The sequence below is a fragment of the Mus musculus genome, chromosome 3, assembly GCF_000001635.26.
Source record: "Mus musculus strain C57BL/6J chromosome 3, GRCm38.p6 C57BL/6J".
Lineage (NCBI taxonomy): Eukaryota > Metazoa > Chordata > Mammalia > Rodentia > Muridae > Mus > Mus musculus.
The window spans coordinates 36,551,664-36,694,786 of record NC_000069.6 but is presented as its reverse complement, the minus strand read 5'-3'; the positions used below and the strand labels follow the sequence as shown (position 1 = coordinate 36,694,786).

At 42.1% G+C, this 143,123-nt stretch overlaps 4 protein-coding genes and 1 long non-coding RNA gene across 8 annotated transcripts; 4 read left to right on the top strand and 1 right to left on the bottom strand.

Moving 5' to 3' along the window:
* The first annotated feature begins 4,357 nt into the window (after positions 1-4,357).
* On the top strand, positions 4,358-74,305 carry Trpc3 (transient receptor potential cation channel, subfamily C, member 3). 2 transcript variants are annotated; one of them, NM_019510.2, is made up of 12 exons: positions 4,620-4,989; positions 23,144-23,915; positions 31,854-32,042; positions 39,605-39,769; positions 43,051-43,267; positions 44,506-44,739; positions 50,438-50,702; positions 54,008-54,203; positions 56,166-56,375; positions 60,329-60,412; positions 70,367-70,442; positions 73,390-74,305. In NM_019510.2, exons 1-12 carry the CDS (start codon positions 4,808-4,810, stop codon positions 73,530-73,532), a joined length of 2,733 nt encoding a protein of 910 aa, NP_062383.2. In that variant the 5' UTR covers positions 4,620-4,807; the 3' UTR covers positions 73,533-74,305. The 2 variants fall into 2 exon arrangements, with proteins under 2 accessions (XP_006535502.1, NP_062383.2); XM_006535439.4 differs by lacking the exon at positions 60,329-60,412 and having other exon boundaries at positions 4,358-4,989; positions 73,390-74,231.
* On the top strand, positions 39,776-42,785 carry Gm35856. The gene is made up of 2 exons (XR_389688.2): positions 39,776-40,233; positions 40,334-42,785. It is a non-coding gene; the product is annotated as a predicted gene, 35856 (long non-coding RNA).
* Positions 74,306-81,294: 6,989 nt separating the features above from the next.
* On the top strand, positions 81,295-121,645 carry Bbs7 (Bardet-Biedl syndrome 7 (human)). Of its 3 annotated transcripts, NM_027810.3 has the most exons (19): positions 81,398-81,537; positions 82,710-82,775; positions 84,159-84,221; positions 84,432-84,607; positions 87,080-87,266; positions 89,031-89,103; positions 90,265-90,381; positions 91,828-91,958; positions 95,364-95,448; positions 96,419-96,521; positions 100,227-100,419; positions 102,348-102,422; positions 104,070-104,135; positions 112,022-112,161; positions 116,227-116,391; positions 118,935-119,044; positions 119,139-119,242; positions 119,370-119,493; positions 121,165-121,644. In NM_027810.3, the coding sequence occupies exons 1-19, from the start codon at positions 81,502-81,504 to the stop codon at positions 121,296-121,298; spliced, it is 2,148 nt and encodes a 715-aa protein (NP_082086.2). In that variant the 5' UTR covers positions 81,398-81,501; the 3' UTR covers positions 121,299-121,644. The 3 variants fall into 3 exon arrangements, with proteins under 3 accessions (XP_006535598.1, NP_082086.2, XP_006535599.1); XM_006535535.3 differs by lacking the exon at positions 82,710-82,775 and having other exon boundaries at positions 81,295-81,537; positions 121,165-121,645; XM_006535536.4 differs by lacking the exons at positions 81,398-81,537; positions 82,710-82,775; positions 84,159-84,221; positions 84,432-84,607; positions 87,080-87,266 and adding an exon at positions 88,500-88,648 and having other exon boundaries at positions 121,165-121,645.
* Positions 121,646-121,748: 103 nt separating this feature from the next.
* Ccna2 (cyclin A2) lies at positions 121,749-129,922 on the top strand. Its single transcript, NM_009828.3, has 9 exons — positions 121,749-122,006; positions 122,484-123,149; positions 123,808-124,051; positions 125,698-125,807; positions 125,976-126,199; positions 126,856-127,063; positions 127,674-127,787; positions 128,113-128,246; positions 128,505-129,922. The coding sequence occupies exons 2-9, from the start codon at positions 122,964-122,966 to the stop codon at positions 128,551-128,553; spliced, it is 1,269 nt and encodes a 422-aa protein (NP_033958.2). The 5' UTR covers positions 121,749-122,006; positions 122,484-122,963; the 3' UTR covers positions 128,554-129,922.
* Exosc9 (exosome component 9) lies at positions 129,060-142,181 on the bottom strand. Its single transcript, NM_019393.2, has 12 exons — positions 142,036-142,181; positions 141,658-141,752; positions 140,862-140,981; positions 140,645-140,747; positions 140,012-140,149; positions 139,223-139,305; positions 137,792-137,924; positions 133,596-133,684; positions 132,623-132,769; positions 131,530-131,714; positions 129,491-129,569; positions 129,060-129,358 (listed from the first exon to the last, which is right to left on the bottom strand). Exons 1-12 carry the CDS (start codon positions 142,099-142,101, stop codon positions 129,280-129,282), a joined length of 1,317 nt encoding a protein of 438 aa, NP_062266.1. The 5' UTR covers positions 142,102-142,181; the 3' UTR covers positions 129,060-129,279.
* Positions 142,182-143,123: the final 942 nt, after the last annotated feature.

Below are 143,123 nucleotides of genomic sequence, written 5' to 3'. Positions count from 1 at the left end.
ACATAGCTGTCCCCAGACCTAGCTGGTACCTTTCTGGGGGTTTGGTAAGGAGGGAAGTCTGATCTAAATTCTAAGTAAAGAATCCAAAGACTATATAGCCCCTCCCTCTGGTCCTGACTCCTCACTTTGAAAAAAAAAAAAAAAAACAGACTCCCATGAAGTTGGAGCAGTCAGGGGCAGAGGTACTCAGCCCAAGGAGCTGCCTGATTAGCTGGTGGCATAAAACATCCATACACATAAAAATGGATTAAGATTAAAAATAAAAAACAAAATACCTTTAAAAAAAACTAGTGATGTGAAGTTACCTAAAAGAAAAAGAGAGAAAGGAAGGAAGGAAGGAAGGAAGGAAGGAAGGAAGGAAGGAAGGAAGGAAGGAAGAAAGAAAGAAAGAAAGAAAGAAAGAAAGAAAGAAAGAAAGAAAGAAAGAAAGAAAGAAAGAAAGGTCAATTAGTGAGACTTCTTATGAATGTAGAAAGACATATATGTTTGAAACCTTATTCCTGACTCCAATCCTCATTCCTTGGTGAAATTGCCAGATCAAACCTTCATGATGTGGTACCATGAAGTAGCTGTTAGTGTATCTCTACTCAGTTGTGTTAGGAACAACCACGCAAACAAAGAGTTGGATTGGGGAGAAGGAATAGAAAACTTTCACAGAGATTTAAAATATATACATTTTAACTAAGAATTACCTCACATTCTCCCTCCACTTCTTCCCTCCAACTCATTTGCCACCCCACTCTACAACTGACACTCTGTTCCATTATTATTGTTACTTAGATACATATTTACATTATATATTTTATATATACTTACAATATATTATATATGCTTACAACTTATATATTCATACGTGTATATAAATACTACCCCCTGAGTCAATTTCCATAGTTTGTGTGTACACGGGTTCAGGGCTGACACTTTGTATCAGTCAGTAAGAGAGCTCATTCCTGGGAGAGGCTACCTCTACCCCAGCAGTCATTAGTTGCCTGCACTTCTTGTTTCCGTGGGTCTGTGAAATTTGCCCACTTTCACACTGTAGCTCAGATCTTCAGAAAAGTAGAGGGTGTTCTGCCACTGGAGTCCTTTCAACTGGGAAATCCTTTTACCCTTTTCCTTCATAAATCTGTTTGCTCTCATGAAGGGAGTGTTGGGAAGTACAAAATGCTATTAGAAATCATGGCATAAGCTTGGGAACTGTCATCTGCTGCCATTTTTTAAATCACTATTTTATTTGAAATTAACATTAAAATTACATTTCACTTATTCCTCACTGGCTAAAACTTGAAAACTCTGCAGGTTTTGAATATCGATGTTTGGTTCCTCAAAGAAGTAACAAGTTTTGAAAGCACCTCTGGCAAATATGAACTTTACAGAATCCATGGGCAGCCAACAGCACTCATAATGCAGTGGGAAGACCCTCTTCTGCAGATAAATGGAACAGGACAAAGCTGGCTTGTGCCAAGAAAGAACCTCATTCCCTCTTTTCTAGGAACTGTTTTCTTTGAGTTCTCCTCGCCTCGAGTTTTCTTTAAGCCTAAGGCCACAGCTCTTAACAATAAAAAAAAAAATTAAAATGATTGAGGGTGAAGCGCATGTAGCCTGTGCTTGCTTAACATGCGCTAAGCCATGGGTGGTTGGGTTCCAGTTACCTCCTAATCCAGTGGGGGTGGCACTCATTCACAGCCACAGTACTCAGGAGGATAAGAAAATCATTATCAAGTTGGAGGCCAGGCTCGGCTACATGAGACCTTGTGTCAAAATCAGGATCATTAGCCTCTGATGGTATAGGCCCCTTGTCCCATGAGAATCAGCATAGATCATAGGTTAAACTGTGTCTGTGCCCCAAACTCAAATGTTCAGGCCCTAATCCCCAGGATCTCAGAATATGACACTAGTTAGAGATGGTTTTCAAAGACAGAAAGAAGCTAAAATGTGGTGGCATTTATTTTGATCCCTAACCTAATGTGAATGAAGTCTCTATAAGAAAAGGAAAGCAGTAGACAGGTCAAAGGGAAGGATATGTGAGGACACAGGGCAAAGACCTCCTCACCCCGCCCGCCCCCCCCCCAAGCCAAGAAGAGAGGACACAGAAGATAAGTCTGCTCACACTTAGAACTTGGACTTTCAGCCCCTGATATGAGACAATACATTTTGGTTGTTTAAGCCACTCCATCTTTGAAATGTTGCTATGGTAGACTCTGTTAACAAATACTTGGGACTCCTGCACCCCCAGAGCCTTAGAAGACCAGGTCATGAATTTGATGTGTAAATTTTAGAAACCCGTGAACTTGTCAACTCATTCAGCATGTGCTGTCTTCATCCTGTGCACAATGGACTCGGTTAAATGGCAATGACAGAAGATGGGTTTTTCAAATAGCAAAACCAAGAAGGAACGTGAAGTTCAAACAGGAGACCAGCACACAGGAGTTAACTTGAAGGATGGGATCTCATACACAAGAGACACTCAGGATCTCCTGGATCTCTTGGGACTCCAGATGGACATCAGAGACTGTCAGACTAGAGGCCACCTCTCTCTGGCTCTTTGGGGGAGAATAGAAGGTGGGTGAATAATAAGACAGTTCAGTGTAGGTAAATGACACAGAGACAGGGAAACGGGAAAGTGACCTTGATGTTGGTGGTACAGGACAGGAGTTACGTACAGATGTGTCCATTATGCAGAGCAAGAGAAGACGCTGGAGAGTTAGGGTCAAGTCACAGAAGGCTTGCATAATGTGATGGTTTGTATGAAGTAGGTGTGGCCTTGTTGGAGTGGGTGTGTCACTGTGGGTGTGGCTATAAAACCCTCATCCTAGCTGCCTGGAAGCCAGTATTCTGCTGGCAGCCTTCAGATGAAGATGTAGAACTCTCAGTTCCTCCTGCACCATGCCTGCCTGGATGCTGCCATGTTCCCACCTTGATGATAATGGACTGAACCTCTGAACCTGTAAGCCAGCCCCAATTAAATGTTATCCTTGTAAGAGTTGCCTTGGTCATGGTGTCTGTTCACAGCAATAAAACCCTAAGACACACGACAGATTTGGATTTTTAAAATGAAAGCAGGAGTCACCAGTGGGTTTGTTTTGTTTGTTTGCTTGTTTGTTGGTTTTAATAGAGAACAGTCATGATCAGACTTTGTTTGAACAAAATCTCCATCTTAGGGAAGAGGTATGCTACAGAAGCCGGGAGGACCACGAGAGCCTGGCTGGAGGTAGAGCTACTGAAGTGCACAGGGGGTCTTCTGTGAAGTCTCTTCAAAGATGGAATCAAAGGGGATCTGGTAACTCGGTTGTGGAAATTAACACTTTCCTATGAAGTAGCACATGAAGCAATTTCCAAACGTTCCCATCTTCCCGAAGCAGGGATCAAAAAACGCCAGTGCTTCCTTGAACCTTTGCTTGCATACTGCCAGTGCAAGGGATCCACAGCACTTTATGTGCGTTTGAAGAGCTACGCGAAAGGGAGCCACAGTTCCGTACTTTTGTGTCTTGAGTTCGGAGAGAACCATTTCTCCATGAAGCACAGTAGCCACTAAATAATGCTAGCAGTGAACTAACCTCCCTTGTCTTAACCGAGCTCAGCTGGTATTTCTGTGATTTTCCCAGTATGCCTTTGCGAAGGCATCTGCCTGACTGACGTAACAGAAAGTCTTGAATACTGTTTGGGTCTGAGTGGAGTTACACCTCGGTTCTCTGCTCCCTAAAATTCTCATTGATCATACTCTGTAACCCTTCATCCCCGAAATTTGAGTGACCTTGAATTTCAAAGTGCATTCCCTTAAGTTTTAAAAATAATGGAGGAGGGGCAAGTTCCATTCCCTGCACCCTCTTTAAAACCTTCTGTGTTGGCACAAGCTGGGGAGGTAGAGATAGACAGATTTGTGGCTTGCTGGCCCACAACCTAGTCTAGTCTAATCCAGGAACCCCTAGGTTCCAGAAAAAGCTTCTGTCTCAAAAAAATAAAAACAAAACAAACAAACAAAAACCAAGGTGGATGACCTAAGGAAGACTAGCAGAGTTTGACCTCTGGTCTCTCACACCCCAGCACACATATGTGCACCTGCTGCTGTAATTTATGGAGGCCGAAACGGAAGAATTGCTGTGAGGTGTGGACCAGCCTGTGCCAGATGCTGACTTCCATGCCATCCTGGGCCACAGAATAAGACCTTGTCTCAAAAACAAACAAACAAAAAACGAACAATTTTCTCCCTTGAAAAACGCTTCTTGAAAAGTACAGAACTCGAGTTAGCATCCCACACGTTTAGAAATTGACTGGCTGTGAGGCACAGGGACCCAGGAACCGCACTTAAACCCCTGTGGATTCTGCTAAGCCTGACAATGGGAAACTAGCAATGCTTTGCTTTGAAAAATCTAGATAGCTGAGCGTGCATTAAAAAAACCTAACAGGTCGAGTATTCCATTTCCTTTCCTAGGACACTTGTGTCTACAGATGCATGAGGGTTCTGGGTCTCTGGTAAAAAAGGAGGGTGGAGGGAAGTTTCTGCTGTTTCTCAGCTCCCCACCTGCTGGTTTGTCTGATTCCTGCACAGCGCTGTCTGCGAGGGACTGGTCTCCCCTCCTCCCATCCCTCCTTCCTCCCCCCTCCTCCCTCTCCTCGCAGGGAAACCGCGCCGTCTCGCCGCGATGCTGTCGGGCCGGCAGACCGCGCACAGCCGGCAGCGCGGCCGCGGACCCCAAGCTCCGCTGCAGGTCGCGCGCTCCGCCCGGGCGTCCCCAGCTCCGCGGGCCCGGTGCTTGACCCGGGGCAGCTGGGCTGCTGACTGCGGGCGGCAGGGAGCTTGGCCGCTATGTCCACCAAGGTCAAGAAGTGCCGGGAGCCCGCGAGGGTGACCTTGCCCGCTCCGGAGGAGGAGGAGGATGGCGAGGCCGAGGGAGGCGAGTCGCAGCGCCGCCGCCGGGGCTGGAGGGGCGTCAACGGCGGGCTGGAGCCGCCCTGCCCGCGCGCGCCGCCGTCCCCGGGGCCCGACGCGTGAGTACCCGAGCGCGGCCGAGCGGGGCGGGTGGGACCAGGCTCGGGATCCGGACTGGTTAAGCGCGGCGCTAAGCGGGGCCGGGCCAGGCTCACGTGCATGCATGCACTGCCCGTGGACCATCACCGACGGCGGGGCTCGGGGAGAGAGAACGAGGCCACCTGGGCTAGGATTTGGGACTCGAACCCGGAGCTACCCGGAGGTCCTGGACCGTTTTGTGTGCACAGGACCTGCGGCTGGTCCCCCTATGCCTCTCCAGCTCGCCGTGGAGGCTGGAGGACGGGGCTCAGCGGGGCACAGTGCTGTGCGGGGTGCACTGAGTGAGATGAAAGCTTCCCTGTAGGTGTGCGTGCTCACACCCAAACCCGAGGGCAGTGGCTCTGACAGTCAGTCTCTTAGGGCCAACTTGGACGATGGGTCCCAGAAGGCTCAGGGCCGGTGACTCTTCCCCCTTCCCTCCAGTTCTGACTTTTTCCTTCTCCACGTCTCTGTTGTTTCTCTTTTCCTCTGCAAAAGTAGCAGTTAGCAACCAAATGATTGAGAAAAGAACCTGTTCATTCGAACAATACAGCGCCGGGCCAGCTTCCAGAGGCAAAGATGCTGAGGGCACTGCTCTACTTCCCTCGGCGATGCGCTGCGCGTGCGGGAAGAGTGTCCTGAGAGGAAGGGGTTGGGACGTGGGGACCCATTTCGGTCGTGGCTCCTCCGGGCCAGTGGGCTTGTGGCTTTCCTGTCGGGGGGACGGGCTCTGCAGCGCCGCCTGCTGCCCAAAGTCTGTCTGCTGCAGGATCTGTGGCTTGGGGAGGTTGGACCGGTGGAGAACTCAGGCCAGGCCAGACTGGACTTAATAGGCTGGCAGGGAACATAAACAGCAATCATTCCGGAAGGGTCCTGATTTAAAATCTGCTACGCACCCGGGAGGAAGTCAGAGACTGTGAATGGACATGGAAATGGCCCCGGAAATGGAGAGAAGGCTCATCCTTTGGTATTACATCCCTGTCAGCTCACTTCCACCCTCTAAAGTTTCACACTATCCGCTTTATTTCTGTTTCCATAAAACCCATAAACTGGGTTTTATGAACTTGTATAGTTTCTTGATTTTTATGAAATTCTTCTATTACCTTAAATAACTGGTACATAGGGAACTTGATTATCTGTGGAAGTAAGGTAGATTCGAAATTATGGCTCTCCCTTCTGAAGTTTGAAGTCAGTTACACAAAGCCCGGGAGTGAGTTCTACCAGAGGCTCACTACCTGACTGCTGAGGTCACTCCTCTGCCACATCTGGTGACTTTACACCGTGCAACAAGTGTGTGGTCTTTATTTTTAAAGTCGAGAGGGCTGGGTCACTTCATGGATCACCCCCTTTCCATTTATTTGACACTTGGTGACATCAGAAGCTGTCTTGCTACCTGCAGCAGAGAGTAGTTCCGTTCCTCCTATGGTGTTGAATAGGGTAAAGCCACGATGTCTCTGCATCACTGTTGAAAGGTGAGCAGAACAGCCTTGGAGTCAGTATGTAGAGTGGCATAGCCAGTCAACAACTTAGCAGAGCCAGCCCAGGGTCACATTCATAACTGCAGTGGCACAGCTGAGCTTAATACTCAGTAGAATCCTAAGAATAGGACCCACTTTCTTTCAAAGTCCTGTCGCCAATGTGGTAGGTTAGCTTACAAGTAATGTGCTTCCTCATAGTATCTTACCTTCTTTACCATCCTTTCCTCTCCCACTACTCTCTCCTGTGCCGCCCTCTCCTCTGCTTCTCTTCCTTCCCCTAGTTTCCCCTCTACATACTGGATGTATTTCATTACTATATTTCCCTCTTCCATGAAGATTTCTTCTTCTCCACTCCTAATCCGTCTTCTAGTTTAGTAACAGAAGCAAACATGAGTATGCACACAAACACAGACACACACACACACACACACGCGCGCGCATCACATACCTCATGCATACGCGTGCACACACACATTCTGTTGCGTATTTGTTTGGTCTATGTTCCAGACTTTCACTTGGGAATCTGAATGAGCTGATGAGGGAAGAATGCCTTCTATTAAGTCACATATGAGATGCCTCCATCCTTGGATAGGACTCTTGACTCAACCATTGACTCAAACAAAGCAATTCTATCTCTATTGCTTGCAGACTAGCAGCACCAAATAGCATCATCAAAGCGAAACTCATTCAGGAAGTTTTGATTTGTTAAGTATATCTGATAAATATGGAAAGGTCTAGAAGTGTGTTCTCATGAGTTCCAGCTCAAAGACAATTCTCAAGGAGATGTATGCAAAGTGCAGGCATGGTACAACAACCACAAAGACAAGGAAAAAAGGTTCCCTCTGTGAGGGAAAGCAACAAAGATGCCGGACCTGGACAATGATGCTATCAATCTGAAGAAAATGAGTATTAATAAAAAAAAGTATGAAAATAGAGCTGTAAAGAGACAAGGAGAGCAGGAGACAAGCTTATTTGTTTGTGAAGAAATTAAAGAAACCGATATGGGCTGGAAGGATTCTTAGGATGGCATGCAGTAGCTAATTATTTCATGCTCCGTCCCTCAAAATGCCAGGGATGTTTCAGAACCATGGCAGCTGAGTCTGGTTGGAACATAGGGTGTGAGAAGGAGAGTGGTGGGTGTGGTTTGGAGGCCTTGTCATTCTGGACATCAGTGTGAAGGTCTTATGTGTCAAGATATGGCAGTAGGGAGCCTTTGGTTGTTTAAAAGCGGACTCGATGTGATCAAAGTCTCTCTGTGTAGTATGCACTGAAGTGGCAGTTGATGGAATAGGAAGCAACTGATTAGGAGGCTGCTGTAGCTGTCAGGGCTGAGCTTGAGATAGGAGAAGACTGGGAAAGAGAACATGCAAATGGAATCTATGGGATTGGGTTTGTTTGTTTGTTTGGTTGGTTGGTTGGTTGGTTGGTTGGTTTTTAGTGTACTTTGCATGACTAGTTTTTAGAAGAAGCTGGATTAGGGAGACTCCAGGTATTCTAACCAGGACTATTGAGGCCATTGTAGAGAGGGCCTTGAGAAGATTCTGAGTCGTCAGGTGATTCTCATTATGGTGTCCACCAAGAGATGGAAATTCCAGGCTGGAATTTGGGAGAAGGCGAGACCTTGCTGTCTGGTGGACCTGTTGAGGCATTGTATGCTCACATTAGATTGTCCAAAGGACCATTCAAGAAAAACAGAGGAATCCTTGAGGGGAAAGTGTTTTGACAGAAAGGAGGGAGAAGAGGAGCGAGGGCAGGGTGGTGCTTACTCTGGGCTGCCTAGAGAATTTCAGGAAAATGGAAAATGGACACAGTTGTGGCAAAAACTAGAGACAACAGACATTTGTGCATCTACTGTAAGAGCAAGTCAATCCTGGTATATGTGAACGAATACCGGCAAAGATATTATAATTCTCAGAATGCTTTGTTTAACAGAGGCAGACTTCTAGAAAAAGAGAGTTCTGTGCCAACCGTTAGTTATAATGAAAACAACAGTCTCTGTTTATGTACACTCTGGTTGAATCACAGCTCCATAGAACAGGGTTTGTCACTGTCATTGACAAATGAGGAAATCGCCACACATAGCAACATAATTTCCAAAAGTTACTAAGCAAGGCACAGTCCGCTCTTAATGCTCAGTTGTTTGAAAGGGTGGTCTGAGGACACAGCACTTCAGATCCTAAGCTGCCTAGTTGAATATAGGTTTCTGGGGGTTAGTTTGGCTATGGGATAAGGACCCGTCATATGGATGTGTTTAGATATCAGATTGTAAGTAACGCCTCCTTTCCGCCACTGGAGGAGAACTCAGTTCTCAAGTGACTGCTGAATCTCTCTAGACTGGCAGGGAAAATCTGACTAGTGTTATAAAGGGAGAGGCAGATGTCCTTGCAAGGAAAATTCCTTGTTTAATTTTCAAGCAAAGCACAAAGTGGCACAGAACTTGAGACCCTCAGTAATTTGACACTTTTCACTATATCATCAGATTCATGCCCCAGGGGCACACTTTCATCTTGTGGGATACAGAACTGTCATTTTGTTAGTTTGTTTCAAATTATTTTTATACAGTGTCAAAGCAGCACACAAACATAGCTTTGGATGCTAGAACACTAACCCTTCTATGAGCAGCAGGTCCCAACTGTTCCGTCAGCCCTCATCTTCTCCTGTCCACTCTGTTTCTCCACCCCACTTTCAGCTCCATCATGTAATGACACTTTGATACACATATCATTGAGGGACCATCAGAAATCTTGAGAATTTTTGTTCACGTATACTTCTTATTCTCCCCTCATCTTCCACAACATGATTTGTTACAATTTCTGGACAACATCTTTATATCTTCATTATTTAACCATGCAACCATATTACTTAGAGCTAGCAAACAGTCTAATAATGCTACATTTCTTTTATAGTTATGTAGTTTCCTTGAAATAACTTTGTCACATTTGGGTTTTGGTTCTTTAGCTAAGTCTTCTACAGAATGTGTTCCTGAAAATATCCCTTCTAGAGTTCTCAGACTTTGCATGTGGCCTCTAAGCTTTTCTTTCCTTAGGAAGCTTTTAGAATGGTCCCTTTATCTATTCTCTTCTGGGGCTGTGCATTGGGGGATGGGGGCTGTTTTTACTGCTGAACTTGGTGACACCCTTGACTTGGAGTTGGTGTCCCTTTGTTCTGGGATATTTTCTTGCACTACTTCCTGAAATGTTTCTTTTGTCCTTGCCAAATTTCTTAATCACTCTTTTCAATCTTCCTTCTCTTGAGAATCCCTGATGATTTAAACATTAGATTTCTTAGAGCAATCTAGTTTTTCTATCTCTTCTCTTCTGCCTTTCTAAACTTATCTTTTACATTATGCTTCATGAGAAATCCCAGGTATAGGATCTGGGGAATAAATTGAGGGTCCTGTGCATGCTAAGGACATGCATTTGCACCAAGCTCCATCCCCAAGGCCTTAAATAAATTAATAAATAAACAGATAGATAGATAAATAAATAAATAAATAAATAAATAAATAAAATACCTTTTATTTCTAAGACCTCTTTTCTTAGGCGTGTACCTCTTTTCTTTTCTTTTCCTTTCTTCTCTTTTCTTTCCTTTTCTCTTCTCTTCTTTTCTATTCTCTTTTATTTTTTTAAGGCATGTTCCCTTTGTATAGAATATTTTTCTTATATGGGGTATCTTTTTTAAACTTATATTTCTTAGGGGAGGACTAGAAAATTATAAAATTCCTGTTACTGTTGTAAAAGTGAGCCGAAATTCCTGATGGTTGATGTCTGCTCTGGAATACCCCATATGGTTGTCTGCTTCTGTGTCTCCCGAGAGGCCATATTCTCTCTCTTTCGGAAGAGTAGAAGGGTTGTCATTTGATTACGTTGGGGTTCAGGATCTGCAGGCGCACTTCTACCTACTCCTGATCTAGACTTCAGCAAGTCACTCACTTTAAGATACAGCCTGAGTTTTAGTTTCCTTAGCTTCCAGACCTTCCCTGCCAGTGGACAGAGCAGACCAACCTGCTCCCTGCCGTGCTCTGTCTGGACACCTGCTTTTTGTCTAAGTAATGAGCTGTCGTCTGACCTCTCTCCTTACCATCTTCATATATCTTGGCTTGGAGTACAAATGTCTCTTGTTGTTTCCTGGGTTTTGCATTACTATTCTTTATTTTCCTGACCACAGAGGAATTTTGGAGAGAAGGGGGATAAGGAAGTTTGCCTGAAACCAAACGTCTCTGTGGTTGTGTTTTGTTTATTTGCATGTTGATGGTATCATTTAAAACACAACTGAGACTGAAGAATGAAAAATGTTTATAGTCTTGACTGATGATTTTCTAAATATATTTTTTATTAGATATTCTCTTCATTTACATTTCAAATGCTATCCCCTTTCCTAATTTCCTCTCCAAAAATCCTGTATCTCCTCCCTCCTCCCTCTGCTCCCCAACATGCCCACTCCTGCGTCCTGGCTCTGGCATTCCCCTATACTGGAGCATAGAATCTTTGCAAGACCAAGGGCCTTTCCTCCCATTGATAACAGACTAGGCCATCCTCTGTTACATATGCAGCTAGAGACATGAGTCCCTCCTTGTGTTTTCTTTGATTGGTGGTTTAGTCCCAGGGAGCTCTGAAGGTACTGGTTAGTTCCTCATATAAGGCTACAAACCCCTTCAGCTCCTTGGGTGCTTTCTCTAGCTCCTTCATTGGGGACCCTGTGTTCCATCTTATAGATGACTGTGAGCATCCACTTCTGTATTTGCCAAACACTGGCGTAGCCTCACAGGAGACAGCTATATTAGGGTCCCGTCAGCAAAATCTTGTTGTCATCTGCAATAGTTTGACTGACGATTTTAAGCAAGCATGTAAATAATCATTTTCACAGTGATATAGGACTCCCAACCATCCATCCCCTACCATCTCAGAACTGCACAACACAGAGGATTCTAAAGAGGAGACTCATGTTTGAGATGGAAACCTTGTCCCTTGCCTTCTTTCACAAATTAAGAAACTGAAGCTACAACTAGATATCTAAGTCACAGCGGTCCCAGGTCATCTGAAATAGGTTCCCAGGGCTGTGCTGTTTGTGCTGTGGCCTCCTTTAGTTAACAGATTTATCTCTTTTTCAGAGACATTTTAAAATAAATTTACTCCAGGGAAGAACGATATAGGAAACTATTAATTAGCATTAACTCATTTATGAGATTCAATTAAGTCATCATCGCCACTCAGCTACGGATGGCAGATGGACTTAAGAACGTTTGTGAGGTGATAGGAGGATTGCAGCCAGGGCAAAGGAGTGAAGAGGACCTCCCCAAATGAAAGACCCTGCCAAGAGTTACTGCCATCCCTTACCCTAGTACCACAGATGTGGTGGGTCCCATCCCTACTCTGCCCATCCTCTGAGGATGGGGATGTAGGGATTTTCATTCCTGTGATGGCACATCAAGTGTTTCATTCTCTCCTCTCGTCATTAAAGTTATTCTTAGCCATTAAACTTTCCCAGAAACCATAACCTGGTTTACAGTTAGACAATAAAACGACATGGGAAATGTGTTGGGGAAGGAAAACTGCTGGCAGAACTCCTGCATCATCCTGGCTCTTCAGGGAGCATAAACACCTTGCATGGGGGTTGAGGCCTGCACAAGCATCTGAGGAGAAGGCTCTGGCTTCTCAGCCAACTTCATATTGCCCTTAACATATGACAGTGTTACTGTAAGTGTGTGTGGGGAGTGTCCAACCAGTGTCAGCACAGGGTGAACACCTGGGAGTCTGGCCTTCCACAGAGGGGCTGATGGGTGGACTGGGGTGGCTAACTTCACGCTTGTATAGAAGGGACCCAACAGTGCCATTAGGAGAATAATTAGGTCTCTTTATAGCACTCTGCCTTTAATTTAGCATCTAGGTCAGGGATGTTTAACTACAGTTACCCAGTTAGAAATTCTATTAAGAGAAAAAGGTTGGCATAGTGACTTACACACGGAATGTCAGCACTCAGGAGGTGGAGGCAGGAGAATCACTGTGAGTTTGAAGCTGCGGTACATAGGAAATACTATGTCTCAAAAACAAAACAAGCCAACCAACAAACAAGATATATAGAGAATCCTCCCCTACCTTCTGCATTCAAACATTAAGTGTTCTAGAGGGGTTTTAATGATTTTTAAATGCCACCCGATGTACATCCTGTTGAGACCTTGACCTCAATGATTTTTTTTTGCTCCAATTTTGCATCTCTAGATGTATTTCATCAAATAAAGATGGTGATTTGAACTCTCTGATGAAGCACAGGGTACAGGCTGATGAGATAGACTGAAACAGACATCTGAAAATGTTAGGCTTCAGGCTTTGGACATGGGCAGTCATGAGAGAAAGCCTGGTCTCTCTGCTTCTCATATAATAGGAGACTAGGCATGCAGAATTAATTGGTGACAATTAATATTTAAGTAGCCAAATATGAGAGTCTCTTTGGTCAGTAGATTTTTGTCCTTTGAGTTCATTTTCTCTCCATTCCTATTCCATTTATACTGAATTCATAAGAATTTTTCCTTTATTATCTTGAGTCTGTCTCAAATGCTATCCTGAAAATAAATTTATTTTATAAGGAAGTCTAAATTATTAATTAATCATGAGAAATTCTTAATCTATTTACCCTCAGATTTTCCTAGTAAGACATAATTAATGTAAGATCAAAATCAAAAGGCATCTAACTTGCAAATACTTCTGGGTTGGGGTGTGTATCTAAGGATCAGATGTAATTAAGCAGAAATCTAAAATTGAAAAGTTGGTTGAGAGAGTGGTGGCTTATATGCCTTTATGATTGATTATTAATTTTCATTAATGTTTATTATATCCTTTTATTGAAAAGTAACTATTACCTGCACATGCTGTAATATGTAACTAAGGGCATTCTTTGATCTGAGGGCAAATTCTCTGTTCCTCGAGTCCTCAGACGTAGCAGTTAGTATTAGGGCCATGCGTCCACCCATATATCAGCATGTACTCTCCATAGTATGTGACAGCCAGGCATATGGGCAGAGGGACAGTCTGTGCTCTGCGAGAAGTAACCGAATCCTTGAGAGAGGCATGAAAATGGACAGACACACAGAATTACAAAAGTTGGTTTAATGGCCTTAGGCACAGATGCATTCCAGAAAACAGATAATCTACATTCTAGAATGTGTTGCCTGACGCTTTCATGAGCATACAGATTTGAGAAATATCCCCAAGAATTAAGCTGGAAATGGCTGAAGCATTCTCTTCTGATCCCTGTGAGCTTTAGAGGTGATAGCAAACTACTCTGTTTCTTTTTGCTTTGTCTAGTTTTAGCTGCCAAGAGTCTGGATGCGGAGGTAGGTGGATTTCTGAGTTCGAGGCCAGCCTGGTCTACAGAGTGAGTTCCAGGACAGCCAGGGCTACACAGAGAAACCCTGTCTCGAAAAAACAAAACAAAACAAAACAAACAAACAAAAAAAGAGTCTAGATGAATAACATCATACTTTCAGAAGATGAAAGGGAAGTGTAGGCAGGAGACCTGAGCTTCCCCCTACACTATTTAATAGCTTCTTGTCCTTTACAGTTAACATATACCTAACAGGCTTATTATACACTACTAATTCTGTATGTAGACCAGGTATGGTGGTATGTGCACCTTTAATCCCAGTGCTTGGGAGTTAAAGGCAGGTAGGTCTATGTTACTTCAAAGCCAGCCAGGTCTATATCATGAGCTCTAGACCAGCCAGGGTTACACAGTAAGACCATGTCAAAAAATCTGTTGTAATTCAGACCAGCAGAGGCTTGAAGACCCACCACTATAGAGACCCAGCTATCTTTCAGGCCTGGTAAGTGTGGAAATTGCTACATCTTAATTTTGTGGCATGGGGATTTTTTTTTTGGTAACATTTATGTATTTGGCAAGGAGGGGCTATGGAGGCTAGAAAGCAACTTACCAGAGCCAGTTCTCTTCCTTCACTACATGGGTCCAGAGACTCAAACTTGTCAACTTGTCAGCAGGCACTTTCACCTGCTGAGCCACCTCTCCAGCACTACATGGGAGTCTCTGTCCTTCGTTACATGAAGAATCGTCTATTGCTGGTCTGGTTGTCACAGTGTTGATGGGCTGTGATGTCTGATGTGTGTAGGTACATGTAGACTCACATGTAGTGGTACTGATACACTTAGGAGTGGCCCCACTGAACTTCTTCCCCTCCACAATCACATATTATGAGATACAAGTTTGGGGTAGCTCTGTTGAGCTCTTTCTTCTCTTCTTCTCCAAACATATAGGCATGCTGGAAAGAATATGTTAGATATTCCAGCAGTGGCTAAATTGATTGACAGGCACTGCTTGCTAGGAGGACTCCAGGTCATCTGTTTCTTGCTATTTCGTTGCTGATGTTTATTTAGTCCCTTTGTTAGAGCCTTCAGCTTCCCACACCACTGTCTCCAGTACCACAAACAGCACAGTGACTGCTTCATGAGGCGTTTTTGTGTTGATTGTTGAATATTGTCTAGTGTTGAATATTCACTGGACCATTCTAGGTCTCTAGAGATGACATAAGAAGTTGAAAATAAGTGTCAAACACACCCTCTCTATCAAACATGAGGATACACGTGCCACCCAAGAGAATGAGCCAAGAGACAGAAATCAAGGAGGGAAATAAAGTCATCTCAGTTTATGAAGTTATTCATATTACAGAGGTTCAGACGCAAGTGGTCAAGAGCAATTGCAGAAAAGGTCTCATCTCACATCTCAGAGTGAACAGATCTTGCTGATCACAGAGGCTTCACCCTCTATCTTAAGATATAATGTAAGGGGCTAGAGAGATGGCTCGGTGGTTAAGAGCACTGACTGCTCTTCCAGAGGTCCTGAGTTCAATTCCCAGTGACCAAATGGTGGCTCACAGCCATCTGCAATGGGGTCTGATGCCCACTTCCGGTGTGTCTGAAGAGAGCAATGGTGAATAAACAATTTTTTTAAAAAGCTTTAAAAAAAAGATACAATGTGAGCTGGACTGTGGCAGGAGAAAGGATCTAAATTGATAAATGACTGAATTAAGATGTTTAGGAATGGAAGCAACAATAGGAGGAACATTCCAGAAGTTGGTATAACAGAGTCAAGAAGTCACTCAACAGCTTAGATGAGCAGAGCTTTGCCTTGTGTCTTCAACCAGCTGAATACAAGAGACAAAATAACCCAATATCCAGTATGTGGTGTAAATAAGTTTTAAGGTTGTTTTGTTTTGTTTTCATTGCTTACTAAACAGATATTTATTCAGCAAGTGAATTAAGCAATCAATAAATTAAGCAATTAAGTTAATTAAGCAATTAAGCAGTTACATGAGCTGACAGGGAGAGATCTGCTCTATATCACACAGGAATCTGGCCAACTAGGGCAGTGTCTTTCTGTATTCTGAGCCAGAGCATAAGTGCTTTTACTTCCCAAGTCTCCTTCCAGTCTCTGGAGAGATCCAGACCTGTCCGGCCCTTCTGCACCCCGTATGGGAGCAAGCATGGAGGATGCTGGAAAGCTGGCCTCGTTTAGCTGTTTGATGCTATAGTGAAAATGTTCTTTGGATGATTTTCAATACTCCAGGAAGTCATCTCTTACCCTCCTCTCGTGTGGACACCAGGGGTAGACTTTTCTGTCTCTGGGAACCCCCACCAGATATCCTTAGATAGATGAAAGCTATGCCCTCCACTTGTTAAACGAAACATCTTCTCTTGCTAGTTTGGTTGTTATTGTGGCAATGGGCTTTTATTTCCAATGCCGAGACGATGTTGTGAGTGTTGATATCCTTTGACTCTTTCTGGTCTCTGAGCCATGTTCAGTACTCACTTGGGTGTTTCTTACTGGTGGAAGAAACTTAATCTTGGCTGATTTGCTTTGTAAGGAAAAAGTGTTCCCTCTCTGTTGGAATATCGCTGACATCCCTGGTGTCTGCAGCATCCTCTGTCTCTTGACACATCATCCTGACTTTGATGCAGGCTCCTTGGCTCTCATCTTTCAGTGCATACCACATGGGAGTCAGGAGTGGCGGGAGAAAGCTCCCACTGTGCACCACCCTCTCTATGGAATCTGGGAGGAACCCCCACCCATCCTGACCCTCCTGAATCCACGTCACTCGTGATTCCTGTCAGTCTCTTTGATCTTCTCTGCTGTGGCATGCCATGAGATCATTCTGTGGTGAGGGTCCTGCAGAATGCATAGATAAGGGAATGAGAAGATCCAGCCAAGAACACTGTCTCTTTCCCCAAATTCTTCTCCTAAGTCCTACTTTGTCTTTTAAAGCCCAGCATGTTCCCTTGATCTTTTTCTATGTGGCACACTCGTTGTCCTGTGGGCAGGAAAGGCACTCTCTCAACAAGGGCAAAAACCCTGCATTTGGAAACATAAAATAAGAAAAGTTTCTTAACGCATCTTTAGAAAATAGCCTTGGTAGTATAGAAGGAAAGGGATTGCACAGCAACAGGGTGGAGAAGGAGAGATTTGAAAGCAAGTTTGGCTAGGCTGGCAACAGGGAGCTGTGGCCATTCCTGAAGGTGAGGTAAAGGAATATTAACTCAGAAGGGGACTATGAAAATGTGGCTTGATAGACCAGTTGTCTTTGACAGATGCCATTCTCGGAGTGACTACGGGCGGGCGTAAAGAGGATTGGAGGCCCCAGGAAACACCAAATAGACCGCACTGGCTCCCAACCTGCACTTGGCTGGATGTGTGACCTTGGGAATTTTTTTAGGTCAATTTTCGTATTTATGAGTCAGAGAAAACAAGTTTGCTTCATAACATGGTTGGGGAGAATGAAGACTGATGGTGCCTTGGAAACCCAGCATGGGTCTCAGATGCTCAGTAAGGCCGACCTGCTTCGCCTCCTCCTCACTCGCAAAGCTGCTGTGACAGCCCAGTGGGTGATCTAAGAAATCCCTGAGGGTGGTACAGCCAAGGATCGAGAGACAGACTGAGCAAGGGAAGCGCCAGGACCTTGTGACTGGCAGAATCAAATCATGGGCTGTTGGTGCCTTGTAGGTTTCCCAGCCTAACCGGTACTTTGAGATATGCATTAGGAATGCTGGTTTGATTTGGGTATTTCAGAGTAGCAAGATGGATGGTTGTACAGGGAACCTTAGGTCACTCGGGAAGACAGGTAGCTCCGTTGCAGACACTTAGCAAGCATCTCATCTCCTCAGGCACTGGGATGTGCTCCACGGATAATGATAAGTAAGAAGTGATCTCGCTCCTCCGGAATGTGTGCAGTAATTGCACTTAAGAGGTGTTTGTTAATATACTGCTTTCAAATTTAAATAACTTGAATGGTCTTTAAAATACAGGGAGCATAAGGAGACAAAGTTCACGCATAAAGAGGCTCGATACACAATAGTCACTTGGCCTTAGCACTTGAATCCTCATAAAAGGCCTAATGGATGCAATAACAGGCAATATCTTCAGCTGCCTTATTCAGTAACCCGTTTAAAAGCTTCACTTCTTGATAAAGCAAAAATGTGTCACTAAACAGTCAAAGGTAAAGGCGCTCTGTAGACTGCTCTGGCAGAAACCTTACGGAGACCCGATTTTAAATAGTAATAACAACAATAAAAGAAACGAAATGGATGTCGGGTTGTATGTTCCTTGTTCTTTGCCACTCAAACACATTGTTTCAACTTTACTTTTGTTAGGGCCGGTGTGACAAGTGCTGAAAAGCCCAGTAACCCAGGGGCATTGATACAGAGTAGTTTTGCAGGTTTATGGTACAGACTCCTGTATTTTAGCATACATAGAAATTGCCAGTGGTATTCATTTAAAATGCATATTGTAGGGTCCCACCCGAGGAGATGTAGAATCAGTTCCTCTGGAGTAAGATTGGGAATCTGCATTTTAGCACACACTTCAGGTACAACTCAGTCACAGTTGTAGAAATGCTATTACGGAGGTCAGATGACTCCATGGAAAGTTATGGCAGCTAGGGCAGCTAGGGAGTGTTGCTTGTATTTTTGCCTCTCAGTGGAGTGCAGCAGAAGGTTCCCAATGGCTGTATAAAAATAGTTCCCAGAAGAAATTTTCATCTGCTTAGATGTTTGTACAAATACAAAGATCCCAAGAAGCATTAAAAAGAATCTTTAAACAAATGCAGTGTCTTATTCAATTCTGGCTGTGCCAATAAGACCCTGTAGACTTTGACAGACATCTGTTGTTAACTGTATTAGAGCCTGGAATCCTGAGGTCCAGTTGCTGACATGGGCGGGTTCTTGTGGGAACTCTTCCTGGCTTGCAAATAAACAGTTGCTTTCCCCACACACCCTCCCATGGGCCCAGGGGCAAAACTGGGAGGGAGAGATTTCAGTCTGTAGTAGTGAAAGTCTCTGGTTGTCCACTGCAGCACTAGTGAAGGAGCCTAAACACAACCTTGCAGATCAGTCAGCATTGCTGTGTGCTTTTGTGAGAATGGAGTCCCTTCAGAGTGCCCTCCTAGTGCTGGCTGCATACAACCATTGGGTGAGGGTTGGAAGATCGGGGAAAACCTAAAAATATATTCTGTTAACATTCTCAGAGTTTGGCGTCTTCCTTCCTTATTTCAAAGGCTGGAAGTAACATGACAAGGGCATCTGACACTGGAGACCTGTTTACCCACTGGGGCCAACTTCTCTGCCCATTTCTTCTCTGTAGAAAAGGTCAGAGGGAGCTCCTTCTGTGAGTCATGAGTAGCACTCTCTCATCTCTTTTATCTTCAAGTGACACCATAAGGCACTTTGTTTTGAGTTTGTTTTTATTGAGAGACCTGCCTCACACTTGAGTTGCTGTTATGTCAGTCACTATTCTATTGCTGTGAAGAGACACCATGACCAAGGGCAACTCTTATAAAAGAGTGTTTAGCCTGGCGTGGTGGCGCACGCCTTTAATCCCAGCACTCGGGAGGCAGAGGCAGGCAGATTTCTGAGTTCAAGGCCAGCCTGGTTTACAAAGTGAGTTCCAGGACAGCCAGGGCTATACAGAGAAACCCTGTCTCAAAAAAAAAAAAAAAAAAAAAGAGTGTTTAACTGGGGACTTGCTTTCAGAGGGTTAATTCGTGACCATCATGGTGGGGACCATGGCAGCTTAGAAGCAGGCTTGGCTGGAACAGTAGCAGAGAGCTTAGCATCTTGATCCATAGGCAGCAGTTGTGTGGGTGTGGGTGTGGTGTGGGCTTTCAAAACCTCAAATACAAGTCCCCAGTGACATATCTCCTCCAACAAGGCCACACACACTCTAGCAAGGTTTACTTCCTAGTCCTTCCCAAACAGTTCCACTAACCATGCGTTCAAACATTTGATCCTATAGGGACCATTCTCATTCGAACCACCACAGTACTGAAATCAAACAATTTAGCTCCGGTATACAGTGTGGAGATAAAGGTTCTGGGAAAAAAATTAATAAAACTTTTGAAATACTAAGATATATGTTTTGTAACACAAGGACTCTAGGTAATAAAATTGTATGGTAAATGAGATTCTTGACAGATGAGTAGATTTTAGCTGCTCTTATCAAATAACAGGACAGCAAACACTGGGCAACGGCATGATGGTGTGTATTTGTATTCTACCACGCACAACTCATGCCTGTAATTCCAGTAAGTGGGAGAGTAAGGCAGGCAGATAACCATGGATTCAGGGCCAACCTGAACTACACAGTGAGTTCTAGAACAGCTCAGGATGTCCTAGATTTAGAGAGATTGTTCATGATTGACAGAGACACAGTTGGGTTTTTTTTTTTTTTAAGAGCAAAAACTATAAAAAAAAAATGCTAAGAAATACCAAGAAAAAGTTCATAAAATAGTCATTTCCTATTATTCTCAAGTCAATCTCTTGGCAAAAATTATAAGGTTCTTTATAACAATTTCTTTGTAGACAAGTCATATGTGATACTTCAGTAATAATTCACTCCCCAAATGTAACTCGTATATGTTGGAGTTCTGTAGGCATACTCTGGTTATATATTCTGTTAGCCTTAGACAGTATCAACAAATTATCAAAGGCAGAAACAAGGTCTTTTAAGCAACATGGAAATTCTAGTCGTTCAAAGCCTAGCTTATAACTCAACAGTAAGTTAACAGACACAATGAAATGAATATCGTTATACCAATAAATCATCCTCAGTAATATAGGATTTTCCTAGAGTCCTTATGATGGAGTTTGACATTCTCTTCTATACTTTTCAGCGAATGATTGTAGCTTTCTGCTTTGTACCCATCTGAAAACCATCGACCAGCCTGAGCACCTCCCTTGTCTCCTCTACCACCCTACATACCACGCACCAGAGATACCTGTATCTTAAAGTAATTGTCAATGGCATGGTTAAAGCACACAAATATTTATAAATTCTAAACTATGCGTACAGCTCTTCCAACTGTACACAAGGATGCCAGTGCGAGGCACAAGTCCCCTCCCCTGTTCTTCAATCCTGTGCCCCAGAGCTTCCGGGAAAGTGCAGCTGAGAATATCTTGTCTTTTTTTTTTTTTTTCTCAAGTACAATTGTTGACCTTCCACACCAGCCAAGCAGTTGAAGTGGGATGTCCCAGAAGTGTGATCTGTGCTGGGATACATTAACACCTTTACGAGGCATCTCTGGTTTTCCTCTCCAGTGGATCCAGGTCTGCTTGCAGCAACTGCCTGCTCTCAGCTGGGCTCCTGTGTTGCTCTCTGGGTCTGGAGCCTACAGAGCTGAGAAGAGCTAGGTGCTGGCACCCCCACTTCCCCTGCTGGGGAAGCTCCTTCATTTAGCCAGCCCCCTAGGGAGGCTGGTGTCCTCACTAGTGAATTTTCAAACCCTGGCTCTGTGAATACATTTTTCAGTGGCAGGGGATGCTTCTGAAACAGAAATAAAGCAACCGATTTCCCAGCCATTCACTTTTAAGTTTGGTTTATTTGCTTCAAAAGCCAGTAATGTGGAAAAGGGCTTCACTGGTACCTTTTGATATCGCTCAAAAAAAAAAAAAAAAAAAAAAGAGTTCTACAGATTTTTTTAAAAAAATAAAGTTATCAAGCATTTGAATCAGAAAAAAAAAATCTCAGAACTGGGTAAAGAAAGATACAGATTTGTATAATATTTGTACAACATTTGGCCACTAAAACGTATCAGTCATTGAGCTGATACAGATAACCACAATGTTTAAATTATGTAATTTATTTTGCAATGTTTTTCAAAGACTTTGAATATTTGCAAAAGCCTTTATTTATAAGCTCATACAAGGTCTGGAACGTTTCACTTTATTTACTATTTTTGCAGCACTGGGGGATTGAAACCAGGGCAATGTGGCGGCGTGCATGCTAGACAACACCTTACAGCTCCTCTGTATCTTTGGACCTTGTTTCAGTTTTAGTTTTGAGGCAAAACTGCCCTGACTGGCCTTGAACATCCAAGTCCTCCTGCTTTAGAATTCGCCAGTAGCTGAGAGGCCTATACTACCAAACCTGGCATTATTATTATCATTATTGTTATTATTATTATTATTATTTGGTGGTGGTAGTGGTGGTTTTGTTTGTTTGTTTCAGTTTTTATTTGTTTGTTTGTTTTGTTTTGTCTTTGAGGAGACGTGGTCTTGGCCTTCTGAGTGCTCAGGTTAGCAGGAGTGAGCTGAGAACCCTCTGGGCTGTAACTTCTCATTTCCCCAGACTTATTAAAATTAAGATGTGATTGAAGTTGCTGCACACATCCTTTTCTGACGCGACTTTGCTGCAGTGGAATCTCAGCTGGTGCGGCTGCTTGTAGGATTTCAGGCCACGGTGTTGTAGCTCTAGGAGCCATGCCTGTGGCTGCATTCACAAAGTAGCACTAGTGGTCATCCTGAACCAGGGTCGAGTCCTTTCCTTCTGTTCAAGTGGCAAATGTGTAATTTAAGTACCTAAGCAACCCTTATTATAAAAGGAGTTGTTCTCGATAAAGTAAATCTAGACTAATGCTTGGATTTTATATTTGGTGACTATTGTCGGGGTCATTGCAAAGATGAATCCTGTATAAATAAATAAATAAATAAATAAATAAATAAATAAATAAATAAATAAATAGCAAGCTTCCGTGGGAGAAGGTTTCCCCTTAAGAGAAAAACTTAAAGCCAAGGCTTACTCAGCCTAAATTCTGGGCTATATGTATATTTGGGTTTAAAGTGCAATAACTTGAGACTTCTATCCTGATAGTTGACCAAAATTAACCTCTATTTAGTATACCAGCCTGGGACTTGGATGCTGAGTGTTCACTAGACACTATTTTCAGGACTGTTTTCCTTTCTGTGGTAGTAGAGGTTGAATCCAGGTCCTGACACTTTCTCTGGCCAAGTGCTCTTGTCGCTAGGCTACACAGCAGGACCAGGCTGGCGCTGCAGGACACTGAGGGTATCATTAGCGGCAGTGGTGGTGTTTTGTTTTGTTTTATTTTGTTGTGTTTTGTTTTGCTTTGTTGTTTTTTTTTACCAGAGAGGGATAAGTGCATGAAAATTATTTCGTTATTTTTCTAAGTGAAGGCAGAATGAATGGAATCTGCATTTGGAAGGGCCATGGGCTCCTCCTTGAGGCTCAGGCAGCCGGCGTTAGATGAGGGATAATTGTGATTGGTCTTAGCAATTTACCTGGCCTCAGGTCTGCAGCTGGGTCTGCTGGGGGAGAAAACTACAGGCCTCAAAGCCCCACGTTGTTTTGTCGCCCCACTGATCAGGTCGTCGGAGGGCAGCCCATCCAGGTGGCGCACTGCGGGGATGCGTGACAAGGGCCGGCGCCAGGCAGTGCGTGGCCCGGCCTTCATGTTCGGTGCTCGTGGGCCCAGCCTCACAGCTGAGGAGGAGCGCTTCCTGGATGCTGCGGAGTACGGCAACATCCCTGTGGTGCGCAAGATGCTGGAGGAGTCTCGCACGCTCAATGTCAACTGCGTGGACTACATGGGCCAGAACGCACTGCAGCTGGCTGTAGGCAATGAGCATCTGGAGGTGACCGAGCTGCTGCTGAAGAAGGAGAACCTGGCGCGGATCGGTGATGCGCTGCTGCTAGCCATCAGCAAGGGCTATGTGCGCATCGTGGAGGCCATCCTGGGCCACCCAGGCTTTGCAGCCAGCCGGCGCCTGACCCTCAGCCCTTGCGAGCAAGAACTGCGAGATGATGACTTCTATGCTTACGACGAGGATGGCACACGCTTCTCGCCTGACATCACGCCCATCATCCTGGCTGCACACTGCCATAAGTACGAGGTGGTGCACCTGCTGCTACTCAAGGGTGCACGCATCGAGAGGCCACACGACTACTTCTGTCGCTGCTCTGACTGCGCTGAGAAACAAAGGCTTGACGCCTTCAGCCACTCAAGGTCTAGGATCAATGCCTACAAGGGACTGGCCAGCCCAGCATACTTGTCGCTGTCCAGCGAGGACCCCGTGCTCACAGCACTGGAGCTCAGCAATGAGCTGGCCAAGCTGGCCAACATAGAGAAGGAGTTCAAGGTAGGCCTGTGGAAGTCCGTGTCTTCTGTGCCAGAGTCGGTTCTGCCTGGTGCTTGTTAATCTATTGGGATTTTGTTTGTCTGCTTTCAAATAGATCCTCCCTTTATAGCTCAGGCTGGCCTCAAATTCACAGCACTCCTCCTATTCTAACCTCCCAAATGCTGGGTTTACAAGACCATGCTACCGCGTCCAGCTTCTTTCTGGTTTAGACAGAGTCCTAGGGTGTCCTCATACTACGGAGCCCTTTGATAGACAGGAATTCACAGTAGGCCCCTTCCCCTCCTGCTTCAGCCTCTCAAGTGTTCAGGATTACAGATAGGTGCTAGCATGTCTTTCACAGTGCATTGTAAACTCAAAGGAACTGCTCTCATGGTTTTTCTCCTCTTAGACTCACACTGGAGACATACAACACAGCATTAGTGAGCAGATTACCAACTGGTGGGCCACTCTATGTCCTGGATAAGTATTAAAAGCCAGAAATTCAGTGTCCCCTTTTGCTGAAGGGAGGCGGGAGTCGACAAGCCTGTCTCCTTCCTAGATTCTTTCTGTTCTGTTGCCTGGTGTGGTGTCACGTAGCATGGTCAGATTTACTGTTTACTCTGAACCTTGTGTCTCGAAAGGCTGCACCGCATCTCTGCGAGGTGGGTCTCCTCTTTCTTTTCTCAGATGGGATGTTAGTTTCCTTAAAGCCCTAGTCATGGCCCCAAGCCTTTACATATGTTAAGATGTAGCCATGCCCAATGCATGCTTCATGGGGTGCATGTATCCCAGGATAGCTGTGACTTCTAATCTACACATGTGTAAATGACTGTGTCATTCGGCAAAGTCAAGACTGGGCGCCCCTATCAGATCGAACATTCAAAGAGCAAATATAGAACACTTTTGGAGCTATATTGTTGTTAATGCTAAAGGCACTTCATTAGTGGGACGAATGTCTCATCTTGAATTCCGTGAACATATACTTAGAGTGGTGAGCTGTAACTGTTGGGTCAACCCACAAACACATGGGACCACAACGTTGTCTGTGCATCAGGGAGATTCTCTGCTTTAATGGCTCTTTTAATGTCATTTGTTTCTGTCAATCAGTATTACCTGACGAAAATTCCCTATTAGTGATGGACCATGTTAAAATTTTATTCCGTTGCCAACCCTCCTGTGCATTTTAAATGGCTAAGGAAAAGGAGACACTTGACTGCTAAGGGGAAGCTCCAGGCGCTCTCTTCAGCACATTTCCACTTTCCTGTTTTCTACATGAGGAGGTGGTAGCAAGCACTAGCCCCTTGACATCAGACAGGATGAGCAATAACTCTTTCGGCATAGAGGAATCCCTCAGAAAGAGTATTCATTCTCTTAATATAGTTTTTCATAGTTAAGTTGTTGGGGTTTTTTTTCCCCCAAGTACAATTGGCAACATGATCCAAGCTAAGGAGAATCCATTTTCTCTAGGGTTTCAAGAGAATGGCACAAGTTTGTCTGCCCACTTTCCATCCACAACAAATTCCCTCAGTGTTTGCAAACTCTCAGTGTGTCTTGGTGGAGCTCTGTCCTCAGGGTAACAATCTTGCTAATCAATTCATGATTTTTTTTTCTGATAAAAAAACTGCCTGTTTTTTTTAAAATGGAGAAATGTGGAAAGATCAAAGAATAAAATGGATCTTGCTTGATATTTATTCCTATATGTATATCTATTCTGTATTACTTGAAAAGACAGGGTCTCATGTAGCCCAAGATAACCTTGAACTTGCTATGTAGCTGAGGCTGACCTTGAGCTCCTGACCCCCCTCTACTTCTCACGTCCATGGATTCCAGAGAAGACCTGGACACCAGGCTTCAACCCCTTTAGACAGAGCACAGGTAGAGCAAATTTAAAACTTCAAACTTATCATAGAGAGCAGAAAAGCACCTAGGAAAAATACTCTTAAACATCATTTCTTTATTTTTGAGATAGTCATACAAGCATAATTCTAAATTTACTTGACACTTCAAACATCACAGAAAACTGTTTTTTGTGTACTTTGTTTGATATATATTGAGGCTCTGCAAGAGAAATTCCATAAAAGGAAATATTGTCTAAGAGTATGTTTTAATAATTTACTAAAGATGGTGATGTTCGCAGTTCCACCCCGAGAAGTCTCCTCGGTGGAGCGACAGAGGAGAATTTGTTATTCATAGTTTCCCCCTGAAGCCAGCTAAGTCCATATTAGTAATGCTTAGATTAGAATCTCCTTTGCTCTGAGAACCTTCCAGAGGTGGGTAAATATTGAAAGTGAAAAAGCAGTGGGGTCCTCGAGGTTACATACGGTAGCTGAGGATATGCACAAACCATCTGTGTCTTGGAGGTTCACTGGTTCAGCTTACAGGGCAAGCTTGAGAGTCACAGAACCCTCTGTGAGCCAGAGCAGGACAGCTCCTCAGCGGTCAGTCTCTGGAGATGGAGAGCCACTCTGCTTCACTGCATGCCCTTTGTCCCCCATCCTTGATTAACCTTGTTGGTTCTTTCTTAGCCCATCTCTCCTTTGACCTCTCGTCCCACACTCCTGTCCGTCTGTCAGCGCTTTAGACAGTCAAAGCCCTAACCCAGCTCCATCAGGACAGGACAAGCTAAGCTCACTGCTGAGGGAAGCAGGTAACCTAATTTGCCCTATTCTGTGCTGTTCACTATAGTCTTTCCCAGAGGGATTTTCAGCTCAGAATCCTGGCCTGAAAATAAGAATCAGACGCTGTGCTGCTCCCTGGAGATGCACAGGGGATGTTTTCCGCCTCTCGGACACCTATTCCTAGCAAAATATCAATGACCTGGATTGCATAGTCTCTCACCCTCTGCACACTTCCCACAGTCCCTTGGGGCATACAGAGAACATGTGAAGGTCACCGTCTCAGGAGGCTGAGCGCTCAGGGTCATAGATTTAGATGAATTGATAAAGGACAGCCCAGTGACATGTTATTAGAGAAACAATTCGGATGTGCAAATGATGTCTGCAGCTGTTCTGAGAAATGAGGACTTGGGTTTGATCATCCACCCATCAGAGGTGAGGAAGCCTATCATTTATTAAGATACAAGAAGACAGGTTGAAATTTACAGATTCTAATTGAGTTGATGATAGATGTTTTTTGGTTAATAAACAAACAAACAAACAACAAAATGCTATTGACCTTCCCTGTGCCTCAGTTTTTCTTTCAAAGTAGAGAGCAATTTCAGTTCCTATCATATCAGAGCCAGAAAGGAAAAGGAAAAAGCAATATGGCCCAAAGTTAGAAAGCCCTTGACAGCAGGAGTCGATGCTGGAGACCGGCAAGTCATAGAGACCTCTCCTTTCACAAGTGGGACCACAGAGGCCAAGGTCATACTGACTAAACTACATCTGAGCATCTTGGATTCCAGTCCCAGGTTTTATTTATTTAAGATTTATTTATTTTTACTTTAGGTGTCTAAGTGTTTCGCCTGTGCGTGCACATATGTGCCCCATGTGTTTGCCTTGTACCCTTGGAGGCCAGAGGAGGGTGTTGGGTTCCCTGGAACTGGAGTTATGCATGATTATAATCTCTGATTTAAGTGCTAGAAACCAAACTCAGCTCCGCCACTCCCACCCCCACACCCCGGAAGAGCAGCCAGTGCTCTAAACCACGAGCCATCTCTCCAGCCTCAGGCTTGGGCTTTATGTCCAAAATAACATCCGTTCTGACACAGAAGTACTTCTAAGCTTCCTAACACCTACTAAGCAAGAATTTGGTCCTCTCAGGACAAAGAGAATGGAGGATTCTCCTTGTGGAGAAGGTTGAGAAAATTCCAAAGGATTACACAGTTGGAATGTGAGAGGAGCCTTGCTTGAGCCCAGAATGCCTGGTCGTTAGATTCTACTTTTCCTGTGACTGTCAGAAAAGAGGCCTGGAGACGCATGTTTGCTTAACATTGAATGTGTTTCTCTTTCATATAAAAAGGGGTCAGAAAGGAGATTAAGCCATACACGTGATAAGGAATGTGGAGAGGCTGAGATGAAACTGGAGTTCATTGCTCTGCCTCAGGCTTCACAGGCTCTTGGAGTTTGGGTTTCTGCTCGGGTCACCCACTAACTTTGTAAAGAGGGCCCACGTGCTGGAAAAGCACCATGAAGAAGACTCAGCAACACTAAATCGAGAGCAACTTGGCTCTCTGTTTGATCTGTGTCGTGAAGCCGTGAGAGGCAGAGAGGGACTCAGGGTAACCTGGCACAAAATACCGACTTCAGCTGTAGAGGGAAGGGTGTCACTGGCCAGGGGTCTCTATCCGTTCCTGAGCGCTCTGGATAGATCTAAAAGCTGTGACTGAAGTGAGGAAACCACCCCTAGCCAGGTGAAGTGGTGCATGCCTTTAGTCCAGCTCCTGAGGAGACCAAGGGAAGAGGATCCCCTGAGCCTCAAAGTGGGAGCCATGGAAATTCCATCCACAAGACTGTAATAAGAAAGGAGCTTTATATGGAAACATCATGGGCTTAATACTTCTGTAAGCTATAATAAATATTGCATTAGCTTTCTGGAAGGGAGGGCGGATGGATATTTAACTGACATCCACCCTGCATAGAAACCAGAGACTGCGCATTTTATTAATATTATCAGAGCATGGTACCAGCTTGAATGGAGACTGGGGTCGTACTCATTTTATCTGTTCCCTTATGAGGGAATAAGGATTAACTGCTATGTCCTTTGTCTAAATTACTGATATCTGAAGTGGAAACTATTCCAGTCTGTGTGGCCTTTAAATGGACTCTCTCTTCTTGCTGTTTATTTTAGTTGGTGGTGTGTTTTTTTTTTTTTTTTTTTGCCTACCAAAATCAAAGTATTTAAGGGAAGAAAGTTGGAATTCCTCATATCTTCCTTTATAGAAGTGTTTCTCAACCTCCCTAATGCAGCAACCGTTTAATGTAGTCCCTCATGTTGAAGGGACCCACAATCATAAAATTATTTCATTCCTACTTCATAACTGTAATTTTGCTACTGTTATTATCATAATGTAAATATTTGATATGCAGGATATTTTATATGCACCCTCAAAGACGTTGCCACCCAGAGGTTAGGAACCAGTGCATTAAAGTATGATTTTTTTTTTGAAACCTAGAAATTCTGTTGTGTGAGGAATCACTTGGTTATTAAGACATTGTGTGTCAAAAAACATCAGTATAAGGAATTCTGTTTTCATCAAGTGAATCAATTCAGTTATTTGACTAACTCTTAATTTTTTTTTTCAGACAGGGCCTGGTTATACAGCCCAGACTAGCTTCCAACTTGCCATCCTCCTGCCTCAGCTTCTTGAATGCTGGAATTATAGTGTCTGATTTAACTTTCTCTATAGGCAAAATTTTTAATCAAAGTCACCAAAGTAGAAATGGGGTTTTCAAAAGAGAGGCACTTCCCCAGGAGATGGTCAGTGGTACCTTAACTGGACCCAATGGGCTAAAAATAGAGCCCAATTCAGAAAGTAACAGGGAGGCTGCCAACCAACCATCCATCACACCAAATAAATATGCAAATGGTATTAAAGATTCACAGATTATTTTTAGCCAAGTGTTAGTTCCAGTGGCCTGGAAATGTTTCTCTCAGGTATTGATATTCTGTAACCCTGGAGAATCCAATTCCATATAATCAGCCATTTCTTTCCTTCCATTTCTGCAAGGAAAGATAACATGCCCTTCAGCCAAACCAGAAAGATGTCTCTCTACTGGGATCAGCCACAGCCTTCTCTTCAGTTGTCAGTCATTCCCAAACTCTGGCTTGTATGGCATTGCTGGGTTTCCTTAGTTTCTACTTCAGGGCGGGGCCTGCGAACAGTGTTTCTGGCAGGTTCTTGGTACCAACCACTGATGCCTCTGGGATTAGAGCTGTGTTTGAGAAACAATGTTTCTCAAAAGGCTACAGATAGGAAACTGGACAGAATTTCATATACAGTTGCTTTTCTGCATCAATCTGCTGCTTCAGAAAGTTTCCATTATAAAAGTGGCCCTGCTTTAGCTTCAAAGTAGCTACTTTTGTACAAAGAGATAAAATTTGTTTTGACTTTGGTGTTGGGCATTGGCACTTAGCCAGTCTCTCTTTTTTACTTCATAAAATAAACTTCTGTTCATAAAACAATATTTTTATTTGTTTTTATTAAGTATTTTATTTATTTACATTCCAAATGTTACCTCCCCCTTCCTGGTCCCCCCTCCAGGAGTTCTTGACCCCATCCCCCTACCCCTTTGCTTCTGAGAGGGTGCTCCCCACCCACCCACTCCCACCTCATCCCCCTAGCATCTCCCTTCCCTGGAGCATCAAGTTTCTATAGGCTTAAGCACATCCTTTCCCACTGAGGCCAGACAAGACAGTCCTCTGCTACATATGTAGTGGGGGCCACAGACCAGCCCATGTATGCTCTTTGGTTGGTGGCTTAGCCTGGAAGCTCTGAGGGGTCTGGATTAGCTGATATGGTTGTTCTTCCTATGGGGTTTCAGCTCCCCTTCAGCTCCTTCAGTCCATCCTCTAACTCTTCCACAGGAGTCCCTGACCTCAGTCCAGTTGTTGGCTCTAAGTATCTGCATCTGCCTCAAGCCAGCTGCTGGTAGAGCCTCTCAGAGGTCGGCCATGCATGTTCCTGACTGCAAGCACAACATGGCATCAGCAATCGTGTCAGGGTTTGGTGCTTGTACATGGGATGGATCCCAAGTTGGGAAGGTCACTGGGTGGTCTTTCCTTCAGTCTTTGCTTCATTTTTGTCCTTATATTTCCTCTAGACAGGAACAATTCTGGGTCAAGAATTGTGAAGATGGGTAGGTGGCCCCATGCCTCAGCTGGGGACTATGTCTATCTACTGGAGGTGGTCTGTTTAGGTTCCACCTCCTCACTGTTGGGCATTTCGGCTAAGGTTGTCCCCATTGGGTCCTGGGAGCCTCTCACATCCCTGGTATCTGGGACTTTCTAGAGGTTCTCCCAAAACAAAATTTTATATAAAACAGGGGTCCTTCTTGGATCTAATTAATTGCCTTTACAAAAGAGGAAGAAAATAGGGAGAGAAGGAGAGAGAGAGAGAGAAACTCCCAGTGACCACAAACTTGCAGAGCCTTGAGAGAAACCCCCAGTGTCCTGTGAGCTTCACCTTCATTGCTCTCTAGGGCTGAGATCCTGGCCATTTCTGCAGATGCCCAGGCAGCAGGAGCACTTGTGGCATTAAGATGTTCAACTATACTTCAATTGTTTGTTAATATAAACCAGTGATTTGTATATGTACTGCATTTTTGTTAGAGCTAATATTTGTTTGCTTGCTTGCTTATTTGTTTGTTTGGACAGGGTCTTAAACAGTAGCCCATGCAGACCTCAGACTCATAGTAGTCCTCGTCTTATGAGCTATTGTGCCTGGCTTTTTTGGAGCAGTTTTGTTTTTTTATAAGATGGTGTGATGGTATACAACTGATGTCACAGTACTAGGTAGGTGGAAGCTGGAGGATTCTAATTTAAGGCCAGCTATGGCTTCATAGTGAGTCCCAGAACAGTCTAAACTGTACAGTGAGAATTTGAAGTTGATAAATAATAATTGAACATATTATGGTATATGGTATACCATATGGCATGCTGATACAAGTATACAATGCTGGATAGGTGAATCAAGGAAATTAACATATTGTCCCTTTGACCAGTTCTCTCTGCCTCTTGGCCTCTGGCTGAGCACCTTTCTATTCTGCATTTCTAAGGATTTGACTCTTTAAGATTCCACATATAAGTGAGATCAGGTCCATATAATTTTCAGAGCTTCATGGAAACTTAATGAGGACAGGAGAATCCATATGTATCTGCTCTAACTAGCCTTGTATCCAGGAAAGGGCTGCATCTTTCTGCCCAGAGGCAGGGACACCTTTATCCACACATCCTGTCCCCAGGCACTTGTCACTGATTGAGAGAAATTCTTGCCATTAAACACCAAACCTCTTCCTCTAGAATGACTACAGGAAACTCTCCATGCAATGCAAAGACTTCGTAGTGGGTGTGCTGGACCTGTGTCGGGACTCGGAGGAGGTGGAAGCCATTCTGAATGGAGATCTGGAATCAGCCGAGCCCCTGGAAAGACACGGGCACAAAGCGTCACTGAGTCGTGTCAAACTTGCCATTAAGTATGAAGTCAAAAAGGTGAGTGAGCCAGTCATCTGCAGACATGAGCTGGTGACGCTGCAATCCGAGGGACACTTGGAAAACGGTCTAGGGAGAGAGACTGAGGGAAGCATTGAGGTAAAGTGGAAGGCTGTTGGGTCTGACCCTTCTCAAGTGTTACCTGTTGTAGCACCCAGGGCTTCTTCATGTCCAGGATAAGTGTCCTCTTCATTTCCATTTCCTCATATAAGAGGATTCTCTCTTTTATAAATCTTGAGGGTCTAGTGTAATTTAAATGGATTAGAATAAACCAAACACTCTCCAGACTGTAGATTTCAGTGCCATTAATAATTCCAGCACTCGGGAGGCAGAGGCAGGCAGATTTCTGAGTTTGAGGCCAGCCTGGTCTACAAAGTGAATTCCAGGACAGCCAGGGCTATACAGAGAAACCCTGTCTCGAAAAACCAAAATAATAATAATAATAATAATAATAATAATAATAACAATAACAATAATAACAGCATGCTAGCACACATCTCTATTCCCAGCATTTGGGAAGTACAGGCAGGAGAATCAGGAGTTTAAAGCCAGCCTCAGCTACTTAGCAAGTCTGGAACCACCCTGAGCTACATGAGAGCCAGTCTCAGAAACAACAAAAATAGTGAATAAATAAAGTAGTGGTAATACTCCTGCTTACATGCATTTGTGAGACACCATAACGAACATTCTCGTGTTGAGCCTTACTGTGAACCTGTTATGCATTTTAGCCAGGGTCATAAATAAAGATGACAATTATTTTAGGTATGGTTACTGCAGAAAAAAAAAACTGTTGTGTATGTATTTGTTTGCTAATTTTCATTGAGCCATTAAATAATTTGTGAAAATTGTACTTAAAATATTTCATATGGTATAAGACTCAGTTTCTGGAATTGGACAATTTAAGTAAGTTATGTAGCAGATAGAGGGGAGGATTGTACTTAAGAGAAGCTGATAGGGTTGGAGAGAGGGCTTAGTGGCTAGCAGCTTATATATCTCTTCCAGAGGACCCAAGTGTGATTCCTAACAACCGTTGAGTGGCTCACCACTACTTGTAACTCTAGCTCCCAGGGATCCAATACTGGATAACCTCCCCCCACACATACACATACTTTTAAAATAAACTAAATCTGTAATAAAACATAGAAGCTGACAAATCATGAAGCAGCAACTGTTGGAAGGGGCACATCTAGAGTCATCACTGGACAGCCATGTCTGCTGTTCTTCCTTTAATGTGGTCTTATGCTTACAAGGACAGGCAGTAGATCCATCTGCAAGGGTTCAAGTTCTCATGTCACCATGAGTTCCTGACTGGCCACAGACAGCACCAAAGCCCTGAGCTACTCTTCAGTAGAGAGGGAAAATAAGAGTTGTTTGAAGACCATGTGAAATCATACAAGCAATTAGCATGAGGGACTCTTGGCTCACTAAATGTTAGCCTACAGCATTTCTGTTACAGACACTCATATCAGAGTGACAGCTCTTAAGCAAGTTGAAGTATCAAAGACAATTTTGTGTTCCTTGTTATAAGTCCCATGCTTAGTATTTGACTGATTTCTCAGAAAAGGATTTAGCCAGGCATCCTTGGAAGCACACAGAATTGCAAGGAAAGACAAAAGGGCAAGCTTATGTCAACCAAACATCCAGAAATCTTGCCTAGATCCAAGCCCAGAACTACCTGATAAGGGAATATCTGGGGCCCAATTTTGGCTCTGTTGTGAGTGTCCAGTGTTGGCACTCAGAGGAATGTCCTGAGCCCATAGCCAGTTGTCCTAAGACCTCTTGTGAATCAAACCTGCCACTTAATTCTGACCAATGGAACCCAAGACATGGTTTACATTCTAACACAAAGCAAGGGTATAGAAAGATCTCTCTCCCACACCTTCTAGGTGTGAGCATACACACACACACACACACACACTTCCACTTCCACCACAGTACAGAAAACTTTCATGTGTAACAACCCCATGGGCCAGTCATTAATGACAAGAGAAGATTGTCACCAGAAATTGAAATAAAACAACTTGACAAGGGACAGATCAGCTCTAAGATAATGAAATGCCCCCTCTGAGATTTCTTCCTGTGAGGTTTTCCTTATGTTGGAGGAAAGATAATTTTGAACACGATTGATAGCAAGCCATTTTTAGAAAAGTGTCCAGACAGAGTCACGCTTCTTGCCATATGAATCTCTTTTCTTTGGCACCTGAGAGGAGAAAATTGATTTCAGTTGCCATGGGCTTTTAATCATTCCATTGAAAGTGTCATATTAGTAGAAACAGCTCATCTGCAGAGATGCATCTGTTAGCCAACCCACCCTGCAGAGTGATGCCTGACTTAAACAAGTTGCAACATTTGCAATATCACTAGCAATAAATTTGTTACCAATCAACATATATAACTAGGGGTTTAATGCTTATTAGAACCAGCTTTTTTATATAATAATGTTAGAAATGTTAAGGGACTGGAGAGATAACTCAGAGGTTTAGGATACTTGCTGTTCTTGCAGAGGACGCAGGTTTGGTTACCATTATTGACATGGTAGTTCGCAACTATTCATAACTCCAGTTCCAGGAAACCAATACCCACTTCTGGCCACTGTGGGCAGACATGTGATATACATGCATACATGCAGATAAAACACCTATACACATACAATTTTTAAAAATTGTTTTAAAAATAATTCTTAAAAAAGCTACAGATCCCTTGACAACATAGAGTTTGGAACTTCTGCACACTAGAAAGACCATCATCAGAAACCAAAGGAAAGGGGGTTAGAGGGATTATTCAGTGGTAAAGAAAACTCGCTGATCGTGCAGAGGCCTGGGGTCAGTTCTCAACAACTTCATGATGACTTTCAGCCATCTGTAGGCATGCACATGGTACACATACATATGTGCAAGCAACATACTCATACACATAAAATGCATACGTCTAAAAGAGCATTTTTATTTAAAAATCAGCAAAACTTGCAGACCCTGTAGTAATAAACATACCAGCTAGGCATAGCAGAGCATGCCTATAACCCTGGCATGGAAGAGGCTGATATAGGAAGACCAACAGCCCAAGGCTAGTCTGGGGTCCATACTGAAACCTGTCTCAACCCTCTCCCAAAATAAATCAATGCTAGTTCTCAGATCTATTTTCCCATTCTCAAAGAATAGCTACAGTGCTGGGTGACGCCGGTGACATCAGTGATTCTGTATTGTGTCTTTCCTGCCATAGAGCTGGTCTGCTCCCTTTGAGTTCTAATTATGACCATACGTCCCTGGTGTTCTGTGATATGACAGCAAAGCTTGCTCTCCCCTCCCCCACACACCTCAAGCTGTACCTCCTTCATGGTGGGCGATGTCTATTATAGGAGATTTGATGATGGGTAGGCTATTTAGTCTGTGAAACTAGGCTACAGAGAAAAATCATTTCCGGAGCCCCACCCTGCCAAGTGCTCCAATTCCATCCTTAACAGAAAAGAAATCTAAAAATTAGACCCTCTGCAATACAGGCACATTCAGTTATCAACCAGCGTGTTTCTCTGTAGAAGGTATAAGAGGGAGAATGAGAAATATGCGTGTAACTAACATAGCAATGTTGTTAAAGGCAAGAGTGAAACTCCTCAAGGGTTTTACACAACAGTACCCACTGAGGACAGTTCAGAAGATGGTATAATGTGATCATTTTCAAGTATAGGGTTTATTCAGTTGTTGGGGTTCAGCTTAAAACCCATTAGACATCTCTCTCTGTCTCTGTCTCCCTCTCTGTCTCTGTCTGTGTGTGTGTGTGTGTGTGTGTGTGTGTGTGCATGCGCACGTGCGTGTGCGTGTTCAGTAACACTGTTAAATTTTTTATTCCATTGAAAGATTGAAATGTTCTTACGTGTCAAGCATTCTCTCTTTGGCACAGAAAATCTCAAATCAGGGTATTATTTTTGTAATGACTTCAATTTGCTGGTCCACTGAAGTTGAAAAACAACATAAGAACCTGATGCAGCCGGCTGTGGCAGTGTTCTATCATAAGGATTTTTTTTTTCCAGGAAATGGAGTGGTTTTAGAGATAAAGGCCTCTGCCCTATTTTGAAGTTTGTTGAAAAGAAGAAAAAACAAATCTCCTAATGGATTAGGGTTTTCCGCTCTCACTTGCTAATATTGGATTGGTTTTATTTTTTAGGATTTGCCTTATGTGTTTGTATTAGAAGTTTTAAATTGTTGGGGAAAATCTATTTGTGTGGGTTCTTAATGGATTCAGTAGATAGGGTATTATCTCAAGAAGAACATAGGTTGTGCTCCTATTTATAGGAAATAGGCCAGTGTAGCTGAATTTTGTAACAGGTAAAGTGCTAGGATTTAACATATAATAAATGTTGGACGAGTGTGATGTAAGCCACAAGGGTCAATGTGGGTCATCTCACAGACACTTTGTAGAGAGGGTCATCATTGCCCTGGTGCACACCCTCAGGCTTAAAGATGGCCCCATTGAGAAGAGCCCAAGCAAACGGTCCAAACCAAACCATTATTTCTGTCCTCAAGTATTGGGAGTGGCTCAGACCTATAAGCTCAGCATGAGAAAGGCTGAAGCAGGAGGATTGCTTGGACTACATAGTTAAGACCCTGTCTCAAAATCAAAGCAGGCACAAGCTGGTGGGATGGCTCAGTGAGTAAAGGTGCTAAACTCAATCCCCTATGTCCTAGTTGTTTTCTCAACTTAATACAAACTAGGGTTATTTGGGAAGAGGAGCCTCATCTGACAAAATGGCACCACCAGATTGCTTGTGGCAAGTCTATGGAGATGTGGGAGGGCCCAGCCCATTATGGGCAATGCCACCCCTAGGCAGATGGTCCTGGGTTTAAATGTATATTTAACATTTATATATTTTTAAAAACTGAGCAAGCCAGGGGCAGCAAGCCAAGAAGCAGCATTTCTCCATGGCTTCTGCTTCAGCTCCTGCCTCCAGGTTCCTGCCTTGAGTTGTTGCCCTGACTTCTGTCAGTGGTGGGAAATGACCTGACAGTTGTAAGTTCCTTTTGGTTAGGGTCTTTATCACAGTGCTAGAGACCCTAAGACACCCCCGATCCTACACAGAAATGGAAATCAACAGGTTGTCTTATAACCTTCATATTGGCTCCACGGCACCCTCATGCTTGCACACACATGCACACTTGATGACGACGACGACGATGATGATGATGATGATGATGCAATTTCTTTGATGTTTAAGCCCCAAGAAAAGCAGCGTCTTAGTTCATTTATGTTGCTGTGATAATAACTGTGGCTGCATGATTTATGAAAGAGAAATGTGTCTTCTCACAGTTCAGGGGTGGGTTCAAGTTGAAGGCACTGGCAGTTAGGACTGTATCCTCCAGAGGAACATAACAATGTCCTCAAGTGGCAAAAGAATGGAAGAGCAAGCTGACAAATACCATGTGACTAATTTATGAACATTTTAATCCTTCAGCAAGGGCTGTGTCATCTCTTAGTTGGATTGCTGTATTTAAGCATAGAGTATTGAAAAATTACCCAAACCAGGCTTGAACTCCTAAGACTCAAGGGATCCTCTGCTTCCCTCCAGACTCCTAACTAGCTGAGACGACAAATGGACAGTGCTTATCTGCTGGTGCCACTCTTCCAGCCCTTACTCTCACCTCCTCGGAATGTCACATGACAATACCAGGACTTTGGAGGCAATGCTTTCAAATCATAGCAGATATTCCCAGAGGAAGTGAGCTCATCCATTCAAATGGACACAGTGTGTTTGTTTCGCAGCAAGGTATTCCGTACCTTGTAGAAACCTTTGGGTTTTTACCCTCCCCTCAAGTACCTGGTTGACTCTGCAACAGTAATCTGATACGATGATGACATTAGATGGCTCTCCTAGTATACCCAGCTCCCTGTCCTTAGCCTGGCTGGCTGCCCAGTCTAGAGGGCTTTGACTTGGATCCACACGGCTTGGATCTCCCAAACACAGAGACATTTCCACCGTTTATAAGATGACTGTTTTACCGTCTTGACAAGGATGTGGAGTTCAGAGTTTTATTATAATGGCTTTGATACTGCATTTATTGACAGCCTACTGTGTGCTCTAAAGAAATGGTTGCTGATGATGTAAAGTAGTACCAGTTCTCCTGTTTTTATCTTGTGCCAAACACCAGTGCCGTTGCTGGCTGATTGTGAGCGTACAAAGCATCCTGAAGAGTGAGTGAACAAATATGATTCACGGGAGTTGTGGAGGGAAAAGCGAGACAGGAGAGAAATGCATAGGAAAGAAATGTCTAAACAGCACAGGGAGGAGGCAGTGGAGGTCTAGGGCTCTTGGTGGAATCCAAGGGGGCCTCACACAGACCTGGGAATTCTTCCGATTTGATCATGTCTACAGCCTTTCCCAGGAGGTCACCTGATGATGACGTTAAATGTGAGACAGTTTCAAAATTGTGAGCCTTACAGGCTTGCATCTTTCATCCCAGCATTCAAGAGCCTGAGGCAGGAGTCCAAATTCAAGACCAGCCGGGCTCATAATGAGTGAGACCCTGTCTTAAAAGAAAAAGGGGGGTGAGAAAGGAAGTTAGTAAGTAAGTGGTTTGGAAAAAAAGGCCTAACATAGACTTGGCAGGCAGCAACAGTGGGATTAACAGCAGATAATCAGTTTTGGGGTGCTATATCGAGGCACCATCGTTAGGGTGATTTATAGACAGCAGAAACTCATTTCTTACAGTGTTGGGGCTGCACGTTTGAGGTTAAGATGGCAGCAGAGCTGTTTCTGGCCAGGGCCACTTATTGAGTTGCAAGCTGCTGACCTCACTTGTAGCAAAAACATAGGGGGTAGGGGTAGGGTGCTCATTATACACTGGTACCAATATCACCGTCTCACGTGTTCCATCCCCAGGCCCCACACACGCCCTGCAGCTCTGCCTCCCAAGGCCAGCACACTGGGAGTTAGGAGTTCAAAATGTGAATTTGATGAAGGCACTGAATTTGACTCAAAGGAATGCTGTTTTCACACTAAGTCATCCAGCGAAGCAAGTAATCACTAGGCCAGCCTGGGTTACAATGTGAGACCCTGCATCAGAAAACTGAAAACATTTTAGAGGCAAGAAGTAGCATGGAGAAACTCTGTACAAGGTCTAAAAAACAAAAACAGGGCTGGAAAGATAAGTCAGCAGTTAAGAGCCGAGCTGATGTGGGCTGTGCATAACCACTGTGCAGATCTTTCCATATCTAGCCACAGTACACACAGCTCGAATGTGCACAATTTACATACTTCTCATGCAGGTAGTATTTTAGGCGTAACTCATGAAAGGAGCACAATAACTGATTTTCTTTCCCATTTTGAAATAAATACAAGGACGTTAGCAGGCGTCATGGTGGGGGCATGCTTTCCCTAAAGAAACCCAGCATCACCACAGCCAGAGAGGACTCAGTTCCCAGCAAGGGCTGAGGAAGGGCGTCCACCTTCTAGGAAGCAAGTTTGAACAATGAAGGGAAGACAGGTTTGAACAGGCTGTGTTCTGGACAGATGCACAGGATCTGGACAGATGGACAGGAGAATACTAACATCTCTCTCCCTCTACTCCCAACAGTTTGTGGCTCACCCCAACTGCCAACAGCAGCTTTTGACAATCTGGTATGAGAACCTTTCCGGCCTCCGGGAGCAGACCATCGCTATCAAGTGTCTGGTCGTGTTGGTCGTGGCCTTGGGTCTTCCATTCCTCGCCATCGGCTATTGGATTGCACCTTGTAGCAGGGTACTAGACTCCCCACCTTCCCTCCGTGGTTGGTGAAATGTGTATCTTTGTTGAGAATAATGCAAAAGCTAAAGCCAGGCTCCCACCTCGTTGGCTCTGCATTTTAAGCAACTCAAATGTTCTGCTTTTCAGTGAGTGGATCAACTCAAGAATAGAATCAGAGATGATTTGGTACCAGCAAGACACATTGGCAGGCATGATGTAGTAAGGCTTTTAGGTAGAAATCCCCACGATAGACACGAAGAACTAAATGGCAGGAGTGTAGGAGCCTTGCTACTGAAAACACGGAGCATGAGAACATGGCCGGCACTGGCTGGGGGAAGGGAAGTGGCAACCATACCCAGTGGGACATGGGACAGCTGACTGCTTTTGGGGCACTCTTCTGAGCCCATTAGAAGCACCTGGGGCTGAATGCTAAGCACATGGATATCAACGGTGCTATTTAACCTTCAGTGATAACCATGGTGGGTCCTCAAGCCCTTTGTTCTTCCAGAAACTTCCAACGTGTATAGAATTGGGGTCAGTGTGCTTTAGGGTTTTTTTTTTTTTTTTTTTTTTTTTTAGCACTGCTCAATTCTGCTTTGATCACTCTGAGGCCCTTTCCTCTCAACCTGCCCAAGTGGAGCTAACTTGTGATTAAGAAATCCCCTACAAAGATGTGGAAGAGAATACAGGTCATGCTAACAGAATCTGTCCTGCTAATGAAAGGCACTTTCCTGAGAAGGACCTGCCCTCTGGTCCTTTAATCTCATACCTATATTCTGAAATCTTGTTTTCTCTAAATCACAATCTGTTTCAGGTGAAGCAGTCAAGGTCACTTATAAATGACCCTCAAAGTCTACCCTTGCCCCATGGCTCAGCAGTGTCCTCTAAGCATTTATGTGTGTGAAAACGTGTATTCGTCTTACTTCCTTGTTGATATGCCCCACATACAATAAAGGGTAGAAAGCTTGTCATTCTGACCAAGTTTAATGGCAGCTGGATTCTTTGTTATATATCTTAGAGAAGTTATTCTACAGTTCTTTAAATACATAAACACTAAAGATGTGAACATAAATCACATAAGAGCCTGCAGTGAGCAGAAAATTATAACCCAACCAGTTTCCCTATCTGGAGGAAATATATCACAAAGTTCTGATACTCAATAGTCCGTCTCTTCAGATATCTCTGTCAATTAGAGCAGGCTAGGGTTGCAATAGGCATCTTGGGGTGCACACTTTGCACCTTATAAAATGACAGTTCAGCTCACTCTGTAATGGTGTTTCATCATAAGAAAACAAAAAGAAGCCGGGCGTGGTGGCACACGCCTTTAATCCCAGCACTTGGGAGGCAGAGGCAGGCAGATCTCTGAGTTTGAGGCCAGCCTGGTCTACAGAGTGAGTTCCAGGACAGCCAGGGCTACCCAGAGAAACCCTGTCTCCAAAAAACCAAAAAAAAAAAAAAAAAAAAAAAGAAAGCAAAAAAAAAAAAACAAAACAAAACAAAACAAAAGAACCCGAAACAAAAGATAACAACGTAGCCATTCCTGGAACCCATGCAAACCTGTGCTTATTCACAGAGTAAAGAGATAACTTGAGAATTATCAGGCTGGAATACTTAGTTAATGAAATGCTTTCCTTTCGAGCATAAAGAGCCAAGTCTCATTCCTAGCATCCACATACAAAGTTAGATAGGAAGGCATGTGCTTACAGTCTCAGTGCTGAAAAGCTAGAGACGGAAAGACCCCTGGACGAGCTAGACAGCCAGTCTCGGTCGCTGGTGAACTGTAGGTTCAAAAGCCCAAGTGGAGAGCACCAGAAGAATGATCTTGATGCTGGCCCCCAGCCTCTACCGGGAATTCTTAGGCTGGGGACAAAGCTAAGCATCAGAGCATCTATCCGGTGTGCATGAAGCCCTGGCTCCAATTCTGTAAAACAAACAAAGCCCCAGCATATAGCCCATTTTAAAGATGAGTATACTGCTTTATCTTAATATAATTTAAAAGATCAATCTTTGAGAAAAAAAACAGGCTTGGCAACTCCCAACAAACAGCGTGTGCCTCGGCAGTGATGCCAAACGCAGGCTCTGTGGCCATCTCGGCACCAAGATGTGGAATTGTACTGTTGCTTGGTTTTCTAAGTCCGGTATGGAAAGGTGACAGCTGTCTGTGTGCAGGAATGTTCAGATTCGGAAATACTTGACACTGTAGTCATTTGAACCAATTAAGGTTCTGGACATTTGCTTGAAGTTAGTCTTGTAAATGTGAACCAAATCCCTTTAAAGGTGGCAGGCAGAGTTAACATTCAGGCTCCGGATGTGCAGACCCTGGAACATATTTGACAAATGTGTCCAATGCACCTAATCCCTGGACTGCAGATGCCCTGGGGACAGAGAAGCTGTTTCTTATTTCTGTTAGAACATGAGACTTTTAAGTATATCACAGGATATATTTTAAGGAACTACCTTCAAAAAATTATAAGATAGCCATTAGAAGTATCTTTATTATATATATATCATTTTCAGAATACAGAGATTACTATTTTTAATCAAGCTGTCTTACTTAGAAGTTCTAATTATTATATATCTCCCTAATATGTAGGTAGTCATTGATAAGATATTTATCTTGATTCTAATATTTTCTTCCTTTTAAATATGATGCGTGGTATGATGATTCTTGATTTTTTTGGAAGTGAAAACTAAAATTTGTTTACAATGTAGTAAATTTTTTAATCTTCAAAAAAGCTTTTGATGCCCTATACGTGTCTACAAACTCCTATTTCTTTTCCAGGCCTAGGACCTTTGACTTTGTATTGTCATTCATGCAAAGCTCAGGATAAGAAGCCTGTCAGACACAGGGCTTTCCCGAAGAGGCGCCCTTCCGTGCAGCATGGGTTACAGCAGAGCAGATGTTCAGAATTGGGATTTCCAAGATTTTTGAAATTATTTTAGAGGAAAAATCTCCCTAAAAAAAGAGTAGTTTTCACGATGTATGCCGGTCAGGGGAGTCCAACCTTTTGACATTGTGACTAGATGTCTACAAATGCATTGAGTAACATTCATAACTATCCTGAGAAACATGTGGCCCCAAGGCTGCAGGCTGGACAATCCTGCATAGCTCTTCCGAAGCAGGCAGAAAGTGTTGCAACTTCTTTATTTAGTTGTATCCTGTTATAGTGATTGTCGAAAGTAGAGGCCGAAATTTCTAGAACATCTCCTCCCAACTCCTTCCTCTCACCCCCCCTTCTCCTCCATTTCTTCCCCTCCGACCCATCTCCCCCCAACCCCACTCTGTTGTATTGCAGCTGGGGAAGATTCTTCGAAGCCCCTTCATGAAGTTTGTGGCCCACGCTGCCTCCTTCATCATCTTTCTGGGTCTGCTTGTATTCAACGCCTCGGACAGATTTGAAGGCATCACCACGCTGCCAAACATCACTGTTATCGACTACCCCAAGCAAATCTTCAGGGTGAAGACCACCCAGTTCACGTGGACGGAAATGTTAATTATGGTCTGGGTTCTTGGTAAGCCGCTTAAGTTCCCTAATTTCTATCCAGAAAGTAGTTACTGAAATGATTGCCATTTTCTAATACAAACTGTTATGTTGTATATGATGAGAACACCATCATTAAAGCAGTAGCTAAATGAGAAAATAACTAAATGGTTCAATAGTAGTTAACACTGCAGAAAGGTATATGTTGGCACTAAATCATTAACATGGGCCTAATTGTTTAATTGAAATACTTGCAACTGAAGAGCCTTCGTTATATATGGCTTTTGTTTCAGGGATTTTAGGAGCTTTTCCACTTGTAGAATGCATGTTACTTAACTTCTGGTAGCTCTTTCTGAGAAGCTGTGTTAAAGGAAAATTTTAAAGTAGCAGGAGAAAAACCATTCTGCTCCATCGCAGGAAACAGAGCCACTGTGCGCTTTGACTTCTCTCCCGGGTCTTTCCGTGGTCTGCTCCCGCCTGTGTGGTCCTTGCTGCTCTGAGTGGATAGGTTAATTCTTCACCCAATCACCTTACAGCCTCAACCTGGAGCAAGCCACTATTTTATGAATTTTAATATGCGCTTCGTTTTCTTCTTAAAGTGTCACAATGTGTCTGGCTGTGGCCCCCCGGGTGCACGCATCCCACACATTGGACTGAGTGCCGCCCAACACTTTGTAAATGATATCTTATCACAATACCAAAAGGCTGTACACCTATGCGTACATAGTTAGGACAACTTGTTAAACTGAGTAGTTCATCCTTTTTGACTCAGCATTTTCCTCTAGAACTGGGTCAGTTTCAGATGGTGTTCCTGGCCTCCCAGTAGGCTGTGGAGATGGGAAGAGAGGCTAGAAGAGGCCCGCGTGATCCTTAATGACGGGGCTTGGTTCTTGTTAAACGTTTGTGGGGACTTTCTCCCCCAGAGTCTTACTTGTACCCCTACATTACTATGATTTGAATTAATTAGCCTTTTTTACTTCATAGGCTCCCTTTTCTCTACTCTTTCAAAAACCTCATGACAAAGTCCCGGTCTAGCAGAGTTCCGCTTGCTTCTTTCCTGTCTCCCGTGATCCGGTGTCATGTGTGTTTCTTTAAGGTCTGTCATGGTGCGGTCCATCAACCCTAAGTGGAAGCTTCCTTCCCACTCAGCTCCCACCAGACCCCAGCACACTCAGTGTTTGCTGGGGTTACACCTTTCCCAGGTGGACCAGGTATCGTCTCCTCGGCCTCAGTGAGACAATCTAATCCAGTCTCTGGTTTCCTGTGCAGGGATGATGTGGTCTGAGTGCAAGGAGCTGTGGCTGGAGGGGCCCCGGGAGTACATCGTGCAGTTGTGGAATGTGCTTGATTTCGGCATGCTCTCCATCTTCATCGCCGCGTTCACAGCCAGGTTCCTCGCTTTCCTGCAGGCCACGAAGGCGCAGCAGTATGTGGATAGTCACGTGCAGGAGAGCGATCTGAGCGAAGTCACGCTCCCACCTGAGGTTCAATATTTCACCTATGGTGAGTTGTTAGCTGTGGGTCCTTTCCTGTTTCCAGAAGGGCATCTTGGAAAGCAACGCCTATTAAGACGGACTCTCCTGTACGAGTTCGGGATGTTCTAAGATACCCTCCCCCCCCCCCCACACACACACAAAGATTCCTGAAACCACGGATAGAATCAAACCCTACAAACTCTGTGATCTTTCTCACAAGTAAATACATGCTTGTGATAAAGCTTGATTTAGAAGTTAGAGACCATAATAGATTAATAACCAATAAAACATAAAAATTCTAACAGTATACTATAATGAAACTTCCGGGATATGCTATAATAAAACTTTTGAGCTCTGGAGCTATTGGTGAGTAAAATAAGTTGTTTTTAGCACAGCCCTTGGTGTATAGAGACTGTCAGTCTGTAAAGCTCTTAGTGGCTACTCAGGCACTAAGAGGCAGGCGACTATATGCTGTAGCTGCACTGGACCGGAGGTGACTCTTGCCCTGTGAAGGCTGGAACCAGTGGCAACTGTACTGTTAGGATGCTGAGGAGGCTGGGCAGTTTAAAACGTAGAAATTGTTAGCTTCTGGGATTTGCTATTTGATAGTTTCAGACCACAGTTGATCGTCAATCACCGAAATTATGGGGTGCCAAACCTCAGATTCATAGGCAACCGCTGTATGCTTAGCATGAGAAATGTTGAAATGGCACGAAATAAGATGAATGAAAATGAAAATTCAGCAGAGGTGGGATATAGGGGCTAAAGTTCATACATGTTAGAAGGTAGGCTGAGGAAACTGTAGACACTGGAGAGGATGTTGTACCTTTCTCACAGCAAGGAAGGACAGTGGTGCCAGCTTTGCCAGCACACAGCAGTACCGAGGACCCATAACTGGGAAGTCTTCATTATAGTGATGTGTTAGGCAGGTCTGCAATCCCAGCTACACAGGAGGCTAAGGCAGAAGTATCATGAGTTCAAAGCCTGCCCAGGCTACACAGTTCAAGTCAGCCAGGGCATCTTAGTGAGATCCTGCATAACAATAAGTAAAAATAAATTAATTGAACAAATAGAGGCACAGAAATATTGCATCATCCTGGAGTGCTCACCTAGCCCAAATACCATGATAAATTAATTAAAATGGAATGAACTATTGTCTGACATGTACTTTACAGATAAGAAAACCTAAAATACAGACTTTAGAAAGTCATAAGTATGATTAGGATTCAATGTTGTGAGGAATACAGATACTTAAACATTTTTAGGGAAGCTCCAAAATATATAAATTGCAGTGTATGCAATTTAATGCAAAATAATGACAACATTATCAACAAGCAAGACTTTTAATGTGCTAAGGATAATGGTTTGAAGGAGCTACTAAACACCGTTTAAGGTTAAAGAATTGAAATCTTGTTTTATGTGACATAATTTTGACTGTTTCTATAGCTTGTGTACTTAAATGTATTTGTGTGTAGTTAGTAACTGTTGGCTGGATAGGAATTTTTTAATTTTGGCTTCTTTACTTCCTTTACGGATGGTTTTGAAATTCTCTAAGTCTTGGTTTCTGTTTTTTTTTTCATATTTTATTAGTTATTTTATTTATTTACATTTTAAATGTTATCCCTCTTCCCAGTTCCCCCTCCCAAAACCCCCTACCTCCCTATCCCCACCCCTGCCTCTATGAGGTTGCTACCCAACCTGCCCACCCACTCTCACCTCACTGCCCTAGCATTCCCCTACTCTGGGTCATTAAGACTCCACAGGACCAAAGGGCTCCCCTCCCATCGATGACAAGACCATCCTCTGTTACAGATGTGGCTGGAGCCATACACGCCCTCCCCACTCCCCTACATGTACCCTTTAGTTGGTGGTTTAGTCCCTCGGAGCTCTGGGGGGGGGGGGTCCTGGTTGGTTGATATTGCTTTCTTCCTATGGGTTGCAAACCCCTTCAGCTCCTTCAGTCCTCCCCCTAACTCCTCCATTGGTGTCCCTGTGCTCAGCCTGATGTTTGGCTGCATACATTTGCATCTGCATTTGTTTTGTTTATTTGTTTTATCAATAAGTATATTTTTAAAATTTCAAAATAGCAAAAACTCTTTGAAGTTAAACATTAAGAAAGTTCTAATTTCAACTACAGTGAGGAAAATTATCAAAAATATTGCCATGATGTTTACAGAACATGATTCTAATATTTTCAACCGTTAACATTCAACAAACAGAATAATTATTTACGATATATTTCGTTGGTATGTCTCCCTTTTCATTTTTGATTTTATTACTTTGGATGCTGTCCTTGTGCCCTCTGGTGAGTCTAGCTAAGGGTTTATCTATCTTGTTGATTTTCTCAAAGAACCAGCTCCTGGTTTTGTTGACTCTTTGTCTAATTCTTTTTGTTTCTATTTGGTTGGTTTCAGCCCTGAGTTTGATTATTTCCTGCCATCTTCTCCTCTTGGGTGTATCTTTTTGTTCTAGAGCTTTCGGGTGTGCTATCAAGCTGCTAGTGTAAGCTATCTTCAGTTTCTTTTGGAGGCACTAAGAGCTATGAGTTTTTCTCTTAACACTGCTTTCATTGTGTCCCATAAGTTTTGATATGATGTGTCTTCATTTTCATTAAATTGTAAAAAAAAAAAAAAAAAAAAACGAACCCTTTAATTTCTTTCTTTATTTCTTCCTTGACCAAGTCATCATTGAGTAGAGCTTCCATGTGTATGTGTACTTTCTACTGTTTTGTTGGTATTTAAGAATAGCCTTAGTCTGTGGTTATCTAGTAGGGTGCATAGAATTATTTCAATCTTCTTTTATCTGTTGAGGCCTGTTTTGTGATCAATTATATGGTCAATTTTGGAGAAGGTACCATGAGGGGTTGAGAAGAAGGTATATTCTTTCGCTTTAGGATGAAATGTTCTATAAATATCTGTTAGATCCATTTGTTTCATAACTTCTGTGAGTTTCACTGTGTCTCTGTTTAGTTTCTGTTTCCATGATCTGTCCATTGATGAGAGTGGGGTGTTGAAGTCGCCCACTATTAATTGTGTGGGGTGTGACGTGTGCTTTGAGCTTTAGTAAAGTTTCACTTATGAATGTGGGTGCCCTTCTATTTGGAGCATAGATGTTCAGAATTGAGAGTTCTTGGAAGATTTTACCTTTAATGAGTATGAAGTGTCCTTCCTTATCTTTTTGATAACTTTTGGTTGAAAGTTGATTTTATCCGATATTAGAATGGCTACTCCAGCTTGTTTCTTGGGACCATTTGCTTAGAAATTTGTTTCCAGTCTTTTACTCTGAGGTAGTGTCTGTCTTTGACACTGAGGTGCATTTCCTGTATGTAGCAAAATGTTGGGTCCTGTTTACATATCCAGTCTGTTAGCCTAAGTCTTTTTGGGGGTATTGAGCCCATTAATATTAAGAGATATTAAGGAAAAGTGATTGTTGCTTTCTGTTATTTTTGTTGTTAGAGGTGGAATTATGTTTATGTGGCTATCTTCTTTTGGGTTTGTTGAAAGATTACTTTCTTGCTTTTTCTGGGATGTAGTTTCCCTCCTTGTGTTGTAGTTTTCCATCTATTATTCTTTGTAGAGCTGGATTTATAGGAAGATATTGTATAAATTTGGTTTTGTCATGGAATATCTTGGTTTCTCCATCTATGGTAATTGAGAGTTTTGCTGGGTATAGTAGCCTGGGCTGGCATTGGTGTTCTCTTAGGGTATGTATGACATCTGCCTAGGATCTTCTAGCTTTCATAGTCTCTGGTGAGAAGTCTGGTGTAATTCTGGTAGGTCTGTCTTTATATGTTCCTTGACCTTTTTCCCTTACTGCTTTTAATATTCTTTCTTTGTTTTGTGCATTTGGTGTTTTGACTATTATGTGACAGGAGAAATTTCTTTTCTGATCCAATATATTTGGAGTTCTGTAGACTTCTTGAATGTTCATGGGCATCTCTTTCTTTAGGTTAGGGAAGATTTCTCCTATAATTTTGTTGAAGATATTTACTGGCCCTTTAAGTTGGGAATCTTCACTTTCTTCTATACCTATTATCCTTAGGTTTGGTCTTCTCATTGTGTCCTGGATTTCCTGGAAGTCTTGGGTAGAAGCTTTTTGCTTTTTGCATTTTCTCTGACAGTTGTGTCAGTGTTTTCTATAGTATCTTCTGCATCTGAGATTCTCTCTTCTATCTCTTATATTCTGTTGGTGATGCTTACATCTATGACTTCTGATCTCTTTCCTAGGTTTTCTACCTCCAGGGTTGTCTCCTCTTATGATTTCTTTATTGTTTCTATTCCCATTTTTAGATCTTGGATGGTTTTGTTCATTTCCTTCTCCTGTTTGATTGTATTTTCCTGTAATTCTTTAAGGGACTTTTGTGTTTCTTCTTTAAGGGCTTCTAGCTGTTTACCTGTGTTCCCCTGTATTTATTTAAGGGAGTTATTTATGTCCTTCTTAAAGTCCTCTATTACCATCATGAGAAGAGATTTTAGATCTGAGTCTTGCTTTTCCAGTGTGATGGTGTATTCAGGACTTGCTATGATGGGAGAATTGGTTTCTGATGATGCCAAGTGACCTTGGTTTCTGTTGCTTATGTTCTTAAACTTCCCTCCTGTCATTTGGTTATCTCTAGTGCTACCTGCCCTTGCTATCTCTGGCTGGAGCCTGTCCTTCATGTGACCCTGGTTGTGTCAGAGCTCCTTAGAGTTCAGCTGTCTATGTGATCCTGTGAATCTGGGATCCTGTGATCCTGAGATCCTGGGTGTGTCAGAGTTCCTGGGAGTCAAGCTGCCTCTGGGACCCTGAGATCCTGGTGTGATTAAGCTCCTAGGATTCTGGGATCCCAGGATCCTGTGGTTTCTGTTTTTATGAAGGGAGGATTAACACTGGAACATTGAAGGCAGTGTCTAACACATGGCAAACAGTCAGCAGATGCTAAGCTTGTAGTGCAAATGTCCACAGGGCAGCCATTCTTTCGGACATGACTCAGTTTGCACAGAGTTAACCATTTACTATTTCACTGGCCTTCTAGGGAACTAAATCTGCTGTAGACTATTGGGGCCTCACTCCAGGTCTATATCTAACATATTATATAGTGTTATATTTTGCTTCCTGGGAGTGGTCCTGAGGCTCAGATCTCACAAGGTCAGCACCACCATGATTTGTGATATCCCCTCTAAAGACTATTGGACATTTTACTTGTGTTAATTGACAGATGAAATCATTTTCAAAATAAGGTTTCACTGAAGCTTTGCCCCTAGGGTGGCAAAGCAACCAGAAAATAAAGCTGAGCCCTTGGGGTCGGGGAGTGAGTATGAATCACCTGGACATTGCCCCACCTGCTATTTCATTCTGCATCTGTGCCAGGTGAGGCTGTCTCAGTATCTTTATAATAGGGTTTCACCCATTGAAATATAGAGGTTGTTTCTAGTTTTACATAAAGATATAGAATCTGGACAACAAATTCAATTGCCAGTCGTTTCAGCTGAAGCAAGAACCACCTGCCTATCTTTGCTTTGCATAGTTAGGAATAAATATTTTCTTTTAAAAAAATCTCCATGTGTAACCTCTCTCTCTCTCTCTCTCTCTCCCTCCCTCCCTCCCTCCCACCCTCCCTCCCACCCTCCCTCCCTCCCTCCCACCCTCCCTCCCTCCCTCCCTCCCTCCCTCTCTCTCTCTCTCTCTCTCTCTCTCTCTCTCTCTCTCTCTCTCTCTCTGTCCCCCCCATCGCTTCCCTTTCCTAGCTAGAGACAAATGGCTCCCCTCAGACCCTCAGATCATATCTGAAGGGCTCTATGCCATAGCTGTGGTGCTCAGCTTCTCCCGGATTGCGTACATCCTCCCTGCAAACGAGAGCTTTGGGCCCTTGCAGATCTCTCTTGGAAGGACTGTGAAGGACATATTCAAGTTCATGGTTCTCTTCATTATGGTGTTCCTGGCTTTCATGATTGGCATGTTCATACTTTATTCTTACTACCTTGGGGCCAAAGTAAATCCTGCTTTTACCACGTAAGTAAGACATCATGCTACAAAGGTATAAAAAGAACTTCTAATGGGTCCAGCAAATGAGAAATGTCAGCTGTCATAACGATGCCATTCTCAAGAGCAGAAAAACAGCCCATGAAATCAGTGTCTCTGGCTGGTCATGCGGGTCATTAGTCCACTCTTGGAGTTTAGTGAGGGTGATCAGGATTTGGAAAAATACTGGACCAAAAGAGCTATTTTAAGAAAATTAGATAGCAAATGTCTAATAATGGACATCTCTTACATTATGTAAATGCTAGATTTAGAGCCATCATTCTGAAGTCTGTTTTCATCAGGAGTGAGTACAGGGGTTGAAGAGCAGGACAGCTCCTGAAAAGACAATGCCAACCCCAGCCCTCCAGGAAGAGTCACCTCCTCCTGGAAGCCTTTCTTGATTACCCAACAGTCACTATCACTCTTAGTTCCCTGCTGCCATGGAACTACCCCAGCTGTGAGATCATCCTTCTTGCCCCTGGGTGGCTGGTTGTCATGGGGGTGGGGCTCTCCCTGTGAGTAAGAGTATCACCAATCTCACCACCTACCTTTGCTCCCGCACTGCCACATCTGCAAGCCAGCAGCACAGTAAGTTCCCTGTAGGTAAAGTACAGAAGCTCGTCCTTGGAAACCTCTGAATTGTCCTAAAGTAATTCCTAAATAGTTATTGTCGAGCAGGTCTTAAGGGTAAAGGAGCCCAGAGGTTCATTTTATTGTAATAAATGACGACAACAACAACAACAACAAAAATCCCGTGACTCCATTGGAGGATGGACAGGACCCTGCACAGGGTCCCTGTTCCCTTCCTCACAGCAGTTCATATGATACGTTACTTGTTTCTTTTTCTTTCTTTCTTTCTTTCTTTTTTTTTTTTTTTTTTTTTTTTGAAGGGAGACCTGGTAACACAATATAGTAGAAAAGAGTATTGCTGGAAAGTCTGGCAGGCCAGGGTTTTAACACAGTTCTGCTATTTTCTAACTGCGCCCTTTGGTTAAACTCCTGAACATTTTTCCGTGTCATTTTTCTCATTTTTAAAATAAGCGTGATAGATTTTAAATAAGGTCGTCGTGAGGATTGCATAAGGCTTGTTACATAAAGCCTCTTGCCCACAGTAGGAGCTGCGGCGTCCTTTCCATTGCAGCGCCCTCGTCTCCCACACACGCGGCTGGCCCACAGCTGCTGCAAGGGAGTTTGCGCAGGCACGGGAGAAAGGGGCAGGGTGACTCTGTGACAGATAGGTGGAGTAAATGCAGAAATAGAGGCTAGAGTGATCAGTCTCCTGCCTCCTCCTGTAATTTCATACTCTGAGGTTTTGTGACAAAGGGAATCCCCCCCCCTTCTATCCCCAGGAACTAACTTTTCTAGAACATACTAGCTGTTCCAGTGTTACTGGCTGAGTGGTTACATGAATAAATAAATAAACTAGCATTTAAACCTGGCAGGTCTAAAGGCTTCATTATTGTTTAGAATTTGTTAAAAAAAATATTTTGAAATACTATTTTCATAAATCATTTTCTTGGGGGAAAATAAAAAGACTATTTTCCACCTGTGAACTTGGGTGGCGACTATTGAAGGTTCTTTATTCTGTTCACAGATGTGAGGTTGTGTGACAAAATGGGCTTAATGCCCTCAGATAAAAGTTGTACGAGGGATGGAACCCGATGCTTAGTCTGGCACGTGCTGTAAGGACTGGGGGCTCCTGTTCCGTTGCCTCCCACCCCGTGTCTCTTGGGCTGAGCATCGTTTCCATGAAGGAGATGCAGCTGGGTTTCAGAATCTGTACCCCACGTGCAACCAACCATGGATCAGATATTCTTTTGAGAAATAGCGTGTGTGTTGAGCATGTACACCCTTTTCTTGCCACGGTTCCCCAAATACCATAGTATCATAAGTATTTGCACAACTTTGTATTACATTATTAACCAAGAGAGAGGGTTTAAATACTACAGGAAGTGATACACTGCTAACCTGGAAATACAGCATCATTTCCTCGGGGTTCTCTTGCACGTCCTCAGACGTTGGTGCCCACGAGGACCTTGGGAGCTAATCCCACACAGATAACATGGCTGAGTGTGGATTCTTGTGACCAGAATTCAGGCATCAGGGCTGGGTGTTTAGAGTGAAAAGCCTTCCCTTCACACCCTAACCCTCAGTCTATGAGCTGAATTTCATTTTCGGAAACCATGGTTTCTTTTGAATACTTTTGGAGATTTTTTTCCCCAAAAGAAGAATATAAATATCCAGATAGCCCTCTCTTTTGTGTTTAGATGACTCAGTATTTCACAGATGCTACATTTGATTTTTTTTACTTAATGTATCCTAGCTATCCCTTATACTATAACTGTATGAAGATAAATCTGCCTCGTTATCCCCAGTGGCTGCACCGCATTCCACCATTGGGATACACCAAAACTCTTTGGCCTGGTTTCTGGATATTGAGCTTGGTTTTGTTCTAAGTATGGACAAATTCCTTCATCGTGAGCCATGGTGAGGGGAGATCCTTTTTGAAGTGGGTGTTTCATTTCCAACCTAAGCCAAGGAGTTGGATTTAAACTTCCAAACCACCTACAAAATCAGACTCCAACCTTGCACCATTCCAGAAGAAAAGTAAGGGCCTTCTGAAGTAACTTCTGCTTTCTCCTGTTAACCAAATCTTCATCAGAATAACTTCAGAAAAGCTGGGCATTGACACCAGCCCCTGAAACCCCAGGATATAATTGCTGCTAAGTACTCCAACAATGTAGGCATGGTGGCACATACCTGGAATGCTACCTCTTAGAATCTGGATGCAGGAGGATCAATTCAAGGCCATACTGTCTCAAAAACAACTTGAAAAAATAATATACCATAACAGAACAATTCTTAAAATGTTTTTAATTCTTAAAACATATTTTTCACTCTTAAATTTTAATTTTTAAAATATAACCAAAAAACTCTTTAAATTCTTATTAGAAGCAATTATTACAGGGCTAGAGAGATGGCTCAGCAGTTAAAAGCTCTGGTTGCTCTTGCAGAGGACCTGGGTTCAATCCCAGAATCCACCTGCTTACAACCATGTGTAACTCCAGACCTAAGGTATCTGACGCCCTCTTCTGGCCTCCACAGGCACTGCATGCACACAGTGGACAGACACATGCAGACAAAACACACAAAGTAAATAGTATTTTCTTAAAAAGCAGTTGTTAGGAATGTATGATGATAGCATTTCATAATAATTTTACATCTGTATAGCATTAGATACTAGCTTGTTTTTAATACTGGAAGCTACTCATTACCGTGTCTTTATTGTTCAACAGGGTTGAAGAAAGTTTCAAGACTTTGTTTTGGTCCATATTTGGACTGTCTGAAGTGACTTCTGTTGTCCTCAAATATGATCACAAATTCATAGAGAATATTGGCTATGTTCTTTATGGGATATATAATGTAACTATGGTGGTCGTTTTACTCAACATGCTAATTGCTATGATTAATAGCTCATACCAAGAGATCGAGGTGAGTGTTCCATCCCTGTGTGTCTCAGAAGTTCTAAGACTATTGGTTAGAAGTACTGGCTGCCGGGGAGGGGGAGGGAGCGGATTCTTATCTGCTGGGCCACCCACTCTGATCTGACTATGTTCTTTAGGCAAAATGTTCAGTGTCTGTTAACCACTCTGCTTTGGATTTTGGATTTGTCCATTCCATAGCTTCCTCCTTTGTTTTGTACTTTTTGTATATCTTCTGCTCTCAGAGATCTTGGCTTAGCTGTGTGTTACCTCCACCAAATAGCGATGCTTGCCCGGGTTTTTGAAGACAGGGTCTCACTCTAGAACCAGGCTACCCAGGGCATCACGATGCTACCCAGACCTCAAACTCATTGAGCCTCCACCTACTTCATGATCCCAGGTGCTCAGATTGCAGCTGTGCGTGCGGCACCAGGCTTAGCTTCTATGTGCATTTTGGGAATGGATTCCCATACATAGCGCCCCCAGCACAGAATGTGTCGGTTATTTTACTTGTGGATATGACAAAGCAAATGAAGGAAGCAAGAGTTTATTTTTGGCTGACAATTCAGGGTACAGTCCATTCTTAGTCAGGACACAGTGAAAGATGGATATTGGACCTTGGCTCATTTTCTCCTCTTATGTAGTCTTGAGTGTAGTTGAGACTACCCACAAGGAGTTTGTCTCTTAGGCAATCCTAGATCCCATCATGGTACCAACCAGAATTAACCAGTACAGGAATCCCACCGAGACCAAAGGACAGTACTGTGAGTGTCTGCTTGTGTGGTGGCATCAGTGTAGGTACTGAGGACTAAAGGAGCTCATATCCTATGCCTGTGGCCCTGCTTCATGTCCTTTATCAGTGAGGATAGTTGTACCAATCACCATGGGGAGCACTGGGAATAGAAAAGCATAAAGACAAGTCTCGGCCACTGTAGGATTCATGTGACATGTGGAGACATGTAGTACAAATACAAACTTCAAAATGTAATTGATCCAGTGAAATGTGTTGGCTTATGTCTGTTATCCAGGACTTAGGAGAAAGTGGCAGAGGGCTAGCCTGAGCTACAGTGTAAGTTACAGGCCAGTCTGTGCTAGTGTGAAATCTTCAAAACAAATTAAGATGAACAAAGCAAAAAAAAAATCAATGTATCTAAATGTCACTCCCCCTTTGCCTTTAGAATAAGACACATGACATCTACAACTTGGTGTGGTAGGTCTGGAAGAGCCCAGAGGGTAGCAAGAGAGTGAGAAATGATGATGGATGTCAAGAGATGGTTGGGATAACAGAGAGAGAGTGTGGTTAATAGTTTTATACTTCTTTGATCCTGAATTTTCTTGTCTTTCTGCATTACCTCGAAATGAGGAACAGGAAATGCTGGCTATATCTCAGTGGGCACAGTCAGAGACATATGGAAGAGAAAGCATTGTGATATCAGTATGTGAGTCTATACTAGGTAGACAAGTAGGAATTGTATGCAGATAAATGTAAATACGTTACTGAATTGTTTAAAACATAATGTAATTACTATGAGAATGTACATCAGGTCTGGAGTGTCTTGTTTAAAATTTAGTAACTGTGCAACTGGCCAGATTTCTTAGAAGTTAAAGAGTTACTGTTCTCAAAAAGAACCAGAGAGTTTAGTTCCCAGTACCCACATCAAGTGACTTACAACTATGCTGTTGTAACTATAGCTTTAGGGTATCTGATCTCCCTCTTTTGGCCACCACGGGTATATGCACACACACACAGACATACACACAAGCACCCACACACAATTGCACATATATACACTATCACACAAGTACACACAAGTACACACACACACATACAGACAGAGAGACACACATATAAGAAAGCACACACATCACATACATGCACACACAAGCACACACATCACACACATGCACACACAAGCACACACACTTAAAATCTTTTTTTTTTACTTTAACAATGAGTTTTATTTTGTAACAGGATGACAGTGATGTAGAATGGAAGTTTGCTCGTTCCAAACTTTGGCTCTCCTACTTCGATGATGGAAAAACATTACCTCCACCCTTCAGTCTGGTCCCTAGTCCAAAATCATTTGTTTACTTCATCATGAGGATCACTAACTTTTCCAAATGCAGGAGGAGAAGACTGCAGAAGGATCTGGAACTGGGCATGGGTAACTCAAAGTCCAGGGTATGTATTGAAAAGACGCCAAGATCATAAAATAAATGTCCTGTCTCTTTTTCCTGGCCTTTGATATTTGTTCATTAATTTCCGTGTGTGAACTTAGAAGAGATTGAGCATAGCTGCCTATCCCATGGTCTTTCATAGACTAATACTATCTGCAGAGTGCTTCAAATAGTCACTTAGTCTATGCCCTATTGGGGTCAGCCTCTCATGGAAACCTGCATCACGTGAACAAGCTCATGAAAAGCTTGTTAAACATAAAAAAGAAAGTTGTTGTCAAAAGAATGCTTTGCATCTGTGTGCCCCGTGCTTTAAACCAGTTATTCTGAAGTTAAGTAGCTTTAACTTCAGACTTAGCCCTTGGCGTGTGCATAGTTCACCAGCACTGTATTTGGAGAGGCAGCAGAAGGACCTTTTCTTTAGTATCATGCCGTGGATGAGAGCCTGAGCATCTTCCCACCCAGCAACAAAGCCCTTTATAAAGAAGAACACTGCAATCAATGCCCTTGAGTTGACCTAGGAATGTAAATTTCATGGTGGCACTTCATCAGTATGAACTTAGTTTCTGTATATAGAGTTAGGGTCGGAGACACAACATTATGGCCATATTTAAAATAACAGGGAAGGAAGCAGACAGGAGCCAATGTGTGAGACTCAGGTACCATCTCTGCTAAAATTGTAATGATGGAGCCTGGCACGGTGCCACAGGCCTGTAATCCCCATTCTTGGTACACTGAGGCGGGAAGACACCGAGACTGAAGCAGGTTGAATGATGTAGAGATTTTGAGACTAACTAGGACTACAGAGATTTGGTCTTTTAAAAATGCATGAAAGTCAGGCAGTGGTGGTGCACGCCTTTAATCCCAGCACTCGGGAGGCAGAGGCAGGAGGATTTCTGAGTTCAAAGGCAGCCTGTTCTATAAAGTGAGTTCCAGGACAGCCAGGGCTATACAGAGAAACCCTGTCTCGAAAAAAAAAGAAAAGAAAAGATAAAAGAAAAACGTATGAAAAATGGTCTCCAGCTGCAGTAGTCTAGAAGCCCAGGAAACAATAAAACATTGGCCTTGTTCAAAAGTAGAGGACTTTCCTCGATTGATGCTGAGGCAAAGACAGGATTGATGCAATTTAATTCCTCATTTTTTTGACATAGATCTGTGTTTCCAAGATTTTTTTAATAGCCCTCGAATCTTACCCTTACAGATAGTGACCCTGTGCTGGGAGTGTGGTTCAGTGGGTAGTGCCTCCTGACATACACAAGGCCCTTCAGTTTGAACCACGGCTCTTTGTGTGGTGTCACTGTGCTCTCTCATGGCTATTAGATGCCACAGCAGTGACCGGCTGTCTGTCTGTACCGCATTCAAATAAATACCTCACACACACAATGAGAAGCCGTGGGGTGGAGAGAAGTAGAGCCCCTAGGCTAGACCTGTGTCTGAACTGGCTTTTAAAACTTATGAGCAAGTTACACAGGTAAATCTCCTCACCTAAAAAATTGGAAAGCCATGGGCTTCTGTGAGTGTTAAATGGGATGTATTCCACTCCAGCTCAGCAAACGTCAGGGCCCTTCCTCATCACGGTCCACACTGCTTGCTGTGTGTTTAGACCTGGCTAGCAGCCAGGGTGCAGCCAGTGCAGGGTATATGTAGATCAAGTCTTTCTGGCAGTCCATGCTTAGCCCTCTTTATGCACTAGGGAGTAACTGGCTCCTGATGTTCTGGGCGGCTCTGCCTGTTGTGAAGATTGACAGTGTTAATAAATGTTTTGTCTTTCTAGGGAAGCTTAGCTCCTTAAGTCTTTGACCTCTGAAGTGTGGTCACCTTCAGCCTTCTGTGCTTCAGAGAACAAACCTTGAAATTTTCTTTCTGTAACTGTCTTAGTTCAGGTTCCCATTGCTGTGAAGAGACACTGTGACCAAGGCAACTCTTAAATGTTAAACTCTTAAATGTTAAAGTTAACATTTAATTGGGGCTGGCTTACAGTTTCAGAGGTTCAGTCCATTATCATTATGGCAGGAAGCATGGTGTGTGCAGGCAGACATGGAGAAGGAGCTGAGAGTTCTACATCTCCATCCGAAGACAGCTAGGAGGAGTCTCAAAACCCACACCCATGGTGACACACTTCCTCCAACAAGGCCACACCAATTCCAACAAGGACATACCTCTTAATTGTGTCACTTCCTGTGGGCCAAGAATATTTGAACCACCACAGTAGGCAACAGAGTTTATGGACTTTAGACCCCAAATAGTCATAGTATAGATGGGGGCTACCAAAAGCCAGCTGGGCAGGGCACTTCCAGATGTTTAGACCTCTATGAAGGCACAGAGAGAGCGCTCCACAGGACATCCACTGCCACCCTGTGACATCAGTAAGAGGAGGAAAAAATATTTTTCTCAGCTAAGAGGGCCTGCCTTGGCTTCCCCACCCCCACCCCCCCTTTTCAGATCCTCCTGAATTGCCCAGGCTGACCTTAAACTTTGATCCTCTTACTTAACTCTGCCTAGCATCTGGGCATCCAGGCAGACAGGCATCCAGGCATCCAGGCATCCAGGCAGCCAGGCATCCAGGCAGCCAGGCAGCCAGGCAGCCAGGCAGCCAGGCAGCCAGGCAGCCAGGCAGCCAGGCAGCCAGGCAGCCAGGCAGGCATGTGACACTACACCCAGCCAAAGTGTCTCAGTCTTACATCAGGCATCGACTTTCTTCATTAAATGAATTAAATAAAAAAGCTAGAGAAATGTCAATATTGTTGTTTTGACACTTTTCTGCTGAGGTTGCTGAGTTCAGTCAGCAGGCTGATACCGACCCCCAGTGGCAGAGGGAAACATCACATCATCAAGTGCAGGTCCTAGCGAAACAGTCAACTAGGAGGCCTGTCCAGTCCTGTCACCTCTGCCCTGGCCTGCCACACCTTCCTGAATAATCACAGGGGGGCTATGGAGGTCGAAAGACTACAGTTTGGAATGGGAGGACTTTTGAATCATATACAAGCCAGCTAGCCCTGGAATGATGGAAAGTTCCTGCTTATATCTGTGTCAGTCATGGGCAGGGCTAAGCTCTCAGCTAGCTTTCTGTTCCTGCCTACTCAAAACTCAAGCTGAAGGTGGGAGTGAGGATAGGTAGATAGTTAATAGATAGATGATAGTTAATAGATAGATGATAGATTATAGATAGATAGATAGATAGATAGATAGATAGATAGAGATAATGACTGATAGATATATAAATACATATAGAGGACTGACATATAGACAGAGATGATAGATGATAAATAGATATGACTGATAGATACATGATAGAGAGAGAGATACACATGTGATTGATATATAAAGATGATAGGTAGATGATAAGTAGGTAGGTAGATAGATAGATAGATATCACTGATGGAAAGATATATGATTGATAGATGATAGATACATAGACAGGCAGATGGACAGACAGCTAGATAGAAACAGACAGTAAAGCTCCATTCTTCAACCCAGTTCTCTCCAAAGATCTGATTAGCATAAGGCAAAATGATAGAGAAGCTATATTATTTTAGGTGATATCATAGGGCTATGAAATATGTGTAAGGCTACCTGCACCTGTGGGATTCTGTTCAACTTAGGGAGGAGCTAGGACTCAGTAGCCAATCAAACCACTTCGGAGGCACTTGGAGTTCTGAGTGGTAAATGTTGCCTGTTCCCACGAAAACATATATTAGATAAGGGCCAACTTCTAAAATACATTCTTAGTCAACAGCTCTGTTACACTGCATCATTCCAGTGTTTGATGAAAGTGAGCATCTCTCCCACACAACTGTTTGCTTTCAAAAATATTTAACCCCCTCATACAAGCCAACTTGAACAAAATGTTCCTCAGAAGTGTGGATTCCAGAAACGCCATCCAAGAGAATCAAGTAATCTATATCTCTTATTCCAAATGAATGTATTCTCATTTACTAGGTTAATTGTATTTTCTCCTAGTTAAACCTCTTCACACAGTCTAACTCGAGAGTTTTTGAATCACACAGTTTTAACAGCATTCTCAATCAGCCAACACGATATCAGGTAAGTACTTGTTAGCCATTTCTCTATTGTGTGTGACTCCTTGTGTGACTCTCTGTATGTGTGGAGTGGTGCAGTCTTCATATACACTATGAAGTTGTACAGGGCAGAGAGAGTGGGGTGTTAGGAACTTCAAAATCAAAAGAGGTCAGCCTCTTTGTCCTTTCTCCTTTTTGTTGTTGGGTTTTTTAAATTTTGTTTTGGTTTTTTGCTAAAGAAGAGATGTTGTTGTTGTTGTAGCTTTATTTCTTATTTTCTTAAGATTGAGTTTGACCCCAGGGCCTTGCCTATGCTATAGTCCTAGGCTATTCTATTTTATTATTTTGAGATAGAGTTTCACTAAGTTTCCTGGCTTGAGTTCCAACTCACTGTTACCCATGGACGGCAGGACATGGATTGGACTCTCATTCCTCCTGCCTCAGCCTCTCTGTGACCTGAGACTACAGGCCTGCAGCACCAGGCTCAGGCTCAGCAAGAAGGACTGCTTTTGCAATGTTGAAAACAAAGTGTTTCCATAGTTTTTTTTTATGTGAGAGGCTGTTGCCTATGTGTATGTCTGTCCATCCTGTGAATGCTTGGTGCCCACAGAGGTCAGAACAGAGCATTGGATCCCCCCTGGAACTGGAGTTACAGATGGTTGGAAACCACCATGAGGGTACTTAGTTTGTTTCATCCCTTATCTTCCATTGATAGAAATAAAGCAGGGATTTTTATTTCAACCTAACAGAAATAGTCAAGTGCTTCTACTGTGCATTTATCATGAAGGAACTTGGTCATGTATGATTAATGACCTAATTAGAAAAAAAAATCTCCATTTGCCTTTCTTTTTTTAATTAATCATTTTATTCATTCACATTTCAAATATCATCCCCTTTCCTGGTTTCCCCTCCACAAACCCTCCTATCCCATCCTCTTCCCCCTGCTTCTATGAGGGTGCTCCCCCACCTACCCACCGACTCCCACCTCACTGCTCTAGCATTCCCCTACACTGGGGCATCAAGCCTCCTCAGGATCAAGGGCCTCCCCTCCCACTGATGTCAGACAAGGCCATCCTCTGCTACATATGTATCTCAAGCCATGGGTCCTTCCATGTGCACTCTTTGGTTGGTGGTTTAGTCCCTGGGAGACCTGTATGGTCTGGTTGGTTGATATTCTTTTTCCTTGTATGCTTGTCTTGATGATTTTTCTGTTACCAGTTAAGAGGAATTTTAATAGTTAAAGCTGCCAGCCTTTGCTTGGGATCTGAGTTAAGAAGGCTTTTATACCAGTGTGCTAAATGCCTTGAACTTAGAGCTGTTATTTCCCATCCTGGACTCTTTCGTTTTTGCAGTCAACTTTACAAGGCTTTCATGGCTTTGAGATTTATGTGCTATTTTAAAAGATCTATTGTGTAATAACCTTTAAACTTACGTGTTTCTAGTTCTTTCACTTTGCACATGAAATATTCGCCCTGTGTAGTCTGTCCTTGAGTGCGGTAACAGATGAAGGTCCAGGTTTACTTTTTCCAAATGATTATGTTCATCTATGTCCAGTGTGTTGAATATTGTTTTGGTTTTTTTGTTAACTTTTCATTTGTTAAATTCCTATAGCAAATTGGTTTCTTCCTATTTTTTCATGTTATGTTCCATTGATCTGTCTGTGAACGCTATGTGACCATATATAGTTTAAAATAAAGTCAAACAAAAGGCAGATGCAATTATCATCTTTACTTATTTTGCTAGAATGCCTGGCTATTCTTTTTCATTTTTTTTTTCTTAACTTTGGAGTTTTAATCAGCCTGTCTAGTTCACAAAATTTCTGGCTGGTGTTCTTATGAAGATTGGGCTAATGTTTTAATGTGACCTCTTTCTGATGTCCTTTCTTTGGTTGGATTGTTTGATGGAATTTTCTGATGTTTGGTTTGGTTTGGTTTGGTTTGGTTTGGTTTGGTTTGGTTTGGTTTGGTTTGGTTTGGTTTGGTTTGGTTTGGTTTGGTTTGGTTTGGTTTGGCTTGGCTTGGTTTGGTTTGGTTTGGTTTATCTGCAATAAGGTCCTCATAGCCCACTTGTCTTCAAACTCAGTAAGCAGAAGTTGGCCCTGAACTTCTGGTCCTACTACCACTCCCTCTGATCCTACTACCACTCCCTCTGATCCTACTACCACTCCCTCTGATCCTACTACCACTCCCTCTGATCCTACTACCACTCCCTCTGATCCTACTGCCACTCCCTCTGATCCTACTACCACTCTCTCTGATCCTACTACCACTCCCTCTGATCCTACTGCCACTCCCTCTGATCCTACTACCACTCCCTCTGAAATGTTCAGATTTGCAGGTTTTACCATTATGCTCAGATTTGTACAAGTCCTTGTGTCTGGTATCATTATATTTATTATTTTCCATTTGTTAAAAAGGCTCCAGAACTGCCAAATAGCAACTACTGAAGGGCTTAAAAAAGATAAGCCTGTATATTTCTTTCTCGTGTTCAAAAGTTCAGGTCGCCAGCTCTTCTGGAGTGCTACTGAGGATGCCTGAGAGCCAGGCCTTCTCAGTCTAGTGCTATGGCTGTGACAAAGGGCATGTGCCACTAAGCCTGGCTTTAATCACAGCACCTTTTGAAAGGGAAAGTGTTCTCTCTGTATACAGAATTTTACCCGAGGATAAAAGGAGGCGAGCGTGCTCGCTTATTTTCCCTTAGGTGAAGTTTTGTTAGTGAGAGACTTTGTTCAGATGGCTTCCAGGGAAATTGGAACTCCAGATGAATTTTTAAAACAATCTATTTTTCATCATTTTCTCTTTTGGCAGTAAGTGTAAAATTATGTAGACCTTTTCTAAGCATAGTTTCCAAAGATATGTAAATATCATGCAGAGTATTACATTAGAGGATATGAACATTTGAGTTTCCCAGTTTTGTTCAATAATATGATTAGTAACTAACCTTATCTAAGCAGCAACTATGAGTCTATGTGTATTTGATTATTTAATCTGAATAGTTGTTTATGAGCTGAGTTTTGTGACTTGTCATGGAGTTGAAAAAACACACGCCCATGAGTACTTTAGAATCGCTTATCTGGTAAAGGCCTTTATTCAAATTCAGAGACTTTCTCACTCCCAGCACATCTGCCTCACCTTCATTCTTATTTGTGTATTGTGCTGTATGTTCATGAATGTATGTGTATGTAAAAGTGTTTGTGTATGTGAATGTGGAGACCAAAGGTCAATGCCAGGTGTGGTCCTCAGTCACTTTCCACATTATCGCTCAGTGAACCCAGAGCTTGCAGATTTGTCTAGACTGGATGCCCAGTGAGCTCTAGGGACCTACCAGTCTCTTCCTCCCCAGCAATGTTTGTATAAGGTATATTTACCTGAACTTAGGTCCTCATTATTCCTCTTCATCCTCTTCCTTTATCCTCCTCCTCTTCCTACTCCTTCTCCTCCTCCTCTACCTCTTCCTTCTCCTCCTCCTCCTCTTCCTCTACCTCCTCCTCTTCCTCCTTCTTTGAGACATGGTCTTGCTACATAGCTCTGACTGTCCTGGAACTCATTATATAGACTAGGCTGGCCTCAAACTCTGAGATCTGCCTGCCTCTGCCACCCAGTGCTAAGACTACCATAACCAGCCTAGGTCTTCATTTTTATACAGCAAACACTTTACCATTTGAACAGTCCCCACACCTTAATTTTTAAGATGTAGGCCAGGCATGGAAGCAAGTGTATATCTGTAATTTCAGTATTTATGAGACTAAGGATGGAATATAGTAGATTTGATACTATCCTGGGCTATATATCCAAGACCTTGTATCAAAAAAATAAGTTGCATTTTATTTTTTGGTGATAGAAGGCTTCTACAGAATTCTTTTTACAGACGACCATTTTAAGTCAGCATTACTCTCACTTTCTTTGGCAAATAAAGTGCTTTCATCACCATGGAAAATGTTTACTCACTGTGACCATATTTATGCTGTACTCCTTGCTTTAATAAACACTAGTGCTTTGACATATCCTTTTGGCATTTAGTCACTGATGCAATTAACACACCCCATTCTGCTACACCTGTCTTTTCCTTACATAGGCTTCGCCTTCTTAGGGCTTATGTGTGCTTTTCTCAAGCCTACTTGTTTATATTTACCATTACATACATAAATATATCCATAGCATTATTCACTAACTTTGTGGTGGTATGCCTGCTTGGGCTGGTTTTTAAGCACTGATTATTATTTCTAATTATGTGGAGGGCCTATGTGTACATTGAATACAGTGCCTGTGGAGACTAGAAAAGGGCATCAGATACCCTGGGGCTAGAGCTAGGTGGTGTGAGTTGCCTAGCACCCAGCCCCTGGCTTGTGTATTTCCTAAGAAGGTAAATAATACATTAAGAATACTGTTCCATGTATTTCTTTTGGCTACCAGGAGTTTTCCATATTACTACATGGGAACCTCATTCTTAATTGTTGTGTGATGTCCCATTGTATCTACAAACCATCTTGTTCGTTTAGTTCATTTTCTATTGACTATTATAAACAGTCCTCTAGTGTCTTACAACATGTTTCATTTAATATCATCAGAGGTTTTTTTCTGTTTACTTGCTTGAGAGTGGCTGTATTTCCATTTTCGGCAGCAGGTACACATAAGGATTTCTTGGCTTCCTCACAGCATTTGAACTCAGAATTTAAAAAAAAAAAGAAGAAGAAGAAGAAGAAGAATGCCAACTATGAAACAACTAGCCTATACAATCCAAAGTGAAAGGCCAATAAAACGCAAGCATGATGGTGTACAACTATAACCTTAACACCTAGAAGGTTAAGGCAAGAGTGCCGGGAGGGTCTAGTGAGATTGTTTATTACTGCATCCTGCTCTTGCAGAGGACCTGAGTTCTGTTCCTGGCAGTAAGGTGGTTCGTAACTGTAGCAGTGAATAAATAATCCCTTCTGACCTCCTAATGAGTCATGTGTGCTCTACACCAGCCCAAGAGCTCTGGATTCATAAATGAAGCACACACACACACTTTATATTTTGATATGTCTTGATTAGCTCAATGGTTGGGCACTTCCAAACCTCCCCCAAGGTAACATACACTGGTATTTTTTAATTAATACTTGCTAAATGTATATTTTATCTCTGCTACCCCAGACCCAATCAGGGGAGTAGCTCCTGGGGCCACTTTCTCAGATACTTACATTTCTTCGGGCCTTTTATTCTCATCTTTCTGCTTCCTTGTCATGTCAATTCTGTTTATTCTCTCCTCTGCTTTCTTGCCCAGGAATCCTAAAAGTCCCACCTTTTTCATCCTGCCCAGCCACTGGCCATTGACTCTTTATTGATTAATCAAAAACCAATTGGGAACAGGGACTCTCAGCATCTGGACATGTAGATTCCTGTATGATTTTGGAAGCCAAATTGAGAATTAGAACGAATCCCCAACATATAACCATCTATAATTCCAGATCTGGGGGATCTGACTCCCTCTTCTGGCTGCTCACACACACACACACACACACACATGCCCTCATACACAAGCGCTTGCAGATATACGTAGTTAAAAATAAAAGTTTTCTTTTTTCTGAAGAATATTTCATGAATCTTCTGCAGAGTGACACTGTGTTGGGGTGAACACTTGGATGGGAAATGACTCATTGGGTAACGCCCTTGCCACACAAGCATGAAGGCTTGGGTTTGGATTCCCAGGACACATATAAAACTGAAGGCGAAGCCGGGCGTGGTGGTGAACGCCTTTAATCCCAGCACTCGGGAGGCAGAGGCAGGCGGATTTCTGAGTTTGAGGCCAGCCTGGTCTACAGAGTGAGTTCCAGGACAGCCAGGGCTATAGAGAGAAACCCTGTCTCGGAAAAAAACAAAACAAAAACAAACAAACAAAAAAACTGAAGGCAATAGTGCTTGACCATCTGTGATCCCAGTCTCCCCCGGTGAGATGGGGGCAGAGAGGAGACTCTGCAGAAGCTCAGGCCAGCTGCCCTGCTGCCTGCAGTGGCAATCGGAAAACCTCCTCACAAGGACCACGCCCTCTGGCTTCCACACACACTGCCACATGTGCACGAAGCTGCTTCACACAGGCATGCACACATTTAGTAGAGAACAGGTACTGGGCTCTCTTTTCTCAGAGATAAGCAGTTTTAATAAACTTTAGATTACTCCCTTCCCTCAGCTTCTAGGGGAAGAGGACACACTTCCTCCCTTTCACATGGGACAATTGGAGAATAAAGAAGTTATAGAACCCAGGCGTTCTTGTTTCTCAGGCCTTTCCTGGTGGGTATGTAGAGAGTGAGAGGTAAACTCAATGCCGATTTGAATCTCAGTGAGCTCTGTGAGAGTGGTATGGGCCCAGATGCTAGTGAAAACTTGTCCTTAGACTGTAACTGGTGTGCCTTGTAACCAGGTGAAAGCTTATATTTAATCCAGGAACAATAGGGGGAATCTCATTTGACTTAAGTTTACATTTCACTGATTTCTTTCAGAGCATCAAGAATGTATCCCTAGAAGTTTTAATTCATACACTTATGTCTCCAATCCACTTGCCTCATTTGTAAATATTGTGTGAGGAAAGGATCTAGTTTTTTGGCTTTCCTATAGGATAGTTTATGTCTCGGCACTACTTGATAATGATCTTCACCCTCATCTCTTTAAAAAAATATTTATTGCTTGATTTACTATTACCATCATTAATCATCACTGTATTTTATGCATATGGATATTTTGTTTGCATGTATGTCTGCACACCATATGCTTCCCTGAATGCCCGTAGCATTCAGAAAAAGGCATCAAATGCCCTGGAATTGGTGTGACAAACAGTTTTGAGCCATCATAGAGGTGCTGGGTCCTCTGTGAGAGCAGCCAATGTTTTTGATTGTTGAGCCATCTCTCCACCCCATTATTTATTTATTGTGTCTGTCTCTGTGTGTCTATGTATGTGTGTGTGTCTGTGTGTGTAGTGTCTGTGTGTGTACATGCATTCATGTGAGTGTGTTTGTGTGTGCATACATGTGTCTGTGTGTGTGTCTATTGTGTCTGTGTGTACATGCATTCATGGGAGTGTGTGTGCATGTGTGCATGCGTGCATATGTGTGTGGGTGTCTGTGTGTGTCTCTGTTTATGTGCATGTGGTGTGTGTGTGTATGTGTGTGTCTCTGTGTCTGTGTGTGTCTGTGTGATGTATGTGTGTGTGCATGCGAGTGTGTGTGTGCGTGTGTGTGTGTGTGTGTGTGTGTGTGTGTGTGTGTGTGTGTACATGCTACTGAACAAAACTGGCTCTCAATAAGCAGTTGGTGAATGAATCACTGAGCCTAAGATCTGTCTTTTCTGGTCTGCTTTCCCTTGATTGAAGAGTCAGTTGGATCCAAGGCTTTCTCAGTGGCTCCAATAAAAAGAGGAAGTGAAGCCTAGTTCTATGTCCCTCCCTGGGGGCAGGTTGACAAGGTTAGGGTTGGGGCTAGGGCCAGAGAAGCCTTGAAGAAGTTAAAGTTTCAACTCCTGGAAGTCCCTCTGAGGGACTGTGGCCATTATAGTAGCCGTGTCTAAGCTATCCTGTGTTCTCTTTGCCAACATTCTTTGACTTGGCTTTCTGCTGACCTTGACCCACTGCGCCCTTATAAATAGCATATACAGAGCTGTACTTCTTAACAACCGTGCTTGATGTAAACCCTCAGCTTATGCAAGACCCCCTGGTCCCCGCTCTCTGTCTTCTGTCTTCTCATCCCTAGTCCTCCCACCTTGCAGCTTGGATGCTTGTTCCTGCAGGTGTGGGTAGCGTGTGACCGGGAAAACAGGCTTTTGGATAGCATGGGGCTCTCTTGTCACATAGCTGTAGCTTTTCCCCAACGGTGGCATTCCAGATTACCCTGGAACCTCTTTTATTCACTTTAACATCTCACAGATCACTTAGCGTCAAACGTTTTGCTGCCTTCAAACTGAGGTGTTTCCCCCATTCTCCCTACAACTACCATTTAGCTCCAGCTTCCCCCCCCCCACTCTTTTCTGAATTATCTTTCAAGTGTGGTATTTATGTATGCACAATAGTATGTACAGCAACACTGAAGTAGGAAGCGATGCATGAACATACACAGGCACGCCTGAGTTTACTGGTTGGTTGCCTCCAGTTGGCCCTGCTCCTTACCTCACACCTCTGCCAACATCTCAGAGGCTATCGGGCTCCTAATCCTCTTATGTAGGTTTTTGACACACATGAATATTTCAGGAATGCATGTGACCCAACTCGATAAGAAGGTTTTATATTTTGTGATGTCCCTTGCAACTGGGCATTCTCATTCAGCTTCATGCTTCTTATTCTGTTTGTTTGTTTTCATTCTTGCTTTGTTACTTTGTTTTGAGACATGGTCTCACTATGCAGCCCTGAAACTCACTGTGTAGACCAGGCTGTCCTCAAACGCACGGGTGTTCTCAAATGCTGGAACTAAGCCACCATGCCTGGCTTCAGCATCGAGCTTCTAAGATTCATCCCCATGTTTGTGGGGCTGTGGTTGACTAAGATTAGTGAACACAGAGAGCTTGCATTGTGGGAGACTGATTTACCTGTCCACTTGCCTTGTTTTCTGAGACGTGTGTAGATTATTCAGTTCTTGCTATCTAGGACAGCCTTGCTTCTAACCCTGTTGCCTCGTGGCCATATGTGTAGTTTTGGGGTGTGTAAGGAGTGAAATTTCTGCCAGTGTTGAATTTTAGAAGAAAATGTCAGATTATTTCCAAAGCACCTTGTCTATTTGCTCTCAAGCCAGGAAAATCTGAGTCTCCATTGGCCTGTGGCCTTCTCAGAAGGTATCATCATCAAATATATGGCTTGTTTGTCTCCTTTATTAAATGCCAACCTACACCTCATCTTTCTTATAGTATGTGTGTCCTCAGGAACAGACTTTAAGATTGTGCTATAAGTTGTTATTATTTATGATTTCATTTCTGTGAAATAACTAGGTGTCTTAAAAATGACACCTAGTTATTTATGTTTTAAAATGATGATACTGTTTTTATTATGTTTGTATCTTTATAAGTAGAAGTTCTTGAATCACAATGAAGTTCAATTTATCATTTTTATGTTGTAATTAGAATTTTATCTTGTTTTTAAAATATAATCTGATATAACTATATTCTTCTAAAGGGCTAAAAAGCTCTATCTTTCACATGAATGGCCAACTGGAATTAATTTCTCATCCATGTTATGAGGTTGGCATCCAAATTTTTTCTTATGAATAAACAATTAATCTGTTAGAACTTTTAGTTGGTTTGGGAAAATAGTCACAGTAGAATTTCTATGGAGACAAACATGTAATGCAGCAAAATATATGGAATCCAAAAAACACTAAATTTAACATAAGATATATATATATATACACACACATATATATACATATATATAAGATACCTAGTTATACACACACACATATATATATGTATATATATATATATATATATATATATATATATATACACACACACACATACATATACATCCACAAAATTTAAAAGAAAGCTACCAGAACAGTCTAAACCCAAATAACAAGAGTAATTATGTGTGGGTGATGGGATTATCAGGGATTTTGCTAATTTCTCTTATTGTTCTCTGTTTACCAAATGTTCTGCTCTGACCCTGTATTAATTAATTTTTTTTTAAAATAGAGAGGAATAATGCTGTGTCTATGGTGACAATGTAGCTCAAAGCACCTTAAAGAGAAACTATCAGCTTAAAGACAACCATTGATATCTTCCAACCCAGCTTTTAGGAAAAGCTGTTTCATTCTTGAGATTGAAAACAAAAGAATGTATGTGTTGGTTGTGTTCCAGCAGAAAGTAAATGACGGCTAAATGCCACAGCTTGGCTGATTCTTTGTAAATTGTCATATGAATCTCCACTCCCCATCCTGTCTGTGTCATGGGTGTGTAAGGCTCTCTGCAGAGTAGACGTAGCATCCTTGTGAATCCCGTTGATTTAATTCTTTCTTTTTGCCCAACAGCAGATAATGAAAAGACTCATAAAACGGTATGTTTTGAAAGCACAAGTAGACAAAGAAAACGATGAGGTGAATGAAGGTAAGCATCTTCCACTGAGAAACGCCTTTCTTCATAGCTAACTTAGTGGACGTGGGAGGCTGAGGCATGATGACTGTGGCAAGCTCAAGGCTAATGTGGGCTGCAAAGGCAGTACTAGGTCAACCAGAACTACGGAACAAAAACACTGTCTCAAGAAAAGGTTTTATAAGCCCCAAACTACATAAACAAATAAAGATTGGAGGGTAACACCACAGCACACATCTAGAACCAGAAAGAAATAAACCTGGAGCTGGAGAGCAAGTGCTGCCATTACAAAGGACCCAAGTTCGATTCCCATCATCCATGTTGTGCAGCTCACAACTGCATGTAACTCTGACCTCTACAGGTACCTGTACTCACGTGCGCGCGCGCACACACACACACACACACACACACACACACAGAGAGAGAGAGAGAGAGAGAGAGAGAGAGAGAGAGATGGAAGCTCCTTTTCAGCCAGATAAGTTGCCCCCAGATCTGTCTGTCCTGATTCGAGAAAGGCTAACTTAGCAAATGCTGCTGATGAGTGGACTTTGAAGCCACTTCTTGGTGAGCGCAGTGAGGCCCTTTCAGATCTAATCAACCCAACTGTATGTGTTCATAGGAAGAAATCTATTAATATAGAATGAAGGACCAGGAAAAAAATCCTATTATGCTAGCCTATAAATAGACTCAAGAAGATGGTGTTGGAATGGAGTTACAATATAGACACAGAAATCTTATCGGTTGTCTCATAACCTCCCTTGGAATCCAGGAGCTAGTTATGTATATGGGAAGACTCATGTGGCTGTAATAGTGCCAATAGTGATCAGTAATAATGATCCCATTCTCCAAGGGGGGGAAGTTTGTGAGAATCAAGTTCTAAATATGGAAGTTGACTGCATAGCATATAAGCATATTAGAGGAGGTAGTTCTTCATCCAGGAAGACGAAGTCAAAGGTTGAATCCTACACTGTCTGCAATCACAGGCTTCAGAAGCAAAGAAGGGTGGACTAGGGATGAGAACTCACAGTGGGAGAACCCTAGCTCAGGCCAAAGTAGCTTACTGGTAGAACACCTGTTGAGCAAACCCCAGGTTTAACCCCCCAAGCCCCCCCAAAAAAGGGAAAACAAACCTAAAACCAAAGCTAGACTTGTTTCAAACTAGACTACCTTTTCCCCTCTATTTTCTCATATGCCACAGGAAACACATTTTACTATTTTATTTTATTTTATTTCATTTTATTTTATTTTGATTTTTTTGCCCCAAAATAAATCTTCAAATGATCGGTTTAGATTCTTGAAGAAGAGTTAAGACTTTCTTAAAATGAAAATATTCTTTTGGTGTCTTTAGGTTTTTGTTTTTTTGTTTTTGTTTTTTTTGTTTTTGTTTTTTGTATTTTGGTTTGTGTGTGTGTGTGTGTGTGTGTGTGTGTGTGTGTGTGATGCTAAGGATTGAACCTAGGACTCCATACATGCTAAGCATATGCTCTACCGCTGAGGTACTTCCCAGCTCAATTTATTTGTGTATAATAAAAGCATATATATTCTGAAGCACAATAAATAGCATATGCCTGTAATCCCAGAGCCAGGTGGTAAGAGCATGAATATTGGAAATTCAAGGACACACACTTAGCTACACAGTGATGTTGAGGCCTGGGTCACATATGAGACCCTGTCTTAAACATACCATCATAATCTATAATCATACAAATCATGCTTTAAAAATTATAAAGCTATCATGATAAAGGTCACCCGTACATTGTACCCCATAGGTATATATAATTACTATAGTCTATTTAAAAAGATTATTAATAAAGGGAAATATCCTAAAAGATTCTACTACTTGTTTAAAAAGATGAAGTCTGAGTACCACTAATTTTCAGAATTTATTCTTAGGATCTAGGTACTGTTCTGCCTCTAAATTTAATCTTCACCTCAATGCTTCTCTACATCACAGTTAAATAACTCCTAGAACAGTTCCGCTCTCCCTTGCGATCTGTGTGCTTAGGGTGCTGCCAAGCTGAATTCAGGGAGCAGCTGTGTTTTAAACTCTGAGAGGTTATACCTTTAGATAGATGAGATGGGATCTCTTGGAGATATGGGAGTCTGCACACTGCAGGAGATGTGTCTCCACTGGCTTCCTCACACACCCTGCCTCTGCACCGGACAGCCCCAGTCCCAAGTTCATGCTACTGTCTGGTGATCAGCGACCTTTATAGCTTTCCTTTCTCTTCATAAAATTTAACTTAAAATTTACTTCGTATATTTGCACATTCGGTCAATAAATTTTTAGTAGCTCAACAGAGACAGCATGTGAGTTAGCCCCTCCGCCCGAAGGGAACCGTAAGACTCCTTGTGTCTAGCAAGGGAACAGTGTGATTGTTTTGGGGGAGGAGGGTTGTTTGTTTTTGGTTTTGTTTTGTTTTTGTTTTTATTTGTGGAAATAGGGATCTTTCTGTGTAGGACCAGGCTGGTCTCAAACTCACTGAGATCCACCTACCTCTGCCACCTAAGTGTTGGGATTAAAGGTATGTACTACCATGCACTGCGAAAGTGTGATTTCAGTGTTTCATCTTTTGAAAATGCACCTTAGTTGTCACTTTAGTATTATTCGCAATGTTGTAGTTAGCTAACCCTGTGCCAAGAGCCTGGGCCGTAACCCAGTGGCAGGGTACTTGCCTAACCTACACAGGGTATGGGTTTGAACTTAAACAACAGAAGGCACTGCTTGAAACTGAGTTTCACTACTACAGACACAGCTGGAATACTTTTCAAAGGTCAGTATGCCTTTAAAGGCTGGCTTAGCTTAAACATCTTGAAGGAGAATTTGAAATATCTCCCTGGGAGACGTTGGGAAGCAAACATACTCAGATTGAGTGAATTTCACTTTGTTGTGTTTTTTTTTTTCCTAAATATAAAGACAAGTCACCATTTACACGTGTTGTTTTTCACACAAATACCCTAGGTGAACTGAAAGAAATCAAGCAGGATATCTCCAGCCTTCGTTATGAACTTTTAGAAGATAAGAGCCAAGCGACGGAGGAATTAGCCATCTTGATTCATAAACTCAGTGAGAAACTGAACCCCAGTGTGCTGAGATGTGAGTGAGGCAGCCACCTGCAGTCAAGCCTTGACTATAGCACAACGTGGGCAATAATACTCCTAAGTATGAAATACTTGAAAAACTATGGTGTAGAGCTCTAGTGTTCCCTACCTTTATCATGCGAAACTTTAAAATTAAGCTAGGCGGTCATGATTCCCATTACATGAAATGGTTCCAGCAGTTGACCTCGGCACTGTACGCAGTGAGATGCTATTGTACTTAGAAGCCCAGTATTAATGTCACTGACAGTTTTTGTCATTCTTGTCTTTATGTCACCTGTTGGCCTCCAAGAGTTCCTTGGGGGACAGGGTCCACAGCGATCTCATCTTCATGTCTCCCACATTTAGTACAGTGCCTGATACATAGTAGGTGCTTGGTGAATGTGAAACCAAATGGCCGTCCAGCCAGTTGCATCCAAGAGCAGACGAGAGACCATCACTGAGTAGCATACGTTCTCATCCAAACGCTGAAGCAGGTTTTTGTTTTTTGTTTTTTTAAATAGAAACTGAAGATGTTTTACAACCAGCTATGACTTGTGGAGATCTTTCTTAGACTTTTAGATGCTGCTGACAATTCTAGGATGTTGGAAATGCAAGTGAAGAATTTAACAGGGAAATGAGCTAATTGAAAGTACGGTTACACTACATATTTAAATTTCATGGGGTTGTTCAAAAATTATCATTAAAGATTTTTTCTAAAATATACGCTTGTGTCTTTTCTCTTTGTATTTGTGGTTTCTGATGTGAATATTTAGTCAATAAAGATTTTTTTTAAGTTGGGTTATAGTAGGCTATTATTTTGTTGCAATCATCTAATGTGTACTTCTGATGTTTTAATGCTAAATAAGATCAGCAAGTGACCCCTTGTCTTGCCTTCTGGTCCTTTCATGGAAGTGTCGACAAAGACAGTGTCTTAGTTAGGGTTTTGCTGCTGTGAACAGACACTGTGACCAAGGCAACTCTTATAAGTACAATATTTAATTGGGGCTGGCTTACAGGTTCAGAGGTTCAGTCCATTATCATCAAGGCAGGAGCATGGCAGCATTCAGGCAGGCATGGTGCAGGAGATGCTGAGAGTTCTACATCTTCATCTGCAGGCTGCTAAGAGAAGACTGGCTTCTGGGTCAGCTAGGAAGAGGTTCTTAAAGCTCATGCCCACAGTGACATACCTACTCCAAGGCCACACGTCCTAATGTGCCACTTCCCCTGGCCAAGCATATACAAAGCATCACAGACACTGTTCTATCACTATGAAGAGACACCATTACAAGGCAAATTTTTATCAATGAAAGCATTTAATTAGGGGCCTGCCAACAGATTCAAAGACAGTACATTCTCACTATGAGCAGGACAGAACAAGGTAGACATGGTGCTGGAGAAGTAGCTTAGAGTTCAACATCCTGAGCCACAGGCAGCAGGAAGGACGCTGGGTCTGATGTGGGCTTTCTGAAACCTCCAAGCCCATCCCCAGTGACATATTTCCTCCACCAAAGCCACACCTCCTAATCCTTTAAAACAGGATCACTCCCTGCTGACTAAGCATTCAAATATATATCTTCAGTTCATTCCTGTCAAGTCTCACTGGGACATAAATAAAGTCCCATGAGTTACTAGTCTAACAAACCAACTAAACTAACAAAGACACTGTTGCTGTCACACAGAAAGACTTACAAGACAGGGAGACAAAACAGAACACCAAACGCAGCTTCTGAAAGCTCTTATAGACTTTAATTTCTACCTCAGCAGAGTTATGAAGACCATATGCATATTTTGCTACCACTGTAGCAAAGAATTAATCTAAACAGTTTCTGTTTTAATCTAATAGTACGCATCTTAAACACTTTTCAAATTTTATGCATTTTAGCCATGTCTCCGAACAGAACAAAACTGATTTTTTTTTCATTGTAACATGTTACTCTGTTTTGAGAGCGACATTGGTGACAAGGACATTCTACAGTGGACGATGCTCTTTTTCATATCGTTGTCTAAGTTTCCAAATGTGGATGGGTTTGCTTGTAACTAGGGAGCAGAACACACAGAGAATAATTTTCCCAATCAAGGTTAGAAAAGATCCGAGGACGGCCTAAGAGTCTCGGGATCCGGAAAGAATAAAGGTATGAAGATAAAGCCGTGACTACCATACCATTTATATACATTATATCCATGCTTTTTTCTCTTTTTGTCCTGTCTCCCATGCAGCTTAGAGCTCTTGAGATAAAATTTCCATTTGCTTGCCTCCCTTGTATAAAACTGCCATCCTGTTGTTTTGTATTTACCTCACTGATTGTTAGCAATGGGTTTCATTTTGTGGCATTTGCATAATTACATCATTATACTTAGTTCTCATTTGTTCTCCTGCTCACTGACCTCTATCCCCACCCCCTAACCCCCCACTTCTGGGTAGCTCCTTCCAGCACATTTTCTAAGTATTTCATTTTCCCGTCTTCATAGTTTTGAGTTATTAGTGGAGAACGAAGGTGATGACCAATGGTTTGGTGGGCACTGTTTTTGCCCTGCCTTGATCCCCTGTGGTGGGCGGCACCCCCCCCCCCAACTCCCTGATACTCAGGAGCAGTTCCCAGCTAGTCTCTCTGCCAAAAGGAAGAAACTTTCCCTGTGGCTAATGACTGCCTGGCTGTGGGCACAAGAGGCTGTCCCTCATATCGATGAAAGGCTAACCTTTTGGCACAATCCTTGACCTAGGAGCGCTCCCAGAGCAGAAGGCAGACTCAAAGTGACAGAAATCCTTAACTTTCCACCCTGCCTTTTCGTACTCCACTTTGCCTGGCGCTTCCTACAAGGAATCACTGCACGCAAGCCTGATTCGGTTTTGCTTTTGGAAATACACAGGACGTATAGGTCACTGTGAGGATTAGTTAAAGGATTACTGTCAGAATTAATATTTCTTCGGTGGTTAAAGAGAACTGTGAGTCAGCAGCCCTAGTTCTCCCATCTGGTGTGTAGGCAGAAGACTCTGCAAAGCAGGGCTCAGTGAAGTGACAAAGTTCAGAGAGGGCACACATTAACAAGACCCAAATCACCCTGTCCAGATAAGGACAGTTAGATGCTTAAAGTTAGAGGTTTGTCACAGTCTCATGACTTCTCTTTTGTGATTTCTTGGTTTTTTGTGTGTTTGCTTCTGTTTCTGGTTCCTCTCTTAGTCAAAAACAAGATAAATATAACACTCAGATTATGGTTTAAATAGTATATATAACAAATTTGATAGTTTGTAAAGCTTTATTTTGAGAAATTTATATTCAGATTTTAGAATACATTACTAGGGTCTTTTGTTGAGAGGTGTTTGTTGTTGCCGTCCATGTGCGTGTATGTGTGTGTGTATGTGTGTGTGTGTGTGCACGCATGCGCAGGCATTCTTTATATCGTTGATGCTCCCACCTCAAAGAAAACATGGCCCAGGGATATATATTCAGGTTGCTTGGTCTGAAGTGTTCCAACATGGAAGAGATTACATGAACTTTTATGGATCCAGAACTAAAGAAAGTCATACTGTAAATTAAGGCGTTTACCAAATGCATTGGTGGGGAGTCAGGTATGCAGTTTCTAGATACTATCTGATGACATCCTTATATTTGGGGTAGTGGGAGATAATGCTGTTATATTAACACACTGGAAAATATTTTAACTAGTCCTTGAAAGGAAATTAGGCCAGATACACATGTGGGAAGAAATGGCTGATAAGGGGATTAAAAATCACCCCAAGTGAATTTGGTTATGGATCCGAAATTCTCCACAGTTGTTCGCGTGATTCCTTACTGAAGCACAGACGTGGCTTTTTAATCTAAGAATTTCAGTTCACAGTATATTCTGCATATTAAGCCTTTGGCAGATTAATCATTTACAAACATCTCCTGGCATTCTGCACGATGTTTCTTTACTCTGTGGCTCGTTCCTTTGCAGCCCGAAGCCTCTCAGCCCTGTGCAGTCCCATTTGTCTAGTTTACATTTGTTTCCCGAGCTGTCCAGAACATCATCACCTGTCAAAGTGATGACATCAAAGTCTTCCCACTTGTTTGTTTTGAGATGGAATCCCAGTGTACACTTGGCTGCCCTGGAACTCACTGTGTAGCCAAGGCTGGCCTTGAACTACAGCTTTGCCTGCTTCTACCTCTGAGTGCTGGCATTAAAGGCAGAGGCCACCATGTCCCACCTCTCTCTGTTGTTTTATAGTTTCAAGTATTACAGTCATATCTTTGTTTTCAGTTGGTTTCTGTGTAGGAAGGGTTGGAGATGAGGGTCAGCTTTTGTCCTTACTTGTAGATACCCAGATTTTCCAGTACCATTTATTGAAGAGTTGATCTTCTCTATTGCTGGTTTGGACACTATTGTTGAGATCAGTTGGCTGTAGATGGCTTTGGATTATTTCTTTTTTGTTGTTGTTGTTGTTTTTATTTTATTTTATTATATATTTTCTTTATTTACATTTCAAATGCTATCCTGAAAGTTCCCTATACCCTCCCCCCACCCTGCTCCCCTACCCACCCACTCCCACTTCTTGGCCCTGGCGTTCCCCTGTACTGGGGCATATAAAGTTTGCAAGACCAAGGGGCCTCTCTTCCCAATGATGGCCGAATAGGCCATCTTCTGATACATATGCAGCTAAAGATACGAGCTCTGGGGGTACTGCTTAGTTAATATTGTTGTTCCACCTATAGGGTTGCAGACCCCTTCAGCTCCTTGGGTACTTTCTCTAGCTCCTCCATTGGGGGGCCCTGTGATCCATCCTATAGGTGACTGTGAGCATCCACTTCTGTATTTGCCAGACACTGGCATAGCCTCACACGAGACAGCTATATCAGGGTCCCTTCAGCAAAATCTTGCTGGCATATGCAATAGTGTCTGGGTTTGGTGGCTGATTATGGGATGGATCCCCAGGTGGGGTAGTCTCTGGATGGTCCATCCTTTCGTCTTAGCGCTTTGGATTATTTCTAAGCTTTTTATTTTGTTCCTTCTGTCTATTTGTAGGAGGTAGGTCAGTATCAAGCTGGCTCTGTCACTTTATGGCTGTGGTGTATCTTGAGATCAGACACTATAATGCCGCTAGCTCTGTTCTTTTTGGTCTGTTCTTTTTGATATTTGGGGTTTTTTCTGTCTCCATAAACATTTAGGGTTTTTTTTCTAGTTCTTTGAAGAACGCTATTGATATTTTGATGAGATTGTACAGAGTCTATGTATCACTATAAGTTAACATGGACATCTTAACAGTATTAATTCTTCCAGTTCAATAATATGGGGTGGGGTTCCTTTTTCTTCCGTGTTTCTGTGAGTGAAAAATGAATTTTTTCATTAGTGTTTTATTTATTTTTTGAGACAGGATCTCACTCTATAGCTCTGGCTGTCCTGAAATTCACAGAAATCCACCTGCCTCCGTTTCCTTGGTGCAGGGATTAAAGGAGTGTGCCACCGCACCTGATAATTCCCATCCTTAATACAATGTATCCCTAAGCAAGCTTTAGTCATGTGACTCGCACCCAGCGATGCAGTGCTGGCAATCAAGCCTAGGGCTTTGTAAATGCAAGGCAAGCACCCTACCAACTGAGCCACATCTACAGAACCCCTAGGCTATTTATTTAGTAAATTAATTTGTCTCAGAAAGTTTGGTGCACAAAATGATGAGTTTTATATGTTAATTTTGTACACCTCAATTTTACAAACTTAATTTATTAGTTCTAACACTCTTAGCAAGGTCTTTAAGTCTTTCTATATATAGATCATATCATCTGCAAACAGAGACAATGTAACTTCTTTTTCAATTTGTATACTTTTATTTCTTTCTCTTCCTAATTACTCCACAGTCCAGTACTATACTAAGAGTGGCAAAAGGGGATGCTCTTAACTTTTTCCAGATCTTAGGAGAAATGCTTCCAGATTTCCCCCTTCACTTTGACATTCATTGGCTGTGGACTTTTATTATATAGACTTTATGATGACACATGGTTATTTATATATTTTATATGCATTGGTGTTTTGTATGCATGTTTGTCTGTGTGAGAGTGTCAGATCCCCTGGAACTGGAATTATAGACAGATGTAAGCTGCGATGTGGTTACCAGGAATTGAACCAAGATCCTCTGGAAGAGCAGCTAGTGTTCTTAACTATTGCTTCTCTCCAGCCCTGGCACACGTTCTTTATACAGTTAGATTTGCTCAAAGGTTTTTTTCACAAAAGCATGTTGAAATTTTATGTTTTGGGTTTTTTTTTTTTTGAGACAGGTTTTCTCCATGTTACCCAGGGCTTTTCATTAATGACCAACTTACCCAGACTTAGGGGTAGCTGGCCTCACAGGTGTGCTTGACAGCTCCTGGCTGGAATGATGTCTTCGTTGTGCTGTTGGAATCGTTGCTAGGTTGTTTGCTTGCTTGTTTTGAAATTTTTACTTCTTTGTTTCATCAGTGATCTTTGTTTAGACTTTTCATTGACTTTTTCCCTTCTTTCACCTTTTTTTCTTTCTATTTTTAAGTTTTAAAGAAAATAAGTCTATTTTTGCTCACAACTCTAGTTCATATCCGTTGGAAGGATTGCACCTGCTGATGCTCTTTTTGTTAGTAGCCTGAAGGTAGAACAAGACAAGTGGCAAGAGACTGTGTGTGAGATGTGCATGGGGGTGTGTGCATGGGTGTGTGTGTGTGTGTGTGTGTGTGTGTGTGTGTGTGTGTGTGTGTGTGTTTCTCTTGTGTCCTGTTTTGGTTTGGTATGAGGAAATGCTGGCCTACAAGAGTTTGAAAAAGCCCCATCCTTTCAATTTTAGGAAATAGTTTGGGAAGAATTGGTGCTTTTGTTTGAAGTCGCCTGTCCTGAACTTTCTTTTTAAGGTGACTTCTCATTACTTGCTATTGGTTTTTTTGTTTGTTTGTTTGGTTTGGTTTTGGTTTTGGTTTTTCGAGACAGGGTTTCTCTGTGTAGCCCTGACTGTCCTGGAACTCACTTTGTAGACCAGACTGGCCTCGAACTCAGAAATCCGCCTGCCTCTGCCTCCCGAGTTTACTCAGATTTTCTGTGTCGTTACTGTCTAGTTTCTCCGCTTATTCTATTGTTTCAAACTCATTTCTTAGGTATTATTATTATGTTTCGATTTGATTTGTTTGACTCAGAGTCTTGTACTGTGGCCCTGGGGGAGGGGAGTGTAGTTATAGAATGGGAGGAAGAGGATTGGCAAGATGGCTCAGCAGGTAATGGGCAGGTTGCCACCAAGCCCAACGATCCTCAGGGTGGAAAGAATGACTCCTGAAAGTTGTACTCAGACTTCGACATGACCTCCAAAACACACACACACACACACACACACACACACACACACACACACACACACACACACACTACATAAATACAGTTTATGGGGGGTTGTTGTTTTAGAATTTGCGTGCCAGGCTGGAAGGTGGCTCAGTGTTTTTAAGAGCACTTGCTGCTCTTGCACAGGACCCAAGATTAGGTTTCTTAACAAACACATGGGAGTCCCAAGGCCCTGGCCTCCTTAGAAGGCAACACGCATGTGATGCACATTAATACATCAGGCACTATTCATATACACACAAAACAAAAATAAATATTTGAGGGGAAAATTTGTATGACAAAGCCTAAAATGAAGAACCAGGAGTAGAACAAGGCACAAAATATTCGCTTCTCCAGAGTTTCATTCAGAGCTGAAGGAACATGCATGAGCGAAGCTCCAGCGAAGCTCCAAGCAGATCGCTGGCCCAGCGGCCCAGAGCTGGGAGGCAGAGAATGCGCCCCGGTTGCCTTGGAAACCGGCCAGCGTCTGAGGACCGTTCCCTCCGCCCCCCTTTCCTGGTGCAGCTCCCCGGGAGAGGGCGGGGCTTCACAGTGAGCTAAGATGGGTCACGTGTCGAGCCCGCGTTGCTGGGCGCCGCTGCCCTGACGCAGGCCGGCTCGTCAGTCTAGTGGTGGGCTCTCCGAGGGAAGGCTTCCACAGCGGGTCCCGCCTCTCCGTGCGGCCGCCATGGATCTGACGTTAAGCCGGGCAGACTACCTCCAGGTAAACCGATTGGCGGGCGCCCTCGTGGGTGGACGCGGGCCTGGGGAAGCCCCGGTCCCTCCAGGCCCGGGTCCTGGGGGTGTCCCAGCCGCTCCCAGTGGTCTCGACCGCCCTGTCACTCCCACTGGGCCTGACCACACCAGCCAGATTTCAATGAACCATCACAGCCCTAATGAACTGACTAAATCATCACAAAAATTTGCCACTAAGGTAGTTAGTGCAAATGAAGAATTAGGAGCCCAGAGAAGGTAAATACTTGGCCCCGTAGTAACAAATCATGCAGTTGCTGTTTGAATCAAAGCGCCGGACTCCAGAGCGGGCATCCCTGTGGTGCATGGCTTCTTATCCCTCCTACCCATCTCTTAAGAAGTTCTTCGTGGTATAAACATCCACTTAGTTCCCCAGGGCGTTGGGCCAGATAGTTCTCTTTAGTATTTTATGGAAGCTACACCCTGACAATATCTCTTGGATCTGTCCAATTAGTCACCATCTCTGTGATTCCCAGTTTGGGTTCTCATCTTTAGCTTGGATGGATAGGACCTACAATCTCCAAGTCCAACTTCCCCAAGCTATGGTTCAAAGCACTTGACAATGTTAAACTAAATGGATTGCTTAAAACTGTAGCAGCGTGCCTAAAAATTCAGAATAGTTATACATGCACCAAGCAGGTTTTCTCATGATTGGTTGTTTTTAAGTTCTGGTGACAGTCACCTTTGATGAACAAGTCATGCTGTTTTTCCTCGCTGTGCCTTTTGTAAATAGTCATGGTCAGTTTCACTGGAATCTTAGGATGTCAGCAGGTATGTTATTTCAGCGGAAGTCCCCTATTTCCCATCACTAATAGGAAGGGCTTCTGAAGATATTTTCTGAAGCTCCTTGCCAGTAATGTTACACGATTATATATATATTTTAAACGTTTTGGATTGTTTCCTGTATTCCGACCTTCTCTGACATATTTCATCAAAATGAAAGTTAACTGATAAGAATATACATTTCAGTGAGAAAAAAAAAAACCTAAAACTGAAAAAAACTAAAACTCCCATGATGTGGTCTGTTCTTCTTAAATTATCAATGTAAGAACTTCAAATTACAGCATGTCCGAAAGCATCCACTTTCGGATGTTCAAATTACAGCATGTAGAAAGCAACTAGCTGGCTGTTCTGTTTCCTTAGGTCGGAGTGACCTCTCAGAAAACTATGAAGTTGCTTCCTACCTCAAGACAAAGGGCTACACAAAAGGTGCTGTAGATGCTGCCTTCTCCGCCTTCTCCTGCCTCTCAAAGGGCAGGCTCACGTTGCCATCCTTACTGGTACCTTGGTGTGTAACAGGTGCTGACATTAAGATGGAAATGAACAAAGTTGGAATAGGAGCCAACGTTTACAGAAAGTAGTGTCCTCGGACATTGATATTACATACAAGTAGTAAGTTGTGTGAGGAAACTCGGTAAGGACCATACATCATGAGCTTCAGCTGCAGTTCAGTAGTAGGGACTTAGTTACCATGTTCAAGGCCCTGAGGTTAGTCCCTAGCACTGAAAAAACAAAACAAACACTCCATTTTTGGTAATAATTCACTCTGTGTACCATGGAAAACGAAGTGTAAAGTTCAACAGAACATTGATTTCTGTAAACTTTCTATTTTGTTGTTGTTTCTATTTTGTTTTTACTTATTTTATTTTTGAGACATGCTTTGATGTGGCTGAGGCTGGCCTCGAACTCTTGATCTTCCTACCTCAGCATCAGAAGTTCAGGGATTGTAGGCATGTGCAGTCATGCCTGGTTTAAATCTACCCTTACTGAGTTAGTGTTTTTAATGTTGAACTTTGTATTAGCTTGACATCTTATAGACAAAAACGAATTATTTTGTAGAGTAGTATGGTATTTTAATAGCTGTAAAGGAAATATATTATTTTGATATGTTTACATTTATCAAGATGAATTACAAGATTTTTTTCCTGATAAATGGACTTAAATACATTATTTGACCTTTGGCTGCATTTTTGAAGTGATTTACATAAGGTCAGTTCTTACAAATAAGGTATTTAAATATATGAGAGGAACCTGACATTTCAAGAATAATAAATCAAGATTATTGTTTATTATATTCTATATATAATAGCACTCTCCAAAAGTTTACTCATTTAAATTGCTGAGGATCCGAAAGAACTTATGTATGTAATATTAGTACTTACTATATGAAAATTAAATCTCAGAAATTCTTAAATCCATCATGTTTACATTAAGACTATATTTTTATTAAAATATCTAATATTTAGTAAATGTCTATTATTTTCAAAATAGGATAACTTAGAGATAATAGTGACATTATATTATATTTTTGCAAGTTCTTAAGCAAAGGTAGGTTTTCTCTGCTTTCAGTCAGTTGTGATGATTTTGTTTTGGTTGCAATACATAGGGAAAAACTCATTAAGTCAGTTTACATGGATATATAGTTGAAAATAGAGAAAGATCTTCAAGTAGCTTTTTCAGATAACTGTAGCTTTTGGTGCTATATTTAAATTTGATGGGGTTTCTTGGGTGTTCTTGTAGTGTGTCATCTGAAGGCACTGGTGAGCTTTTTACCATAACAATAAATTTAGACTCTGAATCCATGTGTTGCAGGTGGTTGTTGGAGATCAAGATGGGGTAGTGATATGCTTCGGCGTGAAGAAAGGAGAAGCTGTGGTGAGTGGAGCTCTTCTAGGGCGGCAGCTTTTCCAAAAGACAGATGCGCTACTTGCTGGGTACTCCGAAGTTAGAGTCTTCCTGAAATGTACAAGTGGAAAATATTTGTTAACATTGTATAAGTTTAAAATCATAGCTTTTATAGTACAGGAAAATGTTTACAGTGAAATAACTTGTACACTTAACTTTTTCCCCAATTGATTTTTACAGCCAGTGTTCAAGACTTTACCAGGGCAGAAGATCTCGAGGCTGGAACTAGGAGGGGCCGTCAACACGCCTCAGGAGAAAATCTTCATTGCTGCAGGGTCCGAGATTAGAGGCTTTACAAAGAGAGGGAAACAGTTTCTCTCTTTTGAAACTAACCTCACGGAAAGCATTAAAGCTATGTATGTCTTGTTCTCTTTTATGTTTACATATGTATCTATCATACATCTGATTAAGTTAGTATACACTAGTAGGTTTTTCTGGAAAAGAAATTTGGCTACAGGCATTTCATTATTCAGAACCTGGAATCAATACACCGTTGATTGACAGTTGAAATGTTTTCAACTTCACATTGTGTGTGACTGTGTGTATGTGTGTGTGTGTCTGGGTGTTTATGTGTGTGTATATGTGTGTGTGTGTGTGTGTCTGGGTCTTTATGTGTGTGTATATGCGTGTATGTGTGTATGTGTGTGTCTGTGCACTCACATTCACTTTTTGTTTTGTGATCATTTTTTAAAATATATTTTATATTTTCCATAGATATATAGTAATTGTGTGCATTTATAAATCACAGAGGCACGTTAATATGTATATATGATATGTGATGTCAGATTGGAGGAATTAGCATACTCATCACCTCTGACAATTTATGTTGGGAACATTCTAAAACCTCTCTGCTAGTTATTTTGAAGTGTGAAGTTGTATACATTCAGTTTTCACTGTCTGGTTCAGTTATGATTATGGTAATGACAAGGTATATGTAAAAAGTTAAAAAAAGAACAACCTAGATACACAGGTTCCTATTCCTCAAGTGCCTGTGGTAGTTCTGGTTTTGAGGTAACGATATTATATCAAAAGGGTGTCTGGTCCCTGAATGTGGTGGTTCTTGTCTGTAATCCCCATACTTGGGAGACTGAAGTAGAGGGTTGTCACAAATTTGAGGCCAATTTGTGGTGTATAATGAATTCACCAACCATATGGGCTATGGAGTGAGACCTGGTCTTAAGAAACAAAACCCATTCTTTAAAGTTGATGGCCACTAATGGTTGTAATTTCTGGTAAATTGGGTAAAACTACATGAAAAATACAAGGCTTCCTGGCATGTGAAATTTAACAGTTAAAAATTTAGACTTTGTTTCCTATCAGGTGGTGGGGCAAGAGGGTAAGAAACAGAGATGGGCCTGTGTGGGCTGTGGTTTATGGTAGAGATCAGAGGACGAGTTCACAGAGTGACCCTCCTACCTTTATGTGAGTTCTGGGGCGAGAATGCAGGCCACCAGGTTTTACGTGACAAGCTCTTTGCCTTCTGAGCCATCTCGTCAGTCCTGAACTTTTAGTTTTTGAGCCATGGGGGCTAGGGAGGCCATGAAGTTCATGTAACTTCCCTCCTTTTTTTTTCATTTGTATTTATTTATTCACTCTATATGTCAGTTGCTGCCCCCCAGGTCCCCTCCCTCACACGGTCCCTCCCAGCCACGTCTCCCTCCCTTTTTCCTCTTCTCTAAACCCTATTAACCCAAGGGCGTCTTAGGAAGACTGGCAGCAGCCACCTCCCTCACACTTGCTAAGCAGAGTGACTAGGAGTGGCTTTTAAGTTTCTTCCTTCGCTGCGATGCAGCCAAGTGGTCCATGTAGCCAGAGGCCTGGTTTGGACACTCCTAGCTGACAGCATCTCTCTATGGTGGACAGAAGCTTTGTGCCATTCTGTGCAGTGCACGGCACTTCTCTCGACTGAGGACTTTAAACATCTGGTTTGTGAAGTGAGACAAGAGTCCAACAGCAACACGTGAAAAAGATTTCAGATGGTTTTTAAAAATATATAATGTGTTTGAAATGATCTTGTAGACCAAGAATTAGAAACTTGCTGTGATTATTAGCTACACTTTCTTAAAGCCCATTATAAATGAACTTATTCCAAAGATAACATCCTAATGAAAACATTTCCATCATGCATTCATCACTTAAAATCAGTTGAGGTGTACTTTCCTAGGCGCGTGAATGTGAAGCTAACTCTAGAGCGGAAGTTACCCCCACCTGCCATCTCTCATTTCCAATATGAGCCATTAGTCCTGGGCACATTTTGCTATTCGGTTATCAAAGGGATACTAACCATTTATAGAATTGAGTGCTAATGTGCTACTTTGGGTATATCAATTAGAACAGTGTTTGGCAAATGAAATACACTAAAAAAGTTTCTCGATTGATGCTGTTTTATAAAAACAAACAAATGAAGACACGTGTTGTTAGTTTTTCTGAGCCCTTACTGAGAATCCTGACTTACCGTCCTTGCTGGTGGTTGTCAGGTTGTCAGAATTAGAAGTGGCTTATGCATCAAATGGCTAACGATTAAAGCTGCATGGTTTGTGCCTATAGTCCCACACTTAGTGGGGAGAGCCAGTGCATAATGGTTCCAAGGTTGTCCTCAGTCATTAGGCTGAGATCAAGGACAGCCTAGAACTGCTCAAGAACCTGTCTTTAAAGAGAGAGGGTACATGAGATTAAGTGGGTGAAATGAAAAAACAAAACAAAACAAAACAAAAAACTTACCTTTATTAAATGCAAGTAAACTGTTTTCACCTGTTTAAAAAAAAAACAAACAGTCAGTTGCCTGTGCTTAAAATGACCATCCTAAATTATCATGTTAATGTCTTCAGGTACATATCTGGCTCTGACCTCTTCCTCAGTGCAAGCTACATCTATAATCACTACTGTGATTGCAAAGACCAAAATTATTACCTTTCTGGGGACAAAATCAATGATGTCATCTGCCTTCCTGTGGAAAAGTTATCTCGCGTGACACCGGTGTTGGCCTGCCAGGACCGGGTGCTCCGAGTCTTACAGGTGATGCCCTTTGAATTTTTATGACTCTTCACTATTCAGTAAACCATTGTGAGTGCCATATGCTTTAAGGTTACTTTAATGCTTCTATCTTATTCCAGGAAATGTGCTGACATCTTTTGAACGTTTTTAGAATAGATACAGAGAGGGAAACAGCTACCTTCCACTCACGCATCCCCAGTCCGAAATGCCCACCATTAGATAGAGAACTTGGATACTAATAACTATTGTCCACATGGTCCCCACTTGCTCCTTCAGTACTTTTCTAGTCCTCAAAAACTAAAAGGAAAATTGGATAGAAGAGGAGGCAAAAAATAATTTGAATTTATCAATCATTCAAACACATATGGAATAAAATACTCAGTAAATAATTCATTGCATAAATAAACGGTAGAATGTTTGCCTAACATGCTTGAAACCCAGTGCCACATAAACCCATTGTTGTGGAGCAGGCCTGAAATCTCAGCACACAGGAGGTGCAGGCAGGAGAATCAGAAAACCAACATCATCCTTAGCTTTGTAGGGAGTCTGAGATCTGCCCAGGGTATATGAGATCCTGTGGCAAAATATACAAAGTAGGAATGGGCAAGCAACCAGATAGAAGTTACCTAGCTGATTTCTAGATTTTGCTTTGTTTCATAAGAGGCTATCTGTATTCTTATTTATTTATTTATTTATTTATTTATTTATTTATTTATTTATTTGCTTATTTATCGTTTTATTTTTTTCTAGACATGGTATTACCATGTAGCTTCTGTATGGACCAGAACTTTATAGACCAGGATAGCTTCAAACTCACAGAAATCCACAAGTCTCTGCCTCCTAAGTGCTGGGGTCAAAGGTGTGTGCTATCATGCCTGCCTGCATTCTTATTGTTAAAAATCAATCACCAAGGACGTGTGAAAGGAGAGAACTGAACTCTTTCCTTCTGCTGCACTTATCTCTCCTTTCCTGCCTCTGAGATCACTCCATCCTCTGAACTTGCCTCTTTTACAACTGTGCCTGCTCCTTTTTTGCTTGTAGATATCTATAAATTTAAAAATGATTAATAAAGGATACACATATGCCTTTTTCCCAAGTTCTAAATCTACATTAAAATTTTGTAAGTGGCATAGTATATTCACTGAATTATGTAAGTGGCAAAATTGAAAACAAACAAATAAAACACATAGAAGGCGGCCCCAGCTTGTTTTCTTATCTAAGTAGTAGGCAAGTTTGTCCCTGTGCTGCGGTGAGTCTGCAGAATGCCAGAAGGCCGAGCCAGAGTTTTCTTACGAGCAGCTTGGGGTGCTCAGAGTTTTGAGGGTATTCTATGTAAAGCTCCAGATAATAACGGAAAAGACAGAAGAAATGACACTTGTTACTGGTAATGACGCTTGTTACTGGTGAGTTTTAAAAGGGGTTCACTAGTCTGTGGTTTGCAGATAAGCAAACATGTTAGAAATGTCAACACTCCTCTGTCTAGGGGTTCATTAAGTTGTCTGGTCTTGGATCTGGCTATTATGGATTTTCTTTTACTGATGAAATCCAAAGTTAAAAAATGAAAGCTATTGAAAGTAGAGAATATATTATGTATTTTTCTCCTTGGTATATATATTTTATTTCCAGTGTGTTAATATATGCAAAATTATTGACAAACACATTCATATTTATGACCTGTTTTCTTAAAGCATTTTTATTTGTTTAGATATTGATGTTTCTAATCATTTTCCATATTCTTTTAAATGTTTTTCAGTTTCAGTTTTTAAAATTCTTGTTTCCCTTCAGGGATCTGATGTGATGTATGAAATTGAGGTTCCTGGTCCACCCACCGTCTTAGCACTGCATAATGGAGATGGAGGTAATCGCATTCAGTATCACAGCTGGCCATGATGCAAAGCGGGGAGTTGTTACACAGTGTAGTAGTAGTGTGCTCTCTTCCTCTCACTTCCTGCTCAGTTATGAATTAGGAGTCAGTGAGCTTCCTCATCTTGAAGTCACCTGTAGGGAATACGCTTCACCTTGTGACTACATGGTGACGATTTCATTCTAATATCTATAATCATAGAAAGTAGTTACACGGTGTAGGGGAAACATGCTTGGTTCTCTTTGATGACAGACATTGTTGTCTTAATGAGAGCATAGACATGAAGGTCATATCGTTAGGATTCCATAGGCACCACCTCGAAGCAGAGGAATAATAATAGTCTCGAGTTAGAACTTAAGGGCCAGCTTTCTTAGAAAGAAGAAATGCTAGATAAAGTCATTTTAGTTCAGAAAAATTAAGTGTACACCATTGCATACACTAGCAAGATTTTGCTGAAAGGACCCAGATAGAGCTGTCTCTTGTGAGACTATGCCGGGGCCTTGCAAACACAGAAGTGGATGCTCACAGTCAGCTATTGGATGGATCACAGGGCCCCCAATGGAGGAGCTAGAGAAAGTACCCAAGGAGCTGAAGGGGTCTGCAATCCTATAGGTGGAACAACAATATGAACTAACCAGTACCCGCCCCCCCCCCCGAGCTCGTGTCTCTAGCTGCATATGAATTAGAAGATGGCCTAGTCGGCCATCAGTTGAAAGAGAGGCCCATTGGTTGTACAAACTTTATATGCCTCAGTACAGGGGAACGACAGGGCCAAGAAGTGGGAGTGGGTGGGGGAGTGTGTGGGGGACTTTTGGCATAGCATTGGAAATGTAAATGAAATAAATACCCAATAAAAAAAAGAACTTTAAAAAAAATAAAAGAAAAAAAAAAGAAAAGAAAAATTAGGTGTAACCAAAAGGTATTCTGGCATATATGGAATTTTTTTTCTAATTTTTATAAGTTTATTTTTGGATACATAAAACCAAACTATATATGAATGGTATCATGATGTTTTGATACATATATACCTAATATTTCCCCTTTAAAATTTTCCCTTAATGTAGCATTTGAAAAATGAGATTTTTACATTAAGAGGCTTTTAAAAGGCATTTGTGTTTTTGTTTGTAGTTGTATGTTTGCTTTAATTTTCACTAGGTGACTCTGGAGAAGGACTTCTGTTCGGCACATCAGATGGAAGACTTGGGCTTATTCAGATCACAACATCCAAACCAATACACAAATGGGAAATTCGAAATGACAAAAAGCGGGGAGGTAGGCCTCTGCACAGGTCAAGTTATGGCATGTCGGCAATCATTTAGTACAATAGAGTGTGCAATGCATTCTGTTTGATTTAGTTCTATTAGACAGCGAGCTTAGGGATTTACAGAACCACCTCTGATGTACCTAGTGTTTGCTTATGGCAACTGTTATACTATAGATGTAATTTTTAAAATTAGAAATGCTACTTGTAGTTTGGGATAGACATACAGGTTAATACCCTTTAGTCCATGTTAAACCTTTTAACTGGGATAGAGAATTAATTGGAATCTAGGATATAAAGAATGTAGTAGTGGGTCAGAAACTATTGCAAGTTTTTAAAGACATTATATATTTCCAAAGATTTACACCCAACTTGGCAGCCAGTGAGATGTCTCTTTATACGCACAGGCTATTGCTCATCTGTTCAGGTTTCCTTTAGCAGGTACTTCCTGTGGGCGAGAGCGCAGATGCTGGCGCTGTGCTCTCACTGCCCCTGGTCATCTGAAGAGAACACAGAAACAGTGTGTGTAGAGGGATGGTGGGCACAGCTCCTCGTAGACTCAGTGGTCAGAGGAAGAAGGTGCTGGAGGAAAGGCAAATTTGAGCTGAGATTTGAGGAAAGAATATTCTAAGAGGAAGAAAAATGAATAATTGCAAAACCCTTGAGATGGAGGTGAGCTAGATTCATTGGAGGGCAATGGAAAGACCTGTGTGGCTGAGCAGCAGTGTGGCCTGAGGAGAAGATGCAGGAGCAGGGACAAGGACTGTAGGTCCGTAAAGCCTCGGAAGAGGGGACTTCAGGTAGAGTGCAGTGGGTAGTCCTGGGAGAATTGTATGTGGAAGGTTTGACATGGTCAAATGGATCTGGGAAGAAACACACATTAGAAACATCAAGAGCTTGGAAGCTGTTGTAGTTACCATGGTTTATTATAGTTCAGAGCATCCTGGTTCATCCTTCCTATTATGGAAGTAGAAAGAAGAGAAAGTCGGGATATATGTGGAGGCCATGCATGGGTTTGATACAGAGAGAGAAAAGAGTGATGTCAGAGATAGAGCCTGGAGTTGTTTCGTCTGTACAGCTGAGAGGTGTAATTGACTGAATGGAGGCCAACTGGAGAGTGAGCAGTCCTGAAACACTGTAGTAGAGAAGTGAACGGTGCTTGGGTATGGAAGAGTGTGGGATGCCCGTGTGTACAGGGAGGTGCCAAACTGGACATAAGAGCCTAGAGCTTACTGAGGGTCAGAGCTAAAGGGAGATGTGAATGTGGGTGCATTGCTGTGTAAAGTGTGTTCAAAGCTTTGGAAAGAGGGAAGCACCCAATTATGTGCAAAGTTGTTCTTTTTTTTATAATAAATTTTTGATGACTGTGGTATGAAGATATATGAATACATGTCTACAGTGCATCTATTGGTTTCCTATCGCACCACTCTTATTGCTTATAACTCCCCTTTTTATAGGTATCTTGTGTGTTGACAGCTTTGATATCATGGGTGATGGGGTTAAAGATTTACTTGTTGGGAGAGATGATGGAATGGTGGAAGTATATAGTTTTGAAAATGCAAATGAACCTGTGCTACGATTTGATCAGGTAAGTTGATTTAGAAAGATTTGTGTGGGGACTGGAGTGGTAGCTCAGCGTGGAGGACTTGCCTGGCGTGTATGAAGTCCTGCTTCTGCCCCAGTACTGTAGACCAGAACAAACAAAGCAAAACAGAGACTATACACTTACTGTTGGCTAGTTATTATAGAGATGGATGATAGTTTGAATTTTGGTAAATTAAAAATATAGCACGATATATTTTTAAAAAACAAAATGTTGTTATTCTATCCCAATCTGATGGTGAGGCCTCTAAATCCCAACAAGAGGCTGAGGCAGAAGGATGAGGAGTTCCAGGCCTGCCTGGAAGAGTAATCAACTTTAATGAGACTCTGTTCTGTCCCAAAGCAGAATCAGAGAGGGCCAGGACATTGCTCGCTGGTAAACACTTGCCTAAAGTACCCAAGGATCTAGGTCTGGCCCGCAGGACAAATAAATAAATACTTGTAAAATGTTCCCATTCACCATTGCACACACCAGCAAGATGTTGCTGAAAGGACCCAGATAGAGCTGTCTCTTGTGAGACTATGCCGCGGCCTGGCAAACATATAAGTGGATGCTCACAGTCAGCTATTGGATGGATCACAGGGCCCCCAGTGGAGGAGCTAGAGAAATTACCCAAGAGCTGAAGGGGTCTGCAACCCTATAGGTGGAACAACAATATGAACTAACCAGTACCCTCAGAGCTCTATCAAAATCTCGTGTTTACTCACAGAGTATTACCCATAAGCTACAAAATAAATTCCTTTTTCATTATCACTCTTAAATATAATTTTAAATTTATTAGGTATTAAATATTTTATTCTAGCTTCTATAAATCATAACAACACAGTATAGGGGAAACATATGTTTCAGTTTCATTGATGAGATTTTTGTTTTAAGGTAATAAGAGTGTAGACATGTAGGCCATACCATTAGAATTCCTTAGAAACTACCTTGAAGCAGGCACTTCCTAATAATAGTCTCGCATGTAGACACTTAAGGACCTGTTTTCTTAGAAAAGAAGAAATACTAGGTAAAGTCATTCTAGTTCAGAAATTTTAAATGTAATGAAAAGGTATAGAATCAATATAGACAAGCATTCTGGCAACCATGGAATTTTTACCTTTTTTTACTAATTTATTTTTCTGACACATAAAAGCAAAACCTATATATGAATGGTAGTATATAATGGTACCAAATATTTTACCTTTAGATGTTTTAAATTGTTTATTTATAAATTTATATATTAATGTTTGTGGGGTGGTATTTGTGTGTATGTTGTATGTAAGTGCACGCCACGGCACACATGCGGAGGTCAGAGGATAACTTCCGGGTGTTGGTTCTCCTGTTTCACCATGTGGGTCCCAGGAATCAAACTCAGGTCTCAGTTTGGCTGCAAGCATCAGTACTCAGGGAGTTATCCTGTGGTCCCTGAGGATACTGTTTACATAGGGTAGACATAGTTCTTGGGTGAAAATGCTCAAGATGGTTTCTTGTAGCCCTTTGAAACCTGTGCTAGATAATTGTCACCTGTGGTCGCCCTATACAGTGGCAAGCACTCCTCCTTTCTGTGCCATGAGTCACCATCAGAATTTCAAGGAAAACTAAAGCAACGGTCTGAACTTCATATATACGCAACTATGTTGATGCTCCTTAGCCAGCTTTTCCGTACTCATCCCTTCCCTACTCCTCAACAACTGCAGCGCCCGCCATTCTGTCCTTAGCCCCCGTGAGGTGAGGGCGTTCTGCATATGAATGAGATCATGTGTACTTTGTCTGGCTTATTTCAATTCTTGTTGTGGCTATAGAGTGTTTTGTCTCGCAGACTGTAGTTACTAGCACTGCTTTTGATTCCTGTGCTGAGGTCTGAGAGGGCGGACTGCTTTAGAAAGACAGTCAGTGTGGCTTTGGTTCTTAGGAGAGAGGAGTAGGGTCACGGTGTTCCCGCTGACAGATTCCTGGTACTGTTCTTGCAGAGGACCTACACTTTATTCCCTGGATGCATGTCGATGGCTCACAACAGCCTGTAACCCTGGCTCTGAGATGCTCTGAGGCTTCATGCTTTTTTGGGTGCAATCATGTGTACTTACCTCACCTACCAAACATGTATAAATATAAAACCATGTTAAAGGAATTTTATCTAATTATATTAAAATGTATGAGTATATTACATTAAAATGAAAATATATGGGGAAAGTGCAATGAAAATAAAAGTTGATACACACTATGTATGTGTACACATGCACAAATGAGAGAGAGAGAGAGAGAGAGAGAGAAGTAATGTTGACTTTTAAAAGCAGTAGATCTGGCCAGATGGTTTAGTGTGTAGAGGTGCCACACAAGCCTGGCAGACTGCTTTCAGTCCCCAAAGCCATGTAAGGTGGAACAGGAGGGACAGCTCCTCAAGGTTGTCTGACTCCACACTCACACTGGAGTGTGCATGCCCACACACTGCAAATGAAAATTAAAGTTCAAGGAGGAAAAAGAACAATGTAGCATTTATTTCTCTTGCATTCAGTTATTCTAACTGATGTTTCTTACTTTCAATGTCAATGATTTTGTATATAAATTTTTCCTGGTATTTAGAGTCAATGGGTATGTTTCTTTTTAAGATTTCTTTCTTTCTTTCTTTCTTTTTTTTTTTTTTTTTTTTTTTTTTTTTTTGGTTTTTCGAGACAGGGTTTCTCTGTGTAGCCCTGACTGTCCTGGCACTCACTTTGTAGACCAGGCTGACCTCGAACTCAGAAATCTGCCTGCCTCTGCCTCCCGAGTGCTGGGATTAAAGGCATGTGCCACCATCGCCCGGCTAAGACTTATTTCTTTTATGTGAGTGCTCTATCTGCATGTATGCCTGCATGCCAGAAGAGGGCATCAGAACTCACTGTAGATGTTTGTGAGCCACCATGTGGTTGCTGGGGATTGAACTCAGGACCTCTGGAGAAGCAGCGGGCGCTCTTAACCGCAGAACCATCTCTCCAGCTCTGGGTATGATTTTTAAATGCCATGGCTTTAAAATATTATGTACAACTTCCATGAGACTATGATAAGAGTTCTAGACGTTAACTTAAGATTATGCAGTGAAAGCATAGTTTTTTTTTCATTAGAGAAAAAGAATCCTCTGAAGAGATTTACAGACTAAATTTACTAGCTGTTTTGTTTATATAATTTACCAAACCTCTCTTCTTTATGTAGTTTTGTCACAAATATACTAGCTATTTTGAATCTTCTTTCTTATATTTAAAAATGCTGGAATTTTCTAGCATTCATTCAGGTTTTCCTCAGTGTCTGCACATGATGAACATACACTAAATATGTTTTGACTATCTGGAGACAAGAAGCAAAGTTTTGTGGCTTGTTTTAACATGTCTTTGACATGTTTCAATGCTAGCAAAGTGGACTTTACATTTACTCTAGATGCTGTCTGAAAGCGTCACCTCCATCCAGGGTGGCTGTGTGGGAAAAGATGGCTATGATGAAATTGTGCTGGCCACATATTCAGGTAAGTAATGATAGCTGTAGTCGAAGAATAAGAAAAACTTTTATGTTTAATAAAGGTTTTGACTAATTTTATTACATTCGTGTGTGTGTGTGTGTGTGTGTGTGTGTGTGTGTGTGGAGAGGGAGAAGGAGGGGAAGGGAGAGGGAGAGGGAGAGAGAGAGAGAGAGAGAGAGAGAGAGAGAGAGAGAGAGAGAGAGAGAGAGAGAGAGAGAGATTGATTTGGTGTATGATAGCTGTGCTTGCAAAGCCTGACAACTGAGTTCCATCCTCAGATACCGTGTTGGGAGGAAGAGAACAATTCCTGCATGTTGCCTGGCCTCTTTCACACTGGCGCCCTGCCATATTGCCCTTTATGCCCCTCCCTATCCAAATAAATGTAGTATTAAAGAGAGAAGGAAAATGGCTGGGGCTATAGCTCAGCGGTTTTATTGCCTCAAATGTGTAGGGCCCTGTGTTAGATCTAAAGTTTGAGTAATAATTTTGAAGACAGTTTAGCCTGTCTCTAGTACCTTTAAAATTAAATTGTTCAATTTAAAGAGGAAATATTTACTAAAATCAAGACTATGTTTTGTCCTAATGCATTTCATATAAAAACTTAATTTTGATGTTTAAAAAAAAATCTCACAGTAGTCATTCCAGTGCAAATTTCCATGACAATAATTAGCAACAGCCAAGTCTGCTTTGTCAGCCACATTTGAATTTGCTAGAATGTACTGACTTATACCATACTTGAGAACTGCAGTTTTTAAGAATTGAAAGATTGTAGCACTTCAGGGAAAAGGTAGTGCCATGAGATGCTTGGGTACTTCCTTTATAGTGTGAATATTTTTTAGCTTGAACTTTTTGTTCCATTTTTAAGAAGCCCTGGGCTTTTAGGTGGATGGTAGTGGACATAGGGGGGTGTAATTAGGGGTTCTACCTGCTATTGCACTCAGCATTAAGTCACGTGTGATTGTAATTCATCTTCCAGGCTGGGTGACAGGGCTGACTACAGAGCCAACTCATAAAGAAAGTGGACCAGGAGAAGAACTAAAACTTAATCAGGAAATGCAGAATAAGATTTCTTCTTTAAGGTAATGGGGTTTTTTCAAGATTTATTTATTTATGTTATGTATGTGAGTACACTGTAGCTGTACAGATGGTTGTGAGCCTTCATGTGGTTGCTGGGAATGGAATTCAGGACCTCTGCTCGCTCTAGCCCTGCTTGCTCCGGCCCAAAGATTTATTTATTATTATATCTAAGTACACTGTAGCTGTCTTCAGACACTCCAGAAGAGGGTGTCAGATCTTGTTACAGATGGTTGTGAGCCACCATGTGGTTGCTGGGATTTGAACTCAGGACCTTCAGAAGAGCAGTCAGTGCTCTTAACCGCTGAGCCATCTCTCCAGCCCTAAGGTAATGTTTTTTTCTTTGCTGTTTGTCTCAACATTTGCACTTGTTTCTTCTTGATAATCGTAGGACCACATGCTTTATTTTATTGGTAGGAATGATACGTCTATAAAAGTCAACTTGAGAAAATTAGCCATAAGTACTGATTAATATTTTGAGTTTGAAATATACCCTCCCTATGCATTATTCTTTCTGTTGTTGTTTTGTGGGACATGGTCTCACATAGCCCACGGTGTTTTCTAACTCATTCTGTAGCTGAGGATGCCCTTGAACTCCTGGCCCTTTTTGCTAGGTGCTAGATCCCAGGTATGCTGTACCGCACCCACCTAGGGCATTAGTCTGTCCTACGGATCCAGAATCACATTGTTTTCATTTGCTTAGCTGGAGGTAGTTACAGTGTTTGCTTCTGTTTTCCCGAAGCATTACAAATAAACGAACAGAAGTGACAGAGTTCTTCTTTAACCCTAATGTTGACATCCTGTGAACCCTTCTGATCTGTAAAGTTCTCTTGCTGGTCCTGAATAGTGCTGATTCCCTTCAGTTCTGAGATTGCTTTCACGGCCCACTCAACTCAATAAGTCTTGAGAAAAGTTAACCCCATGCTCACATACAATAAGGAAATGGAAGATGATAAAACTTTTATTGACCCTGTAGCCCTTGCTAACTTGTTAGGGAAGTAAGACTCACCTTTTTGGCATAGTTAAAGGCTACAAGAACTTTTAAGGCAAGAGATGCCACAATTACCATTAGCATGTTCTTATTTGTAAAGACCACCAGGAAATCATTATACAAACTAATATGCCAGATTCATTCAGGGTATCCTACTTTCTGTAATAGGAAATAGGAAAATGGCTCAGCAGAAAAAGCACTTGCCAGGAAACCATAAAGTCCAGAGTTCAGATCCCCAGAACCAATGGAAAGAGCTGGGCAGGTATGGTGGTTGTACTGGCTAGTTTTGTGTCAACTTTACCCAGGCTGGAGTTATCACAGAGAAAGGAGCTTCAGTTGGGGAAATGCCTCCACAAGATCCAGCTGTAAGGCATTTTCTCCATTAGTGATCAAGGGGGGAGGTCCCATTGTGGGTGGTGCCATCTCTGGGCTGGTAGTCTTAGTTCTATAAGAGAGCAGGCTGAGCAAGCCAGGGGAAGCAAGCCAGTAAAGAACATCCCTCCATGGCCTCTGCATCAGCTCCTGCTTCCTGACCTGCTTGAGTTCCAGTCCTGTCATCCTTTGATGATTAACAGCAATGTGGGAAATGTAAGCTGAATAAACTCTTTTCTCCCCAACTTGCTTCTTGGTCATGATGTTTGTGTAGGAATAGAAACCCTGACTAAAATAGTGGTCTACCTATAATCCCAACACTCAGGAGGCAGAGACGGAGGCTTGCAGGCACTAGCTAGCGAAACTAACTGCAGTTACAAATCCAGGTTCAGTGAGAAACCTTGCTTCGATAAATAGTGAGCAAGAAGGCCCTACACCAATTTCTGGCCTCCACACATATATGACATACTTGCATATGTACCATGATGTAAACATGTGAACACAAATGTATAGCACACACATATGTACAGAGATTTCTGGAAAAAAATGTTTCTTTAAAAGAAAACACAGAAATATTATATAAAAATGTGCTTTTGTTTTAATTCCAGGTGTAGGGATGTGGGGCTGCTGCAGACTGACTGCAGCAGCTGACTATGATTTGTCTCGTGCTCTAGCAGAGATGTGGTTTTGCCAGCTGCAGACAATTTCTGCAGCTTGGGACACTGGAATTCTTGGAACTTTTCAGAGAATATATAAATGCTAGGGCCCTGAGAGAGGCAGGTTGGTGGTTGGTGGTTGTCTTAGTTAGGGTTTTACTGCTGTGAACAGACCAAGGCAAGTCTTATAAGAAACAACATTTAATTGGGGCTGGCTTACAGGTTCAGAGGTTCAGTCCATTATTATCAAGGTGGGAGAATGGCAGCATCTAGGCAGGCATGGCACAGGAGGAGCTGAGAGTTCTACATCTTCATCCAAAGGCTGCTAGTGGAAGACTGACTTCCAGGCAACTAGGGTGAGGGTCTTAAGCCCATACCCACAGTGACACACCCACTCCAACCAGGTCACACCTATTCAACAAGGCCACACCTCCAAATGGTGCCACTCCCTGGCCCAAGAATATACAAACCATCACAGTGGTTGATGGTTGGTGGGCGGGGTGTGTGTGTGTGTGTGTGTGTGTGTGTGTGATTTGTTAGTCATGCTCAAAGAAGAAACAAAAGGAAAGAAATTAGACTCAAGGATCTCTCTCTCTCTCCTCTATATCCAGCCTTCTTACTCTCCAATCTTGTGATAGGGGTGAAACTGAGGGATAAAGAGTGAAAAACAGGACCCACCAAGTGGCAAAGACCAGCTACACACATACTTTTTTAAAAGCATCAAATAGAGCTAGTGACTATTACTAGTTCCTCAGAGCAATACCTAGAAGAGATTGTCAGATCCTTTGAAACTGGAGTTACAGTTGTGTGCTGCCGTGTGAATGCTGCAATTGAACCTGAGTTCTCTGCAGGAACAGCCGGTGATCTTCACAGCTGTGCCATCTGTCCACCCCCCAATAACTTTTTTTAATAATATAGTCTTCCCCTTCTTGATAATATTAGAATATAAGCTGTGTTACAAATTTTTATTCTTTTGTTCATTCAGCACATGGAATATTGAGGTAAAATGTAATATTGATTAGAAATATTTCCTAGATAAGTTAATATTTTCCTTTGTTTATTGCATATATCCCATTCACTCTCCTCAGACCTTTCCCCCTGAATTTGGGCTAGCTACCTTCATATTGCCCCCGCTGTTACTTCATTTGCTTGTAACAAAACACCCCTGGACAACACTCATAGAGAATCTGCTGTAACAGTTGATGGACTCCCAGTGGTGGTGGCACTGGTTCACCATCCTTGTCGTTTCCAACATGTTAATATTTGGTGACTTCCTCCCTATTTTGTGCATCTACCTTAATGACCTATAGAAAAGTGTATGTTTAACTGGCTTCATGCTTTTGTTTGTCATTTGGTCTTCTGTGTGTTCTTGTATTGGTTTCTCTTCTGATCAGCACTGTGTGCAGCTGCCACCATGGTAATGTGTGAGAGTTGGTAATTTGCAGCCTGCCTTGATAGAGCTCTATTAATATTACTGCTATTGGACTGAGCAGAAGTTTTAGCTTTTGGATCAATGATAAATGATGTGGACTCATTTGGTTAGTCATAGAAGCAAACGTGTTTCTGTTGGTGTGAAATAGCTTAGCCTCTAAGCCTGGTCTCAAAAAAGGAAATATCTCACTTTTTTTGTACACACTGCAGGGATCTCAAATGTTAGTGGGAGATAAGATTGTGTATGTGTTTTCCTGCAGGTCTGAAATAGAACACCTGCAGTTTAAGGTGCTTCAGGAGAGAGAAAATTACCAACAGTCTTCACAGTCAAGCCAAGCAAAGTCAACAGTCCCTTCATTCAGTATAAATGACAAGTTCACATTGAATAAAGAAGATGCTAGCTACAGCCTCGTCTTAGAGGTGCGGACTGCAATAGACAATGTCCTAATACAGGTAAGCACAATGCCTTGTCTCTTACTGTTAAGCTAGATTTGTCTTTTTGGCAAACCAGTCACATACACTTATTATTAATAAACATTTTTAACTCTAGACAGTAATTTTAAATGCTTACAAATCTTGTTAGGTAATCAGTTTACTTATAGGATATTTTAGTTATATCTTTAGCTTTATTTATTATATAACCAAAAGATAAGTGAACCTCAGTTTCCAGGAGGAATAGAAAGGACTACAGGATTTCTTTCTTTGGCCGCCTTCTAGGAGCATCTTGTTGTTTATTTGTTTGTTTGTTTGTTTGAGACAGGGTTTCTCTATGTTACTCCGGCTGTCCTGGAACTCACTCTGTAGACCAGGTTGTCTCTGCTTCCCAAGTGCTAGGATTAAAGGCCTGTGCCACCACAACCAGCAGAATCTTACCCATGATGTGGCTAGGTGCCGTGTCTTAGCCTGTAATTGCAGCACTCACAGGGCGGAGGCGGAGGGATTGCTACAAGTGAGACCTTGCCTCAAACACAAACAAACAAAGCAAGGAAGCCTCCGATATTTAATGCCTTTATTAAAATGTTTTCTGAATCTCTAGGTACTAAGATGGTAGCTTACTTACTAACCCAGTGGATTCCAGCTAGGCAAGTAGACAAGTAGATAGTCTCAAAGGGTGAATTAGGAATATTAATAAAGGGTAACTAACAACTATTTTTTTAACTAAGTTGGAATATAGCCATGAAATAGAAAAAGATAAATGGAAAATAACTAGATGAAAACCCCATAAAAATGAAAGGGTATTAAATTGGAAGAAGAAAATGTACCTGTCGAAAAGATGCAATAAAGAAATGGATTATTAATTAAATAGAGAAACCTTCTTCAATTGTGTTAGTTCACAGGCTGCCACACTGAACCTCTCTAGGAGCTCCAGTCCCACACACCACAGGGCAGCAGCTTTCTCTTAGAAACTGCTCTGCTGAGGAGGTCACATGGTTGTCTCTGTAACAGATGAAATTCAGCTTGATAAAAATGAGCCGTCGGCTAGGGAGATGACTGAGTCGCTGAAGTGCTTGCTGGGCAAGCATCAGGACTTGGGTGTGGATCCACAGGCTGCTGTGTCTAGGACACTGCACTAGGCAGAGAGAGGTAAATCCCTGAGGCCTTCTGGTCAGCTAGCCTAGCTAGTTGGTTTAGTGAGAGACTCTGTCTCAAAAACTAAGGTGGAAAATGACCAAGAAAGACACCTACACATGCATGAACATGCACACATTCTTGCATGAGCATGCACACATTCTTGCATGAGCATGCACACATTCTTGCATGAGCATGCACACATTCTATACCCAAATACCATACCTAGATTCAGAATGGCTCCATGATTAAAGCCCATGATAACCTCTTTTCACTAATAAAAGCAAAGAACAGGGAGATTATTCTTTAAGGAGATAAGAGAGGATGTTCTATCATTTCTGATAACCTAAATATTAAAGAATACATAATTATAAAATAAATTCTTTATTGAACTTACTTTCTAGAAATGTAAGCCATTGGCTGGGCATGGTGGTGCACAGCTATAATCCCAACACTCAGAAGTGTGAGGAGGAAACTGAGTTTTAAGGCCAAACTCCTTAGTGAGACCCTTTTTTAAAAAACAAATGGAGAAGCCAGGAGTTAAGCATGCCTTTAATCCCAGGAATGGAAAGGCAGAGGTGGGCAGATTGGTGTGAGCTCCACTCAGCCTGGCCTGTGTGTAGAGGTCTACAGTAGCTAGCGGTATATGGCGAGAGCTTGTCTCAAACACCACAGCCAAACAGGGAAGGAGGAGAGTAAATAAGTTAAAAGTATTCACTCTAATTAGGGAGCGAGAACCCTTAGAGTAAGCATTTTGTGGATACCTTTAGGTTTTCTGTCTGAACTTTCCTGTTTTTAAATATTTGCTATAGAGTGATGTTCCAATAGATCTACTTGATGTGGACAAGAATTCTGCTGTTGTGAGCTTCAGCAGCTGTGACACAGAGGTGAGCTACAAAGCAAATGGAACCCTTCCTGTCTCTGTTTGTGTTGCAGCACTGAGTGACATCTGTAGTGCTGCCAGGGTTTGAAGCTGCTATGTGCATCATTTCCATGTGGGCTTTTCTCTCAGAATCTGCCTGACCTTTCCCCATCCTCAGACATCCTTACCCTGAGGCCCTGCCCAGGCTCCATGAGGCTCTCATCCCTGCACTCATGTCCCTGCCCCTCTGGTAACTCAATCTAGGCCCTATCCTAGGTCCTGCTACACAACTTATCCCTTTCACTTCCCTGCCTCCAATCTTACCGCTCACCTCAAGACTGCTGGGTGCTGCCACCAGAGGGGTCTTTGTAAAGCACAAACGTCACTGGATCATTTCTCAAAACCTTTTAAAGGGTCCCGTTTCCTGTTGGATGTAAGTCTAGGTCTTGATTGCACACAGAAGTGCCTGTGTCTCAGCCCTTAATTATATCCCAGCTTAGCTCTCAGGGGGTGCTACCTCTCCTTTCATGTAGTCGTGTCATGCCTACGAAGTCCTTCAAAGGTTTTCCTAAAAATGCTATGGTTTTGTACATACATTAGCAAATACCTGTTCTTTCCCCTGTTCTTTCTAGTTCACTCTGAAGCATCACAGACACTGACAGAATAGACTTAAAAAAAAGCAAAGGCTAAGAAAACATTGAAAACCTCATGAAGTATGAAGGGCTTATTTTGCTCATTTATTTACTGTTGGGGCAGAATCTCAGTGAATAACATGGCTTGGCTGAAACTTCTATGTAGCTCTGGCTAGCCTCAAACACAGTGGTCTATCTGCCTCTGCCTTGCAAGTGCTGGGATTAAAGGTGTGCACTACCACACCCAGCAGATGAGTTTATTTTAAATATAATCTCATAGTAAACATTTTCCTTTTGTTAAGAGAAGGAACTCTCAGTCACTTATGTCATTGATAGAAGGTTTGTCACACATTTTTTTGTGAGTAAACATAAAGAGCCTGCTCATATGAAAACCAATCGAATGAACTGGTCATGGTGGCTCACACCCTGAATCCCAGCACTGGGACGTGGCAGGAGCACAAGTTCATCCTAAACTCGTTAGCAGTCCCCTGTCTCACCCCTCCCCAGTGAAATAACAGCAAGTATAATAAATAGTTTTATTCTCGATTTGCTCTGATAGAGTAAGGAATGTATGTGGAGTCTGGGATGTAGCCCAGCTGGTAGAGTGCTTGCATGAACAAAGCCCAGAGCTCCAGACCCTGCACTTAGCAGTTTAAGCCTATGATTTCATCACTCTGGAGGAGACAAGAGTCTCCAAAGTCCTAGGTTTGCTTGGTTACAGAGCTATACCAATCTAGGATGCATATCACCGTATCTTAAAAAGCAATTAACCAATTTTATTTACATCACCATGGAAGTATTTGAAAAGCTTATTTTATGCTAATTTAAAACTTGTTTCCTGAGCTGTGGCTTCTTAAGAACTTTTGGGAATTTGAACTATTTTAAAAAGTAGGGAGACAAACAGTCATCTCTACGTAGATGTATGGCCCCCTCCTCACTGTCTTGCTGCTCCTAATTATTTTTTAAGTGAGCATTATTCAAGTAAATAGCAAATTATTACTAATGCTGTTTTGTTGTTTCTCAACTTTAAATTCTTCCAGTCAAACGACAACTTTCTTCTTGCTACTTATCGGTGCCAGGCAAATACCACCAGGCTGGAGCTCAAGGTAAAATTGCTAGAAATTGCCTTTATTTCTTTATTTTTGTTTTTGACGCTCAAGAACAAGTCTTACAAGTTTGGGGTCGTAACTTTGTGTATTTACGTGTGTCTGTGTGTGCGAGTGTGTGTGTGTGTGTGTGCACTCACACACCTCTCCAGCCTCCTTACCTTTATTTCCCAATGTTTGAACTTCCTTTTCCTTTGGTGCGTCTTACATGTGATGTCATTCTGCTGCACTGTGGAATGGATCTGGTTGAAGCAACATCTTTGGGATGGTCAGTGGGTTTTAGTTTATCCTAGGCACTGCATAATCAGTAACCTGCTCTGGAAACATTGCTCTGCAAGTTCCCTCCAACGGGAACTTCCTTTTCTAGTTTTCTTTCCTTTTGTCAGGGGACAAAAGTGGGGACTAAGTTTGGTCTCACTTTGTAGCCCAGGCTGGATTTGAATTTTGGCAGTTGGTCTTCAGAGTGCTGGGATTACAATGGGTGCACCAGGCCTGGCTTTGCTGGTTCTATTCTGGAAAGTTCAAGCATGCTTGGAGTGGTGATTAATCCATAGCAATCTTGTTTTATGTCACTTGCCACCTAAAATCATTCTGAAGCAGATACAGTGGACTTGTATTTTATTTGTAAATATTCTAGCATATTTAAAAGATGAGTGCTCTTTTTAAAAATATATATATAATACTGTCTTAGTTAGGGTTTTACTGCTGTGAACAGACACCATGACCAAGGCAAGTCTTATAAAAAACAACATTTAATTGGGGCTGGCTTACAGGTTCAGAGGTTCAGTCCATTATCATCAAGGTGGGAGCATGGCAGTATCCAGGCAGGCATGGCGCAGCAGGAGCTGAGAGTTCTGTGTCTTCATCCAAAGGCTGCTAGTGGAAGACTGACTTCCAGGCAACTAGGGTGAGGATCTTATACCCATACCCACAGTGAAACAACCATTCCAACCAGGTCACACCTATTCCAACAAGGCCATACCTTCAGATGGTGCCACTCCCTGGTCCAAGGATATACAAACCATCACATTCCACTCCCTGGTCCCCATAGACTTGTTAAAAAACATGAGTCTATGGGGGCCATACTTAAACATAGCACAATGCAAAATACATTTAGTCCAATTTTCAAAGTCCTCATAGTCTATAGCAGTTGCAACAATGTTAAAAGTCCAAAGTTCAAGGTCTCTTCTGAGATTCATTCAACTTAATTAACTGTAATCCCCAAAGCAAGGCAGGAAATCAGCTGGGCAAACTCCAAACTCTGCATCTCCATGGCTGATATCAAAGTGGTCTTCAGATCTCCACTCCTTTTTCATCTTTGTTGACTGCAACAAACTGCCTTCTCCTGGGCTGGTTCCACTCCCTGTTAGCAGCTTTCCTCAGTATGTATCCCATGGCTCTGGCATCTTTAACATCTTTGAGTCTCCAAGGCAATTTCAATGTTACAGCTTCTTCTTTCAGTGTCTGGGATTCCACTTGATCTTTTGGACTCCTCCTAAAGGCTGGCATCACTTCTCCATCTCTGTCCTCTGTAGCACTCTATGCTCAGGTTGATCCATTCCACTACGGCTGCTGTTCTTGGTGATTATCCCATGGTACTGACATCTCCAATACACTGGGGTGTTCCACTCCAACTAGGCTTCACCAATAGCCTCTCATAGGCTCTCTTCAGGGTACCAAGCCTCAAATCCTTTGCATGACCCCTTCAGTCCTGGGCCATCAACTACAGCTGAGGCTTCACCTTCTCCAATGGCCTTCCCTGGCCTCTCACAGTGCTAAGCCTCAACTTCTCTCCATGATCCCTTCATTCCTTCACAAGCAGTACCACCTGAGTGACTCTTACACATTACCAAGTCCAGCCGCAGCATGAGGTACAACCTTGGGTATCTCTGGAACACAGCTTCTTTGTGCTCCCAGAAAACAATTTCCAGAAGATTTCACCTCAGTGATGCTGGTCTCTTCTTAATCACTGCTAATTCCTTAGCTCCAGCTAACCAGCATCAATTTTCCCAGTACTTCCTCCCATTCTTAACTCTAGAGCCAGAGCCACATGGCTGAAGCTGCTGAGGTCTGCTGCTTACAGGAACTAGAACATGATCCCCTTGCACTATTACATTATCACTAGCTTTATGTTTTCTAAATCCTTCACTGCCTAAGCTTGGCTATCCTGGTTCTTGCTCTGTAGATTGACCTTGAATGCAGAGATCAGCATGCCTGTTTCATGGGATTAAAGGTGTGTGCCACCATGCCTGGATCTAATTAAACTGGGTAGAATCTTGCCCCAAGGTCCCACTCCCTTAATCTGTTATCTCCTAGGACACAAGATTTTGCTCCATTTCACTTCTTGGTACTCCTTTAATACTCGAACCATATATTTTATATTTTTCCTTTCTAAGCTTGCTATGCTTGTTCAAACTTCTCTTCATAAGACTTAACCAGAGAACAAAGTCTCTGCTGGGCTTTTTTAAAACTTCTTTTGTCAATGCAATTAATCCAAGTCTCTTCACCTTAGCCTCAGGCAAACTTTTCAGACAAGGGCAAAAAATAGCCACATTCTTCACCAAAATACCACAAAAACAGTCTTTATGCCACATTCTGAAAATTTTCTCCTTTGAAATCTCTTGGGCCAGGTCAACACAGTTCAAATTACTCCCAGCAACTAAGTCTTCCATATTCCCACTAGGATGACCCATTAAGCCCCATTTAAAGCATTCCATTGCTTTCCAAATACAAAGTCCCCAAATCCACATTCTTTTAAATAAAAACATGGTCAGGCCTATCACAGCAATACCCCACTTCTGGTACCAACTTCTGTCTTAGTTAGGGTTTTACTGCTGTGAACAGACACCATGACCAAGGCAAGTCTTATAAAAAAACAACATTTAATTGGGGCTGGCTAACAGGTTCAGAGGTTCAGTCCATTATCATCAAGGTGGGAGCATGGCAGTATCCAGGCAGGCATGGCACAGCAGGAGCTGAGAGTTCTATGTCTTCATCCAAAGGCTGCTAGTGGAAGACTGACTTCCAGGCAACTAGGGTGAGGATCTTATACCCACACCCACAGTGACACACCCATTCCAACCAGGTCACACCTATTCCAACAAGGCCATACCTTCAGATGGTGCCACTCCCTGGTCCAAGGATATACAAATCATCACAAATACTATTTTCAATCAAAATTGGACAATTATTATTATCAAGTATAATGTTTAAATTCTACTGATTCACTTTTATATATTATCTATTCATGGTTTAAATATAATAGAATTATTGAAATTGTGTAGTCATTGTATTTTCCTACTGTTTAGATTTTGCCGATTGAATTCTAGTCATTTAATTATTTCCTTTATCCCAGGCCTAGTGACACGTATCTTTAATCCTAGTGCTTAGGAGGGAGAGGCAGGAGGATCTCTATGAGTTCAAGGCCAATCTGATCTACATAGTGAGTTCCATGACAGCCAGGACCATATAAAAGAGAACCTATATAAAAAACAAAACAACAGCAAACATACATGCACACACACACACACACACACACACACACACACACACACACATGAATAATTATTACCTTCTGTTCTGGTGAAAAATTTAAAGTTCTTTTTTTTTGTTTTAGTCTTTGTTTTGTAGTGCTGGTCTTGAATCACCTGGTTTTTTTCTCTTTCATAATTTTATGTCACCAAGCAAGATTATATCAGTACATTTGGAAAGCAACGTTCTTTTTGAAAAGTTGAACATAATAATACTAAATTCAAAAAGGAAGAAATAATGCCTGAAAAGAGCCCCAGGAAAATTGAGAAAGAGAAAAAGAACCAGGTGAGTTCAAGGCCATCTTGGACTACAGAGAGATAGCCTGGCTCAAATAATGAGGAGGGAGAGGAGAAATAAATGGAGGGAAGGAACAAAAAAAAAAAAAGGAGGAAGAAGAAAATAACACAGGGAGCATTTTAAGAGGAAGTGGCCGGGCGGTGGTGGTGAATCATGCTTTTAATCCCAGCACTTGGGAGGCAGAGACATGTGGATTTCTGAGTTCGAGGCCAGTCTGGTCTACAGAGTGAGTTACAGGACAGCCAGGGCTATACAGAGAAACCCTGTCTCGAAAAACAAAAACAAAACAAAACAAAAAGACAAAAAACAAAAAATAAAAAAGGAGGAAGGGTGTATTCTGGCTGACAGTTTCAGAGGCTTCCATGTAGAGGAAGGCATGTTGTAGTAGAGTATAGAAGCTTACCTCACTGGCCAGGAAGCACAATGACTAACAGAGAACTGCCTCCAAGACAGCTGTCCCCAGAGACACACACTTCTTGTTCTGAGGTACCACCTACAGATGTTTCCACTACTTGCCATTGATTCTGTCAAATTAGGAATCCATCCAGAGATCAATCTTGTTGGTTAGTCAGAGTTCTTAAGTTCCAGTCTGTCTTAGGGTTTCTTTTGCTGTGAAGAGACTGAATATGGCAATTCTTACAAAGGAAACTATTTAACTGGGGCTGGCTTACAATTTCAGAGATTTTTGTCCATCATCATCATCATGGTGGAAAGCATGGCAGACATAGTGCTAGAGAAGGACTGAGAGTTCTACATCTTGATCCACAGGAAACAGAAGATGGTGTGTGCTTGAGCATATGAGACTTCAAAGCCCACTCCCACAGTGACAAATTTCCTCCAACCAAACCACACATACTCCAATAAGGCCACACCTTCTAATAGTGCCACTGCTTATGTGCCAAGCATTCAAACACATGAGTCTTTCAAACCATCACACAGTCACTTCCCAAAAGGCCCCAGTGCAAGAACCTTTAGGGGACATTTCTCCAAATTATTAGAAAGCCTTTTGGCATGGAAGGGATTCAAGAAAAACAGAAAATGCAGATCCATACACACATACACACACGTATATAATGATAGGAAGAAAGGTAAGGAAAGAACTGTGCCATGGTATACCGAGGGTATACAGTGAGGGAGAAGCATAAATGGAACAAGAATGAAAAGGGGATAATAGCAGTAGGAGTAGCAATGAGAAAGGAGAAAATTGAATGTTAGAAATGAAGCAAAGATGTCTAATCTAGCAGTCTTAGGGTTTTACTGCTGTAAACAAGTGCCATGGCCAAAGCAACTCTTATAAAGACAACATAAGGGCTGTTTCTGCTCCCTGTTGGCAGCAGCATTCCTCAGCAGATATCCTGTGGCTCTAGCATCTCAAAAAACTCAGGGTCTCCAAGGCAACTTCAATGTTATAGCTTCTTTTTTCAATGTCTGGGATCCAGACATGATCTTCTGAGCTCCTCCAAAAGGCTCATGTCACTTCTCCAGCTCTGCCCTCTGTACCACTCGAAGCTTAGGTTGATCCATCTACTGGCACTGCTGTCCTTGGTGATCATCCCATGGTACTGGCATCTCCAGTATACTGTGGTCTTCTGCTGCAACTAGACTTCACCAAGAGCCTCTCATAGGCTCTCTTCATGGTTCTAAGCCTCAAATCCTTTGCATAGCCCCTTCAGTCCTGGGCCATTAACTACAACTGAGGCTGCACCTTCATTAATGGCCTTCCATGGCTTCTCACAGTGCCAACCCTCACCTGCTCTTCATGACCCCTTCATGCTTCAAAACCAGTACCACCCGGTTGACCCTTACACATCACCAAGTACAGCTCCAGCACTAGGTACAACCTTGGCTATCTCTGGAACACAGCTTCTTTGTGCTGTCAGAAAAAACTTGCCAGAAGATTTCACCTCAGTGATGCTGGTCTCTTCTTAATCACTGGTAATTTCTTAGCTCCAGCTAACCAGCATCAATCGTCCCAGTAGTCCCTTTTATGGCCGAAGCTGCTGGGTTGTCCACTCCAGTACCAACTTCTTAGTTAGGGTTTTACTGCTGTAAACAGACACCATGACCAAAGCAACTCTTACAAGGACATTTAATTGGGGCTGGCTTACAGGTTCAGAGGTTCAGTCCATTATCATCAAGACAGGAACATGGCAGCATCCAGGCAGGCATGGTGCAGGAGGAGCTGAGAGTTCTCCATCTTCATCTGAAGGCTGCTAGCAGAATACTGGCTTCCAGGCAGCTGGGATGGGGTCTTAAAGCCCTCAGCCACAGTGACACACTCCAACAAGGTCACACCTACTCCAACAGGCCATACCTAATAGTGCCACTTCCTGGGCCAAGCATATACAAACCACCACACTAGCTGAAACACATCCATGCAGAGTTGCATGCATTTCAGTTTACACATGAATACAACCACACAAATGAACAGTGATCTAGATGGCTGAGAAGTCAAATTTTAAGGGACTTACACCTTTGTCCTACTTTTCCATATTGCATAATTTTAAAATAACAAATCTGAATTGCTATATTCATTACTAAAATAATTTTATAAATATCTTACATTTATCTTAATGCTTTTTTTAATTGTAGATCTGTGCTACCAACGTCAGCTTACCTTTTAAAAATAAACCCCCAAGTGTAGTTTTTTTTTTATATCTATTTTTCTTTCTATATTTTTTATTTGTTTTTTGTTCTGGGTTTTGTTTTTTTTTTTGAGACTGGTCTGTCTACATAGTCTTGGAACTCACTATGTAGACAAGGCTGGTCTTGAACTCACAGAGATCTGCCTGCCTCTGTGTCCCAAGTGCTGTGATCAAAGTGGCGTTTGAAAGAGCCACTATAACTGGCTCTTTCTGTATTCTTAGTCATCATCTTTGTTAAAATTTTACCTTTCTCCTTTCCACACTTGCAACGAATTTTGTTTTAAACAATAATTTATATTTAACACTTAGATAAAGGGTTATTTTCTTCATGTATTGGAAAAGCATGAACTAAAATCTCAGTTACAGAAGTTACTTTTGTGCTATGAGAGAGATCTGGTAAGACAAGTCAAAGAGGCTTTGTGCCTGGAACATTTCTCCGATCCTATGTCTTTGCGGTTTAGTAAGCCAATCTTGGTGTTTTCAACTCTCTCCAGATTCAACCAGTCATATCAAAATATCCTGGAAGAATATCCCAGTCCAGGTATAACTGGTTATAATATGCTCTCTACTTTCTTTCCTGGAAGCATTTATTTCTGTGAATAGACTTGTAACAATACCTCTGTATAATCCCCAATTCTGAGAAAAATTAGGTATTTTAATTTAGTTTTAGTTATTTCAAGAATTTACTTCTTTAAGATTTATTTATTTTATGTATGTGAGTACACTGTAGCTGTATAGATGGTTGTGCGCCTTCATGTGGTTGTTGGGAATTGAATTTTAGGACGTCTGCTCGCTCCAGTCAACCCCACTAGCTCTAGTCAACTCTGCTCACTCAGCCCCCCACCCCCACCCCACCCCCGCTCACTCCAGCCCAAAGATTTATTTATTGTTATACATAAGTACACTGTAGCTGTCTTCAGGCACGCCAGAAGAGGGCGTCAGGTCTCATTTCAGGTATTTGTCAGCCGCCATGTGGTTGATGGGATTTGAACTCAGGGCCTTCAGAAGAGCAGTCAGTGCTCTTAACCCCTGAGCCATCTCACCAGCCCAAATTTACTTTTCTATTTGACAAAATGCCCAGTTTTTATTATTTCTCTTGTGAATATTTAAGTCTATTATGCATGCATCCTTTGGACATACATCTGAGAATGAGCATGGGACCTTTGAGTGATGAGTGTGGGACAGAAGAACTGAAAATACATGATGGAAATAACTGGGAGGATGATTAATGTTGTTAAAGACTGCCAAAACCACTCGAAGCTCTCCTGTGCGCTCGTGATGGAAAGTGCTTGATAGATGTCTGGTATCCTTCAGAATAGTCCAGGACAGACAACTGAAGCACTCTGTACTTAAGTAAACATATGAAAATATATTTATGCTGCTAAATTTTCCTTTTTCCTTTTATGTTATCAGATTCGTTCAATTGAAGGCCAGTATGGCACACTCCAGGCATATGTGACTCCAAGAATCCAACCAAAAACCTGTCAGGTTCGCCAATACCACATCAAACCTCTATCACTCCATCAAAGAACTCACTTTATTGACCATGACAGGTAAAGAGCTTGGGAGAGTGGTGTTTTTGTAAGATATTACATTATTCAGACAAGCCTGCTTTGACTTTTATTTTGATTACATCTTATTGACCGTCTGTGTGTAAGCATGTTTATATGTGTTGTATGTGAGTGTGCAAGTACCATGGTGCGAATGTTGAGGTTTGGTGACAGCTTCAGGATGTTGGTACTCTCCCTTCACTGTGTGAGTCTAAGGGACTGAACGCAGGTTGCCAGGCTTGGCACGAGTGTTTTTACCTGCTGAACCATCTCACCGACTCATGCCTGAATTTGTTTGTTTATTTATTATTTTAAAATTGTTTTTACAATATTGAATATTTCTATTTTTCCTATTTAGATGTTTTATTTATTCTTTGAGAATTTCATACAATATATTTTGGTCATATTTTCCACTTCTCCCAACTGCCATCAAATTCCCCCACACAAATCTGCCTATCCACCCAACTTCATATACTCACCTTCTCTTAAAACAACAGCTAAGAGCCAAATGAACATGGCATTCAGTTTGTCTTAGCAGACCAACTCCTTAGCATGGGGCCTACCAACCCTGGTTGGTTGATAGCCCAGTGTCATTCTACTGAAGAGGATTGATTTTTCTCTGTTTCAGCAGCTATCAATTTCAAATAGCTTCTGGCTTAGGGGTGGGACTTCATGTAAATTTCCCCACCCCTATGCTAGGATGTTGCCTGCCATAAGCTTTTGTGGAGGTCTTGTGCATGTTGTCATAATTTCTGTGAGTTCATATATACATCCTTGAAGTTACCTGTTGCTTATAGTTTTACATCATGTTGCCGCCTCTGCCCAGGAGCTACTGTGCTCTGGCCCCTCCCGGCTCTCTTTTGTTTCACCAGGCTTAGCACCAGGGATCACAGCCAGTTAACCCTGCTCCCTCTGGTGGGCCCTGCTCACTCAGACCCAAAGATTTGTTTATTATTATACATAAGTACACTGTAGTTGTCTTCAGTCGTACTAGAAGAGGGCGTCAGATCTCATTACAGGTGGTTGTGAGCCACCATGTGGTTGCTGGAATTTGAACTCAGGACTTTTGGAAGAGCACTCAGTGCTCTTACCCGCTAAGCCATCTCACCAGCCCATGAGAGAAAATGTTTTATTTGTTTTTCTGGATCTGGTATCTCACTCAGGATGGTTGTTTTCTGGTTCCATCTATTTACTTGCAAATTTCACAAGTCTATTTTTTTTCTTATGAGCTAAATAGTGCTACATTGTATATCTGTTAGTTATATCAACATTTAAAAGTTAAAAATTAGTTTAATTTAAATGTTTAATAATTTGCTCTTGTTTTAATATTTTTTTTCTTTTTTCTTTTCTTTCTTTCTTTTTTTTTTTTTTCCTTTTCAAGACAGGGTTTCTCTGTGTAGCCCTGGCTGTCCTGGAACTCACTTTGTAGACCAGGCTGGCCTCGAACTCAGAAATCCGCCTGCCTCTGCCTCCCAAGTGCTGGGATTAAAGGCGTGCGCCACCACTGCCCAGCTTAATATTTCTAATGCAAGGTCATTTGTCTTATTTTGGAAGCTGTGTTGAGTTAGGCTTCCCTGTCATCTATTGCCATTCTGAGATCACTGGAATAGCAAGTTTCCTTAAGTGCCTATCGAGAGCAAATAGTGTCTAGCATTTACATGGCACAGTGGTTCCCTATGAACATGTGCTACCCTTAACATTAGATTCCCTTCTGCTGCACCACAAATAATAGTGGTAAGGCAAACAACTATGATGGTTCCTGATATTTCTAATGGAAGCATCTTAATGCTGGTAGTTTTTTGGGACAACATGAGATTAAGCAAAAAAAAAAAAAAGAAAAGAAAAAAGAAGAAGAAAGAAAGGAAGGAAGGGAAGGGAAGGGGAAGGGAAGGGGGAAGGGGGAGGGAGAACGGGGAGGGGGAAGGGGGAGGGGGAAGGGGAAGGGGGAAGGGAAGGGAAGGAGGGAAGGGAAGGAGGGAAGGGAAGGAGGGAAGGGAAGGGAGGGGAGGGAAAGGGAAAGGGAAAAGGGAAAGGGAAAGGGAAAGGGAAAGGGAAAGGGAAAGGGAAAGGGAAAAAGGGAAAGGGAAAAGGGAAAATGGAAAAGGGAAAAGGGAAAAGGGAAAAAAAGGGAAAAGGGAAAAGGGAAAGGGAAAGAAGGGAAAGGGAAAAGGGGAAAGGGAAAAAGGGAAGGAAAAGGGAAAGGAAAAGGGAAAGGGAAGGGAAGGAAAAGGGAAAGGAAAAGAAGGGAAGGAAAAGGGAAAGGAAAAAGAAGGGAAGGAAAAGGGAAAGGAAAAAGAAGGGAAGGAAAAGGGAAAGGAAAAAGAAGGGAAGGAAAAAGAAAAGGAAAAAGAAGGAAAGGAAAAAGGAAAGGAAAAAGAAGAAAGGAAAGGAAAGGAAAGGAAAGGAAAGGAAAGGAAAGGAAAGGAAAGGAAAGGAAAGGAAAGGAAAGGAAAGGAAAGGAAAGGAAAGGAAAGGAAAAAGGAAAGGAAAGGAAAAAGGAAAGGAAAGGAAAGGAAAGGAAAGGAAAGGAAAGGAAAGGAAAGGAAAGGAAAGGAAAGGAAAGGAAAGGAAAGGAAAGGAAAAAGAGATACACAGTAATTTAATACTTTGTGACGTGTTTGGCCAGGTGCTTATATATTTTCTATTATTTAAAAACTATTTTATTAGCATATATTACTTTTACATAAACATGGGTTTATAATGAAATCTTTATAATATTCATAATACATTTTAACCATATTTGCCCATGCCTGCTAATTCTCCTCTTTCCAATTGCCCCATCTCCTATTCCCATTCTATTCTCTTATCTTTGTGTGTGGTCCAGTTAAGTTCATTAGGGCTATTTACAGAGCATGGGTACCTTGCCATTGAACTTAAACTTTTTGTGTATCCTTAGGGAAGGTTGGGGCCCTGTGACCAACTCCTTGTTCTCTGTGTGACAAGATAGAGATTGCCCAGTTTCATGCCCACAAGTATTACCACTTTTTTTTTTTTTTTTTTTTTTGGTTTTTCGAGACAGGGTTTCTCTGTGTAGCCCTGGCTGTCCTGGAACTCACTCTGTAGACCAGGCTGGCCTCAAACTCAGAAATCCGCCTGCCTCTGCCTCCTGAGTGCTGGGATTAAAGGCGTGCACCACCATGCCCGGCTTTAAAGGATGGATTTTTTTTTTTAAGATTTATTTTATTTATATGAGTACACTGTAGCTGTCACCAGAAAAGGGCATCAGATCCCATTACAGATGATTGTGAGCCACCATGTGGTTGCTGGGAATTAAACCACTGGATTCTTAAGGAAAGGTTTTGAAGATAAGTTCATACTCTGTAGCCCAGATCCATATCTTCCTGGCTTAGCCTCCTGAGTGCTGGGATTACATATAGGGTTACCACTCCTGCCTTGGGTTTAGTTTTCATTATAATAACTAATAGAAGTTGTTTAACTAACTCCAGGAAAGGTACTGGTTCCTAACTGGTCACTGGGTCACAGCTAGTAAAGAATAAATACTCAAATCTGTGCCTGCCCTACCTCAGGCCCAGCTGCTGGGCTCCACAATTGGTTATTTTTGTGAAGTGACTCATACATTTTGCAGTGTGTGTAATACAGATACAAATTTTCAAACAAGCAAATCGACTTGGATAATCTCAATTTATAAAGCATGTTCCTATGAACAGAAAAGCTATTTATACCATCCAACTGTAAGACATCTATCATGAACAAGTATAGAAATAGACAGGCATCCAGAATTTTATCTATAAAATTAAAATGTTCATTTGTTTGATATGTAAGATTAATTTCAGAAAGCTTTTTAAAAAGTATTCATTTAAAGCTGAGAGTGGTAGCTCCTGCCTGTAACTCTGTCTAGCACTTGGGAGACTTACGCAAGACTAACACGCTTCTGCAGTTAGCCTGGTGTATACAGTGAGTTTCTGGACTACATGGAGAATGCCTGCATAAAAGTTTAAATATGAATAGGATAAAATGTTTAGCTGTATTTGAAATTCTGCTTATAAATGTATATGTGTAGTTTTTCCTTGACCCACACAAATGTATGCCTCCACTGTTAAACTGCAGGCCTATGAACACACTGACTCTAACAGGCCAGTTCAGCTTTGCTGAAGTTCACTCCTGGGTGGTGTTCTGCCTGCCTGAAGTTCCTGAAAAGCCTCCAGCAGGGGAATGTGCAACATTTTACTTTCAGAATACCTTTCTGGATACACAACTTGAGTGTGTATACAGGTAAATCAGATTAATTATTTGTTAAGTCCTCATATAAAACATCTATGTTTTAATTTGTTTTAAGACAGGAATAGGGCTGGAGAGATGGCTCAGTGGTTAAGATCACTGACTGCTCTTCTGAAGGTCCTGAGTTCAAATCCCAGCAACCACATGGTGGCTCACAACCATCCGTAATGAGATCTGACACCCTGTTCTGGTGCATCTGAAGACAGCTACGATGTACTTAGATATAATAATAAATAAATCTTTAAAAAAGTAAAAAAAAGCCGGGTGTGGTGGCGCATACCTTTAATCCCAGCACTTGGGAGGCAGAGGCAGGTGGATTTCTGAGTTCGAGGCCAGCCTGGTCTACAAAGTGAGTTCCAGGACAGCCAGGGCTACACAGAGAAACCCTGTCTCGAAAAACAAAACAAAACAAAACAAAACAAAACAAAACAAAAGATAAAAGAAAAGAGACAGGAATAATTTCAAAATAATGTAACTAAAAATCTATAATGTTCAGCAGAAGCTATTAAATAGAATTAATGAGTATAAAAATGTTATTAGTAAAGATGAATATGTAAAGATTATTTTCCCAATAATGTCTGTATAAAATCTATGGTAATATTTGAATTATAGATATAATTTTCTACAGTTTTTAGATAAAATATTCTAAAAATATCTGTTAAACCAATTAAATCTATGGTGTCACTTAAGATGTCTCTAATTTTTGCCCTTATGATCTGTCAATCAATTAGAATGGGGTATTGAAGTCTCTTGCTATACTTGTATGGGGGCTAACCTGAGACTTTATCAATATTTGTTTTATGAGATAGAATGGTTCAGTTCATGTATGTTTAAAATTATATTGTCCTCTTGACAGATTGTTCCTTTAATCAATATGAAGTTCGTTTTTTTTTATCTTCTCTGACTAGTTTTGGTTTAAAGTCTTTTTTTTTTAGATTTATTTATTTATTATATGTAAGTACACTGTAGCTGTCTTCAGACACTCCAGAAGACGAAGTCAGGTCTCGTTACGGATGGTTGTGAGCCACTATGTGGTTGCTGGGATTTGAACTCCGGACCTTCGGAAGAGCAGTCGGGTGCTCTTACCCACTGAGCCATCTCACCAGCCCTTAAAGTCTATTTTGTCAGATTTCAGAACAGTGTCATCTGCTTATTAAGTCATTTGCTTGGGATACATTTTTCTTTCCTTTTACCCCATAGTAGCCTCTGTCTCTGATGGTGACATGACATATGAGCTTTAGAGACAGCAGGTAGATAGTTCATGAATTTCAGTCAACTCTGTTAGTCTCTGTCTGGTGACTGAGAAATTGAGAGTATTAATATTCAGATTTATAACAGAAAGCTGTGTATGATTGCCTGTCCTTTTGTTCATTTTGTAGTATTTTAGTGTTTTCTTTTTCTCTCCTGGTTAACTATTATGACTCAAAAGTGGTTTATTCTTCCCCTGGGGCCCCATATATGTGTTGTCTTTTTCTTCAGTTGGAGAATTCAGTCAAGTATCTTCTGTGAGTTGTCTTAATGGTCATGAATTGTTTTTATTATGAAAAATTTTTCTTGCCTCTTCAATTATAATTGATGGCTTTGCTGTGAGCTGTAGTCTGGGTTGGCAGTCTTTTCAAAATTTGAAAATCCTAAGTTTTCTAGCTTTGTAAAGTTGCCCTTGAGGACTCTGTTGTCATTGATCAGCCTTCCTTTATATGGGATTTGATGATTCTCTCTTGCTTCTTTCAAATAGAATTGAAGTTTCCTTGTTCTAAAATTTAGTGGTTTAACTACTGGCAAGGGATTGTTCTTTTCTGGCCTTGTCTGTTTAACATTCTGTCTGTCTCTGTATCTGCCGTTTCTTTGACTAACTTAGGGAAATTTTTTGCTACGATGTTGTTGAGACTTTTCTATATCTTTGAAAAATAGTTAATTCTCAAAACTCATAGATTTTGAATTTTCATTGAGTCCCAAATATCTGAAAGTGCAGCTTGAACCTTACTAATTTATCCATGCCCTTGGTGGGATGTTCCAATTTCTGAGATTGCAAGTGTGCTTCATTTTTCTATCATGAGAAGTAGAGATTCCTAAAGAAAACTAAGGGTCCTGAGACCATAAATTGTAGCAGTAGATGCTGTTCCTGAAAAATATCAGATGTCTCTCTTTCAGGTTGGATACCAGGTTTATTTTAAAAATAAAGCATACATTAATACAATTTATTTGTGTAATTATATTAAGGAAAAACATATGTGTGTATGTGTGGAAATAAGCCATTCTAAATACATTTTATATATGAGGTTTGCTATTGGCAATATTAATGTCCACGAAGAAAATCAGAATTTCTCATCTTAAGAGGTATGTGTATAATAGGATATGTAGTTCTGAGTTCAGAAGCTGACTTGGTATGGCAAAGGTCAGAATACATGTTTATGCTTTACCTTAATGATATATACAGATCATGTAAAATCAAATGAAATCTAAACACTAGCTAAAAGTACGTATTTATGGGGTCACTTGCTCCTCAACTTTTCTTTAAAAATATATTGATTTTGTAGGAAAGGAGAAGGAGTTTTTAAATCTGACAACATTTCTACAATATCCATCCTAAAAGATGTGCTTTCTAAAGAAGCTACAAAAAGGAAAATTAATCTCAACATATCATACGGTAAAAAAGGAAATTGTTCATTCCAATTTTTGCAGTTTTAATAGCAATGCTTTTCGTGAAAGTGACTTAACTGTGCCTGGCCAACTTCTTGTAGAGATAAACGAGGTGTCTGTCAAGCACACTTTAAAGCTAATTCACCCGAAGCTGGAGTATCAGCTGCTTCTGGCTAAGAAAGTGCAGTTAATCGATGCCCTGAAGGTAAGGCTGTGTCAGTGGGATCATGGACATGGCTGTGAGCTCCGGGCTTTCTAAGTCATACGCACATTGTTACACACCTAAAACCTGACCATTACGGTGCTTCTATTTCCTTTTAATTTTAAATAAGGAATTGCAGGTTCATGAGGGAAATACAGACTTTCTGACTCCAGAGTACCGATGTATTCTAGAAGAGGCAGATCATCTACAAGAGGAATACAAAAAGCAGCCTGCACATCTTGAAAGACTCTATGGTGAGTAGACCAGAAAAGCCTTTCCAGAAAAGCCTGCTGTGCTTCTTTTCAGCAGTTCTTTGGGGTTTTTTATTTGTTTGTCTGTTTTTGTTTTTTGTTTTTTGGGGGGTTTGTTTATTTTGCCAAATAGTTGTGAAAGGAACTAGGCAGAGACTACAGCAGCCACGAGCCTGTGGCAACCAGTTTATTGTACAAAATATGTATTTTTTCCAAGGTGGCCTTACATCTTAACCTTTTTTACTTTAAAATGCAAATAAATGTGAAAGTGGAATTATACCGTGAACATCTATGTGTATAGTGAAGAGGTGTTGCAACCCACACAGCCTGGACATCCACACTGTTTCTCACAGTGATTTTCAGGTTCTGTTGCTACTATAAAAAACTCAGCATTTAATCTATTTAGGCAAAAATTAGTAGGAATATTTATGTGATCTTTAAGTTAACAGCTTAAAATTTGTCTTGCTTTGGTGATAAGTTGGGTATATTACAGATTGCATTGAAAAAAGGAAAAAAGACCAAGGGAAGGGAAGGCAGAGATGGAGGGAGGGAAGACTAAGCAAAAGCTTGGATAGCAGTCCTTCTCTAAGATTTGTTGTGTGCAGCACACTGCACTATCTTTCTTGAGATATTTAACTGTTGCAGCAGCTCTGCAAGGGAGATGATTTTATCTTCATTTTCAATAATCTTTAGATAAAATATGGGAGTAAAGATTGCTCTCACATACCTAGTTAGTGGCAAAGCCTTCATTAAGCCCTTCTCTCCCTGACATGCAGGCCTGGGGCCATCATGACTGGTGTCCTCAGCCCACACTGATCCACTAACCTGCCTACAGAATTTATTATGCACCCAAGACTTTCTCACAGATGAACAGTACTGATATCTGAGTGTTCACTATTCGGCAAGCACAGGGTCTCTTAAAATATCCTTACATGATGGTGTTGCAGATCTACCGTCTCTCATCTGTGATTCCAAAATCTAGGAAGCAGCTTTGAAAACCAAAGTTTACCTTTGTAAATCATTTACCAGCAAATTGTCTTAATCTGATTGACTTCATGATAAAACCTGATTTAAACTGACACGAAGCTTTTTCTATTTTTTTTTTAAATCCCACTGAGTGCAAGTATTCACCTGTTTATTGTAAAAGCATTGCCATTTTGTTAGCAGATATCAGCACTCAGTCTCATTGGACCAATATAAAAAGTATCAATGGTATATTCTTTTTCTCTTCCTAAAATATACTTTTTTTCAAGGGTCTTGTATAAATAATAGACAACTTGAGTTGTCTCTGTGTTACATCTTGAAAACTCAAAGGTGCAGTAATTTCCCAGACCTCTGCACCCAGTAAGCCCATGGGTGAAGTGCTTCAGTTCAGACGTTCTTCCTGATGCAGCAGCAGTCAGTCGCTGGGATGCAGGGTGCACCGACACAGATTCAGAATCGCGACCAGTGGCTTGTCTAGGTCAGCAGTTGCAACCCATTGTTAGAAGGTTATCAAATATTTATGTCTTGAAAGTTGCTTCAAACCTTCTCCACATACACATCTGTTTTTAAAAACACCAACCTCTTCCAGGCTTGTATGTGTTGAATAATGGAGTCTCAGGTGGTGAGAGAATGCCACATGCATTGTTAAAAGAACTAATCAATAACAAGAAATAATATTTTTCTTCGTAGGTATGATTACTGATCTTTTTATAGATAAATTTAAGTTCAAAGGCACTAATGTAAAAACCAAAGTACCCATGCTCCTGGAGATTCTCGACAGCTACGACCAGAACACACTGATTTCTTTCTTCGATGCAGCATGAAAGATAAACAAGGTAGGCCAACAGGACAGCCGAAGAAGCAAGCAGAGCCTGATCAGACCCGAGGCACCTCAGATGGACGTCCCACATGTAATCAGAAGAGTGACGGCCTCTAAGCATCCCCCTACGAGTACCCATGAAAGTCCTTTTTATTGTGTACTTGAGGGGAAAAGAAGATCTTTTAGTCATTCATTTCAGGGGAATATTGCATTGAAAGTTTTAGAATACTATTAAATAAGAGCAAATAAGCTGTCTTTTGTTTTCAAAGGGTAGTTATGAAAACAATGATTACATTTTATTATATTTTATGTATGATTCTTAACTATTAAATGTGAACATTTAAGGTAATATACTTGTGTCTTTATATATTTATTTAGGTTTTGTATATATTTCTCTGTGTGTGTGTGTTTGGGTTGGTTTTTTTTTTTTTTTTTGTGGTTTTTGTTTTGTTTTGTTTTTCGAGACAGGGTTTCTCAAGACAGGATTTCTTTGTGTAGCTGACCTGGAACTAACTCTGCAGTCCAGGCTGGCCTTGCACTCAAGAGATCCACCTGCCTCTGCCTCCTGAGATGCCCGGAAAAGGCTTGGCCATCGCCTCCTGGCTGCCCGGTTTTCTTATGAACACTTTTTTTCTACTTTTGAGACATCATCTCACTACATAGCTGACTTGGACTAACTTGAATTCAGAGATCTGAAACTCTGGGATTAAAGGTATGTACCACAATGCACTTCATTTCTAAATGTAATATCTATTTGGGTCAGTGGAACTTCATGGTCTGATGTCACAACCAAGGATTAGCAAAATTAATGGACAGCTGAATTTCTTGTAGTACACCACTTGTTATCAACAATAGCTCATGTTGGCATTTTAAATTAACCCATCTTTAATTGGGGGTGGGGGTGGGGTAGTTTACTGGAATGCGGGGCATAGAGACACGCCTTTAATCCCAGATCAGTGAGCTCTGATAACGGATATCAGTGAGTCACAGGACAATTGGGACAGCATTATGAGACCCTGCCTCAAAATCAAACAACAAACAAATGATATACAGGAGAGGTGAAACAATAGTAAACAGTAAAAGTTCCAGCGTTTCCCTATGTTGTATGGCAGCATCACAGAGAAAGAGAAAGGAGTAGTGTACCCAGGACGGGGCAGTTTGTCATTCAGATCCATACGCTCCTGCCTAGGCGCCACCCAGCGACCAGGAGAAGGCGCTTCACCCCTTAGCTGAGGCGAAGGCCGACACCTCGAGGCCCCGAGGGCTTGTCTGGACCGCCCAGCGGCTCCGGCAGGATCCTATGAGGCTACAGATCCACTGAGCAGCAGAGATCGGCCGAAAGCGGCCGCCCGCCCCGCCCTCCTCTGCGCAGGCGCGTCCTCAGGCTCCCGCCCTGTAAGATTCCCGTCGGGCCTTCGCTCGCGGCGACCGGCGCTTCTGGTGACGTCACGGACTCCGGACGCCCTCATTGGTTTATTTCAATAGTCGCGGGCTACTTGAACTACAAGACCAGCAGCCGGCGGGCGGCGCGCAGCTCGCGGCTCCTGGGCTCTACGCTCCTCCCGCCTGCAGCCTCTGCTCCGCGGGTCGGCCGCCAGGGTCCCGCGCTGCTCCGGAGCGGCGGGCGCTGTGCACGCTCTGCCGCCGACAGAACCGGACCGGAGCCGCGATGCCGGGCACCTCGAGGCATTCGGGTCGCGATGCGGGCTCAGCCCTGCTCTCGCTGCATCAGGAAGACCAAGAGAATGTCAACCCCGAAAAACTGGCGCCAGCCCAGCAGCCGCGGGCGCAGGCGGTGCTGAAGGCCGGGAACGTGCGTGGACCCGCGCCGCAGCAGAAGCTCAAGACTCGACGGGTAATAGGGCGCGGGGGTCTGGAGGAGGGCCGGGCGGGAGCGGTCCTGGGTTTAGCAGCCCAGAGGGCCGGAAAGCACGCTGAGCATTCCAGGGGGAGTCAGGCTGCAGTCTTCGCGGTCCGGGCGTTTCTAGTACCAAATAGTCCCACGAGCTCTGCCGACCCGTGTAGACCGCCCTTCGGCACTAGTGGCGCCGCGTTCCAAAAAATGCCCGGGGTCATACCAAGCGTTGCCACTCGCGTGTCGACTTCCCCCAGCTGTGTACCTTTCCCTCCACTTTTAAAGCCAGGCATTGCATTAGGATGTAGATCCCTTCCCCCTCACCATCTGCTTCCCAGATTACTACTTCAGGGAAGGACATAAAGCAAGTATTCTTCGTGGTAAATTCCGCCATTTTAGCCAGACTTGCTGTTTTGCTCCACCCTGGGGCTAAAGTTGTGAATCAGTTCTTTGCCCTAACTTTAGTCTTTGATTAGTTTGGAATTCCAGTCCGTTCTATTTATAGCCTTTGTAGAAATGGCTGTGACAGATCGGTTTACACACCTTTACCTGGGCTTTGCCTCATGGACTTATATGTTTCTTAGAGTATTTGGAATTAAAAGCTGATACCCACCGGGCTAGAAGCAAAGTTGTATTGAAAAAGATTCCTCCTCTTTAGGTTGCTCCTCTTAAGGACCTTCCTATAAACGATGAGCATGTCACTGCTGGTCCTTCATGGAAAGCAGTCAGTAAACAGCCTGCCTTCACCATTCATGTGGATGAAGCAGAAGAGACTCAGAAGAGGCCAGCTGAGCTTAAAGAAACAGAGTGTGAAGATGCCCTGGCTTTTAATGCAGCTGTCTCTTTACCCGGAGCAAGAAAACCACTGACACCTCTTGACTATCCAATGGATGGCAGTTTTGGTAAGGTTGCTTTTTATTTTTACCAGTCTCTCTTCCTTCTTTCCCTCCTTTCTGTCTTTTTATTCCCCCTCTGGGTTTCTTGAGTATCCTTGACTGTCCTGAAACTCAATCTGTAGACCAGGCTGACCTTGAACTAAGAGATCCACCTACCTCAGCCTCCCAAGTGCTGGGATTAAAGGCATGTGCCACAACCACCAAGCCTGTGCCTTTTATTTTTGAGACAGGATCTCAACCTGTAGCTTATATCTTGATATTTTGAGTTTTAAGATTATGTCTTACCCGATCATACACAGTGAGTTAAGATTACCGCAATCTCATGACTAGTACTGACCTATGAAAGGACTCAAATCTTTAACCGGCAGGAGGGCACTGCAAACCAACATCAAGTTTAATTAGATCGTAAATATCTATCTTAATCTGACTTTATAAATGTTTGGCTAGGAGAATAGATTTCAGTTTTGTGTCTGACTCACTCCTTAACATGCCAGCCCTAAGAGTGCTCCTTGAGGCTACAGTTTTAAGCATTGTGATATCTACCATTCGTTTAAAACTTGTTTGAATGTTCATCAGCTTGTAGGTCAGACACATGGAAGGCAAAATAGCTGCGGTAGACAGCTCTGCGGTTGCTATGACATCACTGCATGGAGACCAGAGATACTGGTATCTGTCACATTCTACCTTATGCTGTGTGTGTCAGCAGAAGGGGTGTGCTTGCCTGTGCTGGTACAAGTAGAGACTAGTGGAGTACTTGACTTTGGGGTATCTTCAACCACTCTTCCATCTCATTTCTTGATAAAAGGTTTCTTTGGAGCTCAGCGATTTGGCTAGACAGCCTGGCCATCGAGGCACAGGGATATGACTATTTTCAACCCTTTTCCTCTCCCACTCCTGGGGTTACAGATAATGCTTCTGTGTGGTGCTGGGAATGCAAGCCATATCTTCATTCAGGCATATGCAGCAGGCACTGCACTAAGCCATTTCCAGCCGCTTTAGTTTACTTAGTTCTGCTGATGGGGAAGGAGGATATGGAAACAGTTTATTACACAGATTCTCCCATCTCAAGATAACTGAAATGGTAAAAACTAGAGCTGAGTATATTAATGCCTATAAACAGCACTCAGGAGGCTGAGGCAAGATTGCCAGCCTAGGGCAACAGAGTCAGTTTCAGGCCAGTTTAGCCTATAGAATGAGACCCAATTTTAACAAACACCAAGTCCCTTACAGATCAGTGTTTGGACATGATATGACAAACTTGATATCTTTACTAACATTTGTTAATCATGCCATTTACCTGATTCTAATGACTCCCTCATTATGATCTGACTATGGCAACCCATGGGATCTGCAGTCTCTCTTAAGGCAAAAATAATTATTTTAAAACTTTGCTGTTACGTTCTTGTCCTAAAAGAACCATTGTTTCATCTGCTCATCTCTGTGGAGGATGATACTTTAAAGTAATTCTCCGTCTTCTTAGTAGCCTATTGGTGTACATACATGCATACATTTATTTCTGTTTTGGAACTAAGGTTATCCTAGAGCTTTGACAAAAGTCCTAAAACCAGAATTAGATGTTCTATGTTGCTTTGCTATTAGGGTGTTTTTGATTGGAAGAGATAAATACTTTGGTTTTAATCTCACACACACAGAATCACCACATGCTATGGATATGTCTATTGTCTTAGAAGACAAGCCAGTGAACGTTAATGAAGTACCTGACTATCAAGAAGACATTCACACGTACCTTAGGGAAATGGAGGTAAGGCTCTGCTCATTACAAATGGCTAAGTGAAGCAGAGAGGGTAATGCTGACGCCTGCTAACTACTAGCAAGTTACTCTAAACTTAAGATTATGGTGTATGCTTCTTTGTGAATGATGAAGTCACCTGATAATTATGTTAACTCTGATTCCCCCCCCCCCCTTCAGGTTAAATGTAAACCTAAAGTGGGTTACATGAAGAGGCAGCCAGACATCACTAACAGCATGAGGGCCATCCTTGTGGACTGGCTGGTTGAGGTGGGAGAAGAATATAAACTACAGAATGAGACCCTGCATTTGGCTGTGAACTACATTGATAGATTCCTCTCCTCCATGTCTGTGTTAAGAGGGAAGCTTCAGCTTGTAGGCACGGCTGCTATGCTGCTAGCTTCGTAAGTCCACCTAGTTTGGTTCAGAGTCATCATTCACTACTACTCCCCCCACACCCCCATTTATATATTTTTTGGATGTTTTGCCTGCATGTATATCTGTAGCACATGTGAGGTCCCTGCTGAGGCAGAAGAGGTCATTGGGTCCCCTAAGCTTGGTGTTATATACTGTTAAGAGCACCATGTGGGTGCTGAGAATTGAACCTGGGTCCCAGCCAATACTCTAACCATTGTACCATCTCTTCAACACCCAGTTTTAGGAATGGCTGTGGGATGATTCTGAACAGAGAGTGAAACTTATTTTCTAATCTAATATATAAAGCTTTCTAGATCTGGATTTCACATGCCTTGAATGAGCATAGGCCAACCACATTTTATCACACTAGATTGAGTTTGAAAGTGTGGCTCTTCTACAATAAAGTGCTTTCTGGGGTATAAGCTGTATCTTCCTTCTATCAGGAGATATTGTATGCAGGGGGCGAATCAGAAGTCCTTTAGTGACTTGGGCCTTTGAATTGGTTTTAACCATCTCAGCTAGAGATGTCAGTCAGCTGTCAGTGGGATGTGGTTGATGGAAGTGAGTGGAGTCTACAGTCTTTGCACTTCAGATTAAGACAAGACCTTCTGAATAAACTCACTCACAACTGCTTTTGTTATAGGAAGTTTGAAGAAATATACCCCCCAGAAGTAGCAGAGTTTGTGTATATTACAGACGATACCTATTCCAAGAAGCAGGTTCTGAGAATGGAGCACCTAGTATTGAAAGTCCTTGCTTTTGACTTGGCTGCACCAACAGTAAATCAGTTCCTTACCCAGTACTTCCTGCACCTGCAGCCTGCAAACTGTAAGGTTGAAAGCTTAGCAATGGTAAGTCCAGTTTGGGGGTTGTTTTTAGGTTGCAATTAAGGGGCAAGCACTGGTTTCGTCAAATAACACTGCTTAAGTCTTTTCGGACAGTTAATGCTCCAATACACAGAAAATGCTATGGCCCTCTCTACCTGTGGGCTCTGCACTTATGGTATAATAAACAGGCATTAAACGTAGCTGCCCATGTACTGGATAAGCACACACCAATCATATGTGTATTGTCTATTTTGTTTTACAAGTAATTCAGTGATATTCTATGTATATAGCATTAACTTATGAAAATAGCATGCATCTTTTATATGTAAGAGATTTAAGTATCTAGTGTCCATGGATAGGGGCTGAGAGGTTCAGGAGAGAACTTCCCAATGAATACACAAAAGTGACCATGCTGGAAAGGCGCTAACTAGTGGCTTAAAGAGAACAACCTAGTATATTAGGGGAGAGAAATGTAAGCTGAGAATAGAGGAAAACATTGAAATAATTTTCCCAGGGCTGATACAGAACCAGTGAGATCCAAGACAATGGAAACTGGTCAGGAAGCAAGGATTCAAAATCTTGAGTCTTATGTGTGATTATAAAAGTTGGGGTTTTGTTTTGTTTTTTATTTCAGTTTTTGGGAGAACTGAGTTTGATAGATGCTGACCCGTACCTTAAGTACCTGCCTTCACTCATTGCTGGAGCTGCCTTCCACTTGGCTCTCTACACAGTCACAGGACAGAGCTGGGTGTGTATTACCAGTTGCCTTCTCCAGTATGGGTGCCGCTTTGATTTGGGCTGAAAGCTTAGCTGTAAAGGTGCACTGAAAGCTCTGCTTCAAGAATCTGAGCCTTCCACCTGCTGCAAGCAGGGGAAGTAAACAGCCAAAATAAAAGATGGAGTGAGTGAGCTGAAACAGGGGGGACACCCTGAGTGAAGAATTGAGGAGGGAGCAACATTTAGAAATAACAAAACATCCTGTCAATGATTAGTGCCAATATTTAGATCAACTGTGAGCTTGTGGTCAGTGCCCTGTGCTGTTACAAAAAACTCAATGGTTGTCCCTTCCCTAGCCTGAGTCATTGGCACAACAGACTGGATATACCCTGGAGAGTCTTAAGCCTTGTCTTGTGGACCTTCACCAGACCTACCTCAAAGCGCCACAACATGCCCAACAGTCAATACGGGAAAAGTACAAGCATTCAAAGTAAGAATCCAATTCTTGTTGAATACAGTAACCTGCCACTACCTCAGTTGGCTCTTAAGTCATGTATTAGGAAGCTTTTGTGCCTTTGCTTCTGGTAAGAGAAGGGTAAGGGGGCAGATGTATGTGCTCTACGTATCAAATGTTTTTAAATTCATAATCAAGTAAAAGTAGCATTTCTCCAGTCTTGGGGTACATGAATTGTTCTGTAATCTCCCCAATGAATGTTTACTAAAAGTTTTTTTTTTCTCTGCTCAACAGATATCACAGTGTTTCTCTTCTCAACCCACCAGAGACACTAAGTGTGTGAGTGAAAGACTGCCGGCTTTGTTTGAAACAGGAGTCGCTCGGAGTCCATGCTGTACAGTTTTTATGTCGGGTTTTAGTTTCACAATCACTTCTGAATGTAGATGGTATAGCCACAGACAAATTATGGTATCCATTGCTTTTAAAATGGTTTTAATTTGTATATCTTTTGTACATGTGTCTATTTGGATAATTTTAATTGGTTAACATTGGTGCTGCCAACTGTCAAGATATTGAGAATAAACTGATTTGGAAATCTTTGCAAGTCAAAGTTAATCTGAGATAAAAATATGAATGATGTCGTTTAGAAACTAACTTGATTTGTTTTATTGTACAGTGGGGAGTAGGAAAAGATTTTATAAAACTAAAATATTTCAGGGAAAAAGACCTTCAAATTCTGGCATTGATTGATTATTCTAAGCAACCAAACCAAACTGCTGACTTGTTCATAAATAACCAAAAGTAGACAAACTGTTTTCAATGTAGCAGAACTCATTCGGCTCTCAGATGTTACAGTAGTTTATGGAGACATTTTATTTATCAACTTTAACAAATAAGGTCTTACATGAGTTGGGAAGCTTGTGCAACAGAAAAGTTTTCCAGAAAGTTTATTCAAAGCATAATGTTAAAGACAAACAGTGTATCAAGAAGTTCAGCTTGTAAGATACCCAGAGCTGTTAGCACTGAGTATGTATACACACACACACACACAGAGATCCACCACTTTAGCTTAGTTAGCAGTTCTCTTCTTCTTCTTCCTTTTCCCTTGGCCTTTACTTGGTGCCTTCTGGTTTGCACTGGTCTGAGCTCTGTGAATGAAGTAATATAACAGCTCACTGTATCCCATCTGTCCTGGATTGGGTCACTGGGACTCTGAAAGGTGCCCCATTTTATAGAACCAGCTTTTAATGTATATTTGAAAGAGGCCAGAAATTTGTTACCTTATTTTCTTTGGGTTCTTCTCTGGCTCCAAAATAATCATTTCTTCTTCTTCACTATCTGATAGCACTATAGGGGCACCTTTGGAAAAGTCCAAAAAAGGAGTTTACTGCTTAAGCACATCAGAGGTCCTAACGCTCCCATCTCCAGGCTAAGGGAGCTCCCAAGCTCTACTGCCCGGAGGCTGACACTCTTTCCGAATCTTACCCTGTTCTAAGTAAGTAGCTCCTTGCAGCTCTGAAAATTTGTAAAAATTGATGTTTTCTATAAACTCTTTCTTTCCTTTTTCCCCAGAGGACATGTAGGCCAGAATGCTCTAATTCTTGCTACCAGGACTGCCCATGAAAAATGTAGAAAACTGCTTTGTTTGCCCATTTTTCTCTTGAACAGTAATTATATATGTGTGTAAATAAAGCATGCAAATTAACCCTTTACCCATTTGGTGGGCTGTGTGTTGTCTCATCTTTATTCACATGTTTTAGGAAAGCTCTACCTTCTTCACTGTCCTACTTATTTTAGGTCCACTTTCATTGCTCAGGGTTCTTAAAACCACAAACAAAAAGCCTCTATGAAAAGAGATATACAAGTGCAAAGATATACTAGCACCGTAATAGTGAGAAGATAAGAAAAAGCATTACTGATGATTAAACCAACTGGATGATTCTCTATGCAGCATTTAATAGTCCTAATTAATTAGGATCTTTAATTTACTCATTTATCTGGTTAAACCAACATTGTTCCCCTGCCAAAACAATACCACCAAAAGGCTGTAAGTAGCAATTCCCTTCTGTTAACAGTGCATACTGCTATGAGTTCAGGGAATAGCACTCACATGGGGGCAGCTCACAATTGCCTGCAACTCCAGATTTGATGCCTGACTCTAGCCTTCAAGGCACTCATTTCATACATAGGTAGCACACATTTAGTGACGTCTTTAAAAGCATGTACCTACAAAAGAACCAGAGTTTGGTTCCTGGCATCCATACTGAGCTGCTCACAACTTCCTGGGACTCCAGCAAGTTCCTCTGAACTCCCTATGCATGCCCTGGCATACTGGAGCACACACATATACATAAGACCTTTCTGGGGGCTTCTAAAGTTTCCCACATTCTAACATACCAATGTGGCCATACTAACTCAGATAAGCCACACTTAAAATGTTCAATAGTGGGCTGGTGAGATGGCTCAGAACTAACTGAGAAGAGTACTGACTGCTCTTCTGAAGGTCCTGAGTTCAAATCCCAGCAGCCACATGGTGGCTGACAACCACTCGTAATGAGATCTGATGCCCTCTTCTGGTGTGTCTAAAGTCAGTTACGTGTACTTAGGTATAATAAATTTAAAAAAAAAAATTGTTCAATAGGTGAAGCTGCTACCCTAGCCAATGTACATAATTTCTTACCACAGAAAATTCTACTGTGCAGTATCTCTGTGTGTGCGTGCTAGCATCCACAGAGGCCAGAAGATGGCATCAGTTTCTTGGAGCTAGAATTATAGAGAGTACTGGATTATTGTGATTGAGCTTCAAGTGTCTCCAGAGCTGAACCATCTCTCTGGCCTATTTCATGAGCTTTTTTATATTTGAATCAAACTAAACAAGGCTGTTGGCAGGAAAGAAATCTTTAAGAAAAATCTTTAAGTGCCCATGGACATATTTTTGTTTGTTTTTGAGACAGGATCTCTAATCCTGCTGCCTGAAACTCCCTATGTAGAAATGTTCCTGCCTATGCCTCTCCACAGTGCTGGGATCAAAGGCGTATGCCACCACACCTGGCTACATGTAATTTTAAAAAATTGTTCAAAATATCACTAGTATGCCAAAGCATACCACCAGTTTACAAAAATAAAAACATTCTTTACAACTGGTATTAATATTTCTATTCAATCGTTTAATTAAAATTTAGTTTCAATGCTAAAATATTTAGCCTTCCAAAACAAGAAATATCCCTATGTATGATCTATAATCTCCATACAAAACTTTGTCTATAGTTTAAATATCTCAATTGTGGCTGTCTCTGTACACATTAAAAGCATCACCTACCTTGACTCCCAATATCAGAAACTTCTCCAGTGTCCATCTTTGTATCATCAAGAATGACAGCTTCATCAATGCCACCTTCCTCCTCTTCCTCTTCCTTCTCAGAATCTTCAAGGTCACCCCAGGAGTTTTCTATTCCGTCTCCAATCTGGGCAGTTCCAGGAGTCCACAGCACAGGTTGAGAAACACTTTAACAAGTTAAGAAAACTGAATATCCAAAACACTGTTATTTAATGAGCTACCAAGAAGAGATCAGATTTCCTGGAAGACTGTTTCATGTGTTCCATAAATTCTTAGGAATTAATATACTATGGACTGCTAAATAACATAACTGCACATGATCTCAAGATTATATAACAATGCATAAAGAACTTGGCCATGTCATTAACACTGAAGTACCATTTCTCAAAGGGAAATGAATGCTGGCTTTGGTTTGTATTTTCTTACAGTGGTGAAATGGAACCCAGGGCCATAAACAGCTAGAAAAGTGCAGCACCAATGATCTACATCCCCCAGCTTTTAGTTGGGTTTTTTTTTTTCCAAGACAGAGATTCTCTGCATAGCCCTGGCTGTCCTAGAACTCACTCTGTAGACCAGTCTGGCCTCGAACTCAGAAATCCGCCTGCCTCTGCCTCCCAAGTGCTGGGATTAAAGGTGCGCGCCACCACGCCTGGCTAGTTGGTTCTTAAAATAGAAAAATGTACGATTTTTAGATAGGGAAGAGAAGCTAGATGTTACATTATTAACTCAGTTTGGCATATTTTTCTCTTATAGTATGGGGTCCCCCAAAACAAACTTCAATATGTACACTCTAGCCTTAAAGAAACAAAACAAAACAAAAAACTTATGCATCTGATTACTGTAAAACCCACCCAATAGGGGCTGGTGAGATGGCTCAGTGGGTAAGAGCACCCGACTGCTCTTCCGAAGGTCCAAAGTTCAAGTCCCAGCAACCACATGGTGGCTCACAACCATCTGTAACAAGATCTGACTCCCTCTTCTGGAGTGTCTGAAGACAGCTACAGTGTACTTACATATATTAATAAAATAAATCTTAAAAAAAAAAAACAAACCCACCCAATAAAGATACACTTACACTTCTGGGGGAGGTTCAGCTTCAGCAATAATTTCTTCTGCTCTCTCCTCTATGTTGGAGGTATCAATAGGGGCCGTCTCCATTTTAAACGCTGTGATTCTTTGGTTTGCTATAGACTCTGCAAAGCCAAATTTTCCACCTTCTTTCCTGTAGATGGAATTTTGGTAGTGGTGGTTTTGAAGATAAAAAGACAAAAGAAAAAAATTAATTTTTGTCCTTGATAGGTAAATAGACTTGCTTCATTACTAGACTTTTGATAGCTTTAACTAAACTTGACACAGCCTAGAGTCACTTGAGAAGGGAGGCCTTGACCAGACCAAAAACTATCAGTGAGGGAGTATCCTGACTGTTAATTACGGAAGAGGGCTCACACCACTGTGAGGGGCACCATTCCCTGGACAGGTGGTCCTGGGCTGTCTAAGAAACGTAGCTAAGCATAGGCCTGTGGGCTGACATCAGTATTCCTCTGGATCTGCTGTAGCTCCTTGGCTCTGGGTGAGTTCCATGACTAAGAGAATGCTACATGGGTAGTGAAGAAGCCTAATGCCAGGTCCCTTACCACTAGAATACTACCACAGTAACCGAGACATAAAAGTCATCATAACGATTGTTTGGAACTCGGCTGCACATGCGTGAGGTACTTGAAGTATATTCTCCAGTTCTCAAGTCAGCTGTAGGGGAAGGCACAGCTCCCACAGAAGAAGAACATGAAGTTGCTTAAAGTAACAGGAAGTTGAGCGGCAAACCAGCATGTTTGTTCTATTAATTTATTAGATTCTTCTTTCATAAGAACATATTAACTTTTAAAGAAGACACTTCTGTAACTTTTCAGAATAAAGTCTCAACTAAACACTAGTATGTACAACTGAGATTAACTAAAGAGCAAGCACGAAATTATATGGCTGCCCTTGGATGAGAAAATCTCATAAAACATGAATTTAAAGAGCATATAATTTTGAAAAATGATACTTACCTGACTCTCTGGTCATTTTCCAAAGCTTTCTGTATTAGCTCTGTGATTTCTGCTACTTTCACACCAGCTATTTTACTGCATCTGAAAACCTGTTTACAAATACAGGATGTTACAGACAACAAATCAAACAGCTTTTTTTAAATGAACCCAAAACCATGACATCAATTTTCTACCTTTAATGTTTAAGCATTTCTTTTCCAAATACCAAATTAAGGCGCAATAAACACAAGTAAGACAATATATATAAATTACAGAGATCACAGATAAAGTGTGCTCAGGAATACAGGCTTCCTTTCTGTGACAATAATCCACAGGAATCAATAGTGGTTGCAATCCTATACCAATGGTGCTGGGGACAATATGGAAATGACATTCGCTGAGCACCTGGTATTCAGACCCTTACACACAAACACTTCAGTTGCTTCTATTCTATGGTGCCAGTAATAAAATAATTTCCTAATATACAGATACAATGAGACCCAGAGACAAGTCATTTGTCCAAAAGCTATAAACTTCAGTTACAATATGACTTAACGCCTCTCCCTAGTATTTAATATTTATAGTAGACGTTACACGGCACTCTATTTTCTAATATCCTCCATGTGATCCTGATATGTGGCTGGGTTTGAGTACTACTGCTGGTTTTATCCAAATTCAAAACGTAAAATTTATTTTTTTCTTAATTTCTACATTTAATGCTTAAAAATAGTAATATGAATCTTTGTTCACTTGCCTGGGTTCCTTTGCCAGACCCTAGAACAGCAGTTCTAAACATGGGAGTTGCAACTACTCTGGGGTGTGTGTGTGTGACATATCAGGTTTCTTGCATATCAGATATTTACATTACAATTTATAACAACAACAAAATCAGTTATGAAGTAGCAACGAAATAATTTTATGGTCGGGGTCACCACAATATAAGGAACTGTTTTAAGGAGTGGCAACATTAAGAAGGTTGAAACCATTGTCCTAAAAGGACAAATACAGGGAGAGGCAAGGAAAGAAAGGATACCTCATGGCCACTTTGACATTACATGGCCATGTAGTGATGGCACCGAAGGCAGATGCTAGACACAGTCATCTAAGGTACCCTTGTGGCTTTGGTTAAAAGATGCTTTTAGCAGACAGGAACCTAGCACATCCTGTCTCCTGAGAGGCTTCATCCAGCAGCAGACCCACTGCCAAACATCAGGCAGAGTCCGGAGAGACCTGTGAAAAAGTGGTGAATAGAAGCAAGCAAGGTGGAAGGCAAAGGACACCACAGGAAAAGCCAAAGTCGACTAACCTGGGACCATGGGGGCTCACAGAGCCTGGGCCATTAATCAGATGGGATGGTTTGTATATGTTCCGCCCAGGGAGTGGCACTAGAAGGTGTGGCCTTGTTGGAGTAGGCATGTCACTGTGGGTGTGGGCTAAAAGTCAGTCTTACACTAGCAGCCTCCAGATAAAGATGTAGAACCCTCAGCTGTGTCTGCACCACGCCTGCCCAGATGCTGCCATGCTCCCACCTTGATGATAATGGGCTGAACCTCTGAACCTGTAAGCTAGCCCCAATTAAATGTCTGCTCATAGCAGTAAAACCCCAACTAAGACAGAAGTTGGTACCAGGGACTGGGGTATTGCTGTGATAGGCCTGACCATGCTTTTGTTTGGAAGGATGTGAATTTGGGGACTTTGGATTTGGAAAGCTGTGGAATGCTTTAAGTGGGGCTTAATGAGCCATCCTACTAGGAATATGGAAAACTTTGCTGCTGTGAGTGATTTGAACCGTGCAGACCTGGCCCAAAAGGTTTCAGAGGAGAGGAATTTCAGTATGTGGTTTAGAGACTGTTTTTGTGATGTTTTCTGCCCTTGTATAAAAGTCTACCTGAGGCTAAGGTAAAGAGATCTATATTAATTGCATTGACAAGGGAAGTCTCAAAAAAGCCCAGCAGAGACTTTGTTGTCTGTTAAGTCTCACAGCAAGCATTTTCAAAAAGCACAGAAAGCTTAGAAAGGAAAAATATAAAGCACGTGGTTCAATTATCAAAGGTGCACCAGGAAGTGAGATGGAGCTGAATCCTGTGTTCTAGGAGATGAGAGATTAGGGAACTTTGGGACAAGATCCTACCCAGATAAATTTAGATCCAGGTATGGTAGTACACACCTTTAATTCCAGGAGACAAAGCCTTGTAGACCTCTGAGGTCAAGGCCAGCCTGGGATAGAGCAGACTCTAAGTGAAGAAGAGCTTAAGTCCAAGTGTGGTGGTATACAACTTTAATCCCATGAGACAGGCATGCAGACCCCAGAGCTCAAGGTCAATCTACAGAGCAAGATCCAGGACAGCCAAGGAAGGATTTGGAAAACAAAAAGCTGGTAAGAATGTAATAGGACAAGGGGCATGTTCCAGCCCCAGCAAGCAGCACAACTCAGCAGCTTTGGCCATAAAAGGAACTACTGGGACAATTGATGCTGGTTAGCTGGAACTAAGAAATTAGCAGTGATTAAGAAGAGGCCAGCATCACTGAGGTGAAATCTTCTGGGAATCGTTTTCTGACAGCACAAAGAAGCTGTGTTCCAGAGATAGCCTAGGTTGTACCTTGTGCTGCAGCAGGACTTAGTGATGTATGAGAGTCACCCAGGTGGTACTAGTTTTGAAGGTATGAAGGGGTCATGAAGAGCAGCTGAGGCTTGGTCCTGTGACAGGTCATGGAAGGTCACTGGTGAAGGTGCAGCCTCAGTTGCAGTTGATGGCCCAGGACTGAAGGGATCATGCAAAGGATTTGAGGCCTGGCACCATGAACAGAGCCAATGAGAGACTACTGGTGAAGTGTAGTTGCAGCAGAAGACCACAGTGTACTGGAGATGCCAGTACCATGGGATGATCACCAAGAATAGCAATGGCAGTGGAGTGGATCAACCTGAGCTTAGAAAGCTACAGAGGGCAGAGCTGGAAAAGTGACACCAGCCCATTTGGAGGAGCCCAGAAGATCACGTGTAGATCATAGACATTGAGACAAGAACATTACTCCAAGGTAACATTGAAGTTGCCTTGGAGACCCCACGGATTTTCAAGATGCCAGAGCCTTAGGGTATCTGCCAAGGAAAGCTGCTAATGGAGTGGAACCATTCCAGGAAAAGGAATTTGTTGCAGTCAATAAAAGATGAAAATGGAGTTGAGATCTGAAGCCTGTTTTGATATCAGCCGAGATGCAGAGTTTGTAGTTTGCCCAGCTGCTTTCCTGTCTTGCTTTGGGGATTATAGTTGAGTGATTGGATGAATCTCAGAAGAGACTTTGAACTTTGGACTTTTAACATTGTTGAGACTGCTATAGACTATGGGGACTTTGGAAGTTGGATTAAATGTACCATTTTTATTATGTTATGGCCAGATATTGCCCCCACAGACATGTGTTTGAACAAGCCTATAGGAGCCAGGGAGTGGAATGTGATGGTTTGTATATGCTAGGCCCAGAGAGTGGCACTATCAGGAGGTGTGGCCTTGCTGGAGAAGGTGTGTCCCTGTGGGCATGGGCTTAAGACCCTCATTTTAGCTCCCTGGAAGTCAGTTTTCCACTAGCACGCTTCAGATGAAGATGTAGAACTCTCAGCTCCTCCTGTACCTTGCCTGCCCAGATGCTGCCATGTTCCCACCTTGATGATAATGGACTGAATATCTAAATCTGTAAGCCAGCCCCAGTTAAATGTTGTCCTTTATAAGACTTGCCTTGGTCACTGTGTCTGCTCACAGTAGTAAGACCCTAAGATACCAAGGAACATACAGGAGCTGGACCTAAGCCCTACACATCTGTAGCAGATGTGCAGCTTGTTGTTCCTGTGGTTCCCCTAACAAGTGGCATGGGTGCTGTCTCGGTCTGTTCTCTGCCACTGGGTGTGCTGCCCTGACTTGGACTGCCTGGTTTTGTCTCAGCGGGAGAGGATGTGCCTAGTCCTGCTAGTACACCCACAGGGTAGGGAGGTACCCAACAGGGGCTCCCCTTCCCTAGGGAGAAAGTGAGGAAGCAATGGGAGGAGGGATTTGTGGGGGTAAGACTGGGAGGAGAGAAGGGAAGGGGCTGTGATCAGGACATAAAGTGAATTTTAAAAAATGAATAAATAAATAAAATGTACTTTAAAAAGATAATTTTAAAAAACAAAATAACAATAAAAGTTCTAAAAAGAGAGGTCTTACAGGGAAAGGAGTCAAAGCACTCACCTGGTCTTTAAGCAGCATTATCCCACCACTAGACTGAATAGTACAAATTTCTCGATGCTTATTCATGGCAATCACCAGCAAGCCATCCATTACTCGTTCTTCACGTTCATTGGGGTCCACCAATAAGTATGTTCTGAAACAAATGTTAAATGGTCCTCAACATATATGAAGCTGAGTTCTGTTTCTAGGAGAATGGGTTTGTCTTTTTTTTTTTTTAAAGATGTATGTATTATATAAAAGTACAATGTAGCAGCTGCCTTCAAACACTCCATAAGAGGGTGTCAGATCTCATTACAGATGGTTGTGAGCCACCATATGGTTGCTGGGATTTGAACTCAGGACCTTCGGGATAGAAGTCAGTGTTCTTAACCACTGAGCCATCTCTCCAGCCCCATGCCTTATTTTTTAGTTAGCATTCAAAGTCAATACTGAAGGATTTGAGCCACTTCAACTCAGTAACTTCAGTTACATGAAATCTATGTCTCTCTGGCCATTACAATGAAGTCACATTAAGTTCAGATAAAGACTTAGATAACACTAGTTTGGTTCATTTTAAAGTGGCCCTGGGGTCCTGCCCTCTAAGTTCTAGAGTCTGCCTGCCTCTGCAGTGTCCTTTTCCCAATAGAGAACCACCTACCGTGGTTCAGTGCCTAACAGCTGAAATCTTTTCTCTAGTTCTTATGCATGGGAGTCTCTCCTTTCCTGAAGATCCAAGAACCGTGTTTCACTTAGAAGCACATTACATGGATGTATAAGCCTCTCCAGCTCATACTGTGAGCGTTTAACAGGAATTGTGAAGACAAGGCTAGACAGTTGAAGGAAGCAATTTTTCAGGTTTGCCAACTATTTCCCCTTCCAATGGGCTCCTCAAACTACTGCCCATAACATGCCTCACACTGCCAATGTTCTATTAGTCCAGAGTAACCCTTACCCCATGCACAATCTCAATTGAGCTCACATATCCTCAAGGCCTTTCTCTAGCTAGGGAAGGGTAGATGCTACCATGCCACATGAAAGTCTTACACTCTAAGTATGCTGTGAGCAGAGAAACGATGGAGGTACATTCATAACAGCTGAATTTGCCAGTTCTATTAAGAAAACCTTTACAAAGACAGGAAGAAACCAGTAGGTGGTCTAGTATTAAGGGCAGCAGGTTTATGCGTATCTGAACAGAGCAATAAAGTTCTTAGCTTGGAGCTGGCATAGCTCAGCTGGCAGAGTGTTACACATCATACACAAAGCCCAGACTCCATTCTTCAGCACTATATAACCAGGCACAGTGGCACATGTCTGTAACCCCAGCACTTGGGAAGTGAAGGCTGAAGGATCAGAAGTTCATAGTCAACTACTCAGATATATAGAGCTGAGCTACAGGACCCATCCAATTGCTAGGTATACTCACATTTCAACCCATGGCAAGGTAACACTTACCCTTGCTGAAAGAAAGCAAAACTGACACAAATGGGCATATGGTGGATGCTCAATGGCACGGGATCACGCTCTTCAGGGGTATACTGTTTCAGAAGAAAGGCCAAAGTCTTAAAGTTAGCAAATGAGAAAAATACAAAACACTAAGATATGAAATTCTTAACAGTGAGTATCTAAACAATGTCTTTTATAGTTACCTATGTGACTCTGACAACTGTGTTCCTACTTAATTTTTATGATGATAAAACATCGATCTCATGTCTAATCTTCTCTCCCAGAGCTTCAGTCCAGTGGCCTTTTTAGGAAGGTATATGTGCAGTGCTACCTAGGAGTTCTTGATGCCCATCTGGGCACTCTGAGTTAGCCATGTAAGTACTGTGGTCCTGCCTCTATCCTCCTCCCTAAGCAGAGCCTAGGAGTGCTGTTAACAAGCCTCCAGGCAGTCCTCATGAACAAAGGGCCTGCAGAAACATGAAAATCCAGCAAGCCTCAGTCCATTTCAGGTACTACAGGCCTCTCATGCTGACCTACTCAGAGACCAACCCTTTCCTCTAGTAGTCAATCCAAAGAAAGAGCCACAGTTCTATTACAGGAGACCAAGCTGGGTCATGTTATTATTGACAGGCAATTCTGTGAGAGAACATGAAACTTCTAGGGCATTTCTGACCATTTGCAGTTTCTGTCTTGTGAATAAAAACTAGAAGAACCCTAAATGCTATCTGCCATGTCTCCTGTCAGCACACGAAGGATTTGCTCACAGGAACAATTCTGATCGGAGCCCTGGAAGCTTACCAGTGTTACTTCCTCTCCTTGGACAGAGACATCAGGTCTTCGGAAGTGACACAAGGCTACAATTGCAGCAATGCTAGCAGCATCAATAATATTCCCATCATGATTTAATAAATGTAGGTCTACACGGATCTGCCAAACCTGAAAGTGAATTTAATATAAAAATAAATCCCAACTGAGCATGACCAATGGCCACTGGTAAAGAAATACTGCACTTTTTTTTTTTTTAACGTATACGGCTAATCCTTCCAGTTTATCCAGGAAAAATGCAGTTAACTTTAAAACAAAACACTTGAAATACTAATAGTTAACTTATCTATGGGATTCATTTGAAAGACTAAGAATATGTAACTGAATGGAAGCATTCTAACATTTGAAACTTATGTTTTTTAAAAAACACATTTATTTTCCATGTATGCACATTTGCTTGCATGTATGCATGTACCACACTCATGCCTGGTGTCCCCAAAACTGTGTTAAAGCTTCTGGAACTACAGTTACAGAGGTTGTGAACCGCCATGTGAGTGCTGGCAACCGAACCCAAACCTCTGCAAGGTCTCCAGGTTCCTACGTCTGTTTTAATTGTGTCTGAATCAACAGTATTCATTGTTAAGATATTTTGAACATATTTCTCACCTTTTCACCAGCGACAACACAGAGAGATTCAGTGTCTATACACTTTGAATTTCGTAGACACCTTTCTAAGAGTCGATTCAGCTTCACCAAGAGATCTGACTGCCTATGGAAAGAAGAACGAACTAATGTGATAAACTTCGACTGTGAGCAGGAAAACAATATCTCACTGAGGGTAAGTTCTTCCATGGCTAAAGTAACTTAACAAAGAGTGAGATACCTGCCAGGCTCAAAAGCTGGAGCAGCCATCTGAGAAAGCTCAAGGTTAAAAAAGAGGATACCTTCCGTTGCCCTATTGAGTTTCGGAGAAACAAGTTCACAGGAAACCTGTCCAAGGACTCTGCAAAAATAAAGGTGCAAAGCAGTCAACTAAACGTACTTTCTTTTCAATTAAAAAAAAAAAAAAAAGGGTGACGAAATCTAAAATAACAACAACAACAACAAAAACCTAAACAACACAATGTGACATAAGAGGCAGAAATTACATATAGAATGTGGTAAACTGGACCCAGCAACCTGCCTACACACACACAATAATGCACATACACAATAATAAAGGTTTTTTTTTTTAAGGGTAAGTAGATTTCACGCAGAAATAAAAAATATTGGTATACACAAAAGGATGACAGAAAGGAAATCTCTTATTTCTTACATCATTTGAGAATAAAAGGGAAACTGAGGCTTACTGATGACATGATCGATACACTCCTCACACTAGAAAATGAGACATGCAGATAACCTGTGTGATCAATGTTAGCTGTCTACATGATTTATAATGGTCATACGGAACTATGATACTCATATAACAGAAAGCACTAATGGTTGAAAGTTAAACTGCGCACAAAACTAAAAAAGGCTGGCATTAAAGAAACATATTTCTCATCAGAATAATGATAATAATAAGAATAAGAATAAGAATAGCACGTTTGGAATTCGGAGCTGCTCAGTAAACAACCGAGTCAGTATGTTGTGATTTTCACACCTCCTGTTGCATTATCTAACTTGAATCCTGTTACCTTGTTTTTCCCAGTTCCACAATACAGCATCCATAATCCGTTCCGAATGAGATCCTGATGTTCCTGTAATCATAGGTCTGTCTGCCGTCCAGGCGCTGTAAGCAAACACCATTTACTGCTTTAACATATTTATGAGTGGCAACTGTGTCTGTGTGGTCCTGGTTCCCAACGTCCCTGCCACTGAATACTGCTGGCTTAAGGTTCAAAGGAACTGGTCAGGGTCAAATACTGCCCTGAGGCTTGGGGAATGGGGAGAGTCCACACTGGGCAGCCCCCGAGTCCACACCACGACCACACAACAGGCCGAACTGACAATGTATCCACGGACAACCCGAGTCTACACCCAAAGCCACGGTGTTCACACCGCAGGCCTCGCACCTTCTTCTCCTCAATTGCGCGGAGCAGGAAGCGGCGCTCACAGTTGGAAAGCGGCGTCTCCTTCATAGTGGCGGGCCACGCAAAGGATGAACGGCACCGAGACAAGTCCGCACACCGGCTTCTTCCCGGCGCGGAAAACCGACGTCATCCAGGCGCAGGCTCGGGGGCGTGGTGTGGGCGTGGCTAGAGATCGGGGGCCGCTGGGGCCGGTACAGGCAGTGTAGCAAATCAACGAAGATTTCCCGGGTTGGTCCTGCCCGGCATCGCAGTGGAGATTAGCATCTGCAGTGCAGTCCTGTTCCTAGTTTTTTATTGAGACAGAATCTCACTCTGTCTCTGACTGAACTCAACAGAGACTTACTTATCCCTACAAGTCGTAACAGTTCTTGCTTTGGGGGTAGGAAACAAAGATTTCCCCAGCTCTTGGGTCTGGATGTCTACCATCTTCCAGGCTGACCTAAGTATTGGGATTCCCTGGCACTTCACCACAGAGACAGTCTACTGAGGATGCTGACTTTTGTCAGAGAAAGATGGAAGGGTGGTGCGAATCGGTGGAGAATCCTTGTAAGGGCTTGGGGCGGATGGGGAGGATGTAGCCGACTAAAGGTGGTTCACATGGGACCTGAGGACGGGAAAACAAGTGAAGTGTAACGTCACTGACTGGAACCTCGTTTACTGCTTATATCTCATTTTAAACCGACAGGCTTATTTTTACAGACAGACATGTGTCCTCCATCTGCTGGCCGGTGTCCTGATTCACCCACATCAAGAGCTGGTATTTGACAGCTTGCGCAACGAGTGAGGCAGCAGTAGGTGATCCTTTAGTGCCCAAATCTTCTGTTTCTCCTTTTTTATTATTGTTTTTTTATTTTAATTACAGAGTCTCACTGTGTATCACTGGAACTAACAGAGATCCACCTGACCCTGCAAAGTTGTAACAGCTCTTGCATGGGTTTAGGAAATAGGGATTTCCCCCAGCTCTTGGCTATGGCTAGCTAGCAGCTTCCAGGTTGACCTAGTTTTTGGGATTTGCAGCAACAATGAATGCTACAGCTCTTGGCCCAGGGTCTGAGACCTTGGCCCCAAAG

What these genes read in the sequence shown, in the direction of transcription:
- Trpc3 (NM_019510.2), top strand. Translation starts at nt 4,808, where the DNA reads ATGTCCACCAAGGTCAAGAAGTGCCGGGAGCCCGCGAGGGTGACCTTG. An exon ending in GGTTCAATATTTCACCTATG is followed by an intron (nt 44,740 to 50,437) that starts GTGAGTTGTTAG and finishes TCCCTTTCCTAG; the next exon opens with CTAGAGACAAATGGCTCCCC. An exon ending in TGGGTAACTCAAAGTCCAGG is followed by an intron (nt 56,376 to 60,328) that starts GTATGTATTGAA and finishes ATTTTCTCCTAG; the next exon opens with TTAAACCTCTTCACACAGTC.
- Ccna2 (NM_009828.3), top strand. Translation starts at nt 122,964, where the DNA reads ATGCCGGGCACCTCGAGGCATTCGGGTCGCGATGCGGGCTCAGCCCTG. An exon ending in AGAAGCTCAAGACTCGACGG is followed by an intron (nt 123,150 to 123,807) that starts GTAATAGGGCGC and finishes CCTCCTCTTTAG; the next exon opens with GTTGCTCCTCTTAAGGACCT. An exon ending in GAAAAGTACAAGCATTCAAA is followed by an intron (nt 128,247 to 128,504) that starts GTAAGAATCCAA and finishes TCTGCTCAACAG; the next exon opens with ATATCACAGTGTTTCTCTTC.
- Exosc9 (NM_019393.2), bottom strand. Translation starts at nt 142,101, where the DNA reads ATGAAGGAGACGCCGCTTTCCAACTGTGAGCGCCGCTTCCTGCTCCGC. An exon ending in CCAGCTTTTGAGCCTGGCAG is followed by an intron (nt 140,748 to 140,861) that starts GTATCTCACTCT and finishes TTCTTTCCATAG; the next exon opens with GCAGTCAGATCTCTTGGTGA. An exon ending in TAATGCTGCTTAAAGACCAG is followed by an intron (nt 133,685 to 137,791) that starts GTGAGTGCTTTG and finishes ATTTGTAAACAG; the next exon opens with GTTTTCAGATGCAGTAAAAT.
- Bbs7 (NM_027810.3), top strand. Translation starts at nt 81,502, where the DNA reads ATGGATCTGACGTTAAGCCGGGCAGACTACCTCCAG. An exon ending in TGAAGAAAGGAGAAGCTGTG is followed by an intron (nt 84,222 to 84,431) that starts GTGAGTGGAGCT and finishes TGATTTTTACAG; the next exon opens with CCAGTGTTCAAGACTTTACC. An exon ending in AAATGACAAAAAGCGGGGAG is followed by an intron (nt 90,382 to 91,827) that starts GTAGGCCTCTGC and finishes CCCTTTTTATAG; the next exon opens with GTATCTTGTGTGTTGACAGC.